General features: G+C 44.2%; 1 protein-coding gene and 1 long non-coding RNA gene across 8 annotated transcripts; one reads left to right on the top strand and one right to left on the bottom strand.

Moving 5' to 3' along the window:
- Window positions 1-31,235: 31,235 nt before the first annotated feature.
- Window positions 31,236-131,474, bottom strand: LOC310770159 (cytosolic beta-glucosidase-like). Of its 7 annotated transcripts, none has more exons than XR_014551983.1 (7): window positions 131,292-131,474; window positions 85,520-85,849; window positions 73,009-73,236; window positions 66,035-66,840; window positions 60,527-60,650; window positions 40,902-41,007; window positions 31,565-31,672 (listed from the first exon to the last, which is right to left on the bottom strand). XR_014551983.1 is itself a non-coding variant. In XM_083630576.1 (6 exons), exons 2-6 carry the CDS (start codon window positions 85,647-85,649, stop codon window positions 31,467-31,469), a joined length of 1,494 nt encoding a protein of 497 aa, XP_083486702.1. In that variant the 5' UTR covers window positions 85,650-85,849; window positions 131,292-131,474; the 3' UTR covers window positions 31,236-31,466. The 7 variants fall into 7 exon arrangements, 4 of the variants coding, with proteins under 4 accessions (XP_083486702.1, XP_083486705.1, XP_083486703.1 ...); XR_014551984.1 differs by having other exon boundaries at window positions 31,570-31,672; window positions 40,898-41,007; XR_014551985.1 differs by having other exon boundaries at window positions 31,571-31,672; window positions 40,890-41,007.
- On the top strand, window positions 74,720-76,733 carry LOC310770368. Its single transcript, XR_014552117.1, has 2 exons — window positions 74,720-75,199; window positions 75,526-76,733. It is a non-coding gene; the product is annotated as an uncharacterized lncRNA (long non-coding RNA).
- Window positions 131,475-144,179: the final 12,705 nt, after the last annotated feature.

The following is a 144,179-nucleotide window of genomic DNA, read 5'->3' as shown; positions in this document are numbered from 1 at the left end:
CTGCTGAGGACACCACAGACTCTGCCCCCCCCCCCCATGTTGGTGACTTGTGGAAGCCAGTTGGTCGTTCACCACAACTCAAACCATGTGATGGACCTCTAGCAGAGTATCTGGAGCCCCAGCAGAGTCTGCAGATATTTCCTGCTCCCAGTAGGGCAGCTTCCCCAGTTAAGGGGAAAACTCCCATCCCACACAGTTCGAAGTAACAAAGTGTTTATTGTCTCCAGACACAACAAAGTGAAACACCGCTTTTGTCAGGCAGCAGAGGAACCAACCCCTACAGCAGGTTGCCAGGAACAGACAAGGCATGGAAAAGTCCTTACCATCTGCTTTTACTCAAAAGAGGCTTGGGAAAATGGGTACGCGGGTGGCGCTGTGGTCTAAACCACTGAGCCTCTTGGGCTTGCCGATCAGAAGGTTGGCGGTTTGAGTCCCTGCGACGGTGTGAGCTCCCATTGCTCTGTCCCAGCTCCTACCAACCTAGCAGTTCAAAAGAACGCCAGAGCAAGTAGATAGATAGGTACCATTCCAGTGGGAAGGTAAACGGCGTTTCCATGCATTGCTCTGGTTTTGCCAGAAGCGGCTTAGTCATGCTGGCCACATGACCCGGAAGCTGTCTGCGGACAAACGCCGGCTCCCTCAGCCTATAAAGCGAAATGAGCACCACAACCCCAGAGTTGTCTGCGACTGGACTTAACTGTCAAGGGTCCTTTACCTTTACCTTTATTCGCTTGTTGCATCCTTCCTTCTCCATCCCACGCACTATCACCAATCTATGGATTTGCTTAGTGACCCCCATTCCAAGTGTACAAAGCAGCCTTCCTCAACCTGGTGCTCTCCAGATGTTTTGGACAACATCTCCCATCTATCAGGAGGCAGCTGGCATGTAGCACACTTGGGTAACAGCTGGGAGAAACAAGGCACACAGCGAACTACGTTATCAGTTATTTTTATTAGTAGCAAGCAGGAATAATACACAGAGACCATGCAACGCGCTCCCTCAAAGTTTGAGCTGCTGCCCAGAATGCCTGCTCCTCCCCCTGGCAGCTAGTTTCCTATGTGTCAGACACTTCCTGCTGTCTATAGTGGCTGCCAAGGGATTCCTTCAGCTTCCGTTTGGTTTTTTGCTCTGTGGCGTGGATGAAATGCCTGGTTCTAGGAGAAGTAGGACGATCTACCAGGCTCTCAAGGGACATAGTATCAGCTGGCCCCTGTACTGCCTCTAACACATCTGGCTCCTGTCTCTGTTCATGACTAGTGCACCTCCCAGCTTGCTCCTGTTCCTCAGCCTCCATAATTCCCCAGCTCTTCTCTCCTTCTTCTGGGCTGTGTCCTGTTTCCCACCACCAGGAACCTGGGTGTGATGGCCTGGGATTCGGACTCGGAGGCTGAACCTGAGGGATCCCAGCCTGCACAGGATTCCCCGCCTCCAGAACCAGCTGAGCCGGGGCTGGGGCATGAGCCTGAAGGGTCCTCACCTGTGCTGGATCCTCAGGTGCAGGCATCAGCTGAGTCTGCTCTGGCTCCTGAGGTGATGGAGGACCCATTGCCTGCAGGTGCTCCACTCTCAGCCCCGTCAGAAGAAGCTGAGGTTGCCTCTGGGTCCAGTAACCCTCCAGCCTCTCCTGAGCTACAGAGGCTCAGGGCAGAGAGGTGGAGGGAACTAAGTTCCCGCAGGAGGAGTGCTTGCCTCCAGGCCAGGAGAGGCGAGTCACCAGAGGATCGGGGCCACCCTATGCCTCGGGGCAGATAAAAGCCGGCCAGCCCCAGTCCCAAGCTGCGGGAGCAACATTGTTGGTTGCTAGGTCCTGCCTGAGCTCCTGACCTACCCTGGCTCCCTGCTTGCATGGCTGTTCCTGACTTCACCCGACTCCCTGCTTCAGCTACTACGGACTGCCTCCACGTTACACCTTGACCATGGACCGGATTTGGACCTTGCCTCTCAGATAAGCCACAGGACCAGCACACTGGGTCCATGCTATCTGTATCTGCCCCCTCCTTGGAAGCTTCTTGAAGTGGCTGTCTTCCCCACACCTCATCTCCACATCTGACCAGCCCCCGACACCATCAGCCCAGCCAGAATCATCAATAGGTTGATGTGAGCTGCATTCTGAAACATCTGGCAAGCACCAGGTTGATATGTGTCTCTGTAGTTGGAGAATGAGCTGCGTCACCCATTTACTTTCAGCATAGTTTCAAACTGCTTTCCATTTCTGATTCTCGACAAATGCTTCCTTTTTGTTAGTTCCGTCCTATTCCAGCTGGAATTGTCTAGCGTTTCCCACTCTGTTGCTATTTTTATTTTAGCCACCCTTAAAACGCCTTTAACCAGTTCTGAGCCCTCCTGAGCAACTAACCGCCTTTCCTAACGAAAAGCACTAACATCCCATAACTGCAAGAGAGCCAGTTTGCCTGCTGCTGGGGTTCCATGTCAATTCCCAGGCAATAATTGATATGCTGTGATGTTTTCTTTGTCATTACTGGACAGCAGAGACTTGCGTTTTTAATGATTTTCTGTCACCACCTGAAAGTGATAAGGCCCACGAGCAGTAATAGCAGAATAAAGGATTCTCTGATACCCCACTGAGGAGATATCATGTTCTGCTGTTTTTCCCAGCGCATTCCACAGATGTGACTCTAGGGTGCATGCAACCTAAACATTTTGGGCTTAGGCTAAGAACCCTCTATTTCTTAGGGAGCTATTGCACACCATGGGTGATGTACCGCAGGCAAAAAAAAAAGAGATGGAGCTCTGTGTGTAATTGGCAGAGGTAAAAGCTTTACGCTTGCCAGGGACAGCGAAGTTCTTGTTTTGCTTGTTTTAAGAAGAAAAGTGTAGCCGTTCTTATCTGGAAAGAAAAGTCTACGGAAACATAGCCAGCGAAATATATAGGTCGTGTCGGGAAAGTGAAAATATCACAGAGCACCCAGTGGAATGACTTGTAGTACATACCTAATTGGCTTAAATTGCTTATTTGGGTTTTCTGTAAGCTGCAAATGTAGGCCATATAACTTGTCTAGCCACAGCTGTTTACTTTATTCAACATTTTATCACCCGGGAAGGAGGCATAGCGCCATAAATTATATGCAAAAGATGGAGGGATTTCTAGAGCTTTGTGGCAATTCCCTGCCTCCCTCCCCAAATGAGTACATCCCTTTGTGTAAGGAAGGGAAGGGAGTATATACATTCATTCTTCCGTATGCTCCAGACTGAGAAGAAAGTATATGGCTCTAGTCTAGAAAGAGAAGCCTAGAATCTGGCACATGCAATTTCTTTGAGATGTTTCTAAACAGGCCTGTCTTCTGTAATTTTGGAGTGCTGCCTGGGCCAGAAAGGAAAGCAGAGCGAAATTATTTAGTCTATTGCATGTATATCTGTTGGGCAAATTGGGATGTGGGAGACATAGCTGGACTGCTCTGTGTGTGTGCATGCGCGCACGAGCATGCGTGCGCATGTTGACAAAATAAGTTCAGGAAAGACTCGGAAAACTATCTTAAGTATAATGATTTAATTCACACAAAAAATGTATATGTTTTTCCACAATAATTTTTCTAAAGGACTCTGAGCTCCTCACAGAGTTAATGATTAACTGATTGTTGTTCTCTGGTAGTTAACATGTGAGGGTTGTAACCTGGGATCATGTGAGAGGTATTGGGTTGCAATCTCCATTTCGAAAGGAGTTGTCTCAGTGGAGTGAAGATGCAAATAGAGTCGTCTCTTTGAACAGGGAGAAAAATGCAAGTAAATTGCTCTCCAGCCTGAAGGCTGGAAAGCAGGCAAGAGAGAGAAACTTGTTTATAAGTCTGTTTGGATTATTTCATATTTCATAAGATGCTTTCATTTCATAAGATTATTTCATAAGATGCTGAGCCTGTGCTGGCACGCTGCTGTGAGTCTCCTTACACAAATAAATGGCCATACCTCACTCAATAGAGCCAACGTGGTGTAGTGGTTAAGAGCGGTGGACTTGTAATCTGGTGAACCGGATTCACTTCCCCGCTCCTCCACCTGCAGCTGCTGGGTGACCTTGGGCTAGTCACACTTCTCTGAAGTCTCTCAGCCCCATTCACCTCACAGAGTGTTTGTTGTGGGGGAGGAAGGGAAAAGGAGATTGTTAGCCGCTTTGAGACTCCTTAAAGGGAGTGAAAGGCGGGATATCAAGTCCAAACTCCTCAATACATCATGCATTCTGCATGCAATAGGCAGAGGGAGAGTAAAAAGAGAGAAAAAGTGGGAAAGGTATAAGATATCTGAACTCCCCTGACAAACAATCCTTTCATGTGTGGATTCTAGCCATGTTATCTGACATTACACTGCTAATGAACATGTTGCTTTCACCCTGTAACCCTAACGCAGTCTATCAGAGCACATAACATACTCTCTGTTTCATTACTGCTTAATTCCAGAATAAATGTTGCCGTCACTCTTTTATAGAGTTATGAACAGTGCCTTTATTTACTCGGAGAGTGCAATTTTCTCACATTTGACAGACCATTGCTCATGCTTTTCATTGTCATGGTGTTAGTGAAATGTAGCGTAAGCTTTAAATTTTCAACCAGTGTCCAATCAATAAGAAGATCCTACCATCCGAATAATGCCATGATATTTGACCAAAATCTATTCAACTGGTACGTTCCTTGCAACTTACAAATGCCATCACCCTCAAAATGAACACAGCTTTGTGCTGTGACATGAGGTTTTCCCCCCACCGACCCGGTTTGATTCAACGCTTCTAATGAATATATTTCAAAATGAGGTAGCCGATTAAATAAATTTTATGTGCCGTATCAAAACAGTCATATTAACATTATTTGTGACAGCAGAGTTCTGAGTAAATTACAGGGAACTTACATATGCAGTACATTTAGCAAGAATAGGGGTTTTCAAAGAGCATAAATCTTGGGAGATGTCTACATGCCACAGGAATGATATGTAGACTTTCTTCTCCATATTTCTATGACAGGAACAAAACGTGTGCCGTGGCATGGTTTTCAAATGCATCAAATTAGTATCCAAACCAGAATTTATTGCGAATGCAATAGCTTAGGAAAGCAAGGGACTGTAAACTGTCATAAAAGGCACCTATATCTCTGAGTCCCTAGATGCCCAATATGACAAGACGATGATTATGCATTCTGCTGTTCATGGCTATTTTTCCTTCAGCCATATTGTTTAATTTGCGGACTGGCTTGAGCAATGAAATTCTCCCTCCTGCAAGATGTCTCCATTAATAAAATAGAAGCAGCTTCTGAGAAGAAAGCTGGCCTGTAGCTTGCTAGGCATGTCACACATTACCTGATAATAACAAAATGGTGGGGTGTTTGACCCTGCAGCATGGTCTAGCTCACTTCCTATATAACTCCTAAACCAATTAAGTGGGAGGACGTGGAAAGACCCTCTCATGTGCTTACATGCTCACGAACATTTAGAACATCATTATCGAAATGCATTGTCACTCATTCATACAGTGGAACCTCTGCTTACAACCATAATCCGTTCCGGAGGTCTGGTCATAACTAGAAACGTACCTAAGTAGAGGCTCACTTTTCCATAGAAAGTAATGGGAAAGTGAATTGATCTGTTCTAGATGATGAAAAACACCCCCTAAAACAGCAATTTAACACGGATTTTACTGTCTAATGAGACCATAGATCCATAAAATGAAGGCAATAATTAATGTACAGTCATACCTTGGGTTGAATGTGCTTCAGGTTGAGCGTTTTCAAGTTACGCTCCACGGCAACCCGGAAGTAACGGAGCGCGTTACTTCCGGGTTTCGCCGCTCGCGCAGGCACAGGCCCTCAAAATGACATCATGTGCATGTGCGGAAGCGGCAAAATGCGACCCGTGCATGCGCAGACGAGCAGTTGCATCTTATGTTCTATTCAGGATGCGAACAGGGCTCCGGAAAGGATCCCGTTCGCATCCCGAGGTACCAGTGTACTGTACTATAAAATAAATAAGACAGTATTGTAGATGAAAAAAAAATAACATTTTTTTTTCTTACGTGCACTAAGGGTGGGTGGGCTTACCTGGCTACAAGCTGGGGGTGGGGCAAGGGGCAGTAAAGAGCTGATTCACTTTGACCAGGGTCACTTTTTTTTCTTGCCAGGCCAGGTTCTTCTCTGGACTTCCTCAGGTTAGTTCCTTGGCAGGGTTTGGGGCTGCAGTGCACCCTGCTGTGTCTCTTGCAGGCGGCACCTCTTCCACAGCGTCTAGGTGGGATGGGGGCCCTCTCCCCGGCAGTGGAGGCCCCAGCACTGCCCTGCAGCCAGCCGGGTAAGCTCCGGGCTGCTGGCATGGCCTCTGTTCGTATCTCTTGTTGTTTAGTCATTTAGTCGTGTCCGACTCTTCGTGACCCCATGGACCAGAGCACGCCAGGCACTCCTGTCTTCCACTGCTTCCCGCAATTTGGTCAAACTAATGCTGGTAGCTTCGAGAACACTGTCCAACCATCTCGTCCTCTGTCGTCCCCTTCTCCTTGTGCATTCCATCTTTCCCAACATCAGGGTCTTTTCCAGGGAGTCTTCAATTCTTCGGCGATCAGCCTTCTTTATGGTCCAGCTCTCACTTCCATACATCACTACTGGGAAAACCATAGCTTTTACTATATGGACCTTTGTTGGCAAGGTGATGTCTCTACTTTTTAAGATGCTGTCTAGGTTTGTCATTGCTTTTCTCCCAAGAAGCAGGCATCTTTTAATTTCGTGGCTGCTGTCACCATCTGCAGTGATCATGGAGCCCAAAAAAGTAATATCTCTCACTGCCTCCAATTCTTCCCCTTCTATTTGCCAGAATTGTACGTAAGTAGAGCCATACGTAAGTCGAGGTTTCCATGCATTACTAATTTTTATTACAAATTCTTAAAGATTTGCAATACATATAATCAGTAAGCACACCTCAAAGTATATGCCTTGTGAAATCCAGATTACGTGTTGTAATCATAAAGTTAGAGGGTTGTCATGGACTCTGATCACTTTATGCCATCTTATACGTTTGATCACTTTTGCCATTTAAGCAGTTCTCCTGGTTTTAGCAAGACACTCTTCCAAAGCTAGAGGTTTGTGTGCATGCCTTTTGAGTTTTCCATCAATATTTCTGCATTGTTCATATTTTGGACGCAGTAGGAATTATAAGAGGGAAACTTAGTGCAGCTGGAATTTTTCCTTATTGTGAGTTATCGTGAGCTTTTTCCTATTTAAAACACATAATCCCGGTGAATTGCAGTATTTATTTGATTTCATGTATGAATCACTGTAAAACCTCTCAGAATAAAAACATGAATAAAAACCATTACAAATTATTTAACATATAAAAATAATTTTGAATCCTGTACATGATGTTATAGATTTTTGGGAGGGTGGGGCACCCACCCAAACTCTAGTAAAGGCAAAGGGAACCCTGACCATTAGGTCCAGTCACAGACGAGTCTTGGGTTGCGGCGCTCATCTCGCTTTATTGGCCGAGGGAGCTGGCGTACAGCTTCCGGGTCATGTGGCCAGCATGACTAAGCCGCTTCTGGCGAACCAGAGCAGCGCACGGAAACGCTGTTTACCTTCCCGCCGGAGTGGTTCCTATTTATCTACTTGCACTTTGACTTGCTTTCGAACTGCTAGGTTGACTGAGCAACGGGAACTCACCCCATTGCGGGGATTCAAACCGCTGACGTTCTGATCGGCAAGCCCTAGGCTCTGTGGTTTAACCCACAGTGCCACCTGTGTGCCTACCCAAACTCTAGACATTAATAAATGGAAGGATTTTGATTAATTGGGATATGGATGAAAGTACAAGCTGAAGAACTGTGCCACACAAGGAATCCCAGGGCTGACTTATGCAAACCAGCCTGGCTAGCCTAGCAAAGAGCAAATCTGTTAACACGACAAAAGATGTTGATGGGCCATCGAGGAGGAGTCCTTTGGCCTGGGGAGACAGATGTTGCCAGGGTGATGGGGTGTGTGTCTGATGCCTTGGACTCCATGGCTGAACTGCTGTAGGGGACAAGCCCCTCTTGAAATGACCATGCTGTAAGATCTGGAACCCCTCCATGCAGACTGATAGTGTAAGGTGAAAAGGTAAAGGACCCCTGGACAGTTAAGACCAGTCAAAGTTGACTATGGGGTGCGGTGCTCATCTCACTTTATGGCTGAGGGAGCCAGCGTTTTTCTACAGAAAGCTTTCCAAGTCATAAAGCCAGCATGACTAAACCGCTTCTGGCGCAATGGGACACCGTGGCGGAAACCAGACCATATGGAAACGCCTTTTACCTTCCTGCTGAAGCAGTGCCTATTTATCTAATTGTACTGGTGTGCTTTCAAACTGCTAGGTTGGCAGTTAGGAGCTCACCCCATCATGGGGATTCGAACCACTGACCTTCCAATCAGCCTGCCCAAGAGGCTCAGTGGTTTGAACGACAGCGCCACCCGCATTACTGATGGTGTAAATATGTGGATAGACCATATTTCGTAAAGCGACAACATTCATCACCGTGTCTCAGTTCTCCAAAGGAACACTAACCCAGGGTGAGTGCCGGGAACCCCATGAGCTCTTGCTACCACTCAGCAGAAAGAGAGGAAGGCACCCAACTTTTGCAACAATATACATACAGAGGTAAAAGTCTCCACTTAAAAGGCTTGTTGAAAAGGGAAGGTCATGGAGATGGTGCCCATCTAACATGTGACAAGAAGATGTTAAAAAGATGTAGGTGCCACCAAAGACTCAATTCCTATATCACAAATTCCTGACAAGATGGTATGTGTAGGGGCCCTCTCCTACAGAGTGCACTGACCAATTGGGTATCTAATGCATGAGCAACCTTTTATGTGTCTTGGTCCTTGGTAGCTAACTGACAGCCAATGTAGTTGTTTTAGCACCGGTGTAACATGGCAACCTCAGCTGTTAAGGCAGCCATGACCAGTTCTGGACTGGGACAGCCTGACCACTGTCATCCGTGCACTGGTAACCTCCAAGTTTACTGAAATGTGCTCTACGTGGGACGCGGGTGGCGCTGTGGGTTAAACCACAGAGCCCAGGACTTGCCGATCAGAAGGTCGGTGGTTCGAATCCCCGCAACAGGGTGAGCTCCCGTTGCTCGGTCCCTGCTCCTGCCAACCTAGCAGTTCGAAAGCACGTCAAAAATGCAAGTAGATAAATAGCTACCGCTCCAGCGGGAAGGTAAATGGAGTTTCTGTGCGCTGCTCTGGTTCTCCAGAAGCGGTTTAGTCATGCTGGCCACATGACCCAGAAGTTGTACGCTGGCTCCCTCAGCCAATAAAGCGAGATGAGCACCTCAACCCCAGAGTCGGTCACGACTGGACCTAATGGTCAGGGGTCCCTTTACCCTTTACCTAACATGGCAATAAGAGTCTGCCCCAGTTAAGCTGCTGCATTTTCCATCAGCTGCAGCTTCTGAGACAACCTCAAGGGTAAAGGACCCCTGGACGGTTAAGTCCAGTCAAAGGCGACTATGGGATGTGGCACTTATCTCGCTTTCAGGCCGAGGGAGCTGGCGTTTGTCCACAGACAGCTTTCCGGGTCATGTGGCCAGCAGGGCTAAACCGCTTCTGATGCAATAGGACACCGTGACGGAAACCAGAGCACACAGAAACACTGTTTACCTTCCCGCCACCACAGTACCTATTTATCTACTTGCACTGGCATGCTTTCAAACTGCTAGGTTGGCAGGAGCTGGGACAGAGCAACGGGAGCTCACCTTGTTGCAGAGATTCGAACCGTCAACCTTCTGATTGGCAAGCCCAAGAGGCTCAGTGATTTAGACCACAGCGCCACTCGCGTCCCACCTAGAGCACATTTCAGTAAACTTGGAGGTTACCAGTGGACAGTGGTCAGGCTGTCTCAGTCCAGAACTGGCCATGGCTGCCTTAACAGCTGAGGTTGACACTGGGTGGTATTTGACACAGCTTTACTGAGAGCAGACCCACTCAAATATCTTCACATATCTCTACACTAAAGGCCCTGGTAACATAGTAAAGGTATTGCCACCACAATTCAGGGAAAGAGCTCATTTCCCTACCTGCCAGCTATCTTCTGCGCCTGATTCCTTCTAACATGATCTAAGGCGTCTTTTGTCTTTCAATAAAGGTGATCCTAACAGGATTAAATGCAATAGAGAGTCAATAAGGGAGAAGCTAATGGCAGGCTTTATTATAAGAGAATGGTTTATCAGAACATATAGGATTTGGAAGGCTTTCAGAGGCCCATTCTAGTGTTAAAAAGAAAAAAGGAATCGCAAGAAAAAATATTCTGCCAGAGCCACCCTCTCTGTACTTCTGACAGCGCAAGCAAATCAGTTCATGGCCCATTAAAGTAATAAGAGCCCAATATTATATTTTATGAGTAAATATACATTTACACGAAAATCAAAGACTGTGAGGTAGAGTTGCCATCAGAAGTCTTATTGCTGCTAGAGAGCGGGATAAAATACACTCAGTTCTGCCAAGCACTCTGGCTTTAATACACAAAAGTATGCAAAATCATCTGCAGGGAGGAAAAAAAGCTTGAGGTTTGGTGCCCAGAAAGGCAGCTCCTAAATCAAAGTTCTTGCTAGCGATAACATCTAGCACAGGGGCTTTTACAGGGCTGTCTCCGTACGTGCAAGGAGCCCATCCTGAAAAGGTCATCATTTATAAATAATAATAATAAAAGCTTCTTTCCCATCGGCGAGGAAAACAATTGAGTAGTATCAGCTTCTGGAGAGAGAAATTACAGGCCGCTCGGACAGTGTTGGATATAGACATTAGAAAAATGCAACGAGAAAAACGGGGGTCCCGCTGCAGCTATGATAGACGTATTGGTAAAATACAAGTATTCTGGGAGAGTATCCATGCAGAACTGCAAAAAAATGTTAAAGATCTCTTTCAATAAGAAGCCAGAGGCCTACCTCCTGGGAATAACAGATTTGGATATTCCACAAAAGAGGAAGGGTATCTTTTTATATGCGACGGCGGCAGCAAGAGTTTTGATCACAGCAAAATGGAAGAGTAATGAAATCCCCTCTATACAAGATTGGATCCAAACGCTGACAGAATATGCCGAATTAGATGGTTTATCAGAAAAAATAAAGAATAAATCAAAACAGGAATTTGTTTCAAAATGGGAGGTTTTCAAAGAATATCTGAAAAATAAATATAGTAGTTTAAATTCTGTTGCAGCATTAGAGGAACTTCAGTAATAGTTGCAAGGTAGATATAAGAAATTAGATTTATTGAGAATAAGTTTAATTATGATAAAAGTGTGTATTGGCAATAAGTAATATGAATTTGAAATATGGAATAGACGGGAGGTTGGGTCTAGTGTTAAGACCAATAGATGTTTTATTGTTTGCTAAGAAAATTATGTGTCTATGGTTATACTTGTGTGTAATTTGGTATTTTCTTTCTTTTTTCTTGTTGTATCAATAAAAAACTTTATTTTTTAAAAAAAGATAGACGTATTGGTGCTGGTATGATTATAGCTGCACTTTTAAGAGACAGTGTCTGCGAGGGATTCCAGTGCCTCGAGAAGGAACTCCGTGGTCTGAAGATCCTTATGAGAAACAGAGGGCTGCATATGCATAGGCCTCAAGAGTTCTCCTCTGGTGTAGAAGAGTGTACAATGTCAGCATCTGGGATTGGAAGGAGGCATGGGAGTGCTGAACTGGGCATGGGTAGTCCTAGGGGCATGCATTGAATTTACAAAAAATAAATCTAAACCCGAGGGACAGATCTGGGGTTTGCCCAAGTTGATGTAGAGTATCTCCAAAGCACTCTGAACTAAAGTGGTTTTTCTAAAGCAATCGGGGTGGTTCAGACACTGAGAAAACTGTGAAGACAACGCATTGTCAGGGACTGGGCAGAGGAGGAATGGTGGAGACCGCCTCCCCAGTATGACCCTTCCAGGGAGGAGGAAGAGGTAGACAGTACAGTGGTACCTTGGGTTAAGAACTTAATTCGTTCTGGAGGTCTGTTCTTAACCCGAAACTGTTCGTAACCTGAAGCACCACTTTAGCTAATGGGGCTACGCCACTGCTGCTCAATTTCTGTTCCTATCCTGAAGCGAAGTTCTTAACCCAAGGTACTATTTCTGGGTTAGCGGAGTCTGTAACCAAAAGCGTCTGTAACCTGAAGCGTCTGTAACCCGAGGTACCACTGTATAGATTTACAACAGGGGTTTGCAGGAGATCACAGCTCAGAGGCAGATGAAAAGAAAAGTTGGGAAGTAATGAAAGTTTATTGGCTGAGGGAGCCGGCGTATAGCTTCTGGGTCATGTGGCCAGCATGACTAAGCCGCTTCTGGTGAACCAGAGCAGCGCACGGAAACACCGTTTACCTTCCCGCCGGAGCAGTACCTATTTATCTACTTGCACTTTGATGTGCTTTTGAACTGCTAGGTTGGCAGGAGCTGGGACCGAGCAACGGGAGCTCACCCCATTGCGGAGATTCGAACTGCCGACCTTCTGATCGGCAAGTCCTGGGCTCTGTGGTTTAACCCACAGCGCCACCAGTGTCCCTGTGGGAAACTAGAGGGACTTATAAAAGATTAATTGTTGGTTAGGGGATTATTTCATATATTCTTCTAAAGGAAAAATTTGAGGAGCAACATCCTTTTTATTAATATTAAAAATGAAGTTTTAAGTTCAGTGTGAAGAATTAACAAAAAAAATGGAACAAATTATTGAGTGGGCTATCATCAGTGAAAGTTTAAAATTATATCTAAGACCATATACATTTTTATATTAAAGAGCTATGCATGTAAAAATGGGCATTAGCACTTGGTTCTCAAAAGGCAGGCAATAATTGGAAAAGGTTCTTTTAGGTTCTTTTCTTTGACACTGGATTTAAGGCAGATGCAGTATATAATTATGCATATCTGGTATTTAATTCCACAGAGAATGGGATTTATAACACATCTCAGCTTAGATGCTGGGAATACCATACGAGTGATGCCAGCTTCGTGCATAGGCAGCTGCATTGACCAATGGTGAAAAAACAGGAGAGGCAAAAGTGCTACAAATTATTGCTGATACGACTGGCAATACTGAAATGCAATCTTGTCATATTACTGAATCTTTGAGAGAGAGAAATCTGATGTATATAAGCATACGGCTTAGGGAAAATCTGTTTGTGGCAGTGAAGATCGTAGAAACTAAGAATTGGAAATCTAATGACCCATTCCATACTATAGACTGCCTCAGTAAATCTTTCTTTTATAGTGAGAATTGAAAAATAAACTGGATTTACATCTATGAAATAGGCACGGGAATGATTTTTTGCAGAAATGTGTACATATTAAATACTATAGTATATACCGGACAACATAATAGGCAATCGGACTAATGTTTTGTTTCCTGTTTGGTAATGTATTCGCTTAAATAAATGGGATTAGGATTAGACAAATTCATGGAAAAGAGACTATAATTGTGTATTCAATTGCAACTGCAGCAAGCGTAGTCTATAATATTATGCTCTGCTGATGAACTTCCAGAAATTTTTTTGAGAAAGAATGTAGTCTGATCCTTTGCTTGTTTATTTGAGGTGCATTCTACCAAACTAGTGGGATTTTTTAAGAAGGTAAAGGACCCCTGACAGTTAAATCCAGTCATGAACGACTCTGAGGTTGCGGCGCTCATCTCGTTTTACTGGCCGAGGGAGCCGACATTTATCCGCGGACAGTTTTTCCAGGTCATGTGGCCAGCATGACTAAGCTGCTTCTGGCAAAACCAGAGCAGCGCACAGAAATGCCGTTTACCTTCCCGCTGGAGCGGTACCTATTTATCTACTTGCACTTGATGTGCTTTCGAACTGCTAGGTTGGCAGGAGCTGGGACCAAGCAACAGGAGCTCACCCATCATGGGGATTTGAACCGCCGACCTTCCGATTAGCAAGCCCTAGGCTCAGTGATTTAGACCACAGTGCCACACGCGTCCCATGAAGAATGTATGCACCCTATATCTAGAAAAGAGCAAACAAGTGATATTTTAGGAAGCAGGCTAGCAGGCGGGACCCATTACTTACATCGTAGGAGCCTACACAACACAATACACTGTTGCTGTATGTAGGTTTTATTTTATTTGTTTTTTATCTTATATTTTGGAAATGTACATCCAGGTTTTTTCCTTTAATTTTTTTGGGGGCCCCCAAGAGAGTGGGGCCCTAAGCTATAGCTTGTATGTAAATCCAGCAATGGGCAGCAGCAGGATAGAGGCAGGGGGAAAGAGATGGTGGTAAGGTGCAATGGGATGCACTGCCTCAGAAAAAGAAAAGAAAGCAGTGGTTGTGGCAATAAACAGGACGTTTGAGAGGTAGAACTCAAAGGCCATGTATGCACTGAAATGTGACAATGCATATACCGTATTTTTCCCTGTATAAGACGCCCCCAAGTATAAGACACTCCCTATTTGGGAGGACTAAAATTTAAGAAAATGGGGGGGGAGATGGCTCAGAGTTGTTGAGTTATTTGGGGGGAAGGTTTGCCCAGAGTTGTTCAGCTTTTTTGGAAGTGATTGCACAGGGTTGTTGAGCTGTTTTTAGGGGGGGTTGCCGAAAATAGCTCACCCACACGCATATTCTGCCTCTCGTCTGTCCACTCACCAGCAGAAGCTACCAATCGCCCGCCCAATTGCCGCAGTGTCAGCCAATCAACACCAGCACTTGACTCAGCAACCAATAACACGCCCAGTAGCCACTGACAGCCACGACGGCAGCCAAACATCCACCCTATGCATTATTCATGTATAAGACAACCCTTCCACTTTTTAGCATAATTTTTAAAGAAAAATGAAGGGACACAGGTGCGCTGTGGGTTAAACCACAGAGTTTAGGGCTTGCCGATCAGAAGGTCGGCGGTTCAAATCCCCGCGATGGGGTGAGTGCCCGTTGCTTGGTCCCTGCTCCTGCCCACCTAGCAGTTTGAAAGCACGTCAAAATGCAAGTAGATAAATAGGTACCGCTCCAGCGGGAAGGTAAACGGCGTTTCCGTGCACTGCTCTGGTTCGCCAGAAGCGGCTTAGTCATGCTGGCCACATGTCCCGGAAGCTGTACGCCTGCTCCCTTGGCCAATAAAGCGAGATGAGAGCCGCAAGCTCAGAGTTGTCCACGACTGCACCTAATGGTCAGGGGTCCCTTTACCCTTTACCTTAAAGAAAAATACCTAGATTTAGACATGGAAAAGTACGGTATTATAATCTGGATGTGACTTGTTTGCTTGACAAAAGGCCAGCACCCCTCCAGGACAGAGCTTGAGGACCCGTTTTGGGGTCAACATTTTCTTCCCTCAAGGGTAAACCTGTCAGGGGTCAGATGCCGACTGCCGGCATATGAGTTCAACAGTGAGTGAGCAAAACGTGAGGAAACACCACCTTTCCTCCCCCCCCCACACAATTTGATTCTACATAAGTAGGGCTCCCAGGCCAGGAAATATGTCTTTGGGATTCCATTTGGTTCATTGGCAGCCAGTTAGCCGTTCCTGACCTCAGGAGTGGGTGGACAGGGGGCGGCGGCGTTTACAGTGTTTCAGTGTTGCTGTACTCTCATTTTAGACCGATCTCTCCACTTTTTGTATATTGGCTGGTTTGAGTTGATGCTTTTCTAAGTTTTCCGTTTTTTTCTTGACTGTGATAATCTTCATATTTCTGCTTCGGTAACTGCTGTAACACTGTTTGTCAAAGGAGTGTGGAGCAGGTGGAATATGTAAAGCCATCACACCGCTGTATATGAGAAAGGGCTTCTTTTCTAACCCCTTCTTTGTGTAAAATTCACATATATTTTGCCCTCGGTCTGACAAAACATAATTGCATGCTGGAAAAAAAAGTCTTGTGCAGCAGAAGATAGCAACAACTCCATTTTCCAAGGTACTCCCTAAGCTAATTTTGTGGAAATACCACATCTCATGTGGGAAATTCAAAATATTTCCCAGATTATTTCCCTCCATCTCTTTCGAAAGAACTTGTTTCATTTTCTTGTAGCATGTTAATAACCAGCATAAAGTACTAACACTTATTTACTCAAATTTCACTCAGAAGCTTCATTTGAACTCCTCCAAGATTATCACACACATTAAGCTTTTGAAATAATTAAATTTCACCAACTTTATTATTTCCTCACACTCTCTTTTCCTAGGAAGTTTTTCACAGTTCGTGATATGAATTATAGCACTCTAAGGGCAATTACATGCTAATGTATTGGCAATTGTAACTGAATCTGGTACTCCAGGTGAAGTATATACCTGATAATTAGAGACTATTAATTCTGTTTTGTTAGATTTATCATCTGTGCCTCTGGTAATGAAGCACAGATTTCTGTTTGCCTTGTGCTTTTAACACATGACTTTAAGCAACAGCTTTTCACAAACAGATTTTCATTATATTTACTGACCAATATGTCAAAAATTAGTTTGAAGAATGGGTTAATTATGCATACACAGTGTTGTTAGTCCTTTAGAGTTAGAAAAAAGTTAATGGGGAAAACTGCTAGCCTACTTTAGAAAAAAAGAGAGCATTTTTGGATTGCCAACATTTTTCACATTTATAACCTCTGAAAATTGTACAGGCTCCTCTTAGGACAGCTTGTAAACCTTACAATTCATTTATTGAAAAGCTTTGGCTCAGTCCATATGTTTCCACTTAGTTATGAATACTTTAAAGTTTCCCTCTCTTTCTCCTGTACAATTCATACAAACAGACTTCAGGACCTATGTGACCGCAAAGCCTATTCCAAAAGATGATAATTTTTTACCATTTATCTGCCAATTTTGACATCTGCCATAGGCCGATTCTCATATATATCTTCTGTAAACTTGTCCATTTCTGACAGCTCAAGGCATTTTATCAACCATTCATGGAGAGTAAGAGGTTTAGGTCCCTTCCAAGGTCTGCCCGAAAAAATGTTGCTGCGACCATAGTTAATTTCCCCAATTTGGGGATGTAGTAATAACATTTTAAAAGACTATTACAGGATCCAAAACAAATATACTATTATGAATTGGGGAGGGCAGTGGAGGACCTTGGGGTCACAAATTTTAGCAGTGCCCTGTGCTATGCCAATATCTGGCACCCTAAATTCTGAATTTAGTAAATGGTAGAATTTAGCTAATATTTGGCATATTAAGGGAAGATGCCGGGTGCAGTATAAAAATATAGGCTGAGCCAGTTGTCCTGTTCAGGAGATCGGCTAACAGGTAAAAGGTAAAGGACCCCTGACAGTTAAGTCTAGTTGTGTACGACTCTGGGTTGCAGCGTTCATCTCGCTTTACTGGCTTAGGGAGTCGATGTTTTCTGCAGACAGTTTTTCTGGGTGATGTGGCCAGCATGACTAAGCCGCTTCTATTTATCTACTTGCACTCTGACATGCTTTCAAACTGCTAGGTTGGCAGGAGCTGGGACCGAGCAATGGGAGCTCACCCCGTTGCGGGGATTCGAACCGCCAACCTTCCGATCGGCAAGCCCAAGAGGGGTCCAGAGCAGAATGCAGCCATGATCCCCAGTCTCTCTGAGCAGCCTCTCGCAGCCAGCAAGGAGTTCTTCTCCTCTCTTCTTCTTCCCCCAAACCCTTGCTCCAAACACAACTCAATCCTTGTGTTAAAAGGGCATCACACCTGCTGTAACCCTGGCAACTCCCCCCTTCCAGCTTTGCTACTGTCTTTTGCTAACACAGAGAAGGAACACCACCCGTTTCTTGTCTGACACAGAATGTGCCACCTTTTGTGGGGGGTAATGATCCTGCTATCACCTGTCTGTGTTCTTTGGTGGTGCTGTGGTCTAAACCAGTGGCGTAGCGTGGGGGTGCAGGGGGGGCCGGCCGCACCGGGCGCAACATCTGGGGTTAGGGCAAATCCATGGGTTAGGGGGCGCAAATCCACGGGTTAGGGGGCGCAAATTACTTGCCTTGCCCCGGGTGCTGACAACCCACGCTACGCCACTGGTCTAAACCGCTGACCGAGCTTGGCGAAGCAATGAGGAGAACAACAATAGACACTCTTGGGGTCTAATGTTCTGCACACCTTCCATAAAACTCAGGTGTAAATATGTGTAAATCAGCCATATTTCTTAAAGACACCAATCTCTGCCGCGCTTCATACCAAAGGAACACAAATCCTAGTTAGGTGCCGAGACCCCTGGAATTTTGCTTCTGTTCAGGGTGGGGTGAACAATACAGTTCACAATTTGCGAATGAGTTCCCAATATTTGTACCTATTGGATATTTGTAATATGCAATAGATATGTGCAAATTTACCATTCCACCAGATGTGGAAAACATCTGTCCTGGAGATGTTATTTTTCCACCATTTAAAAATTGTGACTGACATGCTGAGCAGTTGAACATGGAAGCATTCCTTTATATTGTATCTGTTGTAGGCTTAGGGAGAGTAACTTAACTGAACAGCACTAGTCCCTTTTGCAACTGAAATTCAAAGTCCCTTTTCCATTGAGTTTGGACTTTTTTCCTCTTGTGGCAATACATTGATGTAAAAACTTTTTATAATAAATATTTAGGCTTCTCACAAATGTTTTTGCTGCTCCTAAGTGAAGAAGTGAAACTTTGTTTGTTTGTGACATGGTGAATTTATGACAATGGTGATGATACTGCATTTTGTGTGTTTATGTGATTTATTTTTTGTTGAACGTACCCTTTTATCTTTTCTCAAAATTCCTCAAATGTTTTACCAGAGCCGAAACTTCCACGTTCATCTCAAATTTCCATTGGAGTGAAATATTGCCGTGAAACTGAGTTAAATATAAGCTTGTTCAATTTATAATAGAACCAATTTACACTTTACTTTTTGAGGTGGTCAATCTGTATACCATGGCTATTTTATTTGGTTATACTCATGTTCTGTTTATGAAGCCAAACCAGTAAACACCAGAGTTTGTCCTGATTAGAGAAAATACATCTTGCTGGCCTGATCCAAATGTTTACCTGAACATTTACCACATCAGAAAGTAACCGGCACTTTGGCTCCTGAGCAAATGCAGATTACAATTCATTTTCCTTCGTTGCTGCATATCTCTTCAGGTTCATTTGACTTGTTCATTTGTGAAGCTCACAACAGCTGACTGGACTTTCTGTCTAGGCTTAGACCTGTGAATAAGCTAAATTAGATTGCTGCACACTTCAATGCTGTGCAAGTATTCTATTCTGTCGTAATTGCCATCCAGTTTAACTGTAAGGGCAAATTCAGAATTGTCGGGTTTCTAACATCGTAATCCTATACTCACTTACCAGAGAATAAGATCCACTGAGCTCGATGGGTCTTTCTTCTGAGTATACCAGCTGATTAGACATTCTCAAAAAAAAAAAAAAAGGTGGAATATTATATGGTTTATAATTATAACATTGTTTAGTAGAGTGATTTGAAACTTGGCAGAGTAGGAGTGGCAAGTTTGAGAGTGGTCCTTGCCAAATTTGGGGTGGAGACAAATCAGCGTATAGAGGGGAGGTCCAAAAAATATCTACATGGTGCCTAGGGAACAGCTTGTACCTTAATATCAGCAAGATAAAGGAGATGGCGTTGGACTTCAGGAGAAAGAGAGGAGAACTAGCCCCACTGTACATTGGGGAGGGCTGTGTGGAGAGTCTCTTCCTTTAAATTCCTAGTGAAGACCTTACTTGGAAAATCAGTACAACCCAGATGGTTAAGAAAGCCCAACAGAGACTCCATCTCCTCAGAGTATTGCTGTCCCGTGAATCCACTGGATGAAGAACGTTGCCTCAGGAGAGTGAGGAAAATTCTCAGGGATGATTCACACCCTGGCCAGCACTTTCTTGATTTCCTGCCCTTGGGCAGAAGATATAGAAGCATGATTAGTAACACCAACAGGGTAAAGAACAGCTTCTGTCCGTGGGCTGTTAGGCTGCTGAATGAAAAGATAACAGGGCCACTGACTTTCGAGTTTGGTGGGTGTGCGTCAGTAAACGAGGGGAATTAAGACTAAGAGAGCTAAATGGGGGGTGCTCGTGTAATCTCAATGTATACAAGTTATACAAGTGACAATAAAGTATTTCAATTATTTTTAAAGGGTAAGAAATGGTTTGTTTGGGTGTTCATGAAGGACACCAATATGTTGGAAAGTGGTCTGCACTGACTTTGTTGGGGTAGTTTTTCCTGAAATACTTGCCCACATGTACTGTGTCTTTTGAGAAACAGCTTGTTGTGTTCGGTCAACGGGAATGTCTAGTATGTGCTTTTGTCTAAGGGTAGTACAACATGTTTGTAGTTTTTATTAAAAATGCATTTTTGTGGCCAGTGTTTGTCAATTGGCTTGCTTAATCTGCAGTTGGCAGGAAACTTGTTTCCAGATAATCTAGTTTCTGAAAGTATTAGAGGCCTGTTGCTGCTGGGCAAGACATTCACAAACCAGGCCTCAGCCCTGAAGAGCTTACAGTTCAGATAGCCCAAGAGGTTCAAAGTTAGGTGCAAAAGGAAACAGGGGAAAGAAATCACAGGAATCAGTAAAAATAATTTGAGAGGCAGGGAAAGGGTGAAATAGGCCATGGAACCACCATGGCAACCAACGAACTGGTTATTATAGGCAAAGAAGCAGAAGCAGTCAGTAAAATTTGGCAACCCTATTAAAAAGCATGGTTTTGGGGGAGTGGAGGGGGGATGTTGGCAATCTTTATTTCAAACTTTATTTCACTTAATAAATTTGTCACTTAGTAGGCATAAGATAAGTTCCATGTGAATTCTTGCCCTTCTAAATGGTGTGTGATTTCTTATTAATGAGGATATTTCTTCCTTTATTTTTCCACTGAATTTCTCATTTTCAATTTCAATTTGCCTGAGGAGAGGTGTAGGCGCAGCCTCCTCAAAACATAATCAAATTCAATTAATAATAATAATAAACTTTTTGGCTTAACATGTGCTCACTCAAGCTCTAGATTCTGTGAAATTGCAGCTGCAGAAGGGATGGGCCCTACATACTTTCAGAGATATAGATGCTGTTTGGCTTCCTATCCTGGGGTTTGTTCTAGCTTCACCACTACTTTGGAACTGGGTGGCTGTCTGTGGTGGACCTAAACCTCGGATTTGTCTGTTTGCTAGAATACAAATATGGATTATATGCAAATGGGTATGTCATTCCACATGGCAAGTAACCAACTGCCAACCTTATAGAATAACAGAGTTGGAATCTAGATATACAGTGGTACCTCGGGTTAAGTACTTAATTCGTTCCAGAATTAACCTGAAACTGTTCTTAACCTGAAGCACCACTTTAGCCAATGGGGCCTCCTGCTGCCGCCGCGCCGCCAGAGCACGATTTCTGTTCTCATCCTGAAGCAAAGTTCTTAACCTGAAGCACTATTTCTGGGTTAGAGGAGTCTGTAACCTGAAGCGTATGTAACCTGAAGCGTATGTAACCCGAGGTACCACTGTACCACACAGAAGGAGCACAGAATGAGTTCCCCTTGCTTTTCCTCACATTGTAAAAACATGTAAACGTAATAGGCCATATAGTAACAATTGCAAAGCTATTTACTTGAAACTACTTTTCAAAAATTAGATACAGCTTCTTATAATGCCAGAATCAACATCGTGACATAATATATTAAAATGTAGCTTTCCATTTGACCACCAAGTACAGTATGTACAAAACCCAAGTCCTATATTGTCAGTGCCGTAATACATTCTTTTCTAATTTCCAAAGAACCTGGCACTGATGACAAGGATTCCTAGATAGTCCCCTGTTTCACTCAAAGGGGCTTCATCAGCTGTGCATGGTTCTAAATCATATAAACATAGACACTTTGTAATATAATAGCTACACAAATTCCAAAGTAACATACAAAGATATAAAAAATGTACATACTGGTACTATATCAGGTCCTCCCTTAAAGAGGGATTGCGGTGAGACCTGGAAAACCGACACCCTGTGTTGTGGGTGGGTACGACTGGTCAGCCACAACACCCGACTGGTAGGTCCCTCGAAGCTGGGTATAATCTGGCCAATGGGACGCAGTTCAAATGGTTCGAGGGACCTATTTATGCCCATGCATGTGACCCAGAGCTTCCTCTTTTGGCGCGTGCATTCGGAACACCTGCCCATCTCTCCCTACTTTTAGGGCTTGTTGCGCTAGACCTTGCTATGCCGTCGTGTGTCGTCTGTCGTTGGGACAGGGGCACAGCAGGAATTTTCCCCACTTGGCTGTTGCCATTTAGGTTTCACCTGCCACGTAGCAAATCGTCACAACTTGTAAGGTTGCAGATAGGCTCTGGTTCAGGTGATAGGGATGGGAGAACGCTCTCGCCATCCATATGTGAAGGGTATTCCGTTAAAGGAATTCAGGGACTTGGTGGTTTGGTCAACCCCTGTGAGAGGGTTGTGCCCGTGCCTGAGTCCAGGGGGGCATTTGGGTGGCAGAGTTAGCCCATTCCCGGCTTTCCGCTTATCCAGATGTTGACCCTTGGCTGACCTATGCTGGAACCCTGGGTCAGCGCTACCTACATGGCAGGGAGCTAGTCGAACCAGAGCCTTTGCAACCAGTCACTTTCTGTAATCAATAAAGTTGTGGCCTAAATTCTGCCAAAAACCAAGCCTAAAATTTTAGTCAAGTGTGAATTTATTTAGTGGAGAGGTTTCTGGGTCTGAACATGCAAATAAAATAGCTACATGAAGCTTATTCATCAGTGCCAGGTTCTTTTGTTTGCCAACCCAATCATCTTCATTAGACACTTAGAAGATTATTTCATGCCACTCTTCTAAGCAATATGACAGACAGAAAAATACAAGAGAAGATGAAGAAATTGTTACTATACGGCCTATTACGTTTACGTGTTTTTTCTATTGGATTTGCGTAATATAGGCATTCTGGTGGTTTTTGGTTTTCTCACATTGTGCCATCTGGTAAATTGAGGTAACCACCTAAGGTGAGAGGTACTGAGGAGCAGTAGCCCTCTGTCTGTTCTGCCTAACCTGCCCCAGGCAACCATCCCCCTCTGTGTATGCAACATGGTTATGTATGCAACATATGGTTATGTGTGCAACTGTTCTGTTCCCTCTAAGTTTGCCTGCTATCCTCAGTTGCAGTGGAGGACACTATCCTGTCTCCAGTGCCAGTGCAATCAACTTCTGCACATGGAATGTAGAAAAGCCACAATCTTGTCCTTCAAGAAAGCAAAATACAGTGGTACCTCGGGTTACAGATGCTTCAAGTTACAGACGCTTCAGGTTACAGACTCCGCTGACCCAAAAATAGTACCTCAGGCGGAGAACTTTGCTTCAGGGTGAGAACAGAAATTGTGCGGCGGAGGCAGCGGGAGGCCCCATTAGCTAAAGTGGTACCTCAGGTTAAGAACAGTTTCAGGTTAAGAACAGACCTCCAGAACGAACTAAGTCCTTAACCCGAGGTACCACTGTATCTAGAGTTGGGTCTGGGAAAAGTTATATATTGCTGAAGGTAATATGATATTGTTGGGTAGATGATATCATTTGGCCCAGTTACTAGAAGACAATGAGGAAACATCATAGCCCAAGATCAGGGATGATGTAAGTTGTAGCCCTGCAAACATCTGGAGGGCACCATTTTAACTGTCGGGGTAATTGGCGGCAGGCAGGGCGGGCAACCAGGCCAACGGCGTTGTACGTGCCAGCCCGTACCTCTCATCTGCGTGCTGCTCTTGGGATCCATCAATCTTCTTCCCCAACGAGATTCTGTGACTCATGTCCAGAGACACTGAGCACACATTAGCAGAGAAACAACATCAGCAGAAGCCAGGCTCTGGGGTGTGAGTACTAAGCTACTTTATTTATATACAAAATCAGGACAAAGGAAAACGTGGCTCCTCTCCTACTTACTCTCAGAGAGAAGAGAGAACACAAAAGCAATACAGAACGGAACTTCCATTCACAAGACTCCAACAATCAGTGCTGGATTGTAAAACACAGACATGTAATTAAAACAATCCCACACGTCTACACAATGGGGGAATGGAATACCAACATTAGCTACCTCTGTCCTCGGCTAAGGGTTAAACCAGTGATGGCCAAACTTGGCCCTCCAGCTGTTTTGGTACTACAACTCCCATCATCCCTAGCTAACGGGACCAGTGGTCAGGGATGATGGGAATTGTAGTCCCAAAACAGCTGGAGGACCAGGTTTGGCCATCACTGGGTTAAACCTTACCAAGGCACTCCTAGGCACCTGCTGATGAATGCATGCTATTTTTATGGGGGGAAATCTCCATGACATTACTTTCCCCCTGAGTGTTTTTCTGTGGTTTAAATACATCCTGGCAGTGAAATTCACAGGGGCACAGGTGGCGCTGTGGTCTAAACCACTGAGCCTAGGGCTTGCTGATCAGAAGGTTGGTGGTTCGAATCCCCACGATGAGGTGAACTCCCATTGCTTGGTCCCAGCTCCTGCCCACCTAGCAGTTCGAAAGCACGTCAAAGTGCAAGTAGGTGGGAAGGTAAACGGTGTTTCCGTGTGCTGCTCTGGTTTGCCAGAAGCAGCTTGGTCATGCTGGCCACATGACCTGGAAAAACTGTCTGCAGACAAACGTCGGCTCCCCTGGCCAGTAAAGCGAGATGAGCACTGCAACCCCAGAGTTGTCCGCAACTGGACCTAACAGTCAGGGGTACCTTTACCTTTACCTAGTGAAATTCACACTAAGTTCCTGTGTTGGGGAAGCACTGCTTTGTCTTCCCAAACACAGGAGCTTAATGTGGAGAAAGGACTCCTAGCTTCTGGACTAGAGATCCTTCTGAAGTTCGACTTTACACATGTCACCTCGCCAAGATAAATTAAATGTCTGTGTGTGTGTGTGTGTGTGTGTGTGTGTGTGTGTCATTTGATATCGCATTTCAACTGATCTCAAATACACTGGTGGAGCTCCTAAGGTGCCTCCATTGTTCGAAAGTCGCATCACAGTGGACCCAAGTCAGTAATCAAGGATGCAATTAAGCTTGTGCATTATGCTTACCTCAGGAAAGATTTGGATGCCCTTCAAAAGTTCAAATGCTGAGAGCCTTAGGCCCTACTCACTCAGCAGGCCTAAACAGACCCTACACATGGTCAGATGTCTCCATCTATTGGATTTAACACCTATCAGCTGGAGCGTCCAAAGCAATCCCTTTCTCAGTGTGCTGCCATCTGCCTACTTGTTTACCCTCTGGAAGCTCCTGGAATCTTCTCCCAGCTGCAAAGAATCCCCCTGGTTGCAGAAATGTGCTTGTTCCCCTTTCTCTGTTGCAAAAATGATCTAAGTGCTGCCAGAAGTTAATCTTTTCTCTTGGCATCTATCGCTACCTGCTACTGTCACATGGAGGCTTCTGACTATAGAGAGGATCTACGCAGGCCTGCTTTGTGAACTAGTCTCTGGCTACAGTTTTGGTTACTTGCTGTGTTAAATGCAAATTGAACATGAACTGATTCCCTTAAACTTTTACTAAAAAGCAATTTAGTAAACAAGAACAGTTTTGGATGTGAATTTCAGAGGTGCTAATTCCTATTATCAACAGATGTATCTGTTCCTGAGGTTTTTATTTAACAAAAACAAGTTCAAAAGCACACCTACTCTGTTGTACTCTGATGACCTTCTAGACTGATATGTACAGTATCTATGGATTTTAAGTATAATTAACCACTTCCAATTCAGTATTTAACAGCTTCAAGTTCTGTTTCTTTGATGGTCAAAAGCTAATCAATCTTGTTCTCAAATGCTAATACAAGCAATTAAAAATAACATTAATTGAAATACTGCAGGGGCTGGGTGGGTTTTTTTTCCAATTTAACCTCATGGCAACACTAATTTACAGTGCTAATTAGTGAATTGCCCTTTGTATTATAAAACTTTGGAAGAGAGAGTTGTCCTTTAAAGCCCAACAGAGAAGTACAGATGGTCACTGCACTTTCAATGGGTTTGTATGCCAGATTTGGAATATTTATTTCACCTGATAGACCAAATGTACTGGAGTATATTATTTACAGTGAGAATTAATACTGCTTTGCAGAGAAAATGTATAGCCCATTTGTACCATGGTAAAACATATAAATATGCCCACTTGGATAAATAATATTCTACCCAGTGTCCTAATTAAAGGACAGAAAACCTTTCGATCTTGGATGACAATTTAAGAGGATAAAGTGAATTATAAATATACACTCTAATGTCTCAGGCAGGAGGACTGCTAAAAAATACAAATGAAATAAAACCGCAAACATTAATTTAAAAGTTGTGCAATTTAAGGCTCTTTACAGTGCAATTAGTTACTAACAATTAGTATACAAAAGAACCCCAAATAGATTTTACAATCCTACATATATGTTTGCATGTTTACTTTTTCTTCATTATCAGTTGGATGCAACTCGGCTGTTTAATGCTTCACTCCAGAGCAGCTGACAGTATTTTCATTGCCAAAAATTACCTGCAAACAAACATGAAAGGCACCCAGAAATCAAGTTGCTTTCGATATAGGAAGAGAAGAGTGCATAATTATTATATTATGGTCTACACCAGGCATGTCCAAAGTCTGTTTCGTGGGCCTAATCCGACCCGCCGGTCGGTTTAATCCGGCCCCTGTGGCAGTTTATTTCCTGGGGTAACAACAACTTTGCGATAAAATCATAAAGAAAGCTCAACAACTTCAATCCTTAAAAAAGAACAAAAACTTTGGTCGGCCCCCACAGCCCTTCACTTCATCAAATCTGGCCCTCTTTGAAAAAAGTTTGGACACCACTGGTCTACACAGATAAGAAATCTGGATTTTTCTCTAACAGATATATGCCAGGGGTATACTCAGTTTACTGACCTAAATGCACCCCACAGTGGTGAGAGAGGAAGAGCAAGTGAGCCCAACAGCAAGCATGCCAATTCTCGGGGGCCAAGGTGTCTTCAGCCCCCTCAATATTTGTTGAAAGGGGGCCAGGCCCTCTTGACGTTTAGGGGGCAGAAGAAGCCGAGCATTGACTGAGCCAAGTGTGGCACAGGTTCAGTGTCTGGTTGCTCCAGAACACTTGGCCGCATCCAGATGACGCAATGACACACACACATTGCTGGGACACCTCAATCTTGGTGACAACCCATGAGATGTTTGAAGGTGGCTATCATACCTCCTCTTTATCTCTTCTTTTCCAGGCTAAACATCCCCAACTCCCTCAACCACTCCTCATAAGGCACTTGGGTTTCCAGACCTTTGGTCATCTTGGTTGCCCTCCTCTGCACATGTTCCAGCTTGTCATTATCCTTCTTAAATTGTGGTGCCCAGAACTGGGCACAGAATAGAATGGTGCTATTACTTCCCATAATCTGGACATTACACTTCTGCTGATGCAGCCTAGAATAGCATTCGCATTTTTCGCTGCTGCATGAAGGCATGCATGAACACTGCTGGATGAAGTCTCTGCAAACCCAGACCGACACCTGACATGTCCAGATGACACAAGGCCTTCTACACAAGGCATGTCCACAGTTTCCGCCAGAAACTCAAATTCCCCCAGTCTAATATCCCTAGTGCTGCAAGATTGTCACAAGAGCACCTGGACAAAAATTGTCTATCAAAAACTTCACTCTTATGGTTTATCACCACAACAGCTACTCACTTTGGGTTTTAGTAAAGCAAACAGTCTAATTTGTTAGTGCCTAAATGATACTGAGTGTCACTTGGCCACAATAAGGAAATTTTGCCCATGGTATGACTATTTTCCACCTTCCCGTTTCGACTCTCTGGCACCCTATCTGCCTAACCTAGCAATTCTAAAATATAGACACGCTTTTACTCTTGCAGTATTGAATGTATTGCCCTCGGCTGTACTTGAGGGACGATTCCAACAGATTCCACATGAAAAACGCTTATGTCCCTGCAGTACTGAATCGGTGGCGCATGCCCTTCTGGCTTGCACTCTTTATAAAGACTTGAGGAATGAGATTATCACCCCTCTTTTATTGTCCATTCCGGGTTGCCCAACCACTGCCCCAGTGTCCTTTGTCTTGGCAGTTCAATATGAGCAGGTGACAGCAAAGGTTGCAAGGTTTTTAGCTGGGGCAATCAGAATAAGATCCACTATTTGACTATTGATTCAAAACCCCAAAATGTATTTTATATAATTGACTTTTTATTTCTATTCTTTGTATATCATATTGTTGTTTTATTGCTATGGCTGATGGCTGACACAAATAAAGATTCATTCATTCATTCATTCCGCCACAAAATAACTGACCAACATGCGGCTGATGTGCCTACTGTGTTCTCCTCTAATATTGCTCTCATATTCTCCTGTCTCCATAACCCCATCCTGGGTTCTCCTTCTTGGTGACTTCAGAATGTTTCAGAATACTGGAAGATTCTGACGGAAAGTTTGCAACTGGCGTGTTTCGTGTTGGGATAGTACATAATCGATGAACATAAGATCCTTGCTCATTAAACAATACTCTCTTCTGTAAAATAAGAGTATTGTTCTTTGGAAAATAATGGAAATTATACATGAGCGTGCGCATAAACTCTCTTAGTACAAACCAGGAGCTGCCACGTTCTCTCTTAATTCTTCCGCCAATACAACATGTCAAAGGGAGTGAAAGGAAATCTTAATCCTAGCAGAGCACCTTGATGTACCATTTGCACAGGTAAAGGAGATGTGGAGTTTACACAAAACAGAGGAACAAAGCCAAGCAATCTTATACACTTTAGACTTCTAGCCTTTTGTGAACAGCTGCAGAATGTAAGCAGCGAACATTTTTTTAAAAGCATTTTTTAAAAATAAAAAAAAAATCTAAGCAATCAGCAGTGTGTATTTTTTCCCCCTTTTTTATCTCGGAAAGATTTAACACTTTTTAAGATTACTTTTCCTATTGTGAAAGCTCCCTTTGTATACAGAGCCTTTCAAACTCCTTTTCTCCCATTGTTGGTACGGGAAGGTGGGATGGTGCGAGCGATCTTTTGTTCCCGCAGGACGTTTTTCTTTGACTTTGCCTCTGTGAGCAGCTGGGAGGGGTGGGGTGAAGGAAGGTCCTTTCTCAGTGCACAAGGCTTTCCTCTGAGCTTTTGGCCCAGCCCTCAGCACCGTACCAGCCCTATCCTAAAAAGCAAGTCTGTGGCCTTTACTGCACCAACCTCACCACTCTGCACACAGACCCAATGCCTTCTTTTTCCAGGCTAACCGCTGACATGAGGACATGGCCCTGCAGTTATTCTGCAATTGCTGTGAACCAAGTTCTGATCAAAATGACATTTGCTTGAGAGCAACTTAAATAGCTCCCAGGCAGTATATTCACGCTCTCCTTGTTGCTCCCTCGCAATGAGGCACTTAACAAAAGCATTAGCTCTGAACAGAACTCATTTGCTAGCAATTTGTACTAGCAAGGCCTCGGGAGGTACACCTCTGAGGCCCGGTTTGTTCCTTTTCTCTGCCTTATTCCTTAGAGGCAAACATATGCTTCTCGCACCTTCCGATTCTTAACTATTTAATGTGGCATTGTCAGGGAGGTATGTATTCTGTCTTCCTGCGGGAGCACAGGGAAAGCAGTGCAGAAGTCAGCTTCCCAAGAACCTCTGCTTGCTTGCTTTTTTTAACTCCAGCATGTTTCCAGCCCTTGTGTCTGGCAAAAAAATATGCTTGTAACCCAGTGCTGAAATCTCAGAAATCCGAATTTTTGCTAGCAGCAGTTGGGCTGAGGTTTCAGTAAGTTCCACATGCCTCCTTACCCCTAGGCATGGTCAATGAAATCACAGTAAGATGCAAAATGTATGGGGTTTTTTTAATCTGCAAAACAGATTATGTGAATTCAAGAAATTCTGCAAAATATAGCTCACAGAATTCATTTTTTGGGGAGGCAGGCATTAAAACTGGGTCATTTGGGGTTAGGAACGAGTTAATCTGTCCATTTTGGGTTTTCTCAGTTTCTCACTTTTCCAGTTCAGTTCAGTTCTCCACAATTCCATTGGAGTTTGCGATTTCTTTTTTTTAAAAGCCTCACAAAAACTCACCAGTATTTTAGTGCAAATTTCTCCTAATGTACACATTTTTCTAAGTTATTTTCACTAATATATGCATTTTTGTGTACATAATTTGTTTAAACTGATTTATAAAACAGATTTTATATACATATACATATAATCTACCAATATTTAGTTGAATTTTAATCTGTAGGCTGCCTTTAGTCTCATCAGGGGAAAAGGTGATATATGAATAAATTATATTATTATTATTATTATTATTATTATTATTATTATTATTAGGCTGGAGAACTGTACCGCAAAATTCAAAGCTGTGCGAATTTCAAAGGATGGTTGATTCGGTTCATGTACTGTTTCAGAAAATATTAATTAAGTAGGTTTGCCTTTAAATTTAAACTAAATCAAATTTTCCCCCAACCCCTAGCTTGAGCAAAGATTTGTTTTTTAAAGAGTTCTCTTCATATAGCAGCCGTTTAATTTACATGGACAAGTTGCTTGCTTTTGCCTATTGAATTTCTGCCCAGTGCAAGAGGCCAGGAAGCTCTCTCCATTCAGGAAAATGCAGACCACTTAATAGGATGTTTCACTGGTAAAGCTTTAGTTAGCTTATCTTAGTACCAGAACCTATAACAGAATAATACATACAGTAAATCTGTAGTTCTGAAAAAGTGTGCTCTTCAGGAATCTGGCTGTGTATAAGTAGACAGATACTGAACAGTCCACCAAATGTGCTTCCTCTATGTCAGACAAGCAGATGGCCAAGAAAATGAATAAGCATCAAACTATCCCATTCATTGTGATAAGAGAGAGGAAAGAGTAGCTCATTTGTGTGTGTTTCTAATGCAGCTTCTTTGGCTGCGACTCCCAGACATGTGCCCACTTGATAGCAACCCAACATTTGGTGCTGTATAATATATGACATCTGGGGGACATGGGTGGCACTGTGGGTTAAACCACAGAGCCTAGGACTTGCCGATCAGAAGGTCGGTGGTTCGAATCCCTGCAATGACGGGGTGAGCTCCCGTTGCTCGGTCCCTGCTCCTGCCAACCTAGCAGTTCGAAAGCACGACAAAGTGCAAGTAGATAAATAGGTAAATACCTTCCAGCAGGAAGGTAAACGGCGTTTCCGTGCACTGTTCTGGTTCGCCAGAAGCGGCTTAGTCCTGCTGGCCACATGACCCGGAAGCTGTACGCCGGCTCCCTTGGCCAATAAAGCGAGATGAGCGCTGCAACCCCAGAGTCGGCCACGACTGGACCTAATGGTCAGGGGTCCCTTTACCTTTAATATATGACATCACTCTCTGAATCCCTTAAGTCAAAAGTATTTTAAACATTACAGAAAATGTTAATATATTTTATTTATTTATTTTATTTGTATTTATTTTGTATTTATTTATTTTAAATTCAAACTTTAAAACTTTATAGGTTCACTTCCCCTTTCTGCATAGTTATTGCTCTGATTTCTGCTTCTGCTTTTTGAGAAATAGTTATTGAAAATTAAAATTCAGCTTGGTTTATTTTTGACAATTTCACGGCATGTGCCTCTCTTGTAAGTGGCCAACGTTTATTATTAACAGACAGTTGTCAACCATGTGATTTCATCAGTCCATTGTTGGCAATAACTTTGGCGTATTCAATGGCCGATTTGTAAGGAGCTCGAGGGAGAGCCGGATTTTCGAAGTCCACATGGAAGAGTCCAAAGCGAGATCTGTATCCGCAAGTCCACTCAAAGTTGTCCAAAAGGGACCACACAAAGTAGCCTTTCAGTTGGACGCCATCAACGTAGATTGCTGATATGGAAAAAAAAGGGAAGAAACCATGTTTATAGATTTCATTCAAATCCACAGAACTCAAGGGGGTGTGCATACACCCACAAATCCAGGTATTGACCAGACACCTCTGAAGCTTAGGGCTGGATCTATACAGCTATAAAAAAAACGCTATGAAACGCTATGAAAATAAACGTTATAAAAGCTCACAATGGAAATTTGCATAACATATATGTAGGCCTGAACCATATGCTAGTTCCCAAAACTTTACGTATCCTGTCAACAGTATGAGTCAGGCCCCCATACACTGCAGTTTTACGCACACAGAGACTATGCAAATGTTATCTGGTAGAGCATTATCCTGTTTCTTCCTCCCACTGGTTTGCAACTGTTTGCGTGTCGAGGTCCCCAAGCCACCCCAATAACTCACACATCACACATCAAATTTTGTTTAAGGTTTTTGGCATGATTTTGGCCACAACTTTATTTAAATACACACATGTGAGTGGTTGCTTAGGCATTGGTTGCGACTATCTGTCCTTGCCCCAGGGACAGAACTGACTTCCGGATTCCAGCGGAAGCCAGTCAGGGAAAACAATATCAGGGAGAAATGAAGCTGGGCATCAGTCCCTCACTTCTCACCCGCATGTTCCTGTGGGGCTTGCACGGCCCAAGCCCGATGCCAGGGACTAGGACGAAAGGATGGCAAGCCCCTGGATTCCTTTAGCGGAATTCCCTTTCCGCACCACCATAGGAAGGGTAGGCACTTACCCCTCCACCAACCAATTTTAACCAATGCCTAACTGCCAACCTTACAAGTTGTGACGATTTGCTACGCAGTAGGCAAAAACCAAATGGCACCAGCCAATCAGCCAAATGGACAAAATTCCTACCAGGCCCCTGCCCCAAAAGCAAGCAACCCCATGACAGGCATAGCAATGTCAAATGCAAAGAACCCCTTCAATTCAGGGAGGGTGGGCGGGTGATCCAGTGCAAGCAGCCCAAGAGAACGCCCAAAGCTGGGCGTCCAGCATTTAAAACCTCTGACCCCTCCTCCAAATTGGCAACAAGGAAATCTTCCCGGAGACTCAATTTACCCAATCACTGCCTGAATCCCCTCCAAACATCCACACAGTAACAGTGAGGTGGCCTGCAGGCCCCCACCGCAACACGTGTTCTCTGTTAGGAAGAACACGTTTTGTCCAAATTGACTGTGTATGATGATTTTTTAAAAATAATAATAATAAATGACCTGATTTTCTATGTTCTTGGAAATATAATTGTGCATCTTGATAATTCCACACTAAGAAAGCATCGTGGTAACATGTTAAGATGGAGCAAGTCAATGTGTGGGAATCACTGTGTGTCCTGATACTCCTACAAAGGAAAGCCCCCCCCCCAAAAAATGTGATGGTTTTAAGCCTCCTCTGCTTTCACAGCAAACTCAAAGGTGCAGAAATGTGTCTTTACTATTTGTCACCTATGCACACGCGAAATATTTAGGCAGAGAATTGCCTAGGTAGCGTCTAATATAGCGTGTGAAGAACACAGCCCTCTGACATTATTAGACAATAAGCCATTGAGGACGCTACTGTATAATCTGTCTGCATACCATAGACAAAACAGAAGAGGAAACCTGGCCACGTGACTTGTCAGCTTGATTTATGAGGTACCTAAATCTTGGGGGAAACAATCTTTTGTGTATTAAACCTCTGCTCAAAACAGTGCTGCGTACAAAGATAACTGAGAACGACAGGCGTGGTTCTTGGTTCACTGAAGCTGGAACAAATGTGATAACGGACGCTGTTCACACACATCTACTGGTTTCTTTTTTGGGGGCGAGACTTTAAACTATTATAAGAAGAGGTGCTAAGAAAGACACCTATAATGTAAAGGTGAGGCACAAAATAATAATATCCACAGTGAACTTTTGATGTACTGCTTCCTTGGTGATAGGACGTTTGCTAAACATGGTGACTCCATGCCGATACTTTGATTAGAAAACACGTCAGGAGCTCATTACTTCCAAGCCGTGGGCAAGATTTCCCAACATCCTCAGTTAAATTGCGCACTGCTGCCATGCTGCACCAACTATTCAACTTATTTTCTCCCATTCTAATTTTTTTGGGGGGGGGGGTATAAGAGGAAGACTCTTAGCTAAGTTTTGCCCTGGAAACAGACTATTCTAATTTAAAAATACAGAGGTCTCTTATCTCTGGAGAATGGGGGCTAGTTCAAACTTCCCTCGGCTTGTAGAGCACAAAGCCAGAATAGTGTCGTGCTCCCCAGGTGATCTTCAGGCAGAGGAGATACATTCGCACAGATGGCTTGTGGTACAGTGGTACCTTGGGATAAGAACTTAATTCGTTCTGGAGGTCCGTTCTTAACCTGAAACTGTTCTTAACCTGAAGCACCACTTTAGCTAATGGGGCCTCCTGCTGCCGCTGCGCCGCCAGAGCACGATTTCTTTTCTCATCCTGAAGAAAAGTTCTTAACCCGAGGTACTATTTCTGGGTTAGCAGAGTCTGTAACCTGAAGCGTCTGTAACCTGAAGCATCTGTAACCCGAGGTACTACTGTACTTGTATAGGGGTTATGGAGGAGAAGTGCCCTTGGCTCTATAGGGGAAAGAGTCCACACTCCTTTAGGGGATAGAATACACACTCCTTCCTTCAATTTAGTGTGAACACCACAGACACCAAAGGGTGTTAAACTACTGTTAAATTGGATGCGCAGACAAGGTTTCTGAGGCTGGATTCCTAGGCTGAAACTGCTCAAATAACCTTGTCACATTTCATTTCATTTTTTTCTCTCCCTCATTGGCCCAAAATAATCTTCATGCATTTCCCAAACACATATATTTCTTCCGCTCAGTATTTCATGCTTTGGGTTTTCTTTCTTTTTTTATGCCAAATGCTGAATTATTGCAATAGCACTTCCATATCTACACAGCACCACAAAGAATATATGCAGTATGTTGTTGTTGTTGATGATGATGATGATGATGTTGAAGGAGGAGGAGGAGGAAGAGGAGGAAAGAATTTCAAAGTGGCCTGATAACAAGTTTCTAGGATCAAATCAAATATCTTTAATACGGTCAGTGACCAGGAAGAAGTTTCTAGGATCATTCTCGAACCCAAGTTCATTTTTTTGTGAGGAAAATTAGTCATATAATGGTGAGGAAATGGTAAACCACATGCATACATGCCATAGTTAGTGTGTGTGTTTGTGTGTGACTAAGAGGTGGCAGGGAAATGGTACTACGTAAAATTCAATCTGCACAACAAATTTGCACCTCTTTGATAAAGTTCACGAAAACTAAGAAGCTGAGTGCAGACAGGGAATGGTCACAGGACCATTAGGTCCAGTCGTGGCCGACTCTGGGGTTGCGGTGCTCATCTCGCTTTACTGGCCGAGGGAGCCGGCGTACAGCTTCCGGGTCATGTGGCCAGCAGGACTAAGCTGCTTCTGGCGAACCAGAGCAGCTCACGGAAACACCGTTTACCTTCCTACAAGAGTGATACCTATTTATCTACTTGCACTTTGATGTGCTTTCGAACTGCTAGGTTGGCAGGAGCAGGGAACGAGCAACAGGAGCTCACCCCATAGCGGGGATTCAAACCGCCGACCTTCTGATTGGCAAGTCCTAGGCTCTGTGGTTTAACCCACAGCGCCACCTGCATCCCTTCTAGATGTGCAGTACAGAAGTCCTATTAGGTGCAATGCAAGTGTATACTGTACTGGATTCCAGCCTAAAACAGCTAAACTAAAAATATTTGAAAGGCCTGGGTGAATACAAAGTAATTTGCCTGGCAGCAAAAAAAAAGGTAGCATTGAAGGCATCACGTGAACTTCCTTGGGGAAAGTGTTCCACAAACAAGGAACAACCGCTAAAAATGTCCTCCCTCTGGTCAGCCCCTGCCTCACCTCTGCTTAAAGAGAATCAGCAGATGACCTCAGAATATGAGCAGGTCAGGTTGGGAGCAGATGTTCATTCAGATACTTGCACCAGTACCTTGAAATGAGCTCAGAAGTAGAAAGGAATCCAGTGAAACTCTTTCAACACCAGTGTGATGGGTTCCCAACCACTAGTCCTATCTAAAATTCCGGCAGCTGCATTCTGTGGTTTTCACGCTGTCTTTGAGGACAGCTCAATATACAGTGATTAAACCATGTTCTCCTCATGTATGTATGAAAAGCAGGTTGTATGGAAACTGCTGGTGCAAACCTAGCCCTAGATATATCATATATCTGAATTAGGAGGCAAGAACCCAAAAGCAACAACATGCGCTCCGGATAGGAGATAGTGTATCTACAAAGGAGAACTGTCGCATATGAAGCAGACCTTATTCACAGTTCCTACGGTGCCCAAGTACTTTGGTGACAGCCACATTATTAATTAGCATAGATCTATTTACACCCATTATGCCATTAATCACTGTATCAGGAAGGTCGTCTAATTAATTAACCGCCATGGGTGGTCACAACAGCTGAAAGAACCATTTCAGGTATATGGCAGAGTACATCATTTGTCTTGTCTTCTACGGCACCCATCTCTTTCTTGCCGGGTCTCCTCTGCATACTTTTCTTTCCTTGATCTCTGTGTTAGCTTTGATACCACGGGACACTCACTCCCCACAAGGTCTTTTCATTCTTGGAATGTTATGACATCAATTTACTGGGGCTTCACATCACACTGACAGCTCGTTCGGTTCTTTTATTGAAATATCTTCTTCTCTCCCACTGACCAGTGGCATTTTCTAAGGTTTGCCATTAATCCCTTGCTTTCTGCTTATAATGCCACAAACAGTAGTCTCCAGGCTAGCCTCATTAGACCATATATTTTCCATTTCTGCATATGTTTTACTTCTCAATTCTGGCACCCTTTACCTCTTGTCCCTCTTCTGGTGGACTGGAGTCTTGATAGACAACTCCATCAGTGGGTCACCACCCTACAGCTGGGAGCAGGTGGGGGAGAGCAAAGACCTTGCCATTGGCCAGCAGAGAGAAATTATATTTTATACTTCCTAGATTAGCTGATGGGGCAGGAGGCTGTTCTGAAGGAGAACAGGATATATAACCAGCAGTACTTGTTGTTATCAGAGGAGGAAGAACTTATAAATTTGGCTTGGCTATGGTTGCTAGAGGGATATGGGTGGCGCTGTGGGTTAAACCACAGAGACAAGGACTTGCCGATCAGAAGGTCGGCGGCTCGAATTCCTGCGATGGGTTGAGCTCCCGTTGCTCAGTCCCTGCTCCTGCCAACCTAGCAGTTTGAAAGCACATCAAAGTGCAAATAGATAAATAGGTACCGCTCCAGCGGGAAGGTAAACGGTGTTTCCGTGCGCTGCTCTGGTTCGCCAGAAGTGGCTTAGTCATGCTGGCCACATGACCCGGAAGCTGTACGCTGGCTCCCTCAGCCAATAAAGCGAGATGAGCGCCGCAACCCCAGAGTCGGTCACGACTGGACCTAATGGTCAGGGGTCCCTTTACCTTTACCTTATGGTTGCTAGGCATGCCCACTAGCTTAGATAACTTTTTAATAATTAAATTAATGGAGGTTAGATCTACCAATGGCTATTGGCCATAATAGAAAATGCTTTATTCATTTATATACCACCTTCCATGTACATGGTGCTTTACAAAAGAAGGAGAAGAGAGATTGCTGCTTCAAGAAGTTTACAGTCTAGAAGTCTACAGAGGAGACAACGGAAGAGAAATGGGGACAGGACTAAACAGGAAAGGAATATGATCGCAATCATTGCAATTATGGTGCCTTCAACTTAGTTGCAGCAGGGTACGGCAAGTAGACTTCTTCAGGGCAAATACACACTCCCAGCCTACCGAAGTAGAATACCCTCAAAATCAAAAACACTGAAACAGCATCAAACAGTATCACAAAATTATCAAAAGCAAGAACAAGAGGAACACTGGCATAAGCATAAAGCAGCAGAACCCTTAAAAAATATTAATATTGGAGGCATACAAATTAATCTAAGCTGAAGGCTCATCTAAACAAAATGCCCTTCACCAATCTTCTTTCGGAAGACTGGGAGAGAGGAAGATAAATTAGCCTCTCAAGATGTTTCAGGGTTTGGACACCATCACTGAGAATGCCATGTTCCACATAACGATAACTGCACCTCAGAGATCCACAGACTTGGTGAAGATCCTCCTTAGCTGATCTTAGGGGACAGATAAGATAACTAAATGCAGCCTACGTTTTTGGAGGCAGTGTACATCTGAACAGCAGTTGTCGGGGACAAATGAGAGGAAAGGACTGTGGCCTTCATTCCCTCTGCTGAGCTTTCCAGAGCTTCTCTCTGTTCATGGTTGGAAACAAAATGAGGGACTAAGTGGATCTTTAAAGGTAAAGGGACCCCTGACCATTAGGTCCAGTCGTGGCCGACTCTGGGGTTGCAGCGCTCATCTTGCTTTATTGGCCGAGGGAGCCGGTGTACATGTGGCCAGCATGACTAAGCCACTTCTGGCGAACCAGAGCAGCACACGGAAACACTGTTTACCTTCCCACCAGAGTAGTACCTATTTATCTACTTGCACTTTGACGTGCTTTTGAACTGCTAGGTTGGCAGGAGCAGGGACTGAGCAACGGGAGCTCACCCCGTCACGGGGATTCGAACCTCCGACCTTCTGATCGGTAAGTCCTAGGCTCTGTGGTTTAACCCACAGCACTACCCGCGTCCCCTAGTGGATCTTTAGTCTGACCCAAATCCAAACCTTTCCGTGCTCATTTGAAGGTTACTGCCACTCATACAATACTAAAATGCAAAAAACAGGATGCCATTTAAAATACTATTAAAACAAACTATCAACGTAGTACTCCGCAACATTCAACATATATCCCATATCTTTTACAATAAAACAACGCTCTGCTCATTTTCCTTCTCTTCCTATCATTGACAGACTTTTTCCTAATACAGTGGTACCTTGGTGCTGGAACGGCTTGGCTCTGGAACAAATCAGCTCCTGAACACCGCAAACCCTGAAGGAAGTGTTCCAGTTTATGAACGTTTTTCGGAAGCCTAACGTCAGACCGGCTTCCGCTTGAGTGCAGGAAGCTCCTGCAGCCAATCGGAAGCCGCCCCTTGGTTTTTGAACAGTTTCGGGAGTCGAACTGCCAGAACGGATTAAGTTCGAGAACCAAGGTACCACTTTAATTAAAAACTCATACAAGCAAATGAAATCTTGTTTCCTTCTTTTCTTTTGCACTTCAGATGCTAGATTGAAAAGAACACTTTTACAGTAACAACAAGAAAACTCCACGGACAACGACAAACCTAGACAGCATCTTAAAAAGCAGAGACATCACCTTGCCAACAAGGGTCCGTATAGTTAAAGCTATGGTTTTCCCAGTTGTGAAGTATGGAAGTGAGAGCTGGACCATAAAGACAGCTGATCACTGAAGAATTGATGCTTTTGAATTCTGGTGCTGGAGGAGACTCTTGAGAGTCCCATGGACTGCAAGAAGATCAAACCTCTCCATTCTGAAGGAAATCAGCCCTGAGTGCTCACTGGAAGGACAGATCCTGAAGCTGAGACTCCAATACTTTGGCCACCTCATGAGAAGAGAAGACTCCCTGGAAAAGACCCTGATGTTGGGAAAGATAGAGGGCACAAGGAGAAGGGGACGGCAGAGGACGAGATGGTTGGACAGTGTTCTCGAATCTACCAGCATGAGTTTGACCAAACTGCGGGAGGCAGTGGAAGACAGAAGTGCCTGGCGTGCTCTGGTCCATGGGGTCACGAAGAGTCGGACACGACTAAACGACTAAACAACAACAACAACAACAACAACAACAGTAACAACATGGAGGATCCATGTGGAATCCTGGTGGGCACTAGCCTAGTTTATACACTTGGAACCGCTCAGATGCTCTTTCTATGTGTGGCTGCTTCTGTTTTGTGATAATAGCGGGGTGGGGGGGAATCCTGAAGCAATCACACAAATCAGAACAGACCCCCATACAGGCCCCATGTGAAAACACTTGAGTCAGGCAATCTGTACCTCCCTGCGATTCCTACCAGTTGTAAGCCACCCACAGGCAACAATATGAGTGTTGCTTGCAGACCATCTGAACTGGACCCATGTCCATGTTGTTTGTCGCAGGATTTGCTCTGCCATTTGGAGACTGCACCCTGGAACAAATTGCGAGCTGTCCGAAACTGCTGTAGGTTCAAAATGTCAAGACTGATTTACATTTTGAGTTTTCCGGTGGCTGGTAATCTCAGCTACAGGTGAAGACAGACAGAAACTAAAACATACGAGTATCAATAAAGAGGATTAAGGGTAAATACTAGGGATTTCTCATGAGTGGCATTTTGCAAGCATTGTTCACGAACTGACACCTTTATAGTGCCCACTGTCGAGGAGGAAACAAACAGAAGATTTGTGAGCATGGAAACAGCGATTTCCAATGAAGAAGTCAGCATATTTAATAAGGAAACCGGGGGGGGGGGGGAGGGACATCAGTTGCAATTCAACACACATGTTTATTAGACTTCTCTTGCTTTCTTCTGCTCAGGGGTTTAACTAGCAATAAATTAAAGTGCTTCAGACATCCTTGCTTGCTGCTGCAGTTGTGGACATTTTGGGTTCACGTGTTTCCATGGTTGATTGTCTTCTTTCAGTGGTGGAGAAGCAGGCATGTATTGCCTCCCCCAACACCCACATATCATTAACTGGGGACATGGAGACTTCACATGCGCTCAGATCACATGCTCTTTCTTCCCCGTGAGTGATGAGCTTGCATGTAGACAGCTACCTAAAGTGTTTTTTCCCTAAGCAACCATGTGCCGTCTCAAGTGCACAACTGTGGAAACAAAATGTAGACTGAACCAACAGTCATAGCTGTTTCCATTGAATTTTTTTGTGTTACAAAACAGCCATCATCTTCACTTTCAATTCATAAAGTCCTTTTCACAGTTCGTTTACATTTAGTGAAAAACACTTTTGTCATAGACATCTTACAGTTGCGGGAGAGAGGAGAGGATTGTTCTTTTGTTCTGTTGCGAAGAAGAAGAAGAAGAAGAAGAAGAAGAAGAAGAAGAAGAAGAAGAAGTAATTATTTATACCCCGCCCATCTGGCTGGTCTTCCCCAGCCACTCTGGGCGGCTTCCAACAAAATATTAAAATACAGTAATGCATCAAACATTAAAAGCCTGGTGTTAGTGTAGTGGTTTGTGTCAGCATCATGTGGGTAGGTCCTTTATTTATATGCTTACTTACTTACTGATATTGTGAGAGATTGCGGGGTCCAGGGCTTGCTTGGGTGTGTTCATTTAATTGCAGTGTGGCTTGTTTGTACAGGTTGTTGCATCACGTTAGCCATATTGATCCTCCTTTGCTTGTCCCAGTGCTAGTTTAAGTTTGTTGGTTGACTTTAAGAAACATCAGTCATAGAAAAGAGAGTCTGTCTAAACACCTGACTAAGTCTACTCTAGGCCATTGCACACTGAAGACATAAGCATGGCCTGTTTGCATCTCTTGATATGGACTACGAAATCTGGAGGCTTTGTATATGCAATGCAAGGGAGGAAGCGATGAGTTTGCCAACTAAATCTATAGGCTTCCCCCACCCCTGCCGTTTGCCATAGCTATGATAATGACCCTATCCATACATTCTCCAAAATGTCTGCTGCCCAAAGGACAGGCAGGACAACAGAATGATGCCTCCCCACACTATCTGCAGTTCTGCCTCACCTCTGTTTAGAGGTGGAACGGTACATAGCAATTATTTGTGTCCTTCCCTCTCTTGTGACTCCAATGAGCACAGATCATGCCTCTTTCAGTGTATGCATGTGGCAATCCATGCACCTTCCTGGAATGCAGATGTTGCATGGCTCATCAACATGGGGAAGTGAAGAGGCACAGAGAGTCATCCTGCTCTTCCTCTACACATTCAATCTATTCACCTGGTGGAAGGTGTGAATAACACATGATCAAGGCTAACCACTCTTCCAGAATTCACGACATTCACAACTTTCAGATGTGGCTGAGGCAGTCCTAGCCAACACAAAGCTACATATCCACAATCAAGGGAATAGTGAGGTTGCTACATCAGAAGTGTCTGGGAAATCAAGACAGGGGCCGTCTGTCCGATGCCCCAAGGCACCCACAATGTTGAGAGTGTGGTGACGTCACTGCACCATTGGCAAAGCTAATGACCTGGGCATAACACAGCTGGAGATATTGAGTCTGGGTCCATCTTGATTGGGATCGAGTTCTGTCTCATCAATGCTGACTACTAGGGCTGGGTGATATATTGATACAGTGTATCGTCCATATCATATCGGTTTCATTGTTTTTGACCTGGCAATATATCACGAATCATTATGTATATTAGGGCTGGGTGATATATTGTCCAAAACCAGTTTCAAGTCCATATCATGATACTGGTTTCATAATTTTTGACCTGGCGATATACAGTGGTACCTCTAGTTACAAACTTAATTCATTCTGGAGGTCCATTCTTAACCTGAAACTGTTCTTAACTAGAGGTGTGCTTTCGCTAATGGGGCCTCTTGCTGCCGCTGCGCCACTAGCACACGATTTCCATTCTCTCGAGGTAACTCTTCCAGGTTAGCAGAGTTTGTAACCTGAGGCGTTTATAACCCGAGGCGTTTGTAACTCGAAGTACCACTGCATTGTGAATCATGATAGTGAGTGTGCTATGCAAAAATCACAATGTGGGGGAAACTGTGAAGCCAGCCAGTGCTTCTACATAACTGCATCTTTATTTTAGAAATTATGATATATTGGTATATTGTGATGTATAGCTGGAGACAGATCACAAAGTTGAACACTAGATATCACCTAGCCTCCCTATTCACCTCTACATACTTTCATCCTTATTTCAGACATTGTGATATATCGGTATATCACAATATTTAGCTGGTGATATATCACGATGTTCAAAAGCAGATATTGCCCCACCCTCCTGACTACAAAGATCTCACTCCAGACTACATGGAAAAAACATATTCCCTGGTTAGCTTCCCCTCTGTGGATGCCACTGTGTGAGGCAGTTTGTCATGCATATATCTCACATGAAAATTTGTCATTTGTCTAATTCCAGTCTAGAGCAAATAAAAAGAGCTGTCAAACTGAAGGCACCAAAGCCACTCTTGCTGTCTACCAACAACATCCAAGCCTATGCCTTTTAATTAAAAGAAATGCTCTCAGGCTTGGCATATTCTGCAAACTGCAGATCAATACTTATTCAGAAAACAAGACTCCTCGTATGCTGTGAATTGAAAATTATGAAATATGTCTTCTCTTTCAGAACTTTTGGGACTAAAGCGTTATTGTATACAGAATCTCTCTTGCTGCCAAGAGGGGAAAATAGTCAAACTGCATGAGACTAAAAAGATCGAGAATACAGGTAAATGATATCTATTGATTTAAATAGATGCTTGTTAATCAAGAGAATGAAACACATTCTCCTGTAACGTTTTTCACTATAATGAAGCATAATAAGCTATAATAGCCAATTCGCAATGGATTCCATAGGAATGCAGGAAACTGCCTTATGTTGTGTCGGAACAGAGAGTGGCGGCAGATCAGTTGCAGGAGTTCCTGGAGGAAATGGAATATCTGTATCTGCCTGGCTTCATGTGGAGTTTGGGACTGAATCAGCCTCAGTTTCCCTGATGGAAGGCTTGTCTTAAGAGTGGGACAGGGGGTGCACCTCCAGTTCTGCTTCTTGATCTGCTGGCAGCTTTTGATGCCATGGGCCCAGCAGGTCTTCTTGACTGGCTCTATGGGATGAGTATTGGAGGCTCAGTTGGACAGCAGCTTCATCCCTAACTGCAGGAACATTTCCAGAGAACAGGAGTAGGGGACTGTGTATTCGGCCCTATTCCCTATATCCATTTCTCTTTAACATCTGTGTCAGCAGAGGCAGGCCATGGTCTGGAACACTGTCTGTATTTAGATGTGGAATGGATGAGGGATAACAAACTGAACCCTGGGAAGATGGAGGCACTGTAGGTGAGTGGCTCCAGTGTCTGGGAGATTGGCCGTCTGCCTGTTCTGGATGGCAGACCTTCCAATGTCCTTATTTTCCAGAGACAATCCCGGATTTACAAAAGCCGTCCTGCTTTCTGATTTGTTCCCGGAATGTCCCACTTTTCTTTAAAGGTAAAGGGACCCCTGACCATCTAGGTCCAGTCGTGACCGACTCTGGGGTTGCAGCGCTCATCTCGCTTTATTGGCCGAGGGAGCCGGCGTACAGCTTCCGGGTCATGTGGCCAGCATGACTAAGCCGCTTCTGGCAAACCAGAGCAGCGCACGGAAACGCCGTTTACCTTCCCACCAGAGTGGTACTTATTTATCTACTTGCACTTTGACGTCCTTTCAAACTGCTAGGTTGGCAGGAGCAGGGACCGAGCAACAGGAGCTCACCCCGTTGTGGGGATTCGAACCGCCGACCTTCTGATCAGCAAGTCCTAGGCTTTGTAGTTTAACCCACAGCGCCACCCAAGTCCCCCCTTTTCTTTAGGACGTCCCTATTTTCATTGGAGAAATGTTGGAGGGTATGGAGTTATGCGACCCCCAAGCCAAGGAGATAAGCAACCTATAAAACCTTTAGGAGACATATGAAGGCAGCCTTGGTATAGGGGATTTTTTTAATGTTCAATGCAGGGCCGTCACAAGCATATCCGGTGCAGTGGTGCAAAGATCCCTCCGGCGCCCCCCCTTCCCAGAGTTGACCTTTTTTTTAGGACTGGAGGAGGCGGGCAGCAGCTGGGGGGGGCAGCTTCTCCGGCGGGGAAGAGACGGAGGATGGACGCTTCGTGCTGCGTTGGCCATGGCCACCAAGCAAGCGGGCTTGTGCCGAGTGAACGAGGGTGCGTGCGCCGCTCCCGCCAAGCATCAGCTCGGTTTCCCCCCATTTTAGCCTTCTGGCGCCCTGCAGAATTTGGCTAAAAGGGAAAAAACTGAGCCGACGTTCGGCAGGAGCAGCACACGCACTCTCACTCACTAAGCGCACTCGTCCGGTGTTCCCTGGACTCTCATCTGGTGCCTTCTAGAACTTGGCGCCTTGGCGCCCCATGCCACTAGCCTCAATGGGTAGGACGGGCCTGGTTTGATGTCTTATAATATTTTTATATATGTTGGAAGCTGCCCAGAGTGGCTGGGGCAACCCAGTCTGATGGGGAGGATAACAACAAGAACAACTGAATAGGACCCTGAATAGGATGGGGGTACTCTTCATAAAAAGGCCCCGCTTCTCCCCACTACTTACCTTGCAACTTTCTAATAGAAAGGGCTCTAATTAAGTTGGGGAGGCTCCTACCGACAACCATTGCCGACAATGTAAAAGTACAATAGCAGAGTATGACACCATAACATACCGTATGTAAAAAAAGAGGTCGGGAGTAGTAACACACTAATATAAACCAAGACATCCATTTTTCCTGAGCTGGTGTAGATGGTGCACGTTGGCCATCTATGTCCAAAGCATAAGAAATAAAACCCTGTCAGAGGACGTAGAAGCATTCTGGGTTTCCAATCCCTCTGGAGACCTGCAATTGGTGTGTTATTTTTTTCCACAATAGCCAAAGTCCATAGGTTCTTATACCACAAAGAGAAATGTAGATTTCCCCCCCCCCCTCCAAAGTTTTCCATTGCTGGGCTGTTGAAATCCCAGCAGCAGGTAGCATGGATGTCAAAGGTTCTTTAGAGTGCCAAGCTTTTGTGATATCAGTCCGCATATTCAGTAATGACAGTTGTGGAGAAACGTGAACAGGTAGAATCATAGCATCGTGGAGTTGGACGGGGCCTTGAGGATCATCTAGTCCAAGCCCCTGCAATGTGGGACTATGCAGCTGCCCCATATGGGGATCGAACCTGCAGCCTTGGCGTTGTCAGCACCATGCTCCTAACCAGCTGATAAGCTATCCAGTAAGTTAACTATTTTGGATATTTCTTGATAAACTTGGGAACAGAATAATGAGAAATTCCTACCAAAGATGGGGGACTGTCCTTTAACAATATTTCTTATACTTTCATACTTTATGTTAAATTCGAGCCATTGTATGTCTTAAAACAACAGCACGTATGTACGGCCTAAATAGGGTTTGATCAATACTGTACTGGGTTTGTTTTTGTGGAGGATGTATTTGTTTTTTTATGAAGTAGAAGGATTAAGCGGCTCCTACCAGGACTGCAGCACTGCAAGATTTGCGGCTCCCGGGCTGTGCATGGGATGTTAAAAGATCACCAAATGCTCTCAATATTTCAGTGCCACTATCCTAAGACCTCTGAACTAAACACAAAAGAAAGGTTTCTATAACCTCTAAATTTCTCATTACAGGCATTCCCAGTGCATATAGCTGAAGACAAACACATGAGAAACGTAAGTAGGATTATCTTATTTGCGAAGCTGGAAAGATGAAGGCATAAAACAGAATTCTCTGCCGTTTGTCCTGAAGAGTTTAGAGGAGAAGCCTTTTTCCTTCCTGCTGAATTTTCAAATCAAGCCTGCTCTTCCAACTGATATACTAGTCACTGGGAATGACAAAGGGCAGTAGCACTGTTGTGCTCAGATCCTGCTCAAGAGCTTCCCATAGGCATCCCGTTAGCCACTTATGAATACAGGATTCCACACTAGATTGGCCTTAACGTTTGATTCAACACATCTCTTCCCACGTTCTTAAAAGTGCTGTCCTCCTCTCTTCAGAACATCAACGAGAAACCAATTTTTGGAACAGATGTATATATTTCATCGCATCGGATTTGAATTCCCAACTGAGGAAATATTTGGCTCATACGAAACATTTTCATCCTCGGTAATCTAACGAAGTACAATGGAACTACGAGACAGATTTGTTCTTTGAACTCAGCTAGCACTGATCTTCTGCCGCTGCAAAAAAAATCTGGCGATTAACCGAATTCTGCAAGACTAGCAGTCTCTGTTCACTACCTAGTGTGGTAAATGACTTCCACACCCCAGGAGGGACAGATAGGGCATTTGGGGCCTGGGACTAAGGTTATTAGTGATATAGCAGCAGCAGCAGCCGCCACATCACAGCACTGTCTTTCTGAAAAGCACTTAGATTTGCAGATGCTCCAAAAATGCAGTGGCAAAAACAAACAGCCAACAACTGTGTATTATTCTATTCCTATATCTCTGCTATCTTCTGATAAAGAATTTCTTTTGAATTAGATCAAAGCCAGACTTTGCTGCATGCACAATTGTGATGTCATGCTAGGTTGTTTTTGGGGTGTGTGTTTTTTTCTTTAGGGGAGCGGCATTAATAAACAACAATACATTTATAAATACAGGACACATTAATAAAACTGAAGTTCTGGAAAAGCTTTTTGTTTAAATAAAAGACATTTTTCATATCATGTTAATCTTCCTTTTGTATTACAAGCTAGCAACAGGTGCACATCCAGAGCTTATTTAAGATCAATAGATTAGAGATGAAAGAATTAAAGTAGACTTTTCTCTGACTAAGAGAGAATATGAAATGGATACAGCAAAACACTGCCACCTCCAGTTACAGAGAATGCACCGTCTAGAGCCCATACAACATAGATACACTGCACACTCCTGAAAGATGAAGAATACATATAAAGCACAGTGAACTCTGGAGGCAAGCAAGGTGTCCAAGGGTAATTGAATGGCAGTGAGGTCCCAGGGAACTTCTTTGATCACAGGTTGATTATTTTCTCTGCTTCATGTAATTCTCACAACCAAAAAATTGTGGTTAATTCTAACTTAAGGTTGAGAATGTAAAGAGATCCCTTGGAATATAGTGTGGCTCATACTGCTGCACTGAAGCCAGGGAGGCAGGGTTCAAAATCCCTGCTCAGTCCTGAATATCACTGAATGGCCTTGGGCAGATCACTTTGGCTCCCAACCTGACCAACTTTACAGGGTTTTGGGGAGGATAAAATGGAAACGTCCTTATAGATCTGGGATCTTTAGAGAAAAGTGGGATACAAATGTGGCAAATGGATGCTGAGATGCTGAATTTTGCAAGGCTTTCCTGATAAGGTAAAGGTAAAGGACCCCTGGGTGGTTAAGTCCAGTCAAAGGCGACTATGGGGTTGTGGCGCTCATCTTGCTTTTCAGGCTGAAAGAACTGGTGTTTGTCCACAGACAGCTTTCCGGGTCATGTGGTCAGCAGGACTAAACCACTTCTGGCGCAACAGGACACTGTGACGGAAACCAGAGCGCACAGAAATGCCGTTTACCTTCCTGCCGCAGTGGTACCTATTTATCTACTTGCACTGGCGTGCTTTCGAACTGCTAGGTGGGCAGGAGCTGGAGTAGAGTAACAGGAGCTCACTCCGCCGCGGGGATTCGAACATTCAACTTTCTGATCGGCAAGCCCAAGAGGCTCAGTGGTTTAGACCACAGTGGCACCTGCGCCCCATATGCTTCTCAGATAAGGTAGCCCAACTTGGCATCTGTGGGAATACTTTCAAATAGTATACTATATGCCAGGGGTCACCATCATATGGCTTGAGAGTGCAGGCCAGCTGGCGGAGGCCAGCTCCGGCACCCAGAGGGTCTCCTTCCTCTGCTGAAATTAGGATTAAGGGAAACATTTTTTCTAAGACAACAGAATAGGCTGTGGTGGGTGTTAAGTGTCCACACAGTTCCTCTCGTTTGCAATTATTATTATTATTATTATTATTATTATTATTATTATTATTATATACCCTGCCCACCTGTTCCTTCAGGTATACTGGGCTGAGGCTGTTTAGGGCTTTAAAGGTCAGCACCAACACTTTGAATTGTGCTCGGAAACGTACTGGGAGCCAATGTAGGTCTTTCAAGACCGGTGTTATGTGGTCTCGGCGGCCACTCCCAGTCACCAGTCTAGCTGCCGCATTCTGCATTAGTTGTAGTTTCCGGGTCACCTTCAAAGGTAGCCCCACATAGAGCGCATTGCAGTAGTCCAAGTGAGACATAACTAATATACTCACAGCCCTGCCCCACCCCAAGTTGGCAACCTCTTCTATATGCGAACTCCTAGAATGAACCTCAAAATAAAATTAACTATTTTAAAACAATTGTCAGTGAATCAGTTTGATCTCTGGCACTCAGTTGAGCTACTCATGCCACTACTGGGTGTCTCTCAGATGAGAATGCTGCTTTGAGTGGGCCTGGGAAAACCTGAGAGAGAGAAGAGATCCCAGCAGACTTCAGGGATGCCAAAAAATCAATCTTTTTTTAAAAGGTGATAGAATGGATTGCAGAAATTGTCAAGGTATCTGTTTATTAGTTGCAGCTGGCAAAATTCTTGCCTGGATCTTAGCAAACCGTCTTCTAACTATATCTGAGGACATCCTTCCTCAATCCCAAAATGGTTTTTGACCTTCTAGGGGGACAATGGATATGATTTTTGCTGCTCAACAGCTTCAAGAAAAATGCAGAGAGCAAAACCAACCCCTGTATATGGTGTTTATTGACCTAACTAAGGCGTTCGACACTGTCAGTCATAATGCCCTGTGGACTGTCCTTATGTAAATCAGCTGCCCAGATAAATATGTGAACATCCTTCAGCTCCTTCACGATAACATGAAGGCAAGAATCATGGACAACAATGGCTCTCAAAGTGAACTATTCACCGTGGGATTGGGCGCTAAACAGGGATGTGCTATCGCCCCAATTCTCTTTATTATCTTCATCACCATGATCCTACACATTGTCAAAAGGAAACTCCCCACCAGGGTAGCACTCATATATCAAACAGATGGAAAGCTCTTTAATCTGAGTAGGCTGAAAGCAAAGAGTAAGTTTCCGTAACTTCTGTCATAGAGCTTCAGTATGCTGATGACAATGTAGTGTGTGTTCATTCAGAGGACGACCTCCAAACTATCCTAAATATCTTCGGAGAAGCTTACAGAAAACTTGGCCTATCACTCAATATCCAAAAAACCAAAGGGCACAAAATAACCCCTCTGCAGTGCCACAAATCCAACTCAATGGTGTAACGGTGGAAAATGTTGATCACTTCTCCTACCTAGTTATCTTTCCACAAGAGTTGACATCGATGCTGAAATCCAGCATCGCCTGAGCTCTGCCAGTGCAGCTTGCTCTCAACTGAAGCGCAGGGTATTTGAGGATCGGGACATTCACAGGGAAACCAAAACGCTTGTTTACAAAGCCATTGTACTACCAACCATATTGTACGCTTGTGAAACATGGACCACTTATAAATGCCATCTCCAGCTCTTTGAAAGATTCCATCAACGGTGTCTCTCAAAAAATTTACACATCGCTTGGGAAGACAGGCAAATGATCACCAGTATCAAAGCAATGATTCTTCAGCATCAACTTTATTCTACTGATCATGTTGTTCGGATTGTTGAATGGTTTCTTTAAATGTAAAGGTTCATCATTGTTCCACCCGATGTGTACGTCTTTAAGGGGCCAGATCAAGGACCAGAGCAAAATAACGAGACCCAGCTTTACAGCTGTGAAACATAGCAGGTGCTGCTGAGTTGTATTGATTAAGCTGTGTCAGCAATTGGGTGTAGTATATAAGGAGCAGCACCTAGCTCTCCCATTACCCTGGGGGATGGGTTGGTGGTTGGGTCATGGTTGTTGATGTATTTAGTGTAAATGGAGTTTTTGTTTTTGATATTAAAACCTTGTTTAAGTTATTTTTGAGTCCCTTTTTAATGCATGGTCTCCCCAGCAAGCTCTCTGCAGCGCTAACAAACTGCAAATAGCCAACACGGATGCCTGATGATCGTTTTCCAAAGCAACTACTCTATTCCCAACTCAAGAATGGGAAGCGAAATACTGGTGGAAACAGAAAAGGTAAAAGAGGAAAAATAAGCCCCAAAGAGCCCAAAGACTGAGCATGCATAGTGACCTCTAACAGCCATGGAACATTGAGTGTCAGCTGGAGAAGAAAAAAGTCATCTCAAACTCTGAACACTACTGTTAGGGGTGAAAAGATATATTGTTTGTGACCATCTCAGAAGCTTGCCCTCAACACGACTTCTCCAACATTTCAGCTCTAGTTTTAAATTTCTCGCTCATAATGTATTTCCCACTCAAAATAAAAAAAAACAAAGCAAAAATGTGAAGGCTGTCATTAGCTCTTTGATGCTCACAGCTAATTTTATATTTTGCATATACAAGCTAACAACCAGGGATGCATAAATTGGGAGTCGACCATAAAATCACCATAAAAATGATCTTTAAACTCCTCACTTTTACAATATAAAATAGTGCAATGACAAAAAAAGTTTCTCCCAGCAGGGGATAATCAGAAGGAGCCATATTTAATTGTAACATTGTTGTTGAGAAATTATATGAAGCAGTAAAGTCTCTTTTCATGCGCAGATACGAAAAATTAAATTACCCTTTGGGTTGAAAATCCACAGGCCTTTTTAATTTCTCTCTAAAAGATAAGTCCTTTGGAGAACTCACTGAAAACTCTGGGATTTCTTTGGTTACAACTACCGACTCTAATCAGAATACAAACATGCCTGCTGTTCAGAATACGTACATAGTTCTCTCCCAGAACCTTCACCAACCAAAACTCTGTACTATTTTAGGCCCAGGGACACATCACACAAGTTCCTTCACATTTTGCTGTAGGGAACAAATGTCTGCACTGCCAGCTCTCCCGCTCTCTAAAGAGTTTTATTTTTTAAGGCTTCAAATAGGTCAGTAGGTGAAGACTTTGAAAATGAGCAAGGAGTTGTTCCTTTTCTTTATACCGCTCTGTTCGACTAAAAAATCAATTAAATGCAACATTTTTTTTTTTTTTAAATCACTTTATGGTTTAGTAGCCAGGATATTGCACTGTGTTGCAGGTTGGTGTTAATGATAAGCCAAGACCATCAACACCGGAAAGCAAGGCAAATAAAAGAACACCAACACACACAAACACTTTTGTCTTCTGTCCACCCTCTTCTGCCCACATGGCTTAGGGTGTAGGGAAGTGTTGATTGTGAACTAAACTGACTGGTGTTCCTGCAGAAATTGAACTGACTAGCAGGCAAATAAGTGTCTTTTAGCCTGTAACGGTAGCCTAGATTGTTAGTACAGTGGTACCTTGGTTCTCAAACTTAATCCATTCCGGAAGTCAGTTCCAAAACCAAAGCGTTCCAAAACCAAGGCGCGCTTTCCCATAAAAAGTAATGCAAAATGGATTAATCTGTTCCAGACTTTTGAAAACAACCCCTAAAACAGGAATTCAACATGAATTTTACTATCCAACAAGACCATTGATCCATAAACTGAAAGCAATAAACAATGTACTGCAGTCACACAATCAATCAATCAGTAGCTGAACTGGGTTCCACACAGTCACAAAAACAAAACAAAAAGAGCCGCAAAAACAAAAAATAGCAAAAACAGACAGGCCTCAGCGTAACACTCAAATCGTCAGCGTGACACTCAAAACAGAAGCATGTTCGGCTTCCGAAAAAAGTTTGCAAACCAAAACACTTCCGGGTTTGCAGCGTTCGGGTTCCAAGTTGTTCAAGTATCAAGGCGTTTGAGAACCAAGGTACCACTGTACTAGCATTTAAAGCCCAAGTACCTAAAAGAGCATCTTCCCCAGTACCAACCATCTTGGACTCTACAATTGTCAGGTGAGGTCTTGTTGATGGTGCTACCACCAGGGGCTGCCCAGTTGGCACTTACTTGTTACAGGGCCTTTTTGGTAGTGGCTCCCTAGTTGTCGAATGACCTCATAGTGAGGTGCACCCATCTCCACCCGTTACCAAACATCAGTAGGAATTTGGAAATTTATGTTTGGCGGACGAAGAATATTGTTCCTGGCAACCCTATCCCTCGTGGATGTTTTTAACTGTAATTGCTTTTATAATGTTTTTGTAATTGCTTTTATAATGTTTTATAATGTTTATCTGTTTGAGAATGTTTTCGCTTTGTTTTTGTTTTTCCTTTTAAATTGTGTATCTGTTTGCCACCTTGAGCTCCTTGGAAGGGCAGGGTATAAATTCAGTAAACAAAATAAATAATCGTGTCAACAAGGAGAAGGCTGTGTTCAGGAAGGGTTCTGATTTTATATTCAGAATCAAAAGAATAATGAAGTTTTAATTGGTCAGTTAGTACCTCGTCTTATTGGCCACCATTATAGGTCAGTAAGAGCACAGAATCTCACCCAAATGGTTGTTGGCTATGTGGAGAGGCCTGCCTGATGTAAATAGAAGCCCAGGGTCACTACTGGTTGGAGAGAATAGTGTAACAGAATGGCTAAGGACTTGGAAATACCGTATTTTTTGCTCCATAAGACACACCTGACCATAAGACGCACCTAGTTTTTAGAGGAGGAAAACAAGAAAAAAAATATTCTAAACAAAACAGTGGATGTATGATTTTTGTGGTTCATGCTGTGGCCACAGACATGTGATCCGATGGTGAATTTGGGGTGACCGAATGCAAAAATCCTGAGGATCCATGTGAATCCATGCTTTATAACCATGTTTTTGCACCATTGCAGCCCCAGGAAACAGTGGATGCATGACTTTTTTTGGTGCAGGCTGTAGCCATGGACATGCTATGCGATCTGATGGTGAATTTGGGGTGACCAAATGCAAAAATCCTGAGGATCCATGGATTTTTACCTCCCCGCTCCCAGGCAGCCTCCCTAGCATCCCTTATCTCTCTTCCGATCCCACCGATCAGCTGTTTCCTTTCAACACTCCCTTCCCTCTTGTTTGCCCTAGTGTCTTTTCCTTAGCAGGAGCAGTTTTTTGCTCCTCCTTTTCCTCTACTTTCTCATCTTATTGCTTTAGTCTTCCTGTTTCCCCCCCTTTGCAAGTTTGCTGTCTTTATCTTCCCCCTCCCAGGCAGCCTCCTTTATCTCTAGCGGCCCTTAACTCTCTCCCTGATCGGCAAACGATCAGCGGCTTTGTTTCAACACCCCCTTCCCTCTTTCAAAAAACAAAAACAAAACATGATCTGCTTTTTGCCCCTGGGCAATTCAGCTCCAGTGACCACGCATTCGCTCCATAAGACGCACAGACATTTCCCCTTACTTTTTAGGAAGAAAAAAGTGCGTCTTATGGAGCGAAAAATACGGTAATCTCTAGAGAGATTTGGGGAAACCTGAAAGGAACCAGGAGCAGCAACAGAGTTTATCATCCAAAGGGAAGCTGAAGATCTACCCCATAAACTCACTATCCCTGGGGAAATATGCTGAAGGAGGTTTGCTAAGAAGAGAGCAAGGCTGAGGCAGCCTTCAAGAAATGGCCGATCACTGTGGATGTGAGGCAACAGCTGTTGTTGGACCAGGCTGAAGGTGCAATCCTGAGAAGCCAGAAGGACTCCGTTCTGGAAGTGAAGACTGTACATAAAAGTTCTTGGCATGTAAGGAGTATTAATTGGAGAAGGAAAGTCATTGGGGAACTGGCTAGGACATGGTTGGGGACTGAAATTGTAGCCTCACACAGCCACCGTCTAAAAAGGAACGGTAAGCCGATTGCTTATGCAGTACTGTTTAAAGCAGTGTTTCCCAAACTTGGGTCTCCAGCTGTTTTCGGACGACAACTCCCAACATCCATAGCTAGCAGGACCAGTGGTCAGGGATGATGACCATTGTAGTTCAAAAACAGCTGGAGACTCAAATTTGGAAAAGCCTGCACCATAACTGAGTAAAGCTAAAATCCTTTAAACGAACATGACAGCATATTAAGAATAAGCTTCAATAAATTTATAGATGCCTTGCTTTTAACTTTAAACCTAGTACTCTGTTTTGTTCCATAGCATCCATACCTACTGAAAGTGTTATGTACTGAGTTGAATAGGATCCAAAATGCAGCAGCCTGATTGGTCCTAGAACAATAGGATCCAGAATGCGGCAGTCTGATTGGTCCGCAGGAGCCACCCAATCCAACTCCAGATGGAAGTGAATCCGCAACCTGATTGGCTTACAGGAGAATCCCAGAATTAGCCAATCACGTGGGGCCCATTGTGTAAATAATGTATATAAAGCAGACATTTTGGGGGAACTTCCATTCCTCACTACTATGAGCTGAATAAAGAGCATGAAATCCACACTAATAAATACCAAACTTTACAGCATATTGGTAACTAATGGGAAAAACACATCTAAGTCATCAAGGCCAAGCAGTGGGTTCACATGTTTCAGATCAGATTCTATTTGTGTTCTGTATCTTTTAAATAGGGACACGGGTGGCGCTGTGGGTTAAACCACAGAGCCTAGGACTTGCCGATCAGAAGGTTGGTGGTTCGAATCCCCCCGACGGGGTGAGCTCCCGTTGTTCGGTCCCAGTTCCTGCTCACCTAGCAGTTCTTAAAGCATGTCAAAGTGCAAGTAGATAAATAGGTACCGCTCTGGCGGGAAGGTAAACGGCGTTTCCGTGCACTGCTCTGGTTCGCCAGAAGCGGTTTAGTCATGCTGGCCACATGACCTGGAAGCTGTACGCCGGCTCCCTCGGCCAATAAAGCGAGATGAGCGCCGCAACCCCAGAGTAGGTCACAACTAGACCTAATGGTCAGGGGTCCCTTTACCTTATATTTTAAAACTTGTAATATATATTGGAGATTTTTATTATAAGGGAGCCTATATTTGTTAAAAAATCAGCATAATTCAAAATAGATTCCCCCCTTTTTTAAAAAAGAACACTAGGTAGCAGTCAGATCAAATTAATTTGGCCCATGAGCTACCATTTGACTACCTGTGCTCTGTATACGTGGCCAACACAATATGTGCAATAGCTGTGGCTTCACAACTGCATCATGTTTGCGAGCTCAAATCCTCCACCGTAACCCTGCAAAGTTATTTGCATTTAATATTAATAGGACTTCATAACACATAATGCATTGTGTGCATTTTATCCAGTCACTTCTAATGCTCTGTTCTATTGATCAATATTTTTGTTTCCATTTTACCCTGACATTGTAAAGGCAAATACACAGAAGTGCAGCGCCAGTGCTTCATTTTGACATTGTAATATTCTTTCCGTACACTTGCATTTTCATTATCTGGAGACCATTGGAATGACAAGGCGTCCCCTTACAGGAACTGACAAAACTGCCTTAACTCAAAGCTGTAATGAAAAGGAATGACGGCAGGAGAAGGCTAGCAATTTATCAGCCAAAACAACCAATTCAGAACACAGATTTCTCCCCCAAAAAGTATGCTATTCACTTGCACTTCCATTCTCCCCATCCCTGCAGAAGAAAGTAATTAAAATTTCACTCATAGCCCAGACAAGCCCTGCTCAGGGAGAACGGCTGGCTGTGCCATAGAGAGGTGCCATAGCTCAGTGGTAAATACATAAGAAAGAACAGCCTGGCTTGATCAGATCAAGGGCTCATCTAGTCTTGCTTCCTGGGGGGAGAGGGCAGTATCTGCTGGATGCTTTGGGAAAATCCAGAAGTAGGATATGAAAAAAAGCTCTTCCTCCCCTCCTGTTTCTATAGGAAGTAGCATCCAGGTCTACACAGTACTATTTTTCTAGAAAAAGAGGTGTCAGAACTCACCACTAATGCCTCCCTTCTTCTCTTATACAGTAGTACCTCTGGTTACGAACTTAATTCATTCCGGAGGTCCGTTCTTAACCTGAGGTACCACTTTAGCTAATGGGGCCTCCCGCTGCCGCTGCGCCATCGCACAATTTCTCTTCTCATCCTGAAGCAAAGTTCTTAACCCAAGGTACTATTTCTGGGTTAGCGGAGTCTGTAACCTGAAGCGTCTGTAACCTGAAGCACCTGTAACCCGAGGTACCACTGTAATTGCAACAGTGCCCACCTGAGAGGTGCCGGAACTGAGTTTCGGTGAATTCCGGCTAGGGGGAAAAAGCCCTAGGTATACACTGCCTCTGAACATGGAGGATAAATTTAATTGTTGTGCATAATTACCCTCAAAAAATCCCTCTCCCTTTAAAAGGAAGTAGTTCATTGAGACGTGTGGAATGCAGTTTTCCAATGTTAGCACTGAAAGAAACAAAATCTATCAACTGATGGGCTCCTATAGATTACAAGGTAAATACTGTCAGGAGTTTGGCCTACACTCGAGTAGGACCCTGGCAGAGACATATGCCCGACTGGCATGTTCTCTCCCTCCTGATCTTTCGTTCGGGAGCTTCAAAAGCTTTCTTCTGCCAAAACATCACAGCGACCGATGCCAACAGACATCGGCACATTTAGGGATCCGCAGAGTCATCACAGCTCATGCATGACAGACCTCAGCAACTCAGCATTTTGGCTAATCTACCTTATTTACATATCAGAGCACTGCAACATGGCTCCCTCTCTCTCTAGCATCAGACAGCAAAGAGAAAGAACAAAGGACAATAGTCCCACTTCACGGAACACAGTAACACAAGCACTCTGTCTCTGTCACTTCCCACTCTGTGGAGTCAAAACATATACCGTCATGTGAAAGACAAAAATCCCATGACTGCAGTCATGGAGCAGGAATTCTAACAGATACAACCAACCTGATAGCACAGATCAGATTGTTCCTCTGAATTTGCCTCTACTATTTTCATTGAAGTCTTCAAATAACTACGATGGCACCTTGCCAGGGGTGAGTTGTCATTCAGAGCCTAGAGCTGTCCATTAGAAAACTTCTCGGCAGTCGTGGACTGCTGTGCCAGTTGAGGCATATTACTGGGCTGGAAGGTAAGTTTTGTTAGGGGGAAAACTGACAAAAACAGATATTGAAACCTTGGAATGTACCTCTTACGGACTTGAGTCATGAAAAGGAGGAGGCATGTCATTTGTTCCCCTCTTAAATTGATTCTTCACCATTGGAGGGGAGGAAAATCAATGGCTCTGTCTTTATGCAGCTTGATTTTGATATTATCCCCACAGAAACCAATGCTGAGCATCTTAACTTCTAGACAGTAACAGAAAATCCTGCAGTTGTTGAAACTTTTACACATCGAAAGCCAAATAAGAGGCTTTTGTTCCGGGGACAGTGTTTCAGATTTCAATGAGCTGGGAGACCAGCCAAGTCTAAAGGGGCTACTATTGGATGTTCAAGATTAATTTACTACGAGGAGGAGGAGGAGGAGGAGGAGGAGGAGGAGGAGGAGGAGGAGGAAGAAGAAGAAGAAGAAGAGGAAGAAGAAGAATTTATTATTTATACCCCACCCATCTGGCTGGTTTTCCCCAGCCATTATGGGCTGCTTCCAACAAAGATTAAAAATACATTAAAACATCAGTCATTAAAAACTTCCCTAAACTGGGCTGCCTTCAGATGTCTTGTAAAAGATATCTGATGGAGGGGTGTTCCACAGGGCAGGTGCCACTGCCAAGAAGGCCCTCTGCCTGGTTCTCTGTAACCTCACTTCTCGCAGTGAGGAAACTGCCAGAAGACCCTTGGAGCTAGACCTCAGTGTCCAGGCTGACCAATGGGGGTGGAGACGCTCCTTCAGGCATACTGGGCCAAGGCCGTTTAGGGCAGGCATAGGCAAACTCGGCCCTCCATATGTTTTCGGACTAAAACTCCCATCACCCCTAGCTAACAGGACCAGTGATCAGGGATGGTGGGAGTTGTAGTCCCAAAACATCTGGAGGGCCAAGTTTGCCTATGCCTGGTTTAGGGCTTTAAAGGTCAGCGCCAACACTTTGAATTGTGCTTGGAAACATACTGGTTTCAGTTAGAAGAAAGGAGATTTCGACTTTCCGAAACTTTCCTACAGTATAAGCTGTTTGGCAGTGGAAGAGTCTCCCTTGGGAGGTTGTGGACTCTCATTTCTTGGAGATTTTTAAGCAGAGGTTGGATGGCCATTTCTGATGGATGCTTGAGTTGAGATTCCAGCATTGCAGGGGGTTATACTGGATCATCCTTGGGATCCCTTCTAACTCTACAATTCTATGATTCTATGACCAAGTATTATTTGTTTCTTTGATAAGCTCAAGACCAGCGTATGGTTCCGACCCATGCATGGTGACATTCTTATTAATTACCTTTTTATCCAGCTCAAGAACATGGTACCCCATTTTATCCTCACAGCAAGCCTTTGAGGTAAGTTAGGGTGAAGAGATAGTAACTAGCCCATATTTTCCCCCGGAACCAGAAAATATGGTTCTGGAACTGGAATATTAATAGATAATGTGTAAAACGTGCAGGGGTAAGCAAGGAAATAATAAAAGAATCAATTGAATAATTATTAAACTACAACAACACAACAAGATGGAAGAAGTTAAAAAAAATGGAGATCGCACATGGGCGAAGGGGAGTGGGGGGTATAGGGGAATTTATAAAAATGTCTAATATTTCTAATTGTGTTGCATTCATATATAGCAAAGGGAAGTCTCTAGCAATTAGGTATATTTTAATCTAGTCAGCTATGTAATAGGCTTATGTTACAAAACGAATATGGATTTTGAATTTGATGTTTGTAATTCTTTTTCGGTTTCGGAATACAGTTTTTTAAAAAAAGAAAAAGGGAGATAGTAACTAGCCCAAGGCCACCCAGTTAACTTCATGGTTGAAGTGGGGATTCCCCAGTCCTTGATTAAACACCATGTCACACCAATTCTTGTGTTTCTTCTTTGGACCTCTTTGTGAATGGAATCAGCAGAAACTTCAATTCTTTGAATGACAGACATTGGGCGCATTTCCCTACTCATCCATGACAGGCCAGCACAGATCACTTTATAAAATCCTGTTGCAAGAACTGGAGTTGAAATGAAATCATCCATAGTGTTTTTTCAAAGTGGGTAGATTTGACATGGTGTGACTATTTGGACACTGTACAATCAACGGGGTATATGTGGAGAGTGTATTAACTTATGGTCTGGGTGTGTGGTTTGGGAGCTGCACGGTCAGGGAAAAAACAATGCTGTCCAGGGTTGTAAAGACTGCAGAGAGAATAATTGGGTGCACTCTTCCCACCTTGGATCAAATTTATTCTTCCAGGTGCCATAAGAAAGCTGCAGAGATAGCGCAGGATAGTGCGCACCCCAGAAATGATTTCTTTCAGCTTCTGCCTTCTGGAAGAAGGTACAGGGTTATAAAGACTAGGACCAGCTGCCTGAGAAACAGTTTCTACCAAAATGCGATTTTGGTTTTAAACGCCTTGTAAGGAGTCTGTATGGGAGTATATTGTATTTAAAAATGCGGTATCAGAGTTTTTAGGGGGCTAACCAGGTTGGGACAGCAGGCTTGTTGGTTTTTGAATGTCATATGTAGATTTTTCAATTTCATTGTTCTGTATGGGACAATGACAATAAAGATTATTGTATTGTATCGTATATTTTTGGACACGTGCATCCCAAACGATCTTTTTTATATTTAAAGAACAAGCTATTTTCAGATGAACAAAACAAAATAGACAAACCCGATCACTGTGAATACTTTTTGAAAAAGCAGCACAATTATTTTCTAACAAAATTGTCAGCCAACCTGTATTTTACTTGTCTGACCTGTAAAACTATATTGTGTTAGGTGAGCATTGCTGGGATCTAAGAGCCAATGAGCTCCAAATTTTGCCCTGGCTTTACTCCCGAACTTCCAAATTCTTTCAGATTCTGCCCCAACCCAATAGGACTTTTCCTGTCCTGGCTTTCACTCCTCGATCTTCCTAAGATGACAATATTTCTGAAATTAATCGTTCTCAGCTCTATTTTCCTCTGTCAGGTCATATATCAATTAGCATAGCCTACAATTTTAGCATTATGAACACCAGATTGGGGGGGGAAGTAATTTCTGTTAAATTTTCTCATTTCATTCCACTCTAAGATGGCACAGAAGGACTAAAGCTACTTTCTTTCCTATCTGCTAAACATTTTCTCCTTTAATCACAATGCTTTTGTCTGACGTACATTAGCCTCTAGAATCACTAGTCATTGCTAAATGCAAATAGGCACACAGGAAAATTATATTAAGTTTGCACAATTGATCTTTCATCATCCTTAAATTGTACCTTTTAAAATCTCCAGTAAAGTCAGCCTGAAATACTCCCAGCGTTGAGTGTCATCGAGTGCAGCAGGGTCACTTTGGGAAAACCCATTCTCGGTGATGTAAATTATAGGGTGATTATATGTATCCTAGAACAAGGGAGCAGAAGTTTTATTCAGAACAGATGTTAAGAAAAGCCCATAAAATCAGGTGCATTACCCTCTATCTACTTTAAGCTACAACCCAAAACTAGTTTTCATCAAATTGCACTGACCCTATTAACTTAATTTTCCACAAGCTGACCTTTTATGACTAACAATGGAAAAGCAAAACTGTGCAAATACCCATGAAGACAGAGAAATTACTTATTTTAATGAGAATACTAAAATATCTTTTTCTGCATTAGCATCTGCTGTATTGTCACTGCTTTTTAACCCCTCAGTCCTGGCAAGCGATAGCAAATCCCACTGGTAGAAATGATCGGAAGGCACCGCACAACCCATCCACATACTGAATCAAAAAGGCTGTTCCTGTGATGCAGCAATTCAAAGCTAGAACAGTCCACATACTTGCATATTGCATTGTACAGGTGCACATAAACAGAACTTGAATAAATTGTATGTGGGATGTAATCCACTGGGAGCAGTCAAATACAACATTCCTTGTTTTGCTAGAGTGGTCATGCAGGGGGTGTTGGTCCAGCCAGTCGAACTTCCCTGTTACACCTGGCTGGAGCAACCTTCCTTTTTGCATGTGACTAGTAGGTGGTAGAGACATCACCTTGGCAACAAAGGTCCGTATAGTAAAAGCTATGGTTTTCCCAGTAGTGATGTATGGAAGTGAAAGCTGGACCATAAAGAAGGCTGATCGCCAAAGAATTGATGCTTTTGAATTATGGTGCTGGAGGAGACTCTTGAGAGTCCCATGGACTGCAAGAAGATCAAACCTATCCATTCTGAAGGAAATCAGCCCTGAGTGCTCACTGGAAGGACAGATCGTGAAGCTGAGGCTCCAATACTTTGGCCACCTCATGAGAAGAGAAGACTCCCTGGAAAAGACCCTGATGTTGGGAAAGATGGAGGGCACAAGGAGAAGGGGACGACAGAGGACGAGATGGTTGGATTGTGTTTTCGAAGCTACCAGCATGAGTTTGAACAAACTGCAGGAGGCAGTGGAAGACGGGAGAGCCTAGCGTGCTCTGGTCCATGGGGTCATGAAGAGTCAGACACGACTAAACGACTAAACAACAAGAAGTAGGTAGGCATGACCTTTCCAGACCTGGTAAAAGGCCTTGTCGCGCAGCCACCTCCCTCTCTCTTCAATCTTCTTTTTCATCCTGCGAACTTCCTGATTCACCTGGACTGGACTGCTGGCTGCCAGCCAGCAGTTGCCCAGGTTAACTCCCATATGGGGTAAACCTGTTTGTATATGTTTGTAACTTTAAGCTTAAAGCCAGCCTTCAGGGATCACACTATGTTCTGTCGTGAGTAAAACTACCTTTTGTTACTTATGAATAAGACTGTTGTGTCTTTATTCTTTTAGGAGGGATCAAAGGGGTCTTTACAAGGAATAAGAGAACATATTTCAATCTGGGCAAGCTCAGGTTAATACCAAAATATGGCTAATACATGGACCAGTTGTTCTAAGGAATGAGATATTAAAAGTTTTTGTTGTGCACTTTGCATTTCCTACCTCTGCTCCAGAAGCATTCTGAGCACAACAGTATCGAATGCTTTCTGAGAGGGTACAGCAGCAGAAGTGTGGGTGCTGTAGAAGTGTTCATTGTGATTTGCCCAGGTGTACAATCTCTGATTGAAAACCAAGCTTAAAAAGAAGTTTGTATTCTTTCACAGCAGAAGCTAGCTGTGTTATAACACTAACTAGCTGGAACCCTCTGCATCACAAGCCCAGCTGCTACAGTAGTTTTTCCATTATTTTTTAAATTGATCATGGGTTGTTGTTGTTGCTGTTGTTGTTTTATGGCAAATATACATTTAAATAAAAAAGGTAAAAAAATAGTGCTTAATAATAAATAAATACATTTAAATTTTGTATAGTGCTTTCAAATGTTCACAGTGTGCTCATTCTCTGGTTTGAATCCTTACAACAAAGCAGTGACAGCAGTGACAGCAGTCACGAAATTCTTGGGAGAAAAGCAATGACAAACCTAGACGGCATCTTAAAAAACAGAGACATCACCTTGCAGACAAAGATCTGTATAGTTAAAGCTATGGTTTTCCCAGTGGTGATGTATGGAAGTGAGAGCTGGACCATAAAGAAGGCTGATCGCTGAAGAATTGATGTTTTTGAATTATGGTGCTGGAGGAGACTCTTGAGAGTCCCATGGGCTGCAAGAAGATCAAACCTATCCGTTCTGAAGGAAATCAGCCCTGAGTGCTCACTGGAAGGACAGATCCTGAAGCTGAGGCTCCAATACTTTGGCCACCTCATGAGAAGACTCCCTGGGAAAGACCCTGATGTTGGGAAAGATGGAGGGCGCAAGGAGAAGGGGACGACAGATGACGAGATTGTTGGACAGTGTTCTCAAAGCTACTAACATCAGTTTGACCAAACAGCGGGAGGCAGTGGAAGACAGGAATGCCTGGCGTGCTCTGGTCCAGGGGGTCACGAAGAGTCAGACACAACTAAATGACTAAACAACAACAACAACAAGGTATCCTTGTTTTCAGGCTGAGAGAAAGTGCTGTGAGTTCATGCCAGAGATGAGCGCTGAGCTGAAGACTTGTCCAGATTTGTAACACAGTCTTTTAACCCCTTTGCTGCATCATCTCAGAATTCCTAAAGAATGATTGCAAGGCAAGTGAATCAGTGTTGCAAGTTCTGGTGAGCGTGTTGTCAAATGCATTGCAAAAGCAGGGGTAAATACGCTCATCTCTTGGGGGTGGGGAGGCAGCAGAAATGGCACGCCAAAGGCAGTTTTTAACGTTGTCTGTATGCAACCCAAGGAACTAATAGAATGTCAAGGTATAGATTTCTGCTATCTCTAAGTGGAAAGCAAACAGAAGAACTACCTCAAAGATTTAGATGCCTCTGTGTGGAAATAAGGGATTTTGAATAAAGTGACTTTGCTTCCACCGTCTTAGGAGATGAACACTGTCTTGTGGAAATAGTCACTGAAAGAGGTGTCCTAGAATGAGCAGCAAGAATACTTATTGGAAGAATAAATATTGGAAGACACAAGATCTACCCACTTTGGAAGAATGGCAGATGAAGGTGATGGACTATATGGAATTGGCGGAAATGACCGGCAGGATCCGAGATCAGGGGGAAGAGTCAGTGGAAGAAGATTGGAAGAAATTTAAAGATTATTTACAGAGATATTGTAAAATTAATGAACTTTAGAATAATGTTGGATTAAAATTAAGAGGTTTCTAGCTGTAATGGGTTAAAAGAATATGAAAAAAAATGGGTTTATAAAAGTAAAATTTCAAGATCACAATAATTTAAGAATAAAGACTTGGGTAGAATAAAGAGGGAAACAAATTGCTGAGCTAATAAATTGAACTGGAATACAAAAAAGAGAGGTATGAGGAGGTCCAAGAAACAAGTAAATGAAAAATAATGTGATGGGGGGAAAAAAGAAAGAAAGAAAGAGGTGTCCTAGAATGCTGTCCAATATTGCCTTCTGATGACAAAATGAAATTCTGCACACAGAAAGGATTCCAGAATATGAAGTCAGTTTCGAATGGGGGCGGGGGCCCAAGTCTGATCCCATCTTCTCTGAACTATATTTAAGGCAGGCTGCTGCGACTAGAATTTTTAGTGGGGTTGCCTTTATTATGCATTCCTGTTTCAGCCTCCTGGTTTTGATTTAGCTCTGCACTTGTTTTGTATTAAGTCCCAATTATTTCATTATTATATAGAACTTATCCTATTGACTCGCGGATTTCATCTTAATTGAATTTATTGATGTGCTATGTAATGAATTGTTTCCAAATGTTATTTTGATCATCTTAATGTTTATTATGAACTGCTTTGCACACCATTAAAACTTAAAGCGGGAGGCAGGCAACAGCCAGACGGAACCGGAATATTGTCAAGATTAATAACTGTGATGCGTGATTAAAAGGTTGATTTGGGGGTCATATTAACTTTTGCAGATAATGTCCACATGGTCCTTAATGGTTGATCTTTGAAAGCTGGGGTTTGGCAATTTGAGCCAGGTTACCAGGTATTTCTGACTGCCAGTTCTCTTTCTTTGCCCTAAATTAGGTTGCTTGTGTTGAGATTCCTCCTCTGTGTTTGCAGTCATGAGATTGTTGACTATCACAAGACAGTGTATGTTTTCATTCCACAGTGTGGGAAGTGACGGAGACAGGATGTTTTATACTACTGTGTTCCAGAATGTAGGACTGTTGACCTTTGTTCCTTTCTCTTTGCTGTCTGATGAGAAAGAGGACAGAGCTAAGTCAGAATGCTCCGAGGGTATTATATGTAAATATAGTAGATTAGCCAAAATGCTGTGCTACTGAGTTCTGTTACGCAAACTGTGAATACTCTGCAGGATCCTAAGTGTGCTGATGCTTCTTCGTATCAGTTGCTTTGATGTTCAGGTTGGAGAAAGCTTTTGAAGCTCCCAACCAACCAGGAGAGAGAGAACATGCCAGTTGGGCATGTGTCTCTACCAGGGTCCTACACGAGAGTAGGACAATCCTAACAGCTTGGAGGTCAAGGAAGAGTGGACTTTTGCATGAAAAAGGACTTGTGAGTTTGGTTCTGGTATGGACCACAAATTCTAGGGGAAAGCATGTGCTCAGAAGCACCCTATTCAACCACGTTGAGTCTCTGTTGCATCTAACTCTGGTTGGTGGACCTCAGAACTTATGACTGCTTAAACTCTGAAGTCTGCCCACACTCATACAGTATAGAGTTGTGTTTGGAAGTATAATCATATCATATCATATCATCATATCATATCATATCATATCATCATATCATATCATATAATCATATGCCTATAAATGCAAGATCAGTGATAGCAAATGTGATGTTTGTCAGATGTTGTGGAGTAAAACCTGGCCATTGGACATGCTAGCTGGGAATGATGGGAATTGTAGTCCGAAGCATTATGGGGAAACTGGCCCTGACTCAGTTACTTCGAAGGAGGGCATGAACAGGATGAAAACCCACGCATCTTTATCACAGAGTGAATGGTACCCAACTAAGTTATACTTGGAGTAGGCCTACTGAATTAATGGACCATAGTTATACCCATCAATTTCAATAGATCAGCTCCAAAGAGGACTAGTGTTGGATATGACCCTGTACCCTGACAGATGCAAAGCTAGCCCTTCCCAGACGCCATATGGAAAGCAGTCCTCATAATGTGCGTCCGCTACACAATGCACTGACAGCGACACAGGGTTGTTACCTGGATTTGCAGTGAAACAAAAAGTGTGCTTTTGTTCCAACTTCTACACTAAAACCCCTTTGAGCACGAGACATCTGTCACAGTTGGTTCATCAAGGAAATGGATAAACAGATAAGGGTGGAGGCAAGGGGAATACCATACCTTGATGTATTTCAACAGGCGGCGTAAACCCCATGGAACAACAGCCAGCCAATAACTGCCGGTTGCTACAGGCCAGGATGGCTCTGTTACTTGCTCCGCTTCCTTGTCCGCAGACATACTCGGTGGGCTATGTGTATTATCTCGGTGCTTAATTTTGCGGGAAGTGTAATAATTTAGAGAGAAAAAGTCGGCGGTGCCCTTGATCATCATCTTTTCTTCCTCGGTAAATTCCGGAAGCCTCAACGATGGAGAACCTTGCCTTTTACACATAGCAGAAATCTGGGATTTCATGATGGCTGGATAGTCACCGTTGAGGAAGATTGGGGCAGCGAACCAATCCAGGCAAAACGCCACATGCCTCTTAGCAGCTTCCTGGTCAGCAACGGAATTCGGATCAAAGGGTTCTGCCCAATCCGAGTTGAGCGCTATAGACACAAGTCCGCCCTGTGTTTTCCGAAATAGCCTATCGTAAGTGTGCCAGGCTGCAGCGTGAGCTTTGATCATGTTGTGAGCGGCCAGGTATGCTCCGGTGCCAAGCTCCTTAATACCTGGGGCCATCGTACCTTCTTCGTAGCCAAGCTCAGCCATAACATACGGCTCATTAATGGTGATCCACAGCTTCACTCTGTCCCCAAAGGTTCTGAAGCAAAACTGGGCATAACTATCAAAGGCTTCCACCATGGCCCCTGATCTCCAGCCCCCTTGATCTTCTAAACACTGCGGTAGGTCGAAATGATACAGGGTGACCACAGGAGTCACGTCATTTGCTAGCAGACTATCAATCATTTTGTCATAATATTCAACTCCTATAGAAAATGGGAGCAAGGCAACAAGGTTTGCATTTGTACTCACAAAGTTCATTTTGAAAGCTTTCTCTTAAAGATTTAGCTTATGTAAACAGAGAGATATGAGAGGTAGAGACATATTAAATACTTAATAATTCAGTAAACACAATGAACTTGCAGGATAAAGGTAAAGGTAAAGATAAAGGGACCCCTGACCATTAGGTCCAGTCGTGGCCAACTCTAGGGTTGCGGCACTCATCTCGCTTTATTGGCCGAGGGAGCCGGCGTACAGCTTCCGGGTCATGAGGCCAGCATGACTAAGCCACTTCTGGCAAACCAGAGCAGCGCACGGAAACCTATTTATCTACTTGCACTTTGACGTGCTTTCAAACTGCTAGGCTGGCATCACCAGGGACTGAGCAACAGGAGCTCACGCCGTTGCGAGGATTCGAACCGCCGACCTTCTGATCAGCAAGTCCTAGGCTCTGTGGTTCGCCAGAAGTGGCTTAGTCATGCCCCGGAAGCTGTACGCCGGCTCCCTCGGCCAATAAAGCGAGATGAGCGCCGCAACCCCAGAGTTGGCCACAACTGGACCTAATGGTCAGGGGTCCCTTTACCTTTAAGGTAAAGGTAAAGGTACCGCTGCCCGTATGGGCCAGTCGTGTCCGACTCTAGGGTTGTGCGCCCATCTCACTTAAGAGGCCGGGGGCCAGCGCTGTCCGGAGACACTTCCGGGTCACGTGGCCGGCGTGACAAAGCTGCTCTGGCGAGCCGGCACCAGCACAGCACACGGAAACGCCGTTTACCTTCCCGCTATAAAGCGGTACCTATTTATCTACTTGCACTTAGGGGTGCTTTCGAACTGCTAGGTGGGCAGGAGCAGGGACCGAGCAACGGGAGCTCACTCCTTCACGGAGATTCGAACCGCTGACCTTCTGATCGGCAAGTCCTAGGCTCTGTGGTTTAACCCACAGCACCACCCACGTCCCACTTGCAGGGTAGGCCAACATCATTATCTTCATATTATAGTGGGGCAGGCTGAAATTGAGAGGCAACAACTTGCCTAATGGCCTCAATGAGCTCATGGTTGAGGGAAGAAAATAACCTAAGTAGAGCCCTGGTTGAACAAGCTATCCTGTTTCCCACAATGGCCAACCAGCCAATGGAAAACCAGTAAGCAAGACATGAGCAATAGCCCTTCCCTGCTGTTGTTCCACAGGAACTGGTGTTCAGAGGTAGCATATAGCCACCATGACTAGCTTTATCCTCTGTGAGTTTATCTAATCCCTTTTAAGGCCATCTACATCACTACATCTTGCGGTATCAAAGTCCAACTTTGCACCAAGGCAAGATCTACTTCCATTTGTCTGTTCTGAATATCTCATCATTTAGCTTCCCTGAATGTCTGCTGGTCCTAGTATTGTGAGACTGGAAGGCAAACTCCCTATCCACTTCTCCACATCATGCTCCATTTTACGCAGATCTAAGCATGTGTCCCGCCCTTCTTTTTTCTAAACTAAAATTCCCAAATGTTGTAACCTTTCTTCATTAGAGATTTGCTCCTGACCCCAGGTTACTTTGACTGTCTTTCCTTCTGCTGCATGTTCCTGCACCCACTAAATCTGCTGTGGAAAGTTGGGGAAACTTCCAGAACAGGAGGGGCAGAGGAGGAGGAAGTCCTGTTGCACAAGAAGACTTGGTTCCGCTTGTTCATATGCCACGAAATCTCTAACTTGGTTTTGCGGAATTTGTGAGAGCAGCTATGGGGGAGTTGCGGTTAAGGAGATGTTGGTAATGTTCTTTCCAGCACAGTGCAATAGCTTCTTTATCTTTTAGAAGTATTGTACCGTCTGCTGAGTGTAGGAGGCATATGCCATGATTTATTGGCCCATAGAAGGTCTTTGTGGCTTTAAGGAAACTCTGTGCATCATGATGATTATTCAATATCAACTTCGTTGGACTGGTCATGTTGTGTGGATCCTACATCTTCCAAAACAACTACTCTATTCCAAACTTAAATATGGAAAGCGTAATGCTGGTGGTCAACAAAAGAGGTTTAAAGACTGTCTCAAGGCCAATCTAAAAAAATGTAGTATATAAACACCAACAATTGGGAAACACTTGCCTGCGAATGCTCCAACTGGAGAACAGCCTTTACCAAAGGCTTTGAAGACACTTGAACTCAGGATGCAAGTAAGAAACGTGCTAAGAGGAAGGCACGCTTGGCAAATTCACACTGTGATCAACTCCCACCTGGAAACCAATGTCCCCACTGTGGAAGGACGTGTGGATCCAGAACTGGCCTCCACAATCACTTACAGACTCACAGTTAAGACCGTGTTCATGGAAGACAATCTTACTCGGCTACGAGTGATCGCCAAAGAGAAGAGATCTCACGAAATGATATATTGAATTCCAGCCAGTAATTCTGGCATATTTTAAGGGTTGCTGTAATGATTGCTCTAAATAACCTACGTGGAATACATCAAACAAGCACAATAAATTACTTATTATTCTTTTAAATAACAAAACCAGCCCGAAGACAAAGGTACATTACACTCAGAATGTTATAAAAGGAGGGAAGCGCCTTTCAACAGATATGGGCCAAGGTATTGTGGCATCAATATTATGTATCTTACTTTAATAATACCATGCACTATTAATATTGCATTATTGTACCCTACTGTATTAATGGGGGATGCGGGTGGCGCTGTGGTCTAAACCACTGAGCCTTGGGCTTGCCAATTGACAGGTCAGCGGTTTGAATCCCCAAGACAGGGTGATCTCCCGTTGCTCGGTCCCTGCTCCTGCCAACCTAGCAGTTCGATAGCACATCAAAGTGCAAGTAGATAAATAGGTACCACTCCGGCGGGAAGGTAACTGGCATTTCCGTGCGCTGCTCTGGTTCGCCAGAAGCGGCTTAGTCATGCTGGCCACATGACCCAGAAGCTGTATGCTGGCTTCCTCGGCTAATAAAGCAAGATGAGCGCCGTAATCCCAGAATTGTTTGCAACTGGACTTTACCTTTTACTGTATTAATAAGATATGTACACATTTTATTGCATATCTGAAGCAGAATAAACTAAACAAGTCCCCCTGGGGTGGTAGAAATGCTAGTAGGTTGTTGACGATGAACAATTGTCACCATTTAAAGGTATCTTAATATTTCCTCTGTGAGGCAGACACCTTCATCCTGTCCAAATGGTTTGACAGCCTTGCCTGTCCTATTTTTACTTTTAAATAAAATAACGTATTTTTAAAATCTCCCAAAGCTGGAAAACAAATGGGTTAGTTTTTTTAAGGCTTTCCCAGATGTGCCATGTTTTAGGTGTGAAATTGGCAGTGAATCAGTTCATGCGAATTTTTTTATTTTATTTTTTTAAAGGACACTGCTCTGAGGTTTCTAATTCTCTCCATGCTCTTTGGGGAAAAAATGTTTATACAGAGGATGATGGCCTTTTCCATGCTATGCAGTTACAATTGCTTCAACAGATCACTGCTCAGGAGAAGCGAGATCCGGCCTAATGAAAACCAACCGACTAGTGCCCTTTTGCTAAATTTAAAGTTCATAATATTAATCAGAAAAGCGTTTATAATAAGAACCAAGTAGGGAGGAATTTTTCTTTAAAATTACAGCTGAATTTGTAAGCGTGAGGATTCCTCTTAACAGCCGTCTCTCAAGTGTCTGTAAAACTTACCCTTCCGCTCCAACATCCAAATTACATAACCTATTCTAGACCTCAGAGCTGTTAACCAGCAAAGGCTTCCTATTCAAAAACAGCTGCCATTTAATGAGGGGTGGGGGGCAGGGAGAAATACTGGGGGGGGGGGAATGGGAAACTTCGCAATCTGTAAAGTGCTCTTCCCAGAGGGCAAATGCTTTCCGTTTTCAGATTCTCAGGGTAAAAGACACACTCGGATAAAAGGGATTCCACTCTCAACAGTTGGCAAAATACTTCCAACGGCAGCAAAATACAGAACAGTTGGTCCTGCGGAGTCCTGCAGAGGAAAGAGCTTTCTTTATCTCAAGCAAGGTCAGGTTAGAAAGGAGGGGCTGAGGGAAGGGTCTCTGTCTCAAGAGCTCCTGCTTCAGTGGCACTGCTGGATCCCTCAAGCATTGCCCAGCAGAAGCAGAGAAGGGATGTTCACACTTCCCAATACGCAAAGGGCAATGGTCAGCTTCCAACTTGGCTTTGGCCCAAGCTTTTATTGAGATGTCAAGCAAAGCGGGCACATGGCAAGGAAGCAAGATTGCGCCACTTGGTGCCCAGGTTGAGCTTGCCGTCATGTAACTGATGTGTAACTGAGACGCACGCCTGGTGCTGACAGACAAGGGTTGCTTTCTACCTGGCTTTTATGTGGCAGATGCTAAAACCACAGCAATTCCTGGAAGCAGACTAATTCAGAATGAGCTTTAGTGGCCATGTAAATGAGCCTTTGGGCTGCCCATAATGCCACTTTGCTCAACAGAGCAAACCAACTAGGATGGTCTTCCATTAGCTATTGTTTTCCATTTTGTTTGAATCGGGTAACTACAGTGCATGACTTTGGAACGAGGCAGGATATCAAGCCATGGCTTCCAGTTGGCTTAATATCCTGGGTTGTTCCTAAACCATAGTTTCATGATTTGGATGACACAGGAAACTATAGCTAATGGAAGACTTCGTGCTTTGTCTACCAGCTCACAAAATGAAAGAAGCAAAGACCTGTACTTGTATATATAACAACTTATAAAGTCAATATACCACCATCTGAACATAGCCAGTGTTTGTTCATTCTTCCAACCCTAGTAACTTCAATTGCCCTAAGACCCTATTCTTAATACGTAGTTCCATCTATTCTCCGTTGCTGCTTCCTATGCCTTCAACTACCTCACATACAGGTACAGGTAAGCCAGCTTTTCTTTTCCTTAAAAGCCCTTTTCAAAACTCACTTCTACTTTTGCTCCCCTTTCTGTACCTATTTGTCCCCTTGTGACGTTTGCCTCCTAGGTGGGCCATAAGGAAAGGGTTAAAATGAGTGTGATGTGATTGGCCAGTGGAAACTGATAGGAGGAGTTAGAGTGAGAGTGGGTGGTGTGTGAAAGTTAGTTGAGAGTTTGGAGTTGGAGAAGGAAGAGGGAGGAATAGTCTGTGGGTTGGTCGAGTTGTGTGGTGAGAGAGTGAGAGGAATTGTTAGGTGGAGTCAGATAGTTAGTTGGGATAATCAGTTTGAAGTCGTTAGGAACAAATAGGACAGTTAAGGAACTAAGATTAAGAAACTGACAAGAAAAATTAACTGAAACCATAAGCTTGTCCATGCCTATAAAATAAACTTGATTATTTGTTAATGTTAACAACTGACTGGACTCCATGTGTACCCGTGAGAAACGGGTTGGTGGCAGCGAAGAATGCAATTACAGTGGTGGCACAGGGGCAATAGACCGTCAAACGTCCAGGGACCCTGTGTGATCACCACACCCCTCAATGGGTTGGATCCAAATGTGCCCTTCTGCATAATGAGAAGGGCTGCTTTTCACTGCTATGAGAGCTAAAGACCATGAAGTTCTTTCTCTTGCGTAATAATAATAATAATAATAATAATAATAATAATAATAATAATATCAATAAAACATCAACCACTGAAAGTAGGCATACAGGAATTGCTACAGGATTTACCTGCAAACTTTCCCACTTCTAGCTGCAGGAGTGTTTATGGGATGCATTGTAGCTATTCTCATTCCACCCATGACTCTTTGGATATAACCCAAGCATCTCCCTTTCCACACTTGTCTTCTCCCTGCCATGTCACAAATCGACTGTATTCTCCTTGAGGCAGAATCCTCTCTTTTTCCCTCCCTCTCCCTTTCTGCCAAAGAACCTTTGCAAAGTGCCATACCCATTCAAAACAATTGAGAATAATTGATATGCAATCTTAAAAATAGCAGCACACATACAAAGTAACATAGCCTAATACTTATCTCAAAAGATCACAATTTCAGGAGTATTCCAGAATATTAATTAGGACAAGGTTTTCAAACCTTTTAAAAAAAATTTTATAAAAAAAATCAAGATCATCCCATAATTACTCTGAACAAAGTTGCAATTTCAAAACTGCACTGCAGAATAGCACACTGGATTAATTATGCCAGACTGCAGCAATAACCTTGAATTAAAGCGGCACAACTTTCTATTTTAAAGGAACAATTGCCTTTCTGGTTGATGAAACCTGTCTTCCCATCAGGTAACAGACGTGACCAGGAAAGAGAGAAGCGATAATGAGTCAATCCAAGCTGTTTGATACATTTCAAATCTTCCTCCCACAGAGTATAGCTGCCACAAGCTACATCACCAGTCTGGTTCTTGAAAACCCGATCTCCTCCCTGATGGGTGAACGTGTCCCAAACGCTGGGGCCTTTTCCATCTGCATCCCAGCCTCCTGATTAAAAACAAAACAATCGTTACACTTTTGACATGGAAAAGACACAAGTTGAATGTAAAAATAATGCAATCACACACATTGGACAAGTGCCTTGTGAGCAAATCATATGATACTCTGCGCACATCTTCAATTTTAACTGTAGCTCCTTGAACTATAGAATTATTGGTATTATGCTATGTATTTATTCATAGTGCTGTTCGCTGCTTGGAGATCTATTTCACTTTAAAAAAACAAAAAAACTTTCACATAAAAGTGATTACATGCCTGGCGTACAATTCTAAAGGTAAAGGTAAAGGGACCCCTGACCATTAGGTCCAGTCGTGACCGACTCTGGGGTTGCGGCGCTCATCTCACTTTACTGGCCGAGGGAGCCGGCGTACAGCTTCTGGGTCATGTGGCCAGCATGACTAAGCCGCTTCTGGCAAACCAGAGCAGTGCACAGAAACGCCATTTACCTTCCCGCTGGAGCGGTACCTATTTAGCTACTTGCACTTTGATGCGCTTTCGAACTGCTAGATTGGCAGGAGCAGGGACTGAGCAACGGGAGCTCACGCCGTCATGGGGATTCAAACCGCCGACCTTCTGATCGGCAAGTCCTAGGCTCTGTGGTTTAACCCACAGCGACACCCGCGTCCAATTCTACCTGTCCCCAATTGTTTGTGAAGATACCATGATCTTTCAACAACCCTTTGTTCCATTTCTGAAGTTTTCACCCTTAACTCTCCTATGTATTAGGGGTCATAATCAACACGAACAGAGTATAATAAATATGTAAAACCTGCCCTTCTACAGCAAAGAGGTTGATTGTTTTGTGACGTTTCAACTAATCTTGGGGATAAAGTTCAGAAAGGGTGTGTGTGAACTTTCCCAGCAGAGAATTTCCAAGTTGAGCACTAACCACGAAGGTCAGGTGTGACTTGAAAAGGGGGTCTGCACCAGCTTTCTTCGCCACCACAACCCACTCCTTGTCATGGAATTCTACTCAATATTGACCCAGAGTAGATTCCAATGTACAGTTAGCAGAGTAAAAACTTAAACACGTTGCAGGATTCCCCACAAAAATAGACCAGGGGCAATTGTATTTCATCCAGCAGAGCTTTACTGCTGCTGAAGGCAAATGAGCATAATGGTCACAAATCCAATACAGCAGTACCTCGGGTTACATATGCTTCAGGTTACATACGCTTCAGGTTACAGACTCCGCTAACCCAGAAATAGTACCTCAGGTTAAGAACTTTGCTTCAGGATGAGAACAGAAATCGTGCTCCGGCGGCGCAGCAGCAGCAGCAAGAAGTGGTGCTTCAGGTTAAGAACAGTTTCAGGTTAAGAACAGACCTCCGGAACGAATTAAGTACTTAACCTGAGGTACCACTGTACATTCAGGATTGGCACTGTCCATAAGAAATCCAGTTGCAGCAGGCTTAGCTTAAACTTAAAAAGGTAAAGGACCCCTGACAGTTAAGTCCAGTCACAGATGACTCTGGGGTTGTGGTGCTCATCTCGCTTTACTGGCTGAAGGAGCCGGCGTTTGTCCACAGACAGTTTTTCCAGGTCATGTGGCCAGCATGTCTAAGCCGCTTCTGGCAAAACCAGAGCAGCGCACGGAAACGCCATTTACCTTCCCGCTGGAGCGGTACCTATTTATCTACTTGCACTTTGACGTGCTTTCAAACTGCTAGGTTGGCTGGAGCAGGGACCGAGCAACAGGAGCTCACCCCGTTGCGGGGATTCGAATCGCCGACCTTCTGATCGGCAAGCCCAGGGCTTAGTGGTTTACACCACAGCGCCACCCACGTTATAGTAAGCTTACAATAACTTATAACAGGACTAAATCTGAACACTAAGCATACTATGTACAGAACACCACACCAGAAGGAAAAGAGAGAGAAAGAGAAAGTGAAACCCAGGTTCCTTCTGGCCCTACTTTGATAGGCAGCATGACCTTTGCAGAAGAGATAAGGTAAAGGTAAAGGGACCTTTGACCATTAGGTCCAGTCGTTGCCGACTCTGGGGTTGCGGCGCTCATCTCGCTTTATTGGCCGAGGGAGCCGGCGTACAGCTTCCAGGTCATGTGGCCAGCATGACTAAGCCGCTTTTGGTGAACCAGAGCAGCGCATGGAAACGCCATTTACCTTCCCGCCGGAGCGGTACCTATTTATCTACTTGCACTTTGACGTGCTTTCGAACTGCTAGGTTGGCAGGAGCAGGGACCGAAAAACAGGAGCTCACCCCGCTGTGGGGATTCGAACCACCAACCTTCTGATTGACCTTTGCAGAAGAGATAAGAGAACTAGTTTAAACCAGCTGTACTCAACTCAACTTCAACCCAAACATCAAGAACCTTCTGCTTGTTTCTTTCACACAGAGAAGCTTCCAGAACCCTCTTGGATTAAGCAGAATAGGAAAGATCTCTCCATTGACCTGGCAATATATCGTGAATCATGATGTCTGTGTGCTATGCAAAAATCACGATGCAGGAAAAACCGTGAAGCCAGTCAATGCCTCTACACAGCTCCATCCTTATTACAGATATATCAGTATATCAGTATATCACAATGTTTAGCTGGTGATATATCGCGATGTTGAAAACCAGCTACACCCCCCAGCCTTAGCGAGGCCATGCAATAGAACGACCTCAGGCTGTGGAGTAAGTTGTACTACAATTTACAGAAGAGCAAAGGGGAAAGAATTTGACACTGAGCTGAAATGTATGACAGCAGCTCCACATTTCTTATAGAGTTCTGCCCTAAGATAAGGAAGCAGTCATCATTAAATACGCTTAAAAAAACCCAAAAAATCCTGAAAAAAGTTGGAAGAAAAAGTGTACAAATAAAGTATCAGAGACCTCAGAGACCTTATGGGAATAAACATCAGGTATCATTCCAAATCCTAGATATAATCCTTGTATAGCTGCACCCCTCCATTAGGAACAATAATACAATTTCCTTAAACTGAAATATTTGCCAGATGCCCCATATCCCTGTTCTGATTCATGAAAACTTGTGGCTTAATTTGGGGGTGAGGGTGTCTATGTGAGCCCGATATCAGATTAGTAAGTGCAGGAGGGTGAAATGTAAGAGATCAGTCTGTATCAAAGAGAGCCTTTAGGACAAGACAGATCTATCCAGCAAACAGGCACTTATGGCTGTCTGGGATGTCCTTTGAAAGTCCTGACAGTCAGTTAGAAAGAAAGGAAATGCCATTATAAGCCATGGCCCTAGGCATGCAGAAGATGAATTAATGTAACAGCGCCTCTGCGAAATGTCTGCCTTTCGCTTAGACAAGCGTCTGCAGGAGAGGAAAAAAAGCTGCAAAGGTTTTCACCAAATTAAATTTTACACTAGGTTTTTGCAACCTTTGCATAATTTTTTGTGTCCTGATAGTTTAAAAGATGTTTCATAGTGATTTCAAAGTCTTTGATAGAGGTCACTATTTAAAATGTCATCACGGGCTGCAATCATGCATACCTAAAAAATAATATTACTATTATTCTTTTTTTAACAAAACCCTCTGATTCTCCAAGCGAACAGCCAGTGTAGCATAAGAAACTGAGCTGTGAACCAGGAAGTCCTTAGATGAAATTCCATCTCAGCCATGAACTCGCAAGGTGGACCTTAGGGAAGCCGCTGTTTTCTCAGTCTCAGCTCTTCCTGAAACATGGGAATAAAAATAAGAATAATACTGCCTGACCTTTTATGGCTTCTGTGCAAATTACTTGACATAATGTAGGTGAACTGAAAATGCCAAAGGCCTTATTTATTTCTATAACACTCTCCTCATGCCTGACACTTTGCAGAGTCTCTGCTCTGAGGCGCTTACATTCTCTGATGCACCGCAGAAGCAACAACAGAGGTAGGAGGGAGAAATGGAGGCAAGGAGAAATGGGAGAACCTGTGCTCATTTCAGTTATGGACTTGCTATGCTCTTTTAAGTCCCGAGACAGTATGCAGGAAGGTGTGACTGCATCAGCTCCAACCATCACCATCACCTTCCCATACCCTCCAACATTTCTCCAATGAAAATAGGGATGTCCTAAGGAGCTGTGCCTGTGAACACTTTCTTTATCCTGAGCAAACCATTTTGCATGATTGGCTTTTTGGACTGATGAAGCGTGTAGCGAAACTTGTAATATATCCGGAAAACAGGTCTCCTTTTGCCCACTTGCGTTATTCTCACCAGTGTGGTGTAGTGGTTAAGAGCGGTAGACTTGTAATGTGGTGAACTGGGTTCGCTTCTCCGCTCCTCCACATGCAGCTGCTGGGTGACCTTGGGCTAGTCACACTTCTCTGAAGTCTCTCAGCCCCACTCACCTCACAGAGTGTTTGTTGTGGGGGAGGAAGGGAAAGGAGATTGTTAGCCACTTTGAGATATCAAATCCAAACTCTTCTTCTTCTCTTCTTCACCACCAGGGTGGTGGCTTTGATGTGCCTTCCCGTGATTGATCCATGCATATGGCTTTGTGTTTCCAACTCAAGACCCACTGAAGAACATCTCATCCAGTTCAATCTTTGAAAAAGAGCTTTGAAAAACTTTTTCATACTCTCCAGTGTGCTACCTTGCCGTTGTTGCTGTTCTGTGATTGGACTTACGTTACTTGTTGAATGGGACACGGGTGGTGCTGTGGCCTAAACCACAGAGCCTAGGACTTGCCGATCAGAAGGTCGGCGGTTTGAATCCCCGCGACGGGGTGAGCTCCCGTTGCTCAGTCCCTGCTCCTGCCAACCTAGCAGTTCGAAATCACGTCAAAGTGCAAGTAGATAAATAGGTACTGCTCCGGTGGGAAGGTAAACGGCGTTTCCGTGCGCTGCTCTGGTTCGCCAGAAGTGGCTTAGTCATACTGGCCACATGACCTGGAAGCTGTACACCGGCTCCCTCGGCCTATAGAGCAAGATGAGCGCGGCAACCCCAGAGTCGTCCACGACTGGACCTAATGGTCAGGGGTCCCTTTACCTTTTAAAGTACTAGATAGCCCCTCTTAATAGCTTTCCACCTGCACATCTATTATTCTTGGTTTGCATTAGCTTACTTGAAAACTTAGGATTTGTTGGGCCACTGAGGTGAGGGGTAAAGTTGTTTGCCCTGACTGCCTTGCCCTCCTGCCAAACATGCCCGTCTGCTTAACTTGCCTGCTACCTTGATGCGTTGCAAGTGTTCCTCAGTCTGACCCCCTCCTTCTCTGTGGCAGCAGTGGAGCTGTGCCCAGGATTGATGTCATCCCCACCCCCAGAAGCTGCTCCTGTTTCAACCATCACAAGAGGTATCATTTTTGAAATACCAGTTTAACTATCAATTCCTCCCGAGCAATGCCAGAAGCAGAATACAAATTCCCCCTCAGAAATCCCTCGTCCCTCTCACAAACTACAGCTCCCAGCGTCCCCAGGGAGAGGAAATTAAACTGATTAAGTCTGTTGCATAGATATGCCCTTAGAGAACTGCCTTCAGTGAGGTTTAAATTACCTCCGAGCCTCCTTCTCACTAGTTGTGTGGATATTTGATTGTTATAAACGCAGAAGAGAAAGCAGAAGGGAGGCATTTGTAATGCAAATGAACCCTGCCGGCTTTACATTTACAGTACAAAGTAAAATTGCACCGGGGGTGGAAATAAGTCAGTTTTGGTTCTCTCCGTTTCTCATTTTTCCATCCATAAGTTCTGTTCTCCACATTCTGCATTAATCAGAAGGTCTTTAAAAAACAAATAAACAAACGTCATGAAAACACATCAGCAAATTTCTCCTTTTTATATGTAGTTTTGACTACCGTTTCACCCTGACATAATGCATTTCTATATTCTACTTTCACAAATATCTCCTTTTTATGCACACTTGACTGTACTTGAATGGGCAGCCTTTGGCAAGTCACAGAAGCCAAACAGAAGTGTGTGGTCATCCTATGCAGAACTGTGTGCACAAAATGCTCACAGTAAACACCCCAGATGCAGGAAGTACAAAAGCAGATGGATAGCCAGATGTCCCAACCTCTCTTTTCCTTCCTCTATTGTGCCTCATGGGTGTACTCTTATTGTATGGCTAATGGTAGCGCTGTGGGTTAAACCACAGAGCCTAGGGCTTGCCGATCAGAAGGTTGGCAGTTCGAATCCCCGCAATGGGGTGAGCTTCCGTTTCTCAGTCCCTGCTCCTGCCAACCTAGCAGTTCGAAAGCACGTCAAAGTGCAAGTAGATAAATAGGCGGGAAGGTAAACGGTGTTTCCGTGCGCTGCTCTGGTTCACCAGAAGCGGCTTAGTCATTCTGGCCACATGACCCGGAAGCTGTACGCCGGCTCCCTTGGCCAATAAAGCGAGATGAGCGCCGCAATCCCAGAGTCGGTCACGACTGGACCTAATGGTCAGGGGTCCCTTTACCTTTACCTATAATATGTGGATGGTATTGTCAGGCTTCAGGGAATTGGCTTCCTTCCCCCCTTGTCAGCAGATAAGCAGAACAAAGGAAAAGGAGTCTTCTTAATGATCACAGCGAGAGAACAAAGAATCCATTTCCTAGCAATGGCGGTGTTCCCAATTAAGGATCCCACCCAGATCCTCCCTAGTCACCCATGTCACTACTGTGTCTTGTAACCTGAGCTCATAACCACCGTGCTTTCTGTGCTGCCGCCTTATCTGCTCTTCTTGACCTTGGACTGAGCAGATGAACGCTTTCCAGAGAAATTGAGTCTGTTAACTCTTTCTCTCCCAGTGCCTCTCCTCCTAGCTGTTCCCCATCCAGTATTTCCCAGCTTCTGCCTTCTGAACTATGCCCCTCTGCAAACCAACGTTCCAAATCTATACTGTCCTCCTGCTCCTGGGAAGATTCAGGATCCGGATCAGAGGGACAGGGAGACAGGTATATATTTACTTTTTAAAAGAACATAATTATAGACAGTGGGGGGCAGGGAAATAGAACACAACCTCCCGGGGGCAGAGAATAGCTAACAAGACAGGTCTCTGCCTCAAGGGGCTTACAAGTTTGATTTTGACTGCCGGTGAGATGACAAAAGTGACAACATTTTATTACTAAATAATGGTAAGCAGCAGTCCTGAAACAACTTTGCAGGTAATGTCAATAACCCCAACAAAAATGCTTCAGGGTAAGCAGGTGGAAGAAAACAAGTTGCAGCCTTCAGTTTGGCTGTTCAAGTTGGCATGTTGTTGTTTTTAAACTTGAGCGCAGGCGTATTTAAACTCTGCTAGAGTGCTTTGATCGCAGAAATGAAAATGGGTGAAAAATCCTCATCCTTATAACAAGGAACATTTTTCAGACTTTCCTGTCCCTAAAATTAAAGGGACGTTATGGCTTGGAAGCCTATAAATTAAATATCAGCTAGTCTGCAAGATTAATATCGATGTAATAGTTATACACCAGCCCTCAATAAAAAGAGTTTTAATAATCAATTAGTATAATAGAAATTAAAGATGGAAAAGACCTATTAGGAGGTCATCCAGTCCATCCCTTGCCGGTGCCAAATTGCTCCCTGAAGTATATTCAGTACTTTAATACACATCTGTCTTATTAAATCTAAGTTTAATGCAAGGTTAAGCATATTGCAGACACTTAAAGCATTCCTAGAATATGTAATATCCCTTCCGCAACTAGGCTCCTCATAGACTTTCGGTCACGTCTCACGTTCTTTACAGAATTTTATCATAGCTCGAGTGCACCAATATATCTACGCAGGGTTATTCGGCAAATTGAACTTTAATGTGGGACAACCTTCAAAGTAGGTCAATTATTAGATCAAAGTGCTTTGAGTGTCTCTCAAGGTTCACGTTTTCCCGTGGTTCGGTGACTCAAGGCAATCGTATTTTCGTCAGTTCCTCAGAGCGCTGAAAGTTTTCTAACACATCAACTTTGACATCAATTAAAGATTCAATTTCTTTCCATAGAAAGATTTAACTCTTCAAACTTTCTCTGTTCTGTGGAACTACATCTCCTCCCCCCTCCCCCCGCCGCCCATTATAATAGGCAAGCATGAATTACTTTAAAAACACTAAGCCCAGATTCCGAATGTGCGATGAATCACACACATACCTGTCAAGCTCTATATTGTAATGTTGGAACGGCTATGGCTCACTGGGGTAGCACACAAAAAGTTGCATATTCAACCCCTGGTATTACTTTGCACATCTGGAGGAAGTGTATAGACCAGGGGTCAGCAAACTTTTTCAGCAGTGGGCCGGTCCACTGTCCCTCAGACCTTGTGGGGGGTCAGACTATATTTTTGGGAAGGAAAAAAAAAAAGAACGAATTCCTATGCCCCACAAATAACCCAGAGATGCATTTTAAATCAAAGGACACATTCCACTCACATAAAAACATACTGATTGCTGGACTGTCCACGGGCCGGATTGAGAAGGCAAATGGGCTGCATCCGGCCCCCGGGCCTTAGGTTGCCTACCCCTGGTATAGACAGTACGTACTTTGCTAGCTGGACCAATGGTCTATGCTGTTCCTATTTTTAAAATACTATGCCCAGATTCGCAACATGCCACAAATCTCAATGCATATAATGTCATGCGTGAAATGTCACGAGTGCCATGAAGAAGATGTCTTTGTAAGGCTGGTCAGTAGGTGTGGGTGATATCTGGTTTTCAACATTGCAATATATCACCAGCTAAACATTGTGATACAGTCATATCTTGGATCTCGAACGCCTTGGCTCCTGAACAAATTGGCTCCCGAATGATCGAAACCTGGAAGTGAATGTGCCTGTTTCCGAACGATTTTTGGAAGCCGAACAGAGCTTCCATGGCTTCCGATTGGCTGCAGGAGCTTCTTGCAGCCAATCAAAAGCTGTGCTTTGGTTTCTGAACGTTTTGGAAGTCGAATGGACTTCCAGAATGGATTCCATTTGACTTCCAGGGTACAACTGTATACTGATATATCACAAAATCAGAAATAAGGGTGAAATTGGTTTTCAACTTTGTGATAGATCACCAGCTATGCATCACGACATACTGATATATCACGATGTCTGAAATAAGGATGGAGCTATGTGGAGGCACTGGTTGGCTTTCCCCACATTTCCCCATGGTTTTTCCCATATTGTGATTTGTGCACAGTAGTTTGGAAGGTGATGGTCTAGATGCTGGGGAGGAGTCAAGTTGGTTGTCAGAAGAAAGGGCTGCCTCAGTGACAGTGGACACCCCAACTGCTGCAATATAGTCTCCTGACTTGCCTCTGGCACCACCTCCTCCTAGTGAAGCCCTCCGTGCCTCTGGTGAGGCGCTGCCAGGGACTGGACTGAGGAGGAATGGTGGAGACTGCCTCCCCCTCCTCTTGAATCTTGCAGAGAAGAGGAATACAGTATAGATTTACAACAGTGGTTTGCGGAAGGTCATGGCTCAGAGATGGAAGAGGAGCAAAGCTGGGAGATTCTGGGAGAAGCAGCTGGTTGAGACGTTATCACTCGAAAGAATTCCAGAACTTTGTCAGTCGCTTTATCTCACCTAGAGCAACCAAAAGCCGCTTACAAGCAAACAAATAGACATTAATCCCCACATTTCTGTATTGTAATGTCAGAAATTGTCAATCATACAGGGGAATAGATGAGCACCTACATATTTACCACTAACATAGAAGTTCCAGTTTATCCAAGCCATGCATTGAGTCCAGTTGTTTGCAAGTTAACTGGTTTTCCTCATGCACAAACCTGCCTGTAAGAATGCATCACAACTACTGCTATTTATTCATTATTTATTCTGCTTCTTCCTTCACAGGAGAAAACCTAGTGTAAAACAACCCAAAAAAATCTAGTACGTATCTGGTTAAAAAGAGTTTTATCACAGAAAATTGAAATTTATCAGAGGGATGGCCTTTGGTAAGAAGAAACACTTTTGAGTGCTCTGTTGAAAATTCACCTTGTTATTCCTGGGTCGCAAGGCACTTTGAGCTGCCCTTTGAGCTCACCTGGCACAATCAGAATGATACTTCAACCCTTTTAAAAGTTAACAAACTCTGCTAAACTAGCAAAAATGTTGTCCAATGTGGGACTTTCAGAGCTACAGGGCAAAAACGTGACTAGACACAGGCCTTCTTTCATTGCAGTTCTGAACCCCTCAGTTATGGGATGTGTTTACCCATAATCTGAAGAAACAAACAAGACTTTGTCTCTTCCAAACCCAGAATATATTCTTATCTTCAGGGAAGGATCTTCCGGCAAACAATTCCCATTTGCTCTGTAAGGGTTTACACAACAACCTCACCTGAGGCATGAACTGAAATAAAGGAGCATTCATCCCTTCTGTAGGGTCTTATTTGGGAATAAGTATATTGTTATCAACGGTGATGATATTATATTATTTATTCGACTTCTGAGTCATTTGCTACAAAGAAGTTTCTAAGTGACTTGTTGTTGTTGTTTAGTCATGTCCGACTCTTTGTGACCCCATGGACCAGAGCACGCCAGGCACTCCTGTCTTCCACTGCCTCCCGCAGTTTGGTCAAACTCATGCTGGTAGCTTCGAGAACACTATCCAACCATCTCATCCTCTGTTGTCCCCTTCTCCTTGTGCCCTCCATCTTTCCCAACATCAGGGTCTTTTCCAGGGAGTCTTCTCTTCTCATGAGGTGGCCAAAGTATTGGAGCCTCAGCTTCAGGACCTGTGAGTGAGCACTCAGGGCTGATTTCCTTCAGAATGGATAGGTTTGATCTTTTTGCAGTCCATGGGACTCTCAAGAGTCTCCTCCAGCACCATAATTCAAAAGCATCAATTCTTCTGCAATCAGCCTTCTTTATGGTCCAGCTCTCACTTACAAAAGTCTAAGTGACTTACAAAAGGTTAAAAGCCAAAAAGGTACAACATGTAAAACATATCAGTAAAAGCGTTCCAATAATGCTTGAATGAACCCAGCAGAAGAACAATCAAAAACAGCATCAAACAGCTCATCATACTCTGTCAGATGCCTGGGAGAAGAGTTGTTTTAACCTGGTGCCAAAAGAGTACAGTCGTACCTTGGAAGTTGAATGGAATCCGTTCCGGAAGTCCGCTTGACTTCCAAAATGCTCGGAAACCAAAGCACGGCTTCTGATTGGCTGCAGGAACCTCCTGCAGCCAATCGGAAGCCCCACCGAACGTTCAGGCTCCAAAGAACATTCACAAACCCAGACACTCACTTCTGGGTTTGCGGCATTTGGGAGCCAAAATGTCCAAGTATCAAGGTGTTTGGGATCCAAGGTACGACTGTACGGAGAATTTTAAGTTTGTGAACAGAAAGCTACTGCTCCCAGGTTTCTTTGGCAGAAGTCATGTGCTTTAAATGTGCACTGGATGCATGTTTTATGTATGATGTGGATCTACCCACAGCATACCAGGCCCAGAAGATCCTGTCGGCATCCCTGCATGATGGATCTAGAAGCCAACTTCAACCTCAGGTGCTGTTGTTTTTAAATTTCCTTCCAGCTACATATTCTCCTACACAATGTGGCAGAGGTTTGTTCCATGGCTCAGGTCTTGGCATCTGCCCTGTAGAACACTCTCCCCGTGCAGATCAGGCAGGTCATCACTTTCTGTCACCTATTAAAGACTTCGTAAAGTTTCTGAAGGCTTATCTTCTGCAGAGACGGTATTGGTTGGTAGCCTTTTATCATAACTTTATCTTATAAGCTTTATACTATCTTGTTTTACCTTTGCACGCTGCTATTGTTAAATATTTAGCAATCTACAAATGTTCCAGATAAAAAATGAATTAAATAAATGCAGCACATGGGGCAAGAAAGCCCTCATGAACATACCCTTTTGTTCATTTCTCTTCTCCTTCAGAAGAAAGCCAAGGTATACCATCCTGTGAGCACATGCTTTTTTTGTGGCAATTTATACTTTTATCTAGAATCTTCTACCCAAATTTATTATTATTATTATAGAAAGACAGAGTATCAATGTCTGAATAAATGAAAGCATCTTTATAAACTCAGCCCTAAAAGTATAATCTGTGATGTGATTTTTCAACTAAAAAAAGATTACAAACTGCTCAAATTTTGTACTAACTTCGTCCGCATTTGGGATCTAGAGGAATCCATTCCCATTATTTCTCTCCCATCAAGTGTTTCTTTGAAGGATGTTATTGAGTTCTGCTACTGCCGGAAGAGAGAAATGTAATGGAGGAAATCTCTTCCCAAACATCATGAGACTTCATGGCTATGATAATGAAACTCCCAACTCAAAGGACCTTCTTCTCCTTATTTACGAAGGATAAATCATTATGACAGTCAATCCATTTTCAGAAACCCAATTTCATCCATTTGCCACAAAATACTGCAAATAATTTTATTTAAAGAAAAATCAGATACCTTCAACCTGGTATGCAGCTGTGGATGCGCCCCAAGCAAACGGTTTTGGGAAAGAAACGCCTTCCGGATTCCAGCTGGAGACTGCAGAAGAATCAAGGGTGCTGGATGCACCAGAGAGAGCTGAGGCCATGGTCCTAGGATGGTCTGTCTCTTTGTCAATCAGCGAATGCTTGCTGTTTCCTGCCTGTTTTTGCCCCAAGCAGATTCCGGTCAGTCAGAGAGGACAGAAGAAGTGGCGTGTCCGCTCCAGGTCTCTAGAATAAATCTTGCTTCATTTATAATAGCTTGGATGCCTGGGGTTCAGAGGGCAGCGTTTTATATCCCGTGCTACTGTTAAGAGAGAGAGAGAGCAGTGATTGAACAAGGACTTTGCCTCACAGAGTGTTTCTCTTGCAGAAAAAGGGGAGACCAGCATGCTTTAAGAGAACAACTTTCTGCCTCCTCCAAAAAATAAATACAAGAGGATGTTAAGTACAGTGGTACCTCGGGTTACAGACGCTTCAGGTTGCAGACACTTCAGGTTTCAGACTCCGCTAACCCAGAAATAGTACCTCAGGTTAAGAACTTTGCTTCAGGATGAGAACAGAAATCATGCGGCGGCAGCACGGCGGCAGCTGGAGGCCCCATTAGCTAAAGTGGTACCTCAGGTTAAGAACAGTTTCAGGTTAAGAACGGACCTCCGGAACGAATTAAGTACTTAACCCAAGGTACCACTGTATTCAAAACACTCCAAACTTTAACAAAAGAACCACCACGCCAGCAGCTCTCAGGAATCACAGAACTTCATCGCAGTTTGGTTATACTATAGTTTGGAGCCTCACATATGAACCAAGTCCCTGCCTTAACTATGGTTTATTTGGCCACCCCCAGAGGTGGGGAACTTGTCCTGTCACCCCTCCCTATTTGTCCCACGAGGTGGGGGAAGTCACAGGCACCCCACACCTAACATGCCTGTTCCTTCCTTGACCTCCAGTTAGAAGTACGTTGGGCCAATCCAAGTCCAGATGGTTAAAAAGGCAGCTTAGTGCAGGCAGCCACAGAAAAATGAAGATTATACACTTGGCGGCATCAGTGCCATCAACAGAAGGAGGAGCTGATGAGGCCGATTTGCTTGTGTTCCTTCCTTCTCACAGCCCATGCCATCGCAAAGCCACCCAGAAAGTTATTGGCTAGTACAACAACAGTTCTCTTGGCACATACACTGGTGAGCCATTGTAGTCAACCTAACCTTGACTAACCACAGGTCGAGGAGTATTGTACAGGAAAGAAGACCAGTTTTCTTGCCTCCCTTCTGGCACATTAAGATTTCGACCGTGTTACGCTTTCTGCTGCTTCTTTCCTCAGTTCTCAAGTACTAAAGCAGTCGGAAGGAAACGTGAAAGCATTGTTGGTCCCCATTCTGCCCTCCAACCCAAGAATGCAGAGACGTTTGTTGCAAAAGACAAAACTCAAAGGTCTCCAGTAGCTCAGATATATTTTTAAAAACAACACACTAGATGGCACTATTGCAACTTTATTGTTCAGACATGGAAATAAACTATTTCCCCTCTTGACAGTAGTGAAAACACACCCCTATTGATTTATGCTAAGGTCGTTATTCATGTTTATTGGGCCGCAGGCAACATGTCGCTTTGAGGGGTGGGAAAAGAAAAAGGTCAGACTCTGTTAAGTGAATTCCAGACTTGTGTCGTGTTGCTTTCCTTTACATGGAAACCTTTGACTAGGGAAACGTTCGCCCAGCAGCTTCGATCTACTGCTGCAAATCAGTAGTATGTATTATGTATATAACTGGGAACGGCACCGGATTTGGCCAATCCCCACGGTGCAAGATTGCGTGCCTTATTTTAGCAACACTATTTCTTAAAGGGTTAAAAAGTAAGCAACTGGCAAAACTTCACGAACCCTTGTAGACATTGCACGGTAACTGGATCTGCATCATATAAATCTTGCTCAGCCCTGCAGGCCCTGTGAAATGAATTTCTATCCCTCTTTTCTTCCAAACTCAGGTTGTCATAAATACTTTCTCCACAATTTACCCTCACAACGTCCCAGTGAAGTAAGTTAGAGAACAAGGAGCTCAAGGTCACCCTGTAAGCTAAGCACAGATTTGAACATAGGTCTCCCTGGCAGAAATCCAGGTCACAAGACATTATAACATATTGGCCTATCTGAGAAGACATCTTGAAAGCTTAATTTAAGTTTGCAAATCAGCTAGCTTTCAAGTCCAGTGGTAGAAGTATATTTTTCCTGTTTCCCTTACTGCTTTAGCAATGGTAGGTTGTTGGACAATACAACTGCACATGGCATTGTCAGCGCTCACTGAGAATTGACGTGGACATAAAAAGTGAGTCAAAGCTTACTTGTTGTTGTGACCATCTTGGTCATTTCAATCAAAAAGGAAATAAAAGTATTCTATGCATACTGTGCAGAATATTCATAGATACATCACTATAATACAGTGATAACCAATTTGTACACACATATCTTGAAATTTAGTGAGTCTCAAACTACACAAACCACTGGGACTGGTTTGTTACATTTTCTTACACAAATTCTAAATGCATTAAGCAATTGCTGTGATACAGCCAGGTTTTAGGAGAACACCGACTAGCCTACTTTACAGAAATCTGCTTAAATTGGACATAAACACTCCTGTTGATTGAAATGAAGGGTGATGATACACAACAACTTTGGGGTGGGTGGGGAAAGCCATTAATGCATTACAGAGAAATTGTATTGCTTCTGATTCTATTTAGCTTGCTTCATTAATGTTCTGGAAGAGGGAGGAAATGGCAGATTAATTAAATTTGCAGATATTAAGAGTGGGAGGAGCGGAGACATTAGAAACATGGGCAGAATTTAACAATGCTATTCACCTTGGAAAGTGACAAACTACTGCATCTGGCAGGAATCTGGGGGCAGGGGAGGAGGCAGAAGACACAAAAGACTTTGTGGCAAGAGAGAAACTTGAGAGGAGCTGGCCATTCCAGTGTATGGAAAATGGTGCCACTGGATGACTCAAGATGGTGCTCTTTGTGAAGATGAACTGGCTCTGTGGTCCACATTGACTCTGGCATCCAGGTCCTAGTGCTGGCAAGCTTAATAATAATAATAATAATAATAATAATAATAATAATAATACCTTTATTGTCATTGTACAACCTGTGTACAATGAAATTAAATGAGCCTCTCCCCCCGCCCCACAAACACCCAGTCTCTTATCGAACAACACACAACCTCGCAAGTCAATTTCATTAGGTTATTTTCCGTTCAACAGCCTAACAGCCCACGGATAGAAGCTATTTTTTAGCCTGTTGGTAAGGCTGATTATACTTCTATATCTCCTGCCCGAGGGTAGAAGGTTAAAGAGGTGATGGCCAGGGTGTGAGTCATCCCTGAGAATTTTTCTGGCTCTCCTAAGGCAACAATCCCTTGCAATGTCATCTAGCGGACTCAAGGGACAGCCCATGATATCATGTGCTGTATTCACCACCCTCTGTAGAGACTTTCTGTCCATGGCTGTCAGGCCAGCATACCACACTGTGATACAATATGAAAGGACACTTTCTATTGTGGACCGGTAAAAGGAGTTCATCAGTTGTTGTTTAACATTATTCTTTCGCAAGACCCTGAGGAAATGGAGTCTCTGTTGGGCCTTTCTGACCACCTGAGTTATGTTGATGTTCCAAGTGAGGTCCTCACTAAGGTAAACTCCCAGGAATTTAAAGGAGGAGACTCTCTCCACACAGCCCCACCTTCCCACAGTTTGAGAGGCAGCAAGGAAGAGAGTGGCACAGGGCCAGCTTCAAGGGTTGGATTCTGTCAAGGGACCCAAGTGGCAGAAGGAATAGGAAATCAGTGGCTGAACTTCACTCCTGGTTGATCCCCACAGTACCCAACAGCAAAGGGCAATGAAAGCCAGGCAGAGGCCAAGCCAAGTTGGAAGCAGGTTATACATCAAGAGAAGTCGTCATTGGTCAGTGTCTGCATTTGAAATTCAATACGCGTCAGGCATATTTTGCACCTGGCTATTGACCATTTGCGACCAAGAAGAAGAGTTTGGATTTGATATCCCACTTTATCACTACCCTAAGGAGTCTCAAAGCGGCTAACAACCTTCTTTCCCTTCCTCCCCCACAACAAACACTCTGTGAGGTGAGTAAGGCTGAGAGACTTCAGAGAAGTGTGACTAGCCCAAGGTCACCCAGCAGCTGCATGTGGAGGAGCATCCCATCTTGGCAGCACACTGCACATCACGATTGTCACAGGAAACACCAGTGAGAGAGATTTTACTCGGATTCTAGCTTTGCACCATTATGTGGCTTACATACCCAGCTTCCGTTTAAAAACAAGCAAACAGCCCTTTTAGAATCAGATGCAAAATGTGCGGGCACGATTCCGACCAACTGCTTAAGACACAGCAACATGCACCTTTCAGTGCTTTTAGCCAATGGACAAAGTCAGGGCTATGAGTCACATTTACAGATCTAATGCTATGCTTAGAGAAGTGTAGAGTGGCCCACTCATTGTCCAGAGAAGGGCCTTCTTAATTCGTTTGGAAACTTCCTTCTGAAAAAAATGAGAAATCCAAGTTGTCAGTGCAGCTGTGATTGCACTGTGTCTCCCCAATTGATGCTCTAACTCAAAAAGAGTTAAAGGTAAAGGACCCCTGACAGTTAAGTCCAGTCACAAACGACTGAGGTTGCGGCGCTCATCTCGCTTTACTGGCCAAGGGAGCCAGCGTTGGTCTGCAGACAGTTTTTCCGGGTCTGCAGACAGTTTTTTTTAACTGCTAGGTTGGCAGGAGCTGGGACCGAGCAACGGGAGCTCACCCCGTCGCGGGGATTCAAACTGCTGACCTTCTGATTGGCAATCCCTAGGCACAGTGGTTTAGACCACAGCACCACCCGTGTCCCTCAAAAAGAGTTACACTGCCCATAAATAAATATCATCATGATATCCCTATTACAGTTTCTGTGAGTGGCGGAGAATGCTTGGGTTGTCAGCCCTGGAAAGCAGGCCAGTGTTTTTATACTTAAAGTGCTGCGGGGCAAATGTCAGGAGGGCAGTATATGACCGCCCTGCGAATCTCCTGGCATCCTGAGATTTCTGAGAAATGCAGAGGAATGGGGCTGTGAAGGTAAGAGCAATAGCAACATAGGCTGCGAGCAGGGAATTAGGTGAAAAATTGGGGGAATTAGGGAATTAGGTGAAAAATTCCAGTGGATGGGGGATTTTTATCACGAAAACATTCTGTGGGGTCCTTGGTGTTGCTGCTGCCATCCACCCAGACTGGCCTACAGTTCCATAGGGGGAAGAACAACAACAACCTACTTGGCCAAGTCATTGTCGTAAGCTTTCTCAAGCTTCTTCCATCCTTCCTCCCCTGTCTGCCATGTCCCTCTGTGACATTAGAGCAGCTTAGCCACTCATTCCTACAGCTTTCATGCTTGCACTACAAATTGCCTCTTACTTTTATATACGTGGAATACACATAGTTGTCAACTTACAGATTTGAAAATAAAGGACCAGCAGCCTCGAAAATAAGGGATCAGCAGCCAAAATAAGGGATTTTCCGAACACAGGTATGTTCGACTTCTGAGCCCCTCCGAGCCAAAGGCAGAAAGCCCAGCCAGCAGCCAAACGAAGCCTCAAGGGGTGGTTCCCACAGCGCAGCGACCCGGCAAAGGGGATGCAGCAAGGAAAACCACCGTCACCTCTCCGCTGGGAAGCGCTGAGCAAAGGCGAGTCCCCAGGCAACACGGCCGATTTGATCGGCACAAGGCATGCAAGCTCCACCCCCCAGTCATTCTTAGACTCCTTATTGGATGAGCAGCGCATCCAAGCAACACAGTTGGAGCCTCCCTCCTCCCTGGCCGGCAGACAATGAGGGAGAGGAGCTGCTTCCTTGGAAACCCGGGAAATTTAAGGGACATCATCAATAAGGGACAGCAGCAGGACACAGCACTGGGATAAGGGACTTTCCCGCCAAATAAGGGACGGTTGACAGCTATGGGAATACGACCCGCCAGTGAGTCAGCTGCACCAGTCTGCAAGAGAGTAGGTAACACAGCTTTCCAAAAGATTTGTGCAATACCGTAATACGACAAGTCTTTTTTTCCATCCACCCCCTTCTTTCCTAAGAAACACTTGTTTATTGTGCATGCTGTTTTTTTTTTTAGCCTGCAAAACATTAATGGACGCTTTTCCCAAGCACCTGCGAAGAAAGATAAGTAGCACAGCGGTAGTTTAATGTGACAAAGTAATCTAAACGCCTATTTGAAATCTAGTAAATACAGGTTATTCTCTTTTTTAATGACTTAATGCTTTTATACTATTTGGTGTTCCAGGCATTATTAAAGATGTGCAGCGATGCTTGGAGATGATTATCTTGTTCTGAGAATATCACAAAACACATACCTGCCCCAAAGCTGAACTAATGGAATGAGAAAGAGAGAGAAAAGATCAATGCGGCTTCTCTTCGGCGTGGCTGTCCATTGCTTGATTTGGACACATAAATGAAAGCGAGATTAAAGGATGCAGTACTTAGAATGGTGCAGTGATGCCTTTTTAATATGATTATCTTAGAGGTTGCCCGCTCAACAAAAAACAAAAAAGTCACTGGGATAGATCCAGTATCTCATTCAATTTCAGCTTTTTTTGATCTCATCCTTTTTTAGTTTCAGTTCAGAGCAATTTGAACAGATGCACAGGAAAGATTAAGCCACACATATATCCTCTTTCTCCCTGATGAAGATAATTGAAAACACCGTGGAAAAAGTGGAGTTTAGGGTGAAACAGGTGGCTTTCCTAAACTTTCCTGGAAAAGCGGACCCTTCTCCCATTTTCAGGCAAAAAAATTGCCTAAGTATTCCAGACCAGTCGCAGAAAAGGTAGCAAAGCTGGCGAAATCCTCTTAATACATCCTTGCCAAATACACAACAAGCGAGGAAAATTATCTTAGTGCTGGAATACTCACCATTATTCCCTCTCAGTTTGTTTTTCTGAGTCACTTTGCACATTCAGATTAAAATATTCAATTGTATGTGGAATGGATATAGAGATGGCTGCAATGCCCAGTTTTCCACATTGACTATGGATATTGTCTAAGCAATGTAGGATTATGTTGTCAATCTAAGCACATTTCCCATATTTTCCTGTGAATCTGAATAATTTGTGCACATTCTCAATTTTGCTTACAATACAGTGGTACCTCGGGTTACATACGCTTCAGGTTACAGACTCCGCTAACCCAGAAATAGTGCTTCAGGTTAAGAACTTTGCTTCAGGATGAGAACAGAAATCGTGCTCCGGCGGCGCGGCAGCAGCAGGAGGCCCCATTAGCTAAAGTGGTGCTTCAGGTTAAGAACAGTTTCAGGTTAAGTACGGACCTCCGGAACGAATTAAGTACTTAACCCGAGGTACCACTGTAAACCTAACATAGATATGCACACATTGATCTGCGCAACATGCACGTAATGTCCATTGCGTTTTGAAGCCATTCTTTTTGTGGGGCAGCACCTGCCCTGTGGAACTCCTTGCATCTTGACATTAGGCAGGTACCTTTGTTATGCTGTACTAGACACCTGCCAAAAAATTTACACCTTATGATTTAGTTATATTTGTTTTGAATGTTTTCTTCGCTTTTATCTTAGCTTTTAATGATAGTCTTGTTTTCAATTGCCTGGTGGATTTAAGTTGTTTTATAAATAATTGTCAGCTGCTTAGAGATATTTTGTATTGATCAGGCAGTTTATAAATTTCCTAAGTAAATAATGCCTACGTGGTTAATATACAAAGACAGAGAAAGAGAGCTTTTTTCACCATCTACCCGTGGCAAACAGATACAACCGACCTTCTTCAGTGACATTTACTCAAGTTTTTCATAGGCCAAACCCTGATTTTTTTCCCATTCCTTTGGTCATCCAAGTATGAAGGGATCTATTCCAGCATTTGGAAGTATCCTAGCCAGCATAAAAATAGCACAGTAACTATTGGAAGGAGGCTAGAAAATATTAAATTGATATAAAAGTCATGGTTTTCCAAGGGTGTCTCCCCACAAACAGGGTTTTGTTTTTGCAAATGCAGAGAAGCGACTATGAGCTCTTTATTGCTTTACTTGTCATGGTTCCACTTTTATTTCAAATGTCATACAGAGCATTCAACATGTGCTCTTTGCCACAGTCTTCAGCTCCTTCATGCCGATGTCAGTTTATTGCTAGGACTATTTTCCATGGTAAACCATGCTCCTTGGCCACATTCTCAAGTAGTAGTAGTAGTAATAATAATAATAATAATAATAATAATAATAATAATTTATTTGTACCCCGCCCTTCTGGCTGGGTTTCCCCAGCCACTCTGGGCAGCTTCCAACAAAGTTTTAAAATACATTAAAATGTCACACATTAAAAACCTCCCTGAACAGGGCTGCCTTCAGGAGGGCGTTCCACAGGGCGGGTGCCACTACCGAGAAGGCCCTCTGCCTGGTTCCCTGCAACTTGGCTTTTCGCAGCGAGGGAACTGCCAGAAGGCCCTCGGCGCTGGACCTCAGCGTCCGGGCAGAATGATGGGGGTGGAGATGGTCCTTCAGGTATACTGGGCCGAGGCCATTTAGGGCTTTAAAGGTAAACACCAACTCTTTGAATTGTGCTCGGAAACGTACTGGGAGCCAATGTAGGTCTTTCAAGACCGGTGTTATGTGGTCTCGGCGGCTGCTCCCAGTCACCAGTCTAGTTGCCGCATTCTGGATTAGTTGTAGTTTCCGGGTCACCTTCAAAGGTACCCCCACACAGAGCGCATTGCAGTAGTCCAAGCGGGAGAATAACCAGAGCATGCACCACTCTGACAAGACAGTCTGTGGGCAGGTGGGGTCTCAGCCTGCGTACCAGATGGAGCTGGTAGACAGCTGCCCTGGATACAGAATTGACCCGCGCCTCCCTCACTTGCCCACTCTCTGTCCCCCAGAAACAGTACTTCTGTCTTGTCAGGATTCAACCTCAAGTTATAAACTATGGTTTAAATGTATGAATGGTTGTTTCTTTCTTGCTCCCCCTGGTGCTGAGGTCCTCCTTTGTCCTCAGCCAACCTGAAGCAATTTCTGACCTTCTGCCTGTCTGCAACTGTGTCCTATTGCTTTTCTGTTTCTCTCCTGCTGGCCTTCAAAATGAACCCTCGGTTACGTCCTTCTCTCAGACGTAGGCTAAGGCTTGACACATTTTACCAGAGGGTTGTGTGCACCTTCTTCGAACCACTACCACCCTGAGAAACAGTCTTACAAAGTTGCTTTTGGTTTCAGTCAAAAGCCCTGAGGGGGTGTCTGCCTTGAGAAGCGACCACAAATCCCACTTCAAATTTCACTTTAGGTGACATTCTGGTAGCCCATCAAGAAGTGACCGGGAGCTGTTGTGACCATTTCAGTCCATCATACTCTGCAGCTCATACAGACGAGTGAGCCTTGAAGCACATTCATTGCAAGGTCTCGGTGAGCTTTGATTCCTGTCCCCTTGTCAATGTTTGTTCAAGGAGCTTTCCACAGAAAGCTGTGTTTGTTCAAGAAACTTTCTGCAGAAGATGTGAGGAACAAGGTCACAAAGCAGTGGGAAACTCCACTTTGCAAGGGCCACTGAAAAGAATGTGTCTTAAGTCACCTTCATATGATCCACAAGGCTTTCTTTTTTTAAAAAAAATCTGAGAATACTTAAGGGAGATGTCTGAATACTGAGCAATACATTCTCCCCCACCCACCCCAATAGCTATGGCAATCAAGTCTTGGCCAAATGCCCAGAACAGGCCCAAGACAGGTTTGCTCTGTAATAAAGCCTGCAATTATTAAAAAGCTGGGTTAAAAGCTCCAGACATACCTTTGGAAACTGGCACAAGAGGATTTAAAGCAAGAAAACAACTATTGTTCCCGTCAGAGATGAAGACAGATTGAAGATAAGCTCAGAGCATTGTCTTCAGGTGCACTCCAAGTTTGCCTTCTAACCTGAACTGGCAGACATGGTGGCAACCTGAATCCTGGCCAAAATCCTGCGATCTTGCCTTAACCCACTAACTCTTTGGCAATTGGTTCATTTTGTTAGGCAGGGGACAAAATAGAGGTGGAACAAGACCGCAGGCTTCAACTCAACATTTGTGTTAGCAGTAGAGCTTGCATTTCTGGTTGTAGACTTGGAGCACTCCAAACAGACTGAGTTCTTTTTTCAAAAATAAATAAAAAATAAATGATTCTGTCTCCGGCCTTTATTAGGCAGAAAGCAATAAAATAATGCACATGGCTTAGAATTCTCTCAACAAATGGCCATGCTGAAAGTCAGTGTTTTCTTCTTCCGAACCCACAAAATATACACATTTGAAGTCCTAAATAACAGGCCCACAATAACTTATGTATACCGTATTTTTCGCTCTATAAGACGCACCAGACCACAAGACGCACCTAGTTTTTGGAGGAGGAAAACAAGAAAAAAAATATTCTGAATCTCAGAAGCCAGAACAGCAAGAGGGATCACTGCGCAGTGAAAGCAGCAATCCCTCTTGCTGTTCTGGCTTCTGCGATAGCTGCGCAGCCTGCATTCGCTCCATAAGACGCACACACATTTCCCCTTACTTTTTAGGAGGGAAAAAGTGAGTCTTATAGAGCAAAAAATACGGTAAATTTCTTCCATGAGTCTGACCAAAAACTCAGGTGCAGACAACTGACTTTAGGTCACTTTATCACCCGATGTACAAAATGGCCTCCCATCATGCCTGCTTTTAGAGGGACAAAAAGGGCAATATTATTTCAATACTCTTTTCCAAATCTGGTTAGAAACCAGCATTTACTACTGTGGCACCTGTTTCTGGCCTGTTACAAGATTAGTTTTTAAATTTATGGTTAATTCCTTCATTGTTGCAGGGTGCCATAAATACAGCAGCAGAATCATAGAATTGCAGTGCTTGAATCTTTTTGCCCCATGTGGGGCTCAAACCCACAACCGTGAGATTAAGAATCTCATGCTCTACTGACAGAACTATCTGTAGAAGGGAAATCATATCACCATTGCTGTTGTCCTAAACATACTTACAAAGAGGCAAGTCCATCTGAAAGCAAAGGGACTTATCTCAGTCTCAACGCTGCTCAGACTAGCCGCTCTGCCACATTTCTAAAAATAAATAAATGCTTCTCTCCCACGGTAGTACATGTTTATTATACCCACAGGCCTGTTAAATATTTCCTACATCCAAATTGGCCCTCAGCAATTTCCTACTGAATGTCACAACTTGAAATTATTATCTTTGCTTTCGGCAACTCAGATACTGACAACTTTAAACTGCCAGATCATTCCGTTAGCACTCAGAATTGCTTCTCATATTACTTTTCCAACCTTTCCTGAGATACACGGAGCAAAGTGCCAAGAATATGTCTATATTTGTAACATGGGAATAGTCTGTGACACATCCAGCAAACTTCCCAGAAGCTACTTAGACAGATGTGAGGTTGTAGGGGGGGAGGGGGTTGGCAGGGGCAGGAGAGGAATAAAATTGTTCCTAAAAGAGCCTAGTCAAATGAAACTCCTTGCCCCCCAATGAAAGCCATTCCAATTGTTTCTGGATAGGTTGTTGTTTAGTCATTTAGTCGTGTCCGACTCTTCGTGACCCCATGGACCAGAGCACACCAGGCACTCCTGTCTTCCACTGCCTCCCGCAGTTTGGTCAAACTCATGTTAGTAGCTTCAAGAACACTGTCCAACCATCTCATCCTCTGTCATCCCCTTCTCCTTGTGCCCTCCATCTTTCCCAACATCAGGGTCTTTTCCAGGGAGTCTTCTCTTCTCATGAGGTGGCCAAAGTATTGGAGCCTCAGCTTCAGGATCTGTCCTTCCAATGAGCACTCAGGGCTGATTTCCTTCAGAATGGATAGGTTTGATCTTCTTGCAGTCCATGGGACTCTCAAGTCTCCTCCAGCACACAAATGACTATTTTCTGAACAGGTTGTCCACACACATGGCTAGCAGAGATTCATCTGATCACAATAGCTGGGGAAATGTTAGTTGCCATCACTGGGATTTTGCTAGTCAAACACACAACTGGCTTTTTCATGCAATATGCAAGCACACACCCACAAGCAGTGTTAGAAACTCAGATGTATAAGCTAGGTGCCAAATGGCTCCTTAAACCAAGGTTGCAGTAGCCAAAATGAAATGTCTAGTTGCCATTTTGGGGTAAGACAGCTCTAAAGTATTATTTTTCAAATGATGGACTGACCGTGATTGATTCTCAGTTAAACATCTGGCTAGTTCAGATGACAACCTTAAGCTAGATTAAGAACTTGAAGAACTTGAAGAAAAGTCACTTGATCCAGGGACAGTCCACATTTATATCGGCCGATTCAGACCTCTTTTTCTTAACGGTGACGTAGACCATTCATAACATAGGGATATTCTTCACAACTGTGAGCAGGGCAATGGGGTGGGAGAAGTGAAGACAAGCTACAACAATTAACTATAACGTCGTTCACTTCTCCTGCTCAGGCTGCACAGAAAAAGCATTTTGGTTCCTGAAATTCATTCTGTTTGTGCAAATAAAAGATAACTGATAGAATTTTACGAGGTACGGGATTAGTGTGTGAAAACAGTCAGGATCCAATGAGCCCCAGGCCTGCACTTCTAGATGGTGCCCATGTTCTTTCATGTAAAAACTCACTACAGACAATTTGCATGTCAAAAGAAGAAGGGGAACTAGGTCTAGCCTAGTCTTCTCCTCAACAGGACAGAATTTTTCTCTCTAACATCTATTTTTTTATGTACAGGGAGATTTATATGGAGAAACAGTCATGGGATTCCCCACTGAAAGACATGGCGCAGTCTGAAGTGGTGTATTTCAGGAAGTGTGAATTAGACCTTAAAAGGTAAAGGTAAAGGGACCCCTGACCATTAGGTCCAGTCGTGACTGACTCTGGGGTTGCGGCGCTCATCTCACTTTATTGGCCGAGGGAGCCGGCATACAGCTTCTGGGTCATGTGGCCAGCATGACTAAGCCGCTTCTGGCGAGCCAGAGCAGCACACGGAAACACCGTTTACCTTCCCGCCAGAGCGGTACCTATTTATCTACTTGCACTTTGATGTGCTTTCGAACTGCTAGGTTGGCAGGAGCAGGGACCGAGCAACGGGAGCTCACCCCATCGTGGGGATTCGAACCGCTGACCTTCTGATCGGCAAGTCCTAGGCTCTGTGGTTTAGCCCACAGCGCCACCCGTGTCCCTGAATTAGACCTTAGAACCCTCCAAAAGGGAGAAGACTTCCTGTCACCAGCAATTATCCCCAGATATCTAGAGAGATGTCTGTCACCCATAATGTCTTGCCTTTGGAAACAATGAAAGAAGAAAACAGGTTTTGTTATTGGCAAAATTCCAAGACTCCAACCGCCATTTTACACTACACCCAATTCTTAATTTTAGTCATGGTGCTCTCTGCCAAATTAATGTTCTTCTGGTTTAATATGAAGAACAGAGGTTAACAAAAGGGCAAGGATTTAACAGTCCTCATCTTCAGCTGGGCCTTGCAATAACTTTCTCCCCTTTATTACTTTCTCCTTTTATACATGCCAAATCATCAGGCAGATTATATCTAATTTCTCAACTGAAAGGGTAAAACTAACTGGGCTAGAGCTGTTTCAGAAATGTGTGGTATAGAGAGATATTTTCTGGCAGTCCACATCACCTTCTGTTTGATACCAAAGTTCAATTCCTGATAAATTTTTGATAGCAACAACAACATTGAGCACTTTTATATAGCCCATTTAAAGCATTCAGTGTGCTGCACATTCATGTTTCAGTGTACCTGCAAAGGAAACTGGGGTTATTGTCCCTTTATTGGGATGGAAGCGGGGAGCAGAGACAGAGAAGAGTGACTTTCAGGCTCTTCTTGCTAGCCTTCCCCATATACTGCCATTCCGTACCGGGTACCATCTGACCTTGCTACGCCACTGCCTCTGGTGTATTTTCTCTTCCAACCCTCCTTTCCAACTCTACCCTATTTCATTCCACTTGCTGCCTCCTCAGGTTCTTGCTTCTCCTCTCCTCGGCCCTTTCTGCTTACTTGTTTGACCCACTCGAGGATTTAAAGTGAGTGACCAATGGCAGGTGAGACTTTTCTGCCTGACTTGCATTTTTTCTCACAATAGGGCAGGTCAGCCAACCACTGTCAGAAGCTTCGTAATGACAATACGTTTTTATGCAATACAATATAAAATTGCCTGACTAGACCATCTGCATTCTAGAATCAGTACATTTCAGCCGTGCAGTATGATGCTTTAAATACTAGATACTATAGCAATGTTGTGCAATGGAAAAATATGGCATTCAGAAATGTGACATCCTCAAGGCTACCATTTGAAACGACAGAGGAAAAATTAAGAAAATCCTCTGTTCCAACCAAGTTCAATTTCTTACTGAATTGACCCATGAACTACTGAATCATTAGCTTCTAAAAACCCAATTTTACCAGCCAATTATTCAGCAGAACATGACATGATCAATGATGCTGAAGGATTCAAGCGAATTGTATTGATCAGATTTCTGTGTGTATATATTTGTGTGTGTGCGTGTGTGTGAACAAAACACAACTGTCAGCTGATTTGGGTTCACTGCTGATAAAGTGATGTTTAAAACAATTAATGAAGTAACGCTTTGAACATGGAGGGCAAAAGCACTAATTGATATAAAAAAGTCAGAACACTAAGTGCTCAATTAATTAATAATTTTCCTACTAATTGATTTCTTCAAGTATTCTGGAGGGCAAAACTGAAGTGGTAGAGATCTATAATAATTGTCTCTCCATAATAGCTTAGCATTTGACACTCTTCTAAAAGGAACCTAAGGGAAGGAGCTGAAAGACCAGTTAATCCCTCAAATCCATTTGCAATTATTCCAGAGATTTGGAGGGTGGGAGAGATCAGCAATAAGTAAATTCTCCATTGGTGCATGTTTTGGACTCTCAGCTTTGAGATGTATCCCGAAACAGGGGCATGTGGAGCATTCATTGCAAAATAAAAACAAAACAAAACAAAATAAGACCTCTGCAGCTGGGAAACCACAAGAACGGTGAAAGGAGATGCTATTAAGCAGTTCAAAATATGCAGATATCACAAACAGATATCTCTGATTAATTCTGGTAGAGATAACCAACTGGACTCACCAACCTGAAACAAGCAAGGCAAACTACAGTGGTACCTCAGGTTAAGTACTTAATTCGTTCCGGAGGTCTGTACTTAACCTGAAACTGTTCTTAACTTGAAGCACCACTTTAGTTAATGGGGCCTCCTGCTGCTGCTGTGCCACCAGAGCACAATTTCTGTTCTCATCCTGAAGCAAAGTTCTTAACCTGAAGCACTACTTCTGGGTTAGCGGAGTCTGTAACCTGAAGTGTATGTAACCTGAAGCGTATGTAACCCGAGGTACCACTGTACAGTCACTAATTTTCATGCCTCCCACCTCCCCACCTATCCCTTTCTCCATTTCCTTTTGTCTTGAAGTTGCGAGCCCAGTAGCAGTATCACCGCCTGCCCTGTGGGTCAGTGTCTACATGTAAGATATGACTAATGACCTAGGCAAACAACGATCTGGATTAAAAATGGCCACCACTTTATTGATTACAGATCTGGGTGGAATTTTGGCTCAGGCATCAAGTGTATAGGCATCCATTTCAGCCTCCTGCTGGAGGGTCGTGCCAGGATTACGGCCTCTCCAAGACGTTGATTGCTGTTGGCCGTCCTAAGGTAGGGTTACCAGACGTTCCCGGTTCCCAGGGACAGTCCCCGGATTTGCAAATCTGTCCCCGGACAAATTCCGTCCCTGGAATGTACCCACATTTGCAAATCTGTCCCCAGGAAATGTGGCAGCGGCAACCTCAGGAGCCCGGAGCCAGCCTGGTAGCGCAGTTGGCTCTGGCTGGCTTCAGGAGCTGCTCGCTGCCGTGGCGCCCATCATTTTTCCTTGCCAGAAGTCCCCATATGATGTGTCTTGTGCACATATGATGTGTCTTGTGCGATCTCCTGTCCCCTTTCCCCCTTTGTTTTGACTGATCAGGGGAGGCTCGGGAGTCGCGGCCAGCCAGCTGTTGCCCAGTTTTTAAAAAACTCTGCGCATTTATGTTGCACAGGGTGAGAAAGAAGGGCTTTGCACCTTTATACAATATGCAAGTATGCTTGGGCCCAGGGTCTTTTGCCTCACCATCCCCATTACTGACTCCCTGTTGCTACTCAGCTTCAAAGCAAAAAAAGTGTCCCCAGATTCATTGAAAAAAATCTGGTAACCATATCCTAAGGCCACCGCTGGGAGCCCTATGGCCCATCTGCCAGACACTTGGCTGCAGGACAGGGACATACACTGAGACCCCTTTAACAGGGTACCCTGAAAATTCCACTGGTTCAGGACAGGGTGATGCATCACTTCACCCCACGCTTGAAGACTAGGATTTGACCAAATGCCTTAACCACCCAAAGAAGCAAAACCTCTAGACCAGTCAATTTGTCTTCAGGGAACTGGCTCTTTCTCCATTTCCCTTTGTCTTGGAGTTCTTGCTCTATATTGCCTTTGCTTTGGTCCTGACATCCTTGCCTTCTGTTAGCAATGCGTCCCTCACTCTCCACCACCAAGTTCTCCTTATATTTGATTAAAATACAGTGGTACCTCGGGTTAAGAACTTAATTCGTTTCAGAGGTCCGTTCTTAACCTGAAACTGTTCTTAACCTGAGATACCACTTTAGCTAATGGGGCCTCCCGCCGCGCTGCCGCCGCGCGATTTCTGTTCTCATCCTGAAGCAAAGTTCTTAACCCGAGGTACTACAGTCATACCTTGGGTTGAAGTCGCTTCAGGTTGAGCGTTTTCAGGTTACGCTCCACAGCGACCTGGAAGTAATGGAACGTGTTACTTCTGGGTTTCGCCGCTCGCGCATGCGCACATGCTCAAAATGATGTCACGCGCATGCGCAGAAGCAACAAATCGCGACCCGCGCACATGCAGACACAGGTTGCATTCTGCTGTGGATGCGAACGGGGCTCCGGAATGGATCCCGTTCGCATCCTGAGGTTTCACTGTATTTCTGGGTTAGCGGAGTCTGTAACCTGAAGCGTCTGTAACCTGAAACGTCCGTAACCCGAGGTACCACTGTAAACTGAGCTCTCTCTCTCTCTCTTTCTCTCTCACTCTCACACACACTAGGAAATAACCTACTGTATTCAAAGCCAATTCATGTTAAATTGGATATCATGTCCACTTGGAGGCCTCATGGACTCATTCCCAAAGCCTTCCAAGACACTGGCATCGGGGCCTAGACATTTCGGAAACTGCAACCGCAAAAAATAAATGCAGTCCTTTAAAAAATAAAAGAAATCTGCATCCTTTTAACAAGTGGTCTAAATTGTATCTGCTTTGCATACAACAAAGAGCTTTGTTTGGCCCAAAGCATTATCAGAAAGCAGTTTGCCTTGCTGTTGTCGGAAGGGTGGTGTCAATATTTAACGGCTGTACAGAATGCAGCAGTTTTATTCTTACCAAAATAGCACTGCAAAGTGACTTGCTAAGCCACCTTGTGTTATTGGTGCTATAGGATTTTCAAAGCAAAAAAACCAATACAAGGGATTAATGGTTAAGGTTATGCAAAATCCATTTAATCAGCATGGCTAATTTTAGCTTTAACTAAAGCTCCTGGCAATGGCATATGCATTTCGCTCTGGGGCTTTCCTTTTAAATAATGATAGAATACACTTTTAAAAGGTAAATTTATCTTAACTGAGGGCCTACCTAATGCTCTTTAATTGCTGAAGGAGTGATTTGAATAGCATTTGCATGAAGAAAAAGGAGGGATTCTTCAGAGGTGCCATTTCAAAACTGTCAAGTAAGCATTTCAGTTCTTTGCAGTTAGCTCAATAGGTAAGTAAAGAATCAACCCAGAACTTCACTTCTGGGGCCAATTATACAAATTATAACCCTTCACCTTTCAGGAAAAGACTGGGGAAATCCAAAACCTGGAAAGAAAAGTCCTAAACAACGGGTACATTCCTCTTAGAAAAATGCCCTTTTCTCAGCTCAAGACAGGGAGGTCAAGTATCCAAAATTATTTTACGATGCAAGTTTTCTGTCTAATTGAAGAGTTACCACACAGGAGAGGATTTAGTTCTACATTAAGGCTTTAAATCAAGCGTGAAGCGGATTAAGCCAAATGTTAAAAGCGTTATTATAAACAGAGTTCTTTCAAACCAAGAAAGCCCAACAGGAAATGAAAGTTGTGTTCATTCCTTGCCGTTTCCATGTGGCCTGCTATGCTAGCACACTCTCGAGAGCTGGGGCAGAACTACATATTACACACGGCTCTGGACTGCGACCAAATATGGCAACATGATATTGAGTTTCCCACCTCCTTCCCCACACTGCAGAGGCCTGCAGATCTGGTGTGCTGATTTTTTATATTTTTTATCACAACATTCGCTCAAACAGACGTTCAAAAACACTGATGGAAGCAAAAAAACCAATGCAATCTCATAGTGTCCTTCTCCACCTGTTATTTAACCATGAGAGCAGTGGCAAGGAAACACACAACACAAGGACTTCAAACTGGGGGCAAAAGGAAGTAGGAAATGTTGCAGCCGAGTAGGGCCAGCCCCAAGACATTTTGGCACTTGAGGCAAACTACAAAATGGCAGCCTCCTCACCAGAGAAGAAGTGAGGAATGACAATCAGGAACAACGCAGGAGCAGGTAATAAAGATATCAACATTGGGGACAAGGGGGAGCAAAGATTCATGTCAGGAAGAATGAAGGTGTGGCGTTTGGCCTCCTAGGCGTGTGACATCATACTGGGTTCATAAGAAAAGCATTAACTAATTGTGAAATGACTAACCAACGGGAACCCAAGGGGCAGAGTTAACTGTGTATAAGGTTTTAAGCACAGAGGTTTTTTGGGAGGGTTAGAGCTGTTGATAAGACAGTCTGGAGTTAGAAGAGACAGAGAAGATAAGTCTGTGTGTTGGGCTAGTCCGGTGTGAGAGAGTGAGAGAATTTGTTAAGAGGGGTCAGTCAAACAGTTGAGATAATCAGTCCGAAGGTATTTAGGAAGGTATAGGCCGGTAAAGAAACTAAAGTTAAGGTACTGACAGGAATATTATCGGAGAAACCATAAACTTATTAATGTTTGTAAAATAAACTTGGTTTTTTTGGTTCACTTTTAACAACTGTCTGGACTCAGTGTTTTACCAGAGAGTAACTGGTTGGTGGCATCAGGGAAACGAGCACAGTGGTGGCACAGGGATCAATAGACCGTTAAATGTCCGGGGACCCTGTGTGATCGCCACAGAAAAGAATCAAATCAACCTTATCTGAAGGTTGAACTGGTAATCAAAGGCAGGGTCTGCAAAGTAAGGCACCCGGGCCAGATCAGGCGCACCAGGCTCCTAGATCCGGCCCGCGTCACAAAGCTGGAACCCGCCACAAAGCCAAGACTCCCGGCGATGGAGACGGGAGAAAGAGGCTAAGCAGTGGCGGCTCTGCAAATCAAATGCCTTGCCTGGTTTACCTCAGCGGCGTTTGGCAGAGCCGCCGCCGCTCGGCCTCTTCCTCCCACCGCCGCCGCCACCCTAGTGCTCCTGTGGGCCAGAGAGCGGAGTGGACAAGCTCACTCTGCCTACCCGCTTCACAAGAAGCAGTGGCGACGGCGGTGGTGCTGGTGGGAAGGTAAGCACAGCGCCTTCTTTCTCTAGGCGGGGAGGGAGCCCGTTTCGCGGCAGCGGCACAAGCCCTTCAGCGAATGAGGCAGGCGGCAAACCGAGAAGGCGGTTGGGAGTGGGGTGGGGAGGAGGACTATGGCTCCCTGTGGGAAAAGTCTGCTGACCCCGATCAAAGGCCTTCGCCAGGGAGAAAGGGTCCCACTCTGGATTACACCAGGTGGGGGCAGAGCCCAGGAAACCCCAGGGGGCAGCTGTGGCGATCACACAGGGTCCCCGGACGCTTCACCGTCTATTGATCCCCGTGCCACCACTTGATTTCTCGCTGCCACCACCCAGGCCCTACCTGGTACAATACTGAGTCCAGTCAGGGTTAAATTGGAACATAGACTTCTGTTTATTTATTGCAGTTTAACAAGTGTGTAGTTTCATAAACAGTATCGGTACATTACAATCATGGGGTGCCTATCCAGACCTATAACTTCCGCTACCTGCTCTCACTCACTAAACCACCTCTCAGATATTTACTTGTATTCCTAGTTCCTAACTGTTCCTGACTCAGCTTATTTCTCTACACTAACTCAACCTACCCACAGACTCTATCCCAGTTCACTCCCACTCCAACCACCCACCCAAGGAACTCCTCCTTCATCCCTCCCAGAGCTGGTTTTATAGTCCCTCTGACTCCACCCCCTGGGTTCTGATTGGGTAACTTGTTTAACTATTTCACCTCCAGCACTCTCATATGTTAACGTCACAGCAGCTCCTGCCATTTCCCCCCCAGGGGTGAGAGACCAGTAGTGTCTCGCATTTGCCGTGAGATGCCACTGTGGAAGCAGCATGGGGCAGTGGCAGATGCAGCGTCCAAGGAGCCTGCCACAGCCGCTACTGCCACCGTGGCAGCAGTGGCAGGTAATGCGTTTTTTGGAGATCAGATCGGCTGCTCTTGTAGATCCTGTGGCCCCAGGCTGATGCCTCACCTTGCCCAGCAACTGAGGCAAGATCAGTATTACCCAGGGCGGATAAAAATCAATGATTTAAAAAAATAATAATAATCAGATTTTTTAAATTTAAAGAGGATTTTTAAAAAAAAAAATTAAATTGGATTTTTAAAATAAAATGCTTTCAGAGGAAAAATCTTTCCACAGATAGTTTTCTATTTAAGTTACATTATAGTCCAAAGGCTATTCATCAGGAAATAAAGATTTGTTTTTAGTTTTTCATGTGTGCTAAAACTCAGTCTAAGCTGTTGTTTTTTAAAACCGTTTATCCACATCAGTTAACAAACATGGATACATATGCTATAATGTTATTGTTTTAGTTAAATAAATTGTTTAAATTGTTATTAAGGATATGCTTCTGTTTCTTCTTCCAATAAAGTACAGTGGTACCTTGGGTTAAGTACTTAATTCGTTACGGAAGTCCGTTCTTAACCTGAAACGGTTCTTAACCTGAGGAACCACTTTAGCTAATGGGGCTTCTTGCTGCTGCTGCGCCGCCGGAGCACGATTTCTGTTCTCATCCTGAAGCAAAGTTCTTAACCCGAGGTGCTATTTCTGGGTTAGTGGAGTCTGTAACCTGAAGCGTATGTAACCCGAGGTACCACTGTACAGCAGAAAATTTGTCCAAATATAAACAGTTAACTTATTAAACCTCACAATAATTTCATAATTATCTGTCTATGTATTTCTAATAGTATGCAGTTCAAATCAGTAATTTTTGATATTACTGAACTGATTTTACTAAACTGTAAAAACTACTCTGAAAATTTATTATTCCAAAAATGAAATAAGATTATACCAGCAAGAATGAGTCTTTCTGTAAAAAAAATGATTTAAAACAAGTCTTACTGACTAGAGATTTAAATCGTGATTTAAATCGATTTGATTTAAATTAAATACACCCTGTATTACCTGCTTCCTCCAGCAGACTTCACTTAGAATCCTTACCATCAACTGAATCTCAAAATTATTTACAAATATACATCATTCATTTATCTGAGAAGACAGTAAGTGCCTTAAAGGCCAATCCTGATGGGGTACAGCAGATTTAAAACAAGATACAGATTCTGACTGCCGTTCAGAAATGAACGAAGTGGTTTTTTTTATATACAGTGGACGATTCTCTTTGGAATACTTCCCCAGGGAAATTGTTAAGTGGAATCTTAACAAGCAACAGGCAACATAGCATTTATTGTGCTCTTTAGCTTATCTTGTTCTTTGTAGACTGCGCCTCTTGCCTTAAAGGAGGACTGCGCAGATTTCTTTTTGAGCCAAAGCATTGTCTAAATGAAAAATGTGACTCCAAATCCAATTTAACATTCAGGGTGACAAATGCATAAATCAAGGCATTAGAGCATAGGCAGGCAAACTAAGGGCCGGGGGCCAGATCCGGCCCAATCGCCTTCTAAATCTGGCCCGCGGACGGTCCAGGAATCAGCGTGTTTTTATTTATTTAAAATGCACCTCTGGGTTATTTGTGAAGCATAGGAATTTGTTCATTATTTTTTTTACCAAAATATAGTCCGGCCCCCCACAAGATCTGAGGGACAGTGGACCGGCCCCCTGCTGAAAAAGTTTGCTGACCCCTGCATTAGAGGGACCATACCCCACTCCAGAGAGCCACATATTTTCAAGGTAATTTGCATAAATATACACAGGTTGTATATGCGTGTGTGTGTATTTCTTATTGAAATGGTAAGCATGGCACTAGGCTGAACCACTGCAGGTGTGGAATCGTATAACTGTCCTTTTTTTATTTTAACTTCCTATATAACAAAATCGGATGGTGCTGTGGTCTAATCCACTGAGCCGCTTGGGCTTGCCAATCAGAAGGTCGGTGGTTCGAATCCCCGCGACGGGGTGAGCTCCTATTGCTCAGTCCCAGCTCCTGCCAACCTAGCAGTTTGAAAGCACATCAAAGTGCAAGTAGATAAATGGGTACCACTCCAGCGGAAAGGTAAACAGCATTTCCGTGCGCTGCTCTGGTTTTGCCACATGACCCAGAAAAACTGTCCGCGGACAAACGCCGGCTCCCGAGATGAGCACCGCGACCCCAGAGTCGTCTGCGACTGGACTTAACAGTCAGGGGTCCTTTACCTTTACCTTTATAACAAAAACCAGCATGTAAGGAAGAATTCTAGTTAAGTCCCTTTCCTCACTTGCTAGTTTTCTATTTTAAAGGACATATTTTTTTAAAAGCAGTGGAGTGTTTTATCATGTGAGCCTCTATCTGCGGTAAACGTCAGCCTCAGATTTACCACCTTTGTTTAGCCCCCTTCGGGTGTTCCATATAGTGGGAAATAGAAACATGGGAGGGGGTTGGCGGAGAATGTGTGTGCTAGTTCTGACCCCTAAAACTTAGAAGATGACCATCTGCAGCAGGAAGTCTTCTGTCTCCATGGAGGCTCCTGTCATGTTTCAGAACCCTGGAAAATCTGGGTCTACCAAGCTCCCTCCATCCTGTCTCCTTCTACCTCATGGGTTCTCAGTTCCATCCCTTCCATTCCTCCAGGTCAATGAAGAGCTCAATGTAAGGTTACTGAAAGTCGACAGAAGTACAGTGGTACCTTGGGTTAAGAACTTAATTCGTTCCGGAGGTCCACTCTTAACCTGAAACTGTTCTTAACCTGAGGGACCACTTTAGCTAATGGGGCCTCCCGCTGCCGCCGTGCCGCCACCACGCGATTTCTGTTCTCATCCTGAAGCAAAGTTTTTAACCCGAGGTACTATTTCTGTGTTAGCGGAGTCTGTAACCTGAAGCATCTGTAACCCGAGGTACCACTGTATAAAGAAAGGATCCCCTCCTTTGTGGGCAGAGTTGCACTCTGTAAAAGTAACTGATGTGAGAAAGACAACTGCAACCATAAAGAAGTGGTTTGAGTAGTATGGGCTCAGCCCAGCCAAATACAGGAAATATCGATTAAAAGTGGGTGGTTGTTGTTTTGTTTTTTAAAAAAGGCTCATTGGGTTAAAATGTGGACATTAAAGCAAATGCTTAGATCTCTTCCATTTAAATCAGGGTTTCCCAAACATGGGTCTCCAGCTGTTTTGGACTACAGTTCCCATCATCCCTGAACACTGGCTCTGCTAGCTAGGGATGATGGGAATTGTAGTCCAACAAACAGCTGAGAAACCCAAGTTTGGGAAACCCTGATTTAAATGGATGGGATTTAATACATCCTGCCCTAGGAAATGCCTTCCCAAACCTTTTCTCCAACCTAACAAGAATAAATGTGCTCTTCTTTCTTGACCACTGACCCAAAGTTCTGATTAATGTGGTTTTAAGTTATTTCCAATGTCTTTCTTAATTAATAGATAGCTATTGACCTACTGAGCAGAGCTCTCTTGACACCTCTTCTTCATTTATTTATTGGGGTGGAGGAGGAGTACAGGCTTTAATTCACTGAAACTTGCTTGCACAAAAGCAAGCAAATCACTAACTTGCCATGGGTAGCAATGTGGGAAATGAAATGTTTAAACCAATGTGGGAAATGACATGTTTCTAGACTTAAAATCAATTAGGAACGGTATCTTAAAGGCCTGAAGTGGAACACAAGTGTTAACCATAGTTAGGTATCACAGTAAACCTTGGTTTAGAGAATGAAGCTGTGGTGTGTATATGAATGCACAAGCCTGTGGCCTCTTTAGGAGCATCTAAGCCCAGGTTGCAAAACTTGTGGCCCTCCAAAAATACCATATTTTTTGCACCATAACACTCACTTTTTTCCTCCTAAGAAGTAAGGGAAAATGTCTGTGTGTGTTATGGAGGGAATGCCTACGGGTGGCATGCCTACGGATTTTCCTCCTCTAAAAACTACGTGTGTGTTATGGTCGGGTGCGTGTTATAGAGCGAAAAATACGGTAATCATATTTACAACTCCCAACATTAGCGCTGACAACATTCTGACTGGGGCTGATCGGAATTAAAGCTGACAGCATCTGGAGGGCCAGAGGTTACCCCACGCCAAAGATTCTCTCTCACACACAAACACCAACACTCCTCCCTGGAGGGTGATCTGAAGAGAGCCACTTTGTTTCTTAGTCCTAAAGAAAAGGATGATGGTCTAGTAACTGGGTGGAAATAATAATACAGTGAGGGCTTTAAGAGGAATGGCTTTGTCAATAATAATAATAATAATAATAATAATAATAATAATAATAATATTTTATTTATATCCCGCCCTCCCCAGCCGAATCCGGGCTCAGGGCGGCTAACAACAATAAAATAAGACAACATTTTAAAATCATTTCATTAAAAAATTGCTTCAAATCAAATTGATGGCAACCATTGGGTAGAGTTCTGTGAAGACTGCCAAAGGAGGGAGTCAGGCTGTGCCCTGGCCAAAGGCTTGGCAGAACAGCTCTGTCTTGCAGGCCCTGCGGAAAGATGTCAAGTCCCGCAGGGCCCTAGTCTCTTGTGACAGAGCGTTCCACCAGATCGGAGCCACAGCCGAAAAAGCCCTGGCTCTGGTTGAGGCCAGCCTAACCTCCCTGTGGCCCAGGACCTCCAAGATGTTTTTGTTTGCAGATCGTAAGTTCCTCTGTGGGACATACCAGGAGAGGTGGTCCCGTAGGTACGAGGGTCCTAGGCCGTATAGGGCTTTAAAGGTTAAAACCAGCACCTTAAACCTAATCCTGTACTCCACCGGGAGCCAGTGCAGCTGGCATAGCACCAGAACTGCCAAAGATTGCAGTCTTGCCTGGGAGTTAGTCTAAGTATCCTGTTTTACAAAGGGTCATCAGTCCAGTCAAAGACTAGTTTAAAGAACCATAAGAAGGGAAAGCAGAGACCACCACCTTGCAGCTGTCCGTCAACAGCAACATCTCTAGTCGGTACAAATGCTGCCTGGTGTTTTGCCCACTATGGTGAAATGTATTGTATTTCTAAGGGATGTGGGTGGCACTGTGGTCTAAACCACAGAGCCTAGGGCTTGCCGATCAGAAGGTCGGCGGTTTGAATCCCCGTGACGGGGTGAGCTCCTGTTGCTCAGTCCCAGCTCCTGCAACCTAGCAGTTCAAAAGCACATCAAAGTGCAAGTAGATAAATAGGTACTGCTCTGGCGGGAAGGTAAACGGCATTTCCGTGCACTGCTCTGGTTCACCAGAAGCGGCTTAGTCCTGCTGGCCACATGACCGGAAGCTGTATGCCGGCTCCCTCAGCCAGTAAAGCGAGATGAGTGCGCAACCCCAGAGTCGGCCACGACTGGACCTAATGGTCAGGGGTACCTTTACCTTTTATTGTGTTTCTAGTTAAAACAATCATTTCCAAATTTGCACATATATATTTAAGTTGCCATGTGCACCTTTTGTGCAGATTTGTGTGCTCTTTTGTCATAGCTGTCAACTTTCAGATTTGAAAATAAGGGATCAGCAGCCTCAAAAATAAGGGATCAGCAGCGTCACCTGTCCCGGGGACAGTCCACGGGATATCTAACAATCCGGGATAGCAGCGGGAAATGGCGCTGGAATAAGGGAATTTCCCGCAAAAAAAGGGAAGGTTGACAGCTATGCTCTTTTGTCCTCTCTTTTGGCAATATCATTTTGGACAATGCACAACTGACCACCCTATGCCCCATTCATTGAACTTACATCTGAGAAGACATACATAGGATTGCACATTGCACTTGGACTCCTGGTAGCCCCCTACCCCTAACCAAAACCATTCCAACAACAACAAAAATGCAGAGCCTACGCATTCGCAACGAAGTAAATATGTACAGGGCAAAAGCTGATTGCGTTCATGCATCTCCACAAGGTCTAGGTCATACTATTTTTATATTTAATATATCAAGTGCTATAAACAAATCTCAGCAGAACCGCAATACACTGCAGGTGCTGCAAGCTATTCTGCCCATGGCTTTGCGCCAAGAGAAGAGGTTTGTTTTGCTGACACATGGACCTTCTTTATTTAGGTCCCCACTCCCCCCAATTAACTGCTGCTAAAATAAAGTTCTCTAACCTAGACCATGTTCTGTTTATTCCACATTCATCTGATCCCTTTTGACTTTCTTCCAACTAGCATACACGAGTTAGTTTGTTTTCAATATTTGATCTATTTCACCCATAGATGCAGTATTTTTAATAGTACCAGCAAATTTGTGCTCGACTGGTATTTGTCCAAGCAAATGGTATTGCGTTTGCCGCTTCTGCAAGTGCTGAGAAGTCCCAGGACTCAGCTACACAGCTGCAAAGAAAATGTTGCAAAGTGCAATATACAAATGTGACACTAGATGGTGAGAGTGAGCTATGAAAAATTCAATGTATTTTTAAAATAAAAAATTAAAAAGCATTTTCACAGCATTCTTTATGCCTGCATATTCCACCCCAATGATGCATATAGAGTTTGCTTTCTGCTGGATGAGACTGAATGTGGCAGTTCCCATGAAATCCAAAAAAAGCTACAAACTATGGTTTCTAAACCCAGTTTGGAAAGAAGTACAAACCATCATTTGCCAATTTGAATGTGAGTGGGGGTTCCGCATGAGTCGCACATATAAGTTCACCCCACTCTGTTACACCCCATTACACCATGCCCCCTTCCACCCCCGTTGCGGCCCATGTGTCAGCGATCATGCATCAATTAGACATGCCTAAAATGGTTGCCACCTATACAGTGGTACCTCGGGTTGCATATGCTTCAGGTTACAGACGCTTCAGGTTACATATTCCGCTAACCCAGAAATAGTACCTCAGGTTAAGAACTTTGCTTCAGGATGAGAACAGAAATCGCGTGGTGGCGGCACGGCGGCAGCGGGAGGCCCCATTAGCTAAAGTGGTACCTCAGGTTAAGTACAGTTTCAGGTTAAGAACGGACCTCCAGAATGAATTAAATTGTTAACCCGAGGTACCACTGTAATGGCAAATATTTTGCCTGAACCAGAAACTGAGCACACAACTGTAGGAGAGAGAAATGTTGGAGGGGATGGAATAGGAAGTCCTTATTTTCATCGGAGAAATGTTGGAGGATATGCTTTTGCCGCTTGGCCATGTGCAAGAACCAGCCTTGAAACTTTCCTGAGAACAAAATATCCATCTATTCTAGACGAATCTGAAACGGCACCGCTGGCACACAGCTGCATGTTGCTTACATGGTCTGAGCCTCTCTCTCCACTTACGCCTGTTTTACAAATGTGTTTGGTTATTTATCGCCACATTTTCTTCACCCGGTTTGCAAATTGACTACTGCTGCTCTGCTAATTGTTCGAGTAATTTAGTGAGTACCGACATTAAATTTAGTGCCTTGTAATTCTTCCCTCTCCTGACAAGTTCTCCACCATTTTATGCTTTGAAATTATTTCTGCGCTTTCATTTCCCTCCATCAGTACTACACAGTGCGGTTCTATGTGTATGTGCTCAGATGTAGGTGCCTATATAGAGGGAGGGGCAGAATTCAAGGCTGCAAGGTCTACTTTGTTTTTCTTAGGACCCTCGAGATGCATCAATCAGAGTCTGAGGTAAAAGGCATACACTTGGAAGCTCAGGAACTTGTTTCAAGTACCAGAAATAAAGGTAGTTCACACACACACAACAACCTCGCCTCTTCTTTCTTCATTTCAGCAATATAAAGGGAGGAGGATTTTGTTGGTATTATTAAGCAATTGGGAGGCAAAGATCATTGGCAACATACTAAAAATCCCCTAGAAGCCTACCAGCAGATACCAATCTATCTTCTGCCCACCTCCAATTTACAGAATTGCAACCTTAATGTGTTCCAAGGCTACCCCTCTCTTTAAGAAAATATTGCAAGGCTTAAGTGATGTCTTCTTCAGAGATTCAGAAAGAAAGCACAAGAAATTTAGGAGGCAGGAAATAAGAGTACAGTGGTACCTTGGTTCCCAAACGCCTTGGTTCCCAAATGCCTTGGTTCTCAAACGCCTTGGTTCCCAAACACCGAAAACCCAGAAGTAAGTGTTCCAGTTTTCAAACATTTTTCGGAAGCCGAATATCCAATGCAGCTGTCGGCTATTGTTTCCAGAGCACCTGCTCCAATCAGAAGCTGCACCTTGGTTTTCGTACATTTCAGAAGTCAAACTGACTTCCCGAACTGATTAAGTTTGGTGCTTTTGTTTTTGCTATTTATTTTGCGTTTTTGTTTTTGAGTTAATTTTTGTTTTCAGTTAATTTGTTCTTGTGACTGTGTGGAACCCAGTTCAGCTACTGACTGATTGATTGTGTGACTGCGGAAATGGATAAAAGCCCCCCATCCAAACAATGATCATCAGTGCAGGTAGGTAAGAAAAAAAATTAATTTTAATTTTTATCATCTACAATATTGACTTATTTATGTTATAGTACAGTATATTGATTATTGGTTTCATTTTATGGATCAATGGTCTCATTAGATAGTAAAAATCATGTTAAATTGCTGTTTTAGGAGTTGTTTTTAAAAGTCTGGAATGGATTAATCCGTTTTGCATTACTTTCTGTGGGAAAGCGCACCTTGGTTTTGGAATGGACTTTCAGAACGGATTAAGTTTGAGAACCAAGGTACCACTGTACTTCAAATACCCCGCTCTGCCCTACTCCACCAACCACTATTGCTTATACAAAGTAAATACCGATTGTCTATACCAGGGGTCAGCAAACTTACCGCGCCTCGGGCCGGTGTCTCCAGCACCGATTGCGCAGTGGGCCAGAGGGCGGGGGAGCGCGTACCCATAAGCGTGCACACATGCTAGTTCCGGTGCACTTCCGGGTCGGAGGAGCACCAAAAATACAGTGGTACCTCTAGATGCAAACGGGATCCGTTCCGGAGCCCCATTCGCATCTAGAAGCAAACGTAACCTGTGTCCGCGCATCTGTGGGTCACTTCTGCACATGCGCGTGACATCACTTTGAGCGTCTGCGCATGCACAAGCGGCGAAACCCGGAAGTAACACGCTCCGTTACTTCCGGGTTGCTGCAGAGCACAACTTGAACGAGCTCATCCCGAAGCACATTCAACCCAAGGTATGACTGTAGCTTGTGTGCATGTGCACGGGTCTCTTCCGACCCAGATGTGCACTGGAAATAACGCTTGTGCATGTGCAAATAATGCTTGCACATGCGCACAAGCTATTTCCAGGGCTCTATTTCCAGCGCAGCACTGGTAAGAGCAGGTGGCAGCAGTGGGCAGCAGGCAGCAGGTGTCACCATGAGCTGGATAAACGAGTCCCCCGGGCCTTAGTTTGGGGCATAGCTGTCAACTTACAGATTTGAAAATAAGGGACCAGCAGCCTCGAAAATAAGGGATCAGCAGCCAAAATAAGGGATTTTGGCTTAGCTTATACAGAAATCCGGCACTGATGGAGCCATGCTGCTTTGGCTGCCACTGACTGTGTTTTGCAGGGGGTTGGACTAGATGATCCTAAGGGTCTACAACTCCGACTAAAGAAGAGTGGCAGACAAAACTGATGAACGACGTCCAGATGGCAAAGCTTACAGGCCGAATTAGAAACCAGGAAGAGGACCTCTTTAATAAAGAATGGGGAAAGTTTATAATTTAGTTGAAAAGCTATTGGAAAGAGTTACATACATTGGTAGGATTGACAAAAAACTGGTAGTAAAAATTTGAACTATGGATGGACAAATGATTTATAAAAAGAGAGTTATGAAAGGGATGCAGAGGGGGAAATCACTACATTAAGATGCTGCACTGGTTGGAGGGGATGCTAAGCAGCACGTTGGGGCTGCTGTCGTCCTGGCGCGAGGAATTCCATCGGCCCTTCCCCGCCCGAGAGAGAGGGAGGGAGGGAGGGAGACTCTCACCCACGCCGTCCACGAGCCCGGCATGAGGCGGTTGCGGTGCCGCCGCGGCCACTGAAGCGCCGCCCTTCTGCATCCCTCCCCATCCCCTCCTCTTCCTCCTCCCTCAGGCCGCCTCCTCAGCCGCCACCGCCGCCTCTGGCTTCCCCTGGCAGCGCGGCAGAAGTCTCGCAAGAGAGGGGCTGCCTGCCCACCTGCCGCCACCCGTCTCCTCACAACACACCCCTGAGGCGGGAATGGGAGAGACGAAGACGTGGCAGCTCGTGCATGCGCTCTCTCTTGCCCCAAGCCACTGTTTCCCTCCCGAGCCGGGCGAGCATGAAACCCGGGAAATTTAAGGGACATCATCAATAAGGGAGAGCAGCAGGACACGGCGCTGAGATAAGGGAGTTTCCCACCAAATAAGGGGCGGTTGACAGCTATGGTTTGGGGACCCCTGGTCTATATCTTACAACAGAGAATCTGTTGTTCTGAGAGCAGAATTCCTGCATTGCAGGAGGTTGGACAAGATGAAACTCAGGGTCCCTTCAACTACAATTCTATGATTTTTTGATTACCAGCAGTTCTCTAGGGTTTCAATCAAGAATCCTTTCCATCTGCAGATGCCAGAGACTGAACTGGGAATTCTCTGCATGCCCATCTACTACTGAGCTATGGCCTTGCTCAGAAGAAGAGTTTCGCTCACAGATCCAAATGAACAACTTAATGTCAGCGCTCCAGCAACCTTTTCAAAGAACCATGTGATATGTTTATTACCAAAGATAACATTGCATTATATTAGATGACTATAGGCAAGACTCTCACCATTGGGGAAATACGGGTGGTTTTTTCCTCAGGTATTCAGAATGTGTTCTTAACTACATCCGAAATTACACATGAAACAAATTTACAGAGTCTTTAACACCAATATTAATGAAAAAGGGTGTTATGGAAAGATCAGATCTGCGGGGAAAATAGGTAACCTTTCAAATTAGTATTCCCCAAAGCACAATTAATCTCGATTTAGTAGGATTGTTAATGTATGTTATTTGAATACTGATTATTAAACATCCTCCAATGATTAAAAACTATAATAGAGCTGTTACTAGAAAATGGATATGAACCTGTGTTGTGGCTTTGAATGCTCTGCAAATATGTATTAATGTGCAGCTGGTATTTATTTAATTTGTAGTGGTATTTAATTAACATGCAATAACTTTTTATGAAGTCTAAATTAAATACTGTACTTGCAAAAGCCTAAAGATAAGTCTACAGAAAATGCAAAGCAGAGCAGACATTGATTCAATACTACCATATTGCGAAAGAAGTTGTTCACGGGTGCAAAAATCTAGACTTGTCTAAAACAGCAATAGAATTTTGCATTGTGAATAATATCCAACTAAGTCAGAGTCAGAGTAGGCCCACTCAAATCAGCAGGTCTACTCAGGGCTGTATCCAACTAAGCTGTACTCGGAGTATGGTTTAGTTGGACATAATTTTTTCCCAGTAGTGATGTATGGAAGTGAGAGCTGGACCATCAAGAAGGCTGATTACCGAAAAATTGATGCTTTTGAGTTATGGTGCTGGAGGAGACTCTTGAGAGTCCCATGGACTGCAAGAAGATCAAACCTATCCATTCTGAAGGAAATCAGCCCTCAGTGCTCACTGGAAGGACAGATCCTGAAGCTGAGGCTCCAATACTTTGGCCACCTCATGAGAAGAGAAGACTCCCTGGAAAAGACCCTGATGTTGGGAAAGATGGAGGGCACAAGGAGAAGGGGACGACAGAGGACGAGATGGTTGGACAGTGTTCTCGAAGCTACCAGTATGAGTTTGACCCAACTGCGGGAGGCAGTGGAAGACAGGAGTGCCTGGTGTGCTCTGGTCCATGGGGTCACGAAAAGTCGGACACGACTAAACGACTAAACAACAACGAATCCTATTTAAAATTCATATGTTCCAAATGAGGAAGAAAAGTTGTAATGAAAATCTGAATACAACTGAATACAACATCACCATATTTTAGAACAACTACAGTTTTCTTTCCGTCAAAGATATGAATGCAATGAGAAATTAATTCTATTCCATCAAAAATCTGGATTAATTTTGGGGGTTGCGGGTGGCTAGATGAAAACAGCTCTAGGTTTCAGCTGATGAAAAAAGAATATCGACTCCTCTGACCATGCATACAGTGATAGCATGTAACTAGTAAATAAACAAAAAACATATATAGTTAGTAAACAAAAAGCATTGCTCATGTCCTCTCACTTTCAAAATAAACTCCTGGTGGGTGGGCAAAACAACAGTTGCAAAGTCTGTGTAGTATGAAATGGGGAAATATGTTACTGTAATTGCAAACAAGAATTAAGGCATTACAATGAAGCACTCTTCAAAATCCCCTCTGCATCAGCCCCATGCTGCTAATTTAGAATGAAGACCACTTTACAAGGTGGAACTAAATTTAACAAGCAATGCCTGGCTGTTGCTAAAAACTGCCATCCTGCATGTCTTCCTCCTCTGTAATTTCTAGCAGGCACATGTGATGTGATAACTGCTGAAACTGGCGCACATGTGAACAGTGGCCAATGAAGTGGAGTGAGGAATAACCAAACATGGTGATGTCCTGCCACACATTTTGCTTATCCAATTCCAGATCGTAGATCTGTAGATCGTAGAAGCTGAAAAACATCTTCACGTATGCGACAACGGCCGCGAGAGTTTTAATAGCACAAGGATGGAAGACTGAAGAAACCCCAACTAAAGAATCATGACAAGAAAAATTGATGGACTATGCAGAACTGGCAAAACTGACATACAAGCTACAGGACAAGGATAACTGTGACTTTAAAGATGAATGGGAACCCTTTACAAAGTATTTGAAGACGCAACAAAGCGAACTGGACTCCTTGGCTGGTTTTGAATAAACATTCACAAACTTTTTATTGATAATAATCAGCTAAATAGTTTGAGGATCTATACAAATGTGTAACATGCAGAAAACAGCATTTTTAGAGAAATCAAAGACTGGAACTGAGAGAAGTCGGGGGGTAGGGGGGGTTCTGTTGGGGGAGGGAGGGGGAGGGAGGAAAAATGGGGGGAAATAAGGATGATATGTTTCTGGATAAAATGTTTTGTTTTAATTTTGAATAAAAAAGTATTAAAAAAACAACAACACAGATCGTAGATGCTGAATCTGTGTTCCTCCAGAACACCATTGTTTCGTTTGTTTGCGTGTTGCCTTTGCATTTATATACCACCTTTACCTCCAAGAAACAAAGTGGCGTACATGGTTCTCCCCTCCCTCCTCATTTAATCCTCACAACAACCCTGTGAGGTAGGCTAGGCTGAGAGGCAGTGACTGGCCCCGGGACACCCAGTGAGCTTCATGGCCTCGGTCCAGTATACCTGAAGGAGCCTCTCCACCCCTATCGTTCTGCCTGGACACTGAGGTCCAGTGCCGAGGGCCTTCTGGCAGTTTCCTCACTGCGAAAAGCCAAGTTACAGGGAACCAGGCAGAGGGCCTTCTCGGTAGTGGCACCCACCCTGTGGAACGCCCTCCCACCAGATGTTAAAGAAAAAAACAACTACCAAACTTTTAGAAGACATCTGAAGGCAGCCCTGTTTAGGGAAGCTTTTAATGTTTAATAGGTTATTGTATTTTAGTGTTCTGTTGGAAGCCGCCCAGAGTGGCTGGGGAAACCCAGCCAGATGGGCAGGGTATAAATAATATATTATTATTATTATTATTATTATTATTATTATTATTATTATTATGGCTGGGTGGGGATTTGAGCACAGGAGTGGTGGTAGGTGCCTTTGCCGTCCCACTGATGTCACTTGGTGTAATCTGAGTGCACGGTTGTATAGCTTAGTCTACACCCACATCATACATTTGTAACACTATGTCAGGAATGAGCCAGCTCCAAGCGAAGGTTTGCAGCCAACTGCAGAAAGCAGCCAGGAACAGAGAGGCTGCTTAGATTTTAATAAGGCAGGGGAGAGCCGACAGCTGCAGACTTCGGCTCTTCCTGACCTTGAACAGCAGGCTGTGAATGCAGTAGCTGAGAGCAGGCTGCTAGACTGGAAGCAAAACAAGAGACGGAAGGGTCGTAAGTTCAATATCTTCTGCCAACATCGGAAGAAGTCTTCAGAAGGGTCATCTTGAGTGATGATGCCAGAGGCTTGGTTAGAGCTGTCCGGAGCTAGCTGTTTGTTTTTGCAACAAATCCTCCTTTTTAATTACCTACACTTGCTGTGCTTTCAAGCTGGAAACCTGGACTCCTGACACACTATTATACCACTTTAACAGTCATGCGTTCTCCCAAAGGATCCTGGGAGCTGTAGCTTGCTAAGGGTGCTGGGAGTTGTTAGGTGGTCCCTATCCCTGTCAGAGAGCTACAATTTCTAGAGTTCCCTGGGAAGAGCCCACTAGTTAGCTCACCTGGTTAAAGGGTGGTGCTGATAATACCAAGGCTGCAGGTTCGATCCTTGTATGGGACACCTGCATATTCTTGCAGTGCAGGGAAGTTGGACTTAGATGACCCTCAGGGTCCAGTTCAACTCTACCATTCTATGATTCCATGTTCTAAGAGGGAATATAGAGGGAAGTGTAGCTCAGCGAGGGGGGTAGGGGTCTCCTAACAAATCCTAGCACCCTCAAAAAATCTACCCTTCCCAGAATTCTTTGGGGTGAAGCCATGACTGTTATAGAGTGGTAAAATGCAGAATGTGGCCTTAGTCGGATATTACCCCTTTTTTAAAAAAAAGGTAAAGGGGCTTGTGCCTGTGACATGCATATCTAAAGCATGGGTCTATTTAATTGTCAATAAAGCAGTTTCCTGATGTAACTAATGAGCTTGCTGGAGGCAGAGATAAAAAAAAGGTAAATGACCCCTGACAGAGAAGTCCAGTCGTGGACGACTCTGGAGTTGCACGCTCATCTCACTTTACTGGCCGAGGGAGCCGGCGTTTGTCCGCAGACAGTTTTTCCAGGTCATGTGGCCAGCATGACTAAGCCGCTTCTGGCGAAACCAGAGCAGTGCGCAGAAACGCCGTTTACCTTCCCGCCGGAGCGGTACCTATTTATCTACTTGCACTGGTGTGCTTTCAAACTGCTAGGTTGGCAGGAGCAGGGACTGAACAATGGGAGCTCACCCCGTCGCGGGGATTCGAACTGCCGACCTTCTGATTGGCCAGCCCAAGAGGCTCAGTCATTTAGACCACAGTGCCGCCCGCTGAGGGAGCTTCCTGGTCCTCACACAGAACAGACCCCATGCAACATGCAAGGTTAGCAAAGCACATAGCGGACCTTCCTCGACCTTAATAAAGGTATTATTACTTTCCCTGTGAATTTAGTTCTAATGTATCAATGTGCCTGCCTCTCTTCAGCCAAATTATGATACGATTCATAGACTATTTCATATTGGGGATATAGAGTGTATTAGCCATTAGGTTCCTTAGAAATGTTCTCTTTCAAATGCCTTTTTCACTTCACAATGCAAATGTTCCTCTACCTAGCAAAACCTAATCAACAAGCACAGTGAATACAATTTTCTTATTCTTCAGTGATAAGCAAAAACTCTGATGTATTTGTAGCTGTTGGCTCCCCCCCCCCCTTTTCCTTCATAAAACTGACTGTAAGAAAATAGCATTTATTGTGGCTACTGTTTGCGTTAAGACTAATAAAGAAAATGCACTTTGTTTCCATTTTATTTAACAGTTATGTTTATTACTTTCCTCACACCGGGAGATAAGTACACAGACATCATGTTACTTCACCCCACTGATAAATGGACCAATTTGCATTTTCCGGGAGGGGGAAGGCTCAAAATGGCAGTTGCAGTGTATAAAACATATACATTTACTATAATTGCCACACATTTTATCTGAGCAAATGTAAATTCGGAGATTCTATAAAAGGCATCTCTTTTCATGCTGAATGTATTGTTCTGTAGTTTGTACAGATAGGCAGGCATTTAAGCAATTGCAATAAAATTTAAAATTGTGGTTCCCTAAAGTGCAATCTTTCTAAATAACTTTCCTTTTAAAAGAAAACAGAGATAAGGCACAATTCTCCTCATTTCCCCGTCATTTTTCAGAATAGTTACAGACTAATTATGATTTAGGATTAGAGACGGCATCGTTCCTGCCTAGTTAATTTATATATATTTAGTTCACATTTTTCTCACCAACTGCTCTTGAGAGTCCTCTGTGGTTTTTTAGCTTGCCAAGGCAAAAGACGTCTGCAGTATGGGACTAGCAGAGTTTCTCAAACTTGCTGAAATCCCTCCTTTACCTTCTCTGGTACTATCCCCTACAGCACTACTTTTGTTTGGGAGGGGGATATGAATATTGGTGCACTCAGTATAACCCATGATGTAGAGGGAATCATTAGGGAATGAGCCCTGTGTTCAAATGCTTCTCCTTCCCTTCTCACACGCATCCTAATCCGTTCCTTCCCTGTTTGAACAAACCAGGCTTTGCATTGCACCGGTAGTGTTCATCCAGTTACCGTGCAAGACAATTGATGGAGATAGCAATCTGTGTACAGTGGTACCTCAGGTTAAGTACTTAATTCGTTCCAGAAGTCCGTACTTAACCTGAAACTGTTCTTAACCTGAAGCACCACTTTAGCTAATGGGGCCTCCTGCTGCTGCCACGCCGCCGGAGCCCAATTTCTGTTCTCGCCCTGAAGCAAAGTTCCTAACCTGAAGCACTATTTCTGGGTTAGCGGAGTCTTCAACCTGAAGCGTATGTAACCTGAGGTACCACTGTATCTGGGTAAATGGACATGAGATTATTTTGACATGAAAAAGTGTTCCCTTCCCTAACAGCCAATCCCTGTCAGGAGTTCAGCCTACACTAGAGTAGGACCCTGGCAGAGACACATGCCCGACTGGCACGTTCTCTCCCTCCTGGTCAATCATTCGGGAGTTTCATAAGCTTTCTTCAGCCCGAACATCACAGCGACCGATGCCAACCGACACCAGCACACTTAGGGATCCGCAGAGTTTGCGCAGTTGCATAACAGACCTCAGCAACTCAGCATTTTGGCTAATTACTTTATTTACATATAAACACACATGGAGCACTGCAACATGGCTCCCTCTCTCTCCAGCATCAGACAGCAAAGGGGGGGGGGGAGGACAATACTCCCACTTCAAGGAACACAGTAACACAAACATCCTATCTCCATCACTTCCCACTCTGTGGAGTCAAAACATATACCGTCATGTGAAAGACAACAATCCTATGACTGCAATCATGGAGCAGGAATTCTAACAATCACATCTCTACTTGGATGTTCGGGGACATGCACTAAATGGACAAGAATACAACTTCCTCCTACTGGGTCAGAGAGGAGAAAAATGAAAGAATTCACGGCTGCCGCTTATTTTCCAGCAGTATCAACACAGGCATCTTTCAATTCCACATCCTACCCTAGGTGGGGATCTTTGGTTCTGCACACTAACCTCTGGGGGTAAGCCAGAGGCTGCAGAATGATATGGAAAGAGGTAGTAGTCCCTAGTGGGACGCGGGTGGCGCTGGGGTTAAACCACAGAGCCTAGGACTTGCTGTTCAGAAGGTCGGCGGTTCAAATCCCCACGATGGGGTGAGCTCCTGTTGCTCGGTCCCTGCTCCTGCCAACCTAGCAGTTCGAAAGCACACCAGGTTAAGTATGGACCTCCGGAACAAATTAAGTACTTAACCCAAGGTACCACTGTGTTGTTGTTGTTGTTGTTGTTGTTGTTGTTGTTGTTGTTGTCATCTGAAAGATGACACCCTCCAGCAAAAAGGAAAGAAAGAGCTTGAAACAGCTTGAATTTTCGTGGCAGAGAGAGCTGTAAGTTGGTTGGAGCTGAAGCGTCATCATGGCACAGTTCCTCTCTCTGGAGAGCTGCAGGCAAAACTATCAGCTGTAGTGCCTGCTTAAATAAGAGTATCTGAAAGGCGAGAGGGGGGATGTGCTTGGCACCATCTTTATCAACTTTAGGTGCAAACAAAGACCTTCCTGTTTACCCTGCCATTGGGCTCCAAATTGGGGTCATGCGATCCACGGATACCCTAGCCAGTATTGGAAATTCATCTTTTGGCAGGGTGCAGTAGAAGTTGTCCTTTTAATGTTATTCTCATAAAGCCTCTACTGCTCTGTTCTCCAAAGGAAACCAAATCTGGTTTCCCTGGAACTTCCCACAGCTCAGCAAAGTGGGGAATGCAAAACCATGTATTGTTTATTTATTAAATGCCTCAACAACGTAGGAGAGCCAGCCGCTGGATAACAGTAAAATAAAATGAGGCTCGTTGCTGACTTAACTTGAGATCCCACCTACAGGCATCGGCGAAGTCCTTTTAATTACACACATAACTTATAACTTGAAGAGCAGGCTGCAATCCAAGCAATCGTCCCCTAATTGTGTCTTCTAGCCTGCAGTAAAATAAGCAAAGACAAACTCTGCAATATTGTGCAATAATGTTCCCAGGCTATAGCTAATTTCACATATAGGAATCTCTTCCACAAGGCTTGCACATGGGTGCGGAGCATTTGTTAAAACATTCCAAAGCGCAGAACTGCCACTTATAGTGGAAGGAGTGCTGGGAATTACCCTGCTCTTTGGCTTTCTGCCTTCGGTGCTGGTGTTCCCTCCCTTGCTCTCGCCACCGTCTATCAAAAACTTCACTCTTGCGGCCTATCCCCACAGCACCTACTCACTATGGCCCCTACTAAAGCAAACAGTCTAATTGGTCAACGTCTAAAAGATATTGAGCATCAGAATAAACTGGCCACTATAAGGAAATTCTGCCCTTGGTATGTTCATTTTCCACCTCTCCATTTTGATTCTCTGGCCCCATATCTGCAGAAACTTATTATCCCAAAATAGAGTGGTACCTCGGGTTACATACGCTTCAGGTTACATACACTTCAGGTTACAGACTCCGCTAACCCAGAAATAGTGCTTCAGGTTAAGAACTTTGCTTCAGGATGAGAACAGAAATCGTGCTCCGGCGGCACGGCAGCAGCAGGAGACCCCATTAGCTAAAGCGGTTAAGAACAGTTTCAGGTTAAGAACAGACCTCCGGAATGAATTAAGTACTTAACCTGAGGTACCACTGTACAGACATGCTTTTACACTTGCAAGACTGGATGTTTTGCCACCTGCGGTACTTGAGGGTCGATTCCAAAAGATCCCACCTGAGAAACGTCTTTGCACCTGTGGAGATGGTAGCACCGAAACAGCAGCACACGTCCTCCTGTCTTGTACTCTCTACAAAGACCTGAGGAATGAGATCATCACCCCACTCAGACTAACCATCCCAGGGCGCTCAACCACTGCCACAATGTCCTTTCTTCTATCAGATCAAAATGAGCAGATAACAGCAAAGGTTGCTAGGTTCATAGCTGGGGCAATCAGAATAAGGGCCACTAACTGATTGCTGATTCAGGACTTTAAATTGTGCTCTTATATCAAATTTCCTTTTCTGCGTATACTGTAATGTTTTACTGTTGCTACGGCCATTGGCTAATGCAAATAAAGTTTTATCTCTCTCTCCATCCAAAATCTCGTGAAAACACGTCTCTCCCCATCTCAGCCTGAAATAACCAGTTTAGACAGTCCCAGTCGGTCAAACCACTCACATTGAGGGAAAATGCCGCTACAATGAACCAGAGTCCTGGTCCCAGGGCCCACAGCTGAACCATGCAATGAGGCCACCCCAACCAGTGCTTTTGTGCTTTGCTGGAATGTGCGCGTGTATGCACAAACACACATCCAAGTGTGGCCAAGCAAAGCAATGTGACACATGCCATCCACCTCTGGCTTGAAAAAATTCAGAGGGTTGTGTGCCTCAGAATGATCAAGCTACCCATTTCTCAAAATCCACAATGGAGAACGTGTCCCCCACCACTCTACATTGCACCACAGCAGAAACTCTAAAAGGTTCAGTTGTTCCATTAAAACAGAGCAGAACAAAACCAAACAGTATGTTGTAACGGTGCACCCATCGCCACGTGAAAAAACAGAGGCAGATTCGCATCTGGACCTTGCCATGTACAGTGGTACCTCAGGTTACATACGCTTCAGGTTACATACACTTCAGGTTACAGACTCCGCTAACCCAGAAATAGTGCTTCAGGTTAAGAACTTTGCTTCAGGATGAGAACAGAAATTGTGCTCTGGTGGCGCGGCAGCAGCAGGAGGCCCCATTAGCTGAAGTGGTGCTTCAGGTTAAGAACAGTTTCAGGTTGTAAGTACGGACCTCCGGAACGAATTAAGTACTTAACCCAAGGTACCACTGTATAGTTAGAAGGTGAAAGATGCCCAATTACATCTTCATAGCCCTATGGTTGGAGGATGGATGGCGGCTAACAGATTGATGTTGAATCCCGATAAGACAGGAATACTGTTTCTGGGGGACAGAGGGTATGCAGGTGTGGGAGACTCCCTGGTCCTGAATGGGGTAACTGCCCCTGAAGGACCAGGTGCGCAGCCTGGGAGTCATTTTGGACTCACAGCTGTCCATGGAGGCGCAGGTCAATTCTGTCTCCAGGGCTGCTGTCTACCAGCTCCATCTGGTACGCAGGCTGAGACCCTACCTGCCTGCACACTGTCTCATCAGAGTGGTGCATGCTCTGGTTATCCCCCACTTGGACTACTGCAATGCGCTCTATGTGGGGCTACCTTTGAAGGTGACCCAGAAACTACAACTAATCCAGAATGTGGCGGCTACACTGGTGGCTGGGAGTAGCCGCCAGGACCATATAACACCGGTCTTAAATGATCTACACTGGCTCCCAGTACATTTCCGAGCACAATTCAAAATGTTGGTGCTGACCTTTGCAGCCCTAAACGGACTCAGCCCTGTATACCTGAAGCAGCGTCTCCACACCTATTGTTCAGCCTGGACACTGAGATCCAGCATCATTCGTATTAGCCTCATCTTCCCACTACTCCATAAGCACCCAGGGCGCACAGAACAATTCTGTATCTCCCTGCTGTTTTCAGATACCAGCCCTGCTACAACATACAATATTGCCAGGTTCTGCATAGCAGCATTCAAAATTCATCTGATGATGACCTGAGCCACAAACTAGATTAAATGAACACTCATATCAGAGTGCTTTGTAAATTGATAGTCATATATACTAACCTTTTATGCTCTTCCACATCCGTTTAATGCTCCTAACCCTTCTTTTAGATCATTTTAGATTCTTATAGTCTTTTACGTATACCTTCTGTTTTAATCATTTTAGTTTTCCAAAGCATATTACAGATTTTAAATTATAGTACCCCACCCTACTTATGCTGGTCTATGACTCTAATAAAGATTTGATTGATGAAGATCCAGCATCGAAGGCCTTCTGGCGGTTCCCTCACTGAGAGAAGTGAAGCTGCAGGGAACCAGGTAGAGGGCCTTCTCGGTAGTGGCGCCTGCCCTGTGGAACGCCCTCCCGTCAGATGTCAAGGAGATTAGTAACTATACAACTTTTAGAAGACAGCTGAAGGCAGCCCTGTATGGGAAGTTTTTTTTATGTTTGGTGTTTTATTATGCTTTTATGTTTGCTGGAAGCCACCCAGAGAGGCTGGGACAACCCAGTCAGATAGGCGAGGTACAAAAATTTATGATGATGATGATGATGATCCCATGATTCATTTGCCAATAAATAGGACCTGTCTGTAATTTTAGTGCATCCCTATGAAGGAAAGAATGTTTTGCCTTTGTCTAGGGTTACAATTTGGTGTTCTGGAATTCTGCATTAAATAAAAACAACTTCTGCGTTTTTGGAGGGGGCAAAGGACTGCAACAAGGAGAATGAACTCTTTGGAACAGATTGCAGCTCAGTCACAGAGCCCATGTTTTGCATGTGAAAGGTCTCAAGTTCAATACCTAACACTGGTATTTTGTGCTGAAATGGAATACACAGGATGAAACGGTTAAGTCAGCTATGATTAAATGGGCACAAGATCTTGGACATAACATTATGTTTGCTGACTGGGAACAGTTATGGACCACAGGTATGAAATTCACGGCATGTAATGCCTTAAGAGAGAATATTATGAAAATGATATACAGGTGGTACATAACCCCAGTCAAGCTCGCAAAAATATATCACTTGCCCGATAATAAATGCTGGAAATGTAAGGATGTTGAAGGTACATTCTTTCACCTTTGGTGGACGTGCCCAAAGATTAAGGCCTTCTGGGAAATGATTTATAATGAAATGAAAAAGATACTTAAGTACACCTTCCTGAAAAAACCAGAGGCTTTTCTCTTGGGCATAGTCGGCCATCTGGTGCCAAAGAAAGACAGAACTTTTTTTATGTATGCTACAACGGCAGCAAGAATACTTATAGCAAAGCACTGGAAGACTCAAGATCTACCCACTCTGGAAGAATGGCAGACGAAGTTGATTGACTGTATGGGACTGGCAGAAATGACCAGCAGAATCCGCGACCAGGGAGAAAAGGCAGCAGAAGAAGATTGGAAGAAATTCAAGGATTACCTACAGAAATATTATAAAATTAATGAACTTTGAAAAGATGTTGGTTTGAACTTTGGTGGTGTCTAGCTGTTATGATAAAGATAATGGGGATTATAATTGTTTATGTTATTAAATTTAAAAAAGTTGAATGGAAAATAAGGTTTTATTTTAAAAGGAATGTTAAGAGATTAGGATTTGCTGAATTAATAAGGTGAACTAGAGAACAAGAAGGGGAGGTATGAGGAAGTCAAAGAAACATGTGATTGAAAAACTGTTATTGAAACTGAATTGTTTTTAATATTTTTCTTTTTCTTTTTCTTTTTGTGTTCATATAAAATTGGAAAATCTAATAAATATTCATTTAAAAAAAAAAACACTGGTATTTTGAAACCAATGGCTCACCTTTAGCCCTCTTAATCTTTTTACTATATATTTGTAATTTGGCTGTTCTGCTGTCTCTCTTTCTCTCTCTCTTTGGCGATCACTCGTAGCCGAGTAAGATTGTTTTCCATAAACACGGTTTTAACAATGAGTCCGTAAGTGACTGTGTAGACCAGTTCTGGATCCACACATCATTCCACAGTGGGGACATTGGTTTCCGGGTGGGAGTTGATCACAGTGTGGATTTGCCAAGCGTGCCTTCCTCTTAGCACATTTCTCCCTTGTGTCCTGAGTTCAAGTGTCTTCAAAGCCCATGACACCTTTGGTAAAGGCTGTTCTTCAACTGGAGCGCTCGCAAGCCAGTGTTTCCCAGTCATTGATGTTTATACTACATTTTTTTAGATTGGCCTTGAGACAGTCTTTAAACCTCTTTTGTTGACCACCAGCATTACACTTTCCATTTTTAAGTTCAGAATAGAGTAGTTGCTTTGGAAGACGATCATCAGGCATCCGCACATGACCATGTTCTTCTGTGACCCCACCTTGGTTTAGGCTGTGACCCAGTAACAGCGAGTCCCAACCCACCAACTGAAAACCAGTGGTGTAGACAATACACTGAGACTCAGCTTCCTAGGTTTCTATGCAGCTAGCGGTGTGGGATCATAGAATTGCAGAGTTGGAAGAAACCCCAGGGGTCATCTGGTCCAACCCCTTGAAATGCAGGAATCTCAACTAGATCATCCTGTTGTTGTTTAGTCGTGTCCGACTCTTCGTGACCCCATGGACCAGAGCATGCCAGGCACGCCTGTCTTCCACTGCCTCCTGCAGTTTGGTCAAACTCATGCTGGTAGCTTCGAGAACACTATCCAACCATCTCGTCCTCTGTCGTCCCCTTCTCCTTGTGCCCTCCATCTTTCCCAACATCAGGGTCTTTTCCAGGGAGTCTTCTCTTCTCATGAGGTGGCCAAAGTATTGGAGCCTCATCTTCAGGATCTGTCCTTCCAGTGAGAACTCAGGGCTGATTTCCTTAAGAATTGAGAGGTTTGATCTTCTTGCAGTCCATGGGACTCTCAAGAGTCTCCTCCAGCACCATAATTCAAAAGCATCAATTCTTCCGTGATCAGCCTTCTTTATGGTCCAGTTCTCACTTCCATACATCACTCCTGGGATGATCCACCTGGAGCAGGAACCGGCAAGCCACTCCAGTATCTCTGCCAAGAAAACTCCATGGACAAAGACAACAGGCATATAAAAGATGCTCTGCTTAAAATCTTCCAAGGAAAGAGAGTCCACCACCTCTCTAGGGAGACCTTTCCACTGTCAAACAGCTCTTACTGTCCGAAAGTTCATCCTGGCGTTTAGTCAGAATATCTTATTTTGTCATTTGAAGCCATTGGTTTGAGTCCTGTACTCCAGACAGAGGAGTAGGTAAGGGGGGCCGGGGACATGGTGGCTCGGACGCCTGCAAAATGGCAGGTGGCGGCAAGACTCCGCACAGCGAGCCCTGCCCCAGCTTGCCCCACCCAATGGATGGCTTGCTGGGCACATGAGCAGGGCACACGAGCTGCCCCAGATGCCAAGGGGCTAGCGATGCCGCTGCCTCCAGATCAGGAGAAAACAGGCTTGCTCCATGTTCCATGTGACAGCCCTTTGGACATTCGAAGGCATTTGAAGGGGCGCGGGTGGCGCTGTGGTCTAAACCACTGAGCCTAGAGCTTGCCGATCAGAAGGTCGGCGGTTTGAATCCCTGCAACGGGGTGAGCTCCCGTTGTTCGGTCCCTGCTCCTGCCAACCTAGCAGTTCAAAAGCACGTCAAAGTGCAAATAGATAAATAGGTACCGCTCCGGCGGGAAGGTAAACGGCGTTTCCGTGTGCTGCTCTGGTTTGGCCAGAAGCAGCTTAGTCCTGCTGGCCACATGACCCGGAAGCTGTACGCCGGCTCCCTCGGCCAATAAAGCGAGATGAGCGCCGCAACCCCAGAGTCGGCCACGACTGGACCTAATGGTCAGGGGTCCCTTTACCTTTTTACCCAATCTCCTCTCAACTCTTTTTTCCAGGCAAAACATACCCAACTCCCTCAACTGTTCCTCATCAGGCTTGGTTTCCAGACCATTTCCTGCAAATGGAAAAAGTTTTTGCAAGGCATTCCCACTTCCCACCCCATTCCCAAAGAGAGCTTTGAGCTGCATCGAGGATCCTTGGGTAAGAGGGAGTTTCAAGGGGAGGAAATGAGTTCTAGCGGGGGAAGGATAAACAACAAAAGCTCCGCAGAGGCTCTGGCAACTCATTGCTGCTGCAAGGCTGGGGGGGGGGGGGGAAGCAAATAAGGAAGAGAGAATCTCATGGCATGCGGTCTGAGAGGACTGCAAAGTCTGTGGATAGCAATTCAAGGGCTGCATCGTTTTAGCCATCGCATGTTGCAACGGGCTTCTGGACAATGCTGCTTTTTAAGTCTGCTCGCCACAGACTGCCAGCACAGACCGTCTCTGCTTACCCTGCAAGCCTGTAAACCCGACACGAGTTCCTTTCAAGTCCCGCCTGTCTATCTCTCTCTTCCCTGCACTTCCCACCGTGGAAGGGAACCGATCAATGCACGGCGACAGATCTGCGCGCTCGCTGCAAAACGCAAAGCAAACGTGGCGCAAACGGCAGTTCTTTCACTCCCCGCTGATCCATAAATGAGATAGGAAGGGGCAGTAGGTAAAACTACAACTCCCAGAATGCCGTGACTTCTTTTCTTTTTCTTTGAAATTCACTTTGACACTTCAGATTCTCTATGTTCCGGATTTGTTTGGTTAACTCCCTGCCAAGTCCTGTGCAGAATTCGGCGTTTCTAAACCCATCGCAAACCACAGGTGCAAGACCTCGATTCTGCTTGCAGTCGAGCCGGCCAGTGTATCCCAGTTGTTGGTGTTTATACTACATTTTTTAAGATCTGCCTAGAGACAGTCTTTAAACTTCTTTTGTTGACCACCAACATTATGCTTTCCATTTTTAAGTTCGAAATAGAGTACAGTGGTACCTCAGGTTACATACACTTCAGGTTACATACGGTTCAGGTTTCAGACTCCGCTAACCCAGAAATAGGGCTTCAGGTTAGAGAACTTTGCTTCAGGATGAGAACAGAAATCGTGCTTTGGCGGCACGGCGGCAGCAGGAGGCCCCATTAGCTAAAGTGGTGCTTCAGGTTAAGAACAGTTTCAGGTTAAGTACAGACCTCCGGAACAAATTAAGTACTTAACCCGAGGTACGACTGTACAGTGTACACTGTACACTGTACAGTGGTACCTCGGGATGCAAACGGGATCCATTCCGGAGCCCCGTTCGCATCCTGAACGGAACACAAGATGCGATGGCGCATGCGCAAGCGGCGAAACCCGGAAGTAATGCGCTCCATTACTTCCGGGTTGCACAACTCGAACACGCTCAACCCGAAGGACATTCAACTCAAGGTATGACTAGTTGCTTGGAAGACGATAATCGGGCACGTGCACAACATGACCAGTCCACAGAAGTTACCATAGCTGTCAACGTTTCCCCTTTTTTAAGGGAAATTCCCTTCTTCCGAATAGGATTCCTCGCAAGAAAAGGGAAAAGTTGACAGCTATGGAAGTTACTCTTACCTAGTAACAGCAAAAATAAATAAATGGAATTGTCTCTTACTAGGACAATACTTGGAGGCTCATGTAATCAATCACCTTCCCACTCGTTGTCCCTCAACAAAAAATGTACCTCCATACGGGGTTCTTCAGACGGTCCTTTTCTAAAAAGTCATACGAACAGTCTGTTCCCAGCAGTAACCAACAAAGCCTCTGGGAAACCCACAAGCAAAATTGTAGGTAGGGTGATTTCAGAAACCTAGCTTTAATAATTTAAAGAGTTGTGTTGTTTTAGATTATAAACTGCCCTGGGATTTTTTGTTATTCAATTTATTTATTTTTATGAAGGGTGGTTCGCAGTTGCCTAAAGGTGATCTCTAACTCGTTGCCATCTGTGGAGCACACCCATTTAAATTAATGGTCTTAAATCCATTGACTTCTATGCAACAAAGTCAGCCCTGTTCTGCTTGTGCAATGAAACTTCCCCAGCCTCTCGTCTTCCTTCACACCCCTGTGCGCTCTCAGGTTTGCTCCAGACAGTGGAGACCCCCCCAAAAAAAAAGACAGATTTGAGGGTGCATGAATGGAGATGGGGAAAATAATAATAATAATAATAATAATAATAATAATAATAATAATAATAATAATAATAATAAATTTATACCCCGCCCATCTGGCTGGGCTTCCCCAGACACTCTGGGCGGCTTCCAAAAAAATATTAAAATACTGTAATACATCAAATATTAAAAGCTTCCCTAAACAGGGCTGCCTTCAGATGTCTTCTAAAAGTCTGGTAGTTGTTGTTCTCTTTGACATCTGGTGGGAGGGCGTTCCATAGGGAGGGCGCCACTACCGAGAAGGCCCTCTGCCTGGTTCCCTGTAACTTGGCTTCTCGCAGTGAGGGAACCGCCAGAAGGCCCTTGGTGCTGGAGCTCAGTGTCCGGGTACAATGATGCGAGTGGAGACGCTCCTTCAGATATACTGGACCGAGGCTGTTTAGGGCCTCCAATTAGGTTATGCATATGGAAATCCTTGCACAAACAGAATAACTGTTAGATGCAACTGTTAGATTTCAATGGGTCTGCTGTGATTATTTTTACAAAGTCATACAAAGTGGCCACCTCTTTGCTCCTATTTAGAAAGCTAACTAACACTGTTCTTCCATCGGTTTAGAATGTGTATTAAATGGATAAATTTTACTGAGATGGATTTTACAGCACATTCCTATGACAGTCTACTCAGAAGTAGTCTAAGTTCAATGGAACTTACTCCAGCTGCCTATAGGTTTACACAGCCTCAGTAGTATACTTTTGACATTCGTCTATGGAGTTCAACACATACAGGGTATCCTATTTTATCTCACAACAGCTCTGTGATTTATTTAATTAAATTACTTTTTTTTAAAAAAATCTGCCTTCCTTCAGAACATCGATCAGCTAAAATGAACTACCATTAAAATGACCAAAAACCTAAAATCAGCAGAAATTAAAACAGCCAAATTAAAGACTTAGAAACAGCTTCAAAGGTATTTAAAACAATTAAGCGAGGGCTTCCCAGTGTGGCAAAAGAACATTAGGGAGGCAGCAAATCTGCATTCCCTTGGGAGGGTGCTTCAACGTTTGTTCAGTAGAGAAAAGGCCCTCTTCCTTGATCCAGTCAGGCAGGTTGTAAGGTCACCCAGTGAGTGTCATACCTGAGCAGGGATTGAATCCCACAGCTCCCAGATTTAATATGCCAGACTGCCTTCTATGGGTCTTGGCTTGCAGAAAGCAATAAATGGGCAATCGCTGAAAGAGCAGGAAAATGTAATCATTCGGGAGAAAGTGGGACTAGAACCAATTCTCTAACTCTCAGGGTGGGCGACATGCATCTCTGACTTCATTTCACACAGTCCCTGCAGCCTTGCAGCCTTGTCCCATTTCCCCATCCTACCAGAATTCCTTCCTTCTTGTTTGTTCTTTCCGCTTTCTTGCCTCCCTGGATCACTAAAGTCAGAAAGGAATTACTTTCACTTGCTTTTCAGAATAATAGCAGTGTCCCTCTGTTGCGCTAAGCAACTAACTAAAATCTCCTGTCTACTTATTTGCAAATAAGCCTCTCAAACGCTTGCTTTGGAGTGGACTTGCATAGAATGGGGAATTCTAGATAGAGGTTTTTCAGTTGAGTTGGCATCCACCTCTCTCAGGAGACAATGGAAGAGTCCGCCTTCGCAGGTAAAGTAAAACTGTCAGAGAGTTACAGCGCCTGCTGTGGCTGTAGAGACCGATACAGGAGAGAATGCATTATTGCAGATGGGGCAGATAAAGGTGTCCACAGAGGCAGTTTTAGGGTCACTCAACCAGTGCAGTAACAATGGAGGCCACACTACAGGGGATGCCAAAACAATGCTGTAGAACGGAGCAAGAGAGGCCGGGGACACCGAATTTTAGCTGAAATTTGAGAGCCCAAAGTCTGCCACTGGTGTCATGTTGTGCTGATGCAGATGCGCCATGGTGTTTACAGTAGTACCTCGGGTTACATACGCTTCAGGTTACAGACTCCACTAACCCAGAAATAGTACCTCGGGTTAAGGATGAGAACAGAAATAGTGTGGCGGCGGCGGCGCAGCAGCAGCAGGAGGAGGCCCTATTAGCTAAAGTGGTGCTTCAGGTTAAGAACAATTTCAGGTTAAGAACGGACCTCCGGAACGAATTAAGTACTTAACCCGAGGTACCACTGTATTCTCTTTGTGCTCTTCCCAGCACACATCCCTCCTCTGGTCACTGCTATGGATGCAGACCCTCCAAGTGTCCCTATTTTCCAGGGACAGTCCCAGATTTACAGAAGCTGTCCCAGTTTCTGATTTGATCCCAGTATGTCCCGCTTTTCCTTAGAATGTCCCTATTTTTCATTGGAGAAAAGTTGGAGGGTATGGAGTTATGCAACCCCCAAGCCAGGTAAGGTAAAGGTAAAGGGACCCCTGACCGTTAAGTCCAGTCACGGACAACTCTGGGTTGCGGCACTCATCTCGTTTTACTGGCCGAGGGAGCCGGCGTACAGCTTCCGGGTCATGTGGCCAGCATGACTAAGCAGCTTCTGGCAAACCAGAGCAGCGCACGGAAACACCATTTACCTTCCTGTCGGAGTGGTACCTATTTATCTACTTGCACTTTGACGTGCTTTTGAACTGCTAGGTGGGCAGGAGCAGGGACCGAGCAACGGGAGCTCACCCCGTTGTGGGGATTCAAACCGCCAACCTTCTGATCGGCAAGCCCTAGGCTCAGTGGTTTAGACCACAGCGTTTATAGATACTTAAGTAACTATAAACCTTTAGGAGATACCTGAAGGGAAGTTTTTTTAAATGTTTGATGTTTTATTATGTTTTTATATATGTTTGAAGCTGTGCAGAATGGCTGCGGCAACCCAGTAAGATGTGTGGGGTATAAATAATAGAATTATTATTACAGTGGTACCTCAGGTTACAGATGCTTCAGGTTACAGATGCTTCAGGTTGCAGACTCGCTAACCCAGAAATAGTACCTCGGGTTAAGAACTTTGCTTCAGGATGAGAACAGAAATCACACGATGGCAGCACAGTGGCAGCGGGAGGCCCCATTAGCTAAAGTGGTACCTCAGGTTAAGAACAGTTTCAGGTTAAGAATGGACCTCCAGAACGAATTAAGTTCTTAACCCGAGGTACCACTATGGAGTAGGATGTCCCTATGTCAGGGACTGAGAAGAGGAGGAATGGTGGAGATCTCTCCATCCTGACTCCTTCTGGGAGGAGGAAGACAGTATAGATTTACAACAGGGGTTTGAGGCAGGTAGCAGCTCAGAGGCAGATGAGGGGAAAAGCTGGAATATCATGGGGGAGCCAGAACAGCAGCTGGCTGACATGTTGTCATTAGAAAGCATGCCAGAACCTCCATCTCTCAGAACCTGGAGAGCCTTAAAAGTAGGAGAGCAAAGAGCTCAAAGACAGAGGGCACGTAGCAGCACCCATAGAAGTGACAAATGAGGAAGTGGGAGAGACTGGCGGAGGTGGAGATTCACTCGGGACAACGCCATTATCCAAGAGGCTGGGATCTATAGCCTCTCTCTGTAAAGATTGAAATAAAAAAGGGCGGTAAGAAACTTTCCTTGTCTGTATACAGTGGTGCCTCGCAAGACGAAATTAATCCGTTCTGTGAGTCTCTTCGTCTTGCGGTTTTTTTGTCTTGCGAAGCACGGCTATTAGCGGCTTAACGGCTATTAACGGCTTAGCGGCTTTAAGAAAAAGGAAACAAACTCGCAAGACGTTTCGTCTTGCGAAGCAAGTCCATAGGGAAATTCGTCTTGCGGAACGACTCAAAAAATGGAAAACTCTTTCGTCTTGCGCGTTTTTCGTCTTGCGAGGCATTCGTCTTGCGAGGTACCACTGTACTTTCCTGGGCAACCAGCCTGGAGCTGCTGACAGCATCTTGACACCCTATTTCCATCGGAGAAATTTTGGAGGCTATGTGGATGCACAACTTGACTGTCTGTCTCCAGGCTCGGCGGTCGTCTGCAAGGGGTTCCCACAGAAGAGGGGTTAAATGTCGCCAACCTTCATTTCCTGTTTGCAGACATCTTTGTAAACCAGAGCAGATTTGCGGGGAAGCCAGCTCCCCGCAGAGGTAGCCGTGATAAAAATTAAAACATGGCAGTCTGTATTCCAGAGTCGTTAATCCAGAAAGTGTTTGTTGCCATCTCCTGCTTATCACTGGTTCTGGTTCCCCCCACCGCTGGCGTTTGGTACCTGTCAGATTATCTCCAAAGGAATGCTTCCCTCAGTATGGAAACAGTTGCCCACCACAGTCTTTCTGTGTATGCTATCTTTCGTCCAAGAAACAAGGTCGCATGTTTCAGGTTTATCCCATTTTATATTGACAACAGCCCTGCGAGGTCGATTTGGTTGAGAGCGATTCATCCGAGGCCACCCTGTGGCATGGCATTTGACTTTTAATGCACTACCTCTCTTTCAAATCTCTACCTCTCTTTCAAATCAGAACCAGTGAAGGTGGTGAAGGTCCTGTGTGAGTGCCTGGAGGCGGTTGGAGGATGGATGGTGGCTAATGGATTGAGGTTGAATCCTGACAAGACAGAAGTACTGTTTTTGGGGGACAGGGGGCAGGCTGGTGTGGAGGACTCCCCGGTCCTGAATGGGGTAACTGTGCCCCTGAAGGACCAGGTGCGCAGCCTGGGAGTCATTTTGGACTCACAGCTGTCCATGGAGGCGCAGGTCAATTCTGTGTCCAGGGCTGCTGTCTACCAGCTCCACCTGGTACGCAGGCTGAGACCCTACCTGCCTGCACACTGTCTCATCAGAGTGGTGCATGCTCTGGTTATCCCCCACTTGGACTACTGCAATGCGCTCTATGAGGGGCTACCTTTGAAGGTGACTCGGAAACTACAACTAATCCAGAATGCGGCAGCTAGACTGGTGACTGGGGGCAGCCGCCGAGACCACATAACACCGGTCTTGAAAGACCTACATTGGCTCCCAGCACGTTTCCGAGCACAATTCAAAGTGTTGGTGTTGACCTTTAAAGCCTTAAACGGCCTCGGTCCAGTATACCTGAAGGAGCATCTCCACCCCCATCGTTCTGCCCGGACACTGAGGTCCAGCACCGAGGGCCTTCTGGCGGTTCCCTCATTGCGAGAAGCAAAGCTACAGGGAACCAGGCAGAGGGCCTTCTCGGTAGTGGCACCCGCCCTGTGGAACGCCCTCCCACCAGATGTCAAAGAGATAAACAACTACCTAACATTCAGAAGACATCTTAAGGCAGCCCTGTTCAGGGAAGTTTTTAATGTATGACATATTAGTGTATTTTTGGTCTTTGTGGAAGCCGCCCAGAGTGGCTGGGGAAACCCAGCCAGATGGGCAGGGGTACAAATAATAAATTATTATTATTATTACTATTATTACTATTATTATTATTATTACTGTTTGCTGCGGGTTCGAGTCCAACACGGCAGACACCAGTACCACACTGGCTCATATCCTGTTTAATGGTAACAACTGAAGATCGGTCCTTTCTGAGTACAGGACTTTTATCCTTTCCTTGCTGGAACGACAACTTCAAATTCCCTTCAAGGGGGAAAACAAAACAAGAAAGTGTCTTTGAAGTGAGCTGTTGTTGATGCCTGGATATCATGTACACAGGCAAGGAAACCAGACTTGATGAAAGAAAGTTAGAAGTGCTAAAATAAGGGGAAAACAGGTTGAAATTTCCCGAGAAGATAAGTGAGCTTCTGTTTATCTCTCCTTGCCCTAAAGATGTCTGAGGGTTTGAAGTGCTGCCAGGGTTTTTTTTCCAGCTCAAATATAAACAGACAACTGAAAGCCATCTATCTTTTTTGTCTTTAAACTGATGGTTGATGGAGTGTAGGGTGGAAGAAAAAAACAAAACCCCACCTCTTTCTGCAAACACACACACACACACACACACACACACACTTTTCATAGAATTGTAGAATTGTAGAGTTGGAAGGGACTCCGAGGGTCATCTAGTCCAACCCCCTGTATCTGGAACTGGAAGACCAGTTACAGACTAGCCCAACCTACAGTGCAATTCTGCATATGTTAATGGGACTTGCTTCCAGAAAAGTATCAGACTGCAGTCAAAGTAAATCACCATATTACACATGGGTAGTAAATTTAATCAGAAGCAGATCTTACTCCCTAGTAAATGTCTCTAGGATTGAAGCCTCATATAATTTTCTCCTACAAATGCTCAGTTTCAGCAAGCAATTGGATTGTCTGCAAGAAAAATATAACCTCTCCCGGGGCGGGAAAGACAATGCACCGTAAAGGCTTTCCCCATCCCTCTTCCACACCAAAAGGAAGTTTTATCTGCTGAATTTCTGTACGCCAGAAAGGTTACTGTCAGAAGGGCACTCCGTTTGTTATTCATTTTTAACTTTGTAGCTTTTATAAGACATTAGTATACCATATTTTTCGCTCTATAAGACGCACCAGACCACAAGACGCACCTAGTTTTTGGAGGAGGAAAACAAGAAAAAAAATATTCTGAATCTCAGAAGCCAGAACAGCAAGAGGGATCGCTGTGCAGTGGAAGCAGCAATCCCTCTCACTGTTCTGGCTTCTGGGATAGCTGCGCAGCCTGCATTCGCTCCATAAGATGCACACACATTTCCCCTTACTTTTTAGGAGGGAAAAAGTGAGTCTTATAGAGCAAAAAATACTGTACATAAAATGAAAGGGACGCGGGTGGCGCTGTGGGTTAAATCACAGAGCCTAGGACTTGCCGATCAGAAGGTCGGTGGTTCGAATCCCTGCAATGGGGTGAGCTCCCATAGTTTGGTCCTTGCTTCTGCCAACCTAGCAGTTCAAAAGCACATCAAAGTGCAAGTAGATAAATAGGTACCGCTCCGGCGGGAAGGTAAATGGCGTTTCCGTGCGCTGCTCTGGTTCGCCAGAAGCGGCTTAGTCATGCTGGCCACATGACCCGGAAGCTGTATGCCGGCTCCCTCAGCCAGTAAAGTGAGATGAGCGCCACAACCCCAGAGTCGGTCATGACTGGACCTAATGGTCAGGGGTCCCTTTACCTTTACCTATACATAAAATATGTATACTTTTTCTTTAAAGGGACAGGAACAGAGGAAATAAAAAGATAGAAACCTCAAGCCTGAGGAAAACTTCAGTGAAACTTGAAAGCCCACATACTGCATTGTGGACATTGTTGGTTTTGATGAACTTGAAGAAGAATAAGAATAAGAATAAGAAGAAGAAGAAGAAGAAGAAGAAGAAGAAGTTGTTGTTATTCTTATTTATACCCTGCCCATCTGGCTGGGTTTCCCCAGCCACTCTGGGCAGCTCCCAACAGAACATTAAAAACCCAATAAAAGATCAAACATTAAAAACTTCCCATAACATTTAACTTTTAGATTGTTTTATTGTAATTTAATTTTGCTCTAATAGACCAAACAGGGGCCTACTTGCTTGTTAAAACTTTGAAATAGAATTAAACAAAAATATTACTTTGGGATTTGTCTCCCATTTATAAAGGTCCCTTGCCTTTATATTGCAGCGAGGGAAACATTCACTTCATTCAATACATAACCAGACATTACAGACGACTACAGAATCTATTCAATTTGTAACAAGGCATGGGGCAGCCGGTCTCTTACGCACACTAATTATATTAAATTTTCTGTGGTCCCCACACGTCTATAAAAACCTGGCAAATGATCTCACACAGATACGCTACAAACAAACCTAGTCCTATTGCATAAGGGTCAGTTATTGCATGTTAAATCTCATATACTGTATTTTTCGCTCTATAAGACGCACCAGACCACAAGACTCACCTAGTTTTTGGAGGAGGAAAACAAGAAAAAATATATTCTGTATCTCAGAAGCCAGAACAGCAAGAGGGATCGCTGCACAGTGAAAGCAGCAATCCCTCTTGCTGTTCTGGCTTCTGTGATAGCTGCGCAGCCTGCATTCGCTCCATAAGACGCACACACATTTCCCCTTACTTTTTAGGAGGGAAAAAGTGAGTCTTATAGAGCAAAAAATACGGTATGTTAAGTAGAATCCACAGTTAATGAACAGGTATGAATAGCGGAGAGAAATCTTCTAGGAATGGCAAATGCACTCTTCTCTATACAGTACTTCTCATTTGATCTCTCATGAAGTGTTGGGAATCTTCCAAACACTGCCCAGCAACTAATGGGGACTTGCATATGTTCATCAGGAAGCCTCACACAATGTAATAGTTCTGTGATGAGTGTACTTGCATGACACCCATTTTCCCCAGACGCTCTTTCTCATGCCAATAGTTTATAGTTTTATCATAATGATTTTATTATTTGTACCTCACCCATCTGACTGGGTTGCCCCAGACACTCTGGGAAGCTTCCAACATATATAAACGCATAATAAAACATTGCACATTAAAAAGCTTGACAAAATCCCAAGTGTACCGGGCACAGGAACAATGAAATGAATGAAAAGGCCAGCACAGGCCAGTCCTATGCATGTTCACCCAAAAGCCCAGATAAGCATGCATAAGATTTCAGTCGTGTAGTATAACCCTTAAGTATTTTTTTTTACTTTTATATGCCTGTTGTCTTTGTCCATGGAGTTTTCTTGGCAGGGATACTGGAGTGGCTTGCCGGTTCCTCCTCCAGGTGGATCACGTTTGGTCAAAACTCTCCACTATGACTTGTTCATCTTGGGTGCCCTGCTCTGCAGAGTTCATAGCTTCTCTGAGTTATTCAAGCCCCTTCGCCACGACAAAGCAGTGATCTATGAAGGAGTGCTCACTGGAAGGACAGATCCTGAAGCTGAGGCTCCAATACTTTGGCCATCTCATGAGAAGAGAAGACTCCCTGGAAAAGACCCTGATGTTGGGAAAGATGGAGGGCACAAGGAGAAGGGGACGACAGAGGACGAGATGGTTGGATAGTGTTCTCGAAGCTACCAGCATGAGTTTGACCAAACTGCAGGAGGCAGTGGAAGACAGAAGTGCCTGGCGTGCTCTGGTCCATGGGGTCACGAAGAGTCGGACACGACTAAACGACTAAACAACAACATTTGTTTTACTCAGGATTAAGTCCCACTGAGCAGGATTTTGGCCTATTCTTTACCCACTGAACTTCTTAACAAACTCTGCTAAATAAAGTGGGATTTACTTCTAAGTAAACTTGCATCGTTTGGACCACCCAAGAGTTAAAAGATAACTAATCAGAGACAGGAGAGCTATGAGATTCAGGTGAGGGTCAGATGCCTTGTCAATCCCAGCAGGTATATAAGAGGATGAGCCGGCCTTCCCAAGATTTCACACTGAGCCTGACGAGTTCTGTTAAACTCATATGCTACCTTGATTCTTTGTGATTTTTAATTGACTGTAATAAAGGTATTGTGTTACTACTGCAGCTTGGATTCTTATTATGTCTTTATATATTTTTTATTTTAACAGGCCAACATCAGTGCCTGCTACAACATGTTTCCGTTTAGGGGAACTGGAACATCAAAGCCAGGGCAGGCACCACAACGATTTACAATTTTATTGAGGGCTTATAGACATTCTTTACAGAGTTATCATGCATAAAGCAACCATTCACGCCTCCTGAGCTCAAGGATAATTAATAGGTTTCTCTACCCAAGTACTCTATAACGCCTGTATTGTGAAAAATAATAATCATAATATAGTAAAATATTTTTTCATATTCATTTGCTACATACATAGTGTCTTATCTTTCATTTTAATTGTCTTTATTAGATTTTTATATCTTGCAGGTTGTACATAAAAACAATGCAATGACACAGCAACAAAAACAACACAAACTTTAATTGAGGATATATAAGTCAACAGTATGTATGTACGTACGTAGTACAGTGGTACCTCGGGTTAAGTACTTAATTCGTTCCGGAGGTCCGTACTTAATCTGAAACTGTTCTTAACCTGAAGCACCACTTTAGCTAATGGGGCCTCCTGCTGCCACCGCGCCGCCGGAGCCTGATTTCTGTTCTCATCCTGAAGCAAAGTTCTTAACCCGAGGTACTATTTCTGGGTTAGTGGAGTCTGTAACCTGAAGCGTTTGTAACCCAAGGTACCACTGTATAGTGTTTTGCTATGTTGTCCCTCTCCCCTCTTGATCAGTGGCGTAGCGTGGGGGGTGCAGGGGGGGGCTGGCCGCACCGGGCGCAATATCTGGGGGTTAGGGTTAGGGGGCGCAAATCCACGGGTTAGGGGGCGCAAATCCACGGGTTAGGGGGCACAAATTACTTGCCTTGCCCCGGGTGCTGACAACCCACGCTACGCCACTGCTCTTGATGTGTCATTTCCTCTCTTTCCCTCCCCTTTTTTTATTTCCCTTCTTTCTTTTATATGAGAATCATAGAATTGTTGAGTTGGAAGGGACCCCAAGAGACATCCAGTGCACCCCCAACATCTCAACTGGATCATACATGGCATTCAACCTCTGCTTGAAAACCTGCAAGGAGCACAGACCACCACCTTCCGAGGGAGTCTGCTCCACTGCCAGACGACTCTTACTGTCAGAAAGTTCTTCCTGATGTTTAGCTGGAATCTCCTCTCTTATAATTTGAATCCATTGGTTCCCGTCATACCCTCTAGGAGCAGGAGAAAACAAGCTTGCTTCATCCTCCATGGCTATCATATTGCCTCTCAGTCTTCTCCTGTCCAGGCTAGGTAAATGTCCAGTCGTGGCCGACTCTGGGGTTGCAGCGCTGAAGCAAAGTTCTTAACCCGAGGTACCATTTCTGGGTTAGCGGAGTCTGTAACCTGAAGCGTCTGTAACCCAAGGTACCACTGTAATTTTATTTATTAGATTTCTATACCTGCCATTCATCTGAGGTTCATAGTGCAGTTTACAATATAAAAACATAAAAATGTACAGAATCATAGAATTGTAGAGCTGGAAGCACCCCAAGGGTTATCTAGTCCAAGCCTTGCAATACAGGAATCTCAACATATCTGACCCTGCCTGCCTTTGCAAATATGCTAGCAATTTTGTTGCTGCGCCAATATAGTAAGGAACAAAGAGAGTTATTTGTGTGCACACACACACACACAAACAAACACACACACACACACACACACACACACACACAAAAAAAACGGGAGTTTAAAAGGCCATATAACACCACCTATGGACAAGCTGCAAAACTTATTTGCGGGAAATGAGGGTTATGGGTTTGTTTTTGTTCTTATTATGTATTTTTGTTTTTATTTTGTATTTTTATGCTGTGAACTGCTCTGAGATCTTCAGGTGAAGGGAGGTATACAGAT

The sequence above is a fragment of the Podarcis filfolensis genome, assembly GCF_964270895.1.
Source record: "Podarcis filfolensis genome assembly, chromosome: 9".
NCBI lineage: Eukaryota > Metazoa > Chordata > Lepidosauria > Squamata > Lacertidae > Podarcis > Podarcis filfolensis.
Note: the sequence above shows the minus strand (reverse complement) of the source record. Positions and strands in the feature narration are given on the sequence as shown.

Coding starts and splice junctions, on each gene's coding strand:
- LOC310770159 (XM_083630576.1), bottom strand. CDS start 85,649: ATGGCCTCAGCTCTCTCTGGTGCATCCAGCACCCTTGATTCTTCTGCA. Junction 60,651..66,034: donor GCCTGTTGAAATACATCAAG/GTATGGTATTCC, acceptor CCCTTGTTCTAG/GATACATATAATCACCCTAT. Junction 31,673..60,526: donor TTTACTGGAGATTTTAAAAG/GTACAATTTAAG, acceptor TTTCCATATCAG/CAATCTACGTTGATGGCGTC.